Source organism: Lithobates pipiens, unplaced genomic scaffold, assembly GCF_037356315.1.
Source record: "Lithobates pipiens isolate NorthernLeopardFrog02 unplaced genomic scaffold, aLitPip1_a1.2 Scaffold_13, whole genome shotgun sequence".
In the NCBI taxonomy this organism is placed as follows: domain Eukaryota; kingdom Metazoa; phylum Chordata; class Amphibia; order Anura; family Ranidae; genus Lithobates; species Lithobates pipiens.
Genome location: NW_027507718.1, coordinates 365507689 through 365651867, shown reverse-complemented (window position 1 = coordinate 365651867; position 144179 = coordinate 365507689).

Below are 144179 nucleotides of genomic sequence, written 5' to 3'. Positions count from 1 at the left end.
ACCCCACAACTTCTTTTACTCTAAAACTAAAAATCTGACAGAAACTCAGAGGGGAAGAAGGGGTAGAGGGATAGTGACAGAAGGGGAGAGGTTGGAATAGGAGGGAGAGAGCAGGGGGGAGGTAACAGAGGGAGTCAGGGGGTGGCAGAAGGGGGAGAGAGCAGGGGATGGGAGAGAGGGGGAGCTGGAGAGAGAAGGAAGGTGAGAGAGGGGCGAGAGAGGAAGGGGGTGAGAGAAAGAAGGAGGGTGTCGAGATAGAGGGGGAAGGTGAAAGGAAGGATGAGAGAGAGAGAGTGGGTGGCAGGGGGGGTGAGAGGGAAAGGGAGGTTAAGAAATAGAGGGGAGGGTGAGAGGGAGGATGGGAGAGAAAGAGGGGGGTTTGAGAGGGGGAGGGTGAGAGAGAGGGGCGAGAGAGGAAAGGGGTGAGAAAGGGAGGAGGAAGGAGAGAAGGAGGGGGATTGAGAAGGTGAGTGGGAGAGAGAGGGGAGTGAGAGAATGAGGGAGAGTGAGTGAGAAGGAGAAAGGGTGAGAGAGGAGGGTGAGGAAGAGGGGTGGGAGGGAGAGGGAGGGTAAAAGAGAGAGAGGGTAAGAGAGAGGGGGTTAAGAGAGATAGAGAGGGGGGTTGAGAGAGGGAGAGGGTGAGAAAGAGAAATGGAGGGTGAAAGAGAGGGTGGGAGAGAGAGGGGGAGAGAGAGATGGGGAGAGAAAGGGATGGGGAGAGAGAGGGAGAGGTTGAGAGGGAGGGAGGTTGAGAGAGAGGGAGGGAGGTTGAGAGGGAGGGAGGGTGAGAGGGGGGTGGGAGAGAGAAGGGAGGGTGAGAGGGGGTGGGAGAGAGAAGGGAGTGAGAGGGAGGGTGAGAGAGAGGGTGAGAGAGAGAGAGGAGTGAAGAAGAGAAATGGAGGTGAGAGAGGGCAAGAGAGAGAGATAGTGGAGGTTAAAAAGAGGAGGTGAGGGTAAAAAAGAGAGGGAGGGTAAAAGAGAGAGGGGAGAGAGAGGAGAGAGAGAGGGGGTTAAGAGAGATAGAGATGGGCGGTTGAGAGAGGGGAGGTGAGAGAGAGAGGGGGTTAAAGAGAGAAAGGACGGGTGAAAAAGAAAAAGGAGGGGTGAAAGGGAGGGTGAAGGAGAGAGGAGGGGTGGGGGATGGGACGCAGGTACTTACAGTGGCTGGGAACTTACTGTAGAGTGTAGCGCTCAGTCAGTGGGCTGTTGTCTGTAGTGAGTAGTGCTGTGTGGCTCCAGGGGCTGTGCCCCAGCTCAGACATAACAGACTGACTGGACTGACAGTGTGATTGGATCCAGCCCAGGGAAGGTGGGACATGAGTGGAGTTGTCCCTGGACATGCATAGAACAATGGGCAGGATCTCTCCTCCTCACGGGACCCCTCACCTGTGGAGGAACCATGCACAGCAAGAATGTACACTGTCCTCAGTCGTACAAACTATACCCTCTATGTACACATCACCCCCAATCTATGTCAGCTAGCTGCGCTTCACCTTGACCCTTTCCATACGAAAAAGGAGGGAGTGAAGTCTAGGACAGGAGCCTCTTGTGTGGCCCCCTACTGGATCCGGGCACTGCCCGGTTGCCCGAATGGTCAGTCCATGCCTGGATATCTGTACACTGAGTGCTATTTCCTATATATAACACTGATATCTGTACACTATACTATATAGGGAATAGCACTCAGTGTACAGATATCTGTGTTATATACAGTACCTTGAAAAAGTATTAATAACCTTTGAAATTTTACACATTTTGTCATGTTACAACCAAAAATGTAAATGTATTTATTGTGATTTTATGTGATAGACTAATGCCCTGTACACACGGTCGGTCTTTCCGATGGAAAATGTGTGATCGGATCCTGTTGTCGGAAAATTCGATCGTGTGTGGGCCACATCTGACTTTTTCCGTCTGAATTTCCGACACACAAAGTGTGAGAGCAGGATTTAAAATTTTCCGACAACAAAATCATTTAAAGTCTGATTGTGTGTAGACAATTTCGACAGACAAAGTGCCACGCATGCTCAGAATATTACGAGATGGCGAGGTGAAAGCTTTAAGAGACGAAAGCTATTGGCTACTGGCCTCTTTATAGTCCCGTCATATGTGTTCTATGTCACTGCGTTCTGAACGATTGAATTTTCCGACAACTTTTTGTGACCGTGTGTATGCAAGACAAGTTTGGGCCAAAATCCGTCGGAAAAAATCCAACGGATTTTATAGTCGGAATGTCCGACTGTGTGTATGGGGCATAACACAAAGTGGCACATAATTATGAAGTGGAAGGAAAATAATATATGGTTTTCCAATTTTTTTACAAATACATTTTTGAAAATATTTGAAAATATATGAAAAGTGTGGTGTGCATTTGTCTTCGGCCCCCTTTACTCTGATACCCCTAACTAAAATCTAGTGAAACCAATTGCCTTCAAAAGTCACCTAATTAATAAAATTCCACCTGTGTGTAATTTAATCTCAGCAAAAAAAAGCTGTTCTGTGAAGCCCTTTAGGGGTTTGTTAGAGAACCTTAGTGAAAAATCTGCATCATGAAGGCCAATGAACACACCAGACAGGTCAGGTATAAAGTTGTGGAGGAGTTTAAAGCAGGGTTAGGTTATAAAAAAAGTCCCAAGCTTTGAACATCTCACAGAGCACTGGAAAAGAGTGATGAAAAGAGTATGGCACACCTGCAAACCTACCAAAACATGGCCGTCCACCTGAAGTGACAGGCCGGGCAAGGAGAGCATTAATCAGAGAAGCAGCCAAGAGGCCCATGCAGAGATCCACAGCTCAGGTGGGAGAATAGGTCAACAGAACTACAGTGGTGTGAAAAAGTGTTTGCCCCCTTCCTCATTTCCTGTTTTTTTGCATGTTTGTCACACTTAAGTGTTTCGGAACATCAAACCAATTTAAACAATAGTCAAGGACAACACAAGTAAACACAAAATGCAATTTGTAAATGAAGGTGTTTATTATTAAAGGTGAAAAAAAATCCAAACCATCATGGCCCTGTGTGAAAAAGTGATTGCCCCCTAAACCTAATAACTGGTTGGGCCACCCTTAGCAGCAACAACTGCAACCAAGCGTTTGCGATAACGTGCAATGAGGCTTTTACAGCATCCTGGAGGAATTTTGGCCCACTCATCTTTGCAGAATTCTCCTAATTCAGTTACATTAGAGGGTTTTCGAGCATGAACGGCCTTTTTAAGGTCATACCACAACATCTCAATAGGATTCAGGTCAGGACTTTGGCTAGGCCACTCCAAAGTCTTAATTTTGTTTTTCTTCAGCCATTCGGTGGTGGACTTGCTGGTGTGTTTAGGATCATTGTCCTGCTGCAGAACCCAAGTTCGTTTTAGCTTGAGTACACGAACAGATGGTCGGACATTCTCCTTCAGGATCTCTTGGTAGACAGCAGAATTCATAGTTCCTTTTATCACGGCAAGTCTTCCAGGTCCTGAAGCAGCAAAACAGCCCCAGACCATCACACTACCACCACCATATTTTACTGTTGGTATAATGTTCTTTTTATGAAATGCAGTGTTCCTTCTACGCCAGATATACTTGGACACACACCTTCCAAAGAGTTCCACTTTTGTCTCATCGGTCCACAGAATGTTGTCCCAAAAGTCTTGGGGATCATCAAGATGTGTTGTGGAGAAATTGAGACGAGCTTTGATGTTCTTTTTGCTCAGCAGTGGTTTTCTCCTTGGAACTCTGCCATGCAGGCCATTTTTGCCCAGTCTTTTCCTGATGGTGGAGGCATGAACGCTGACCTTAACTGAGGCAAGTGAGGCCTGCAGTTCCTTGGACGTTGTTGTGGGGTCTTTTGTGACCTCTTGGATGAGTCGTCGCTGCGCTCTTGGGGTAATTTTGGGCGGCCGGCCACTCCTGGGAAGGTTCACCACTGTTCCATGTCTTCGCCATTTGTGGATAATGGCTCTCACTGTGGTTCGCTGGATTCCCAAAGCTTTGGAAATGGCTTTATAACCCTTTCCAGACTGATAGATCTCAATTACTTTCTTTCTCAATTGTTCCTGAATTTCTTTGGGTCTCGGCATGATGTGTAGCTTTTAAGGATCTTCTGGTGGACCTTACTGTGTCAAGCAGCTCCTATTTAAGTGATGCCTTGATTGTGAACAGGTGTGGCAATAATCAGGCCTGGGTGTGGCTAGAGAAATTGAACTCAGGTGTGGACAACCACAGTTATAGTATGTTTTAACAAGGGGGGCAATCACTTTTTCACACAGGGCCATGATGGTTTGGATTTTTTTTCACCTTTAATAATAAACACCTTCATTTACAAATTGCATTTTGTGTTTACTTGTGTTGTCCTTGACTATTGTTTAAATTGGTTTGATGTTCCGAAACACTTAAGTGTGACAAACATGCAAAGGAACAGGAAATGAGGAAGGGGGCAAACACTTTTTCACACCACTGTATTTATTAGTCATGCACTACACAAATCTGGCCTTTATGGAAGAGTGGCAGGAAGAAAGCATTGTTGAAAGCCATAAGTCTTGTTTTCAGTTTGTGAGATGCCATGTGGGAGACACGGCAAACATGTGGAAGAAGGTGCTCTGGTCAGATGAGATCAAACTTTTACTTTTCGGCCTAAAAGTTAAACGCTATGTGTGGCGGAAAACTAACACTGAATGTCACCCTGAACACACCATGCCCACCATGAAACATGGTGGTGGCAGCATCATGTTGTGGAAATGCTTTTCTTCAGCAGGGACAGGGAAGCTGGTCAGAGTTGATGGGAAGATGAATGGAGCCAAATAAAGGGCAATCTTAGAAGAAAACCTGTTAGAGTCTAAAATAACTTGAGACTGGGGCGGAGGTTTACCTTCCAGCAGGACAACAACCATAAACATACAGCCAGAGCTACAATGCCCAGTCAAAGTCAAGACCTAAATTCAATTGAGCATCTGTTTGCTGACTACAGATGTTCTCTATCCAATGTGACAGAGCTTGAGCTATTTTGCAAAGAAGAATCAGCAAAAATTTCACTCTCTAGATGTGCAAAGCTGATGGAGACATCCCCAAAAAGACTTGCAGCTGTAATTGCAGTGAAAGGTGGTTTCTACAAAGTATTGACTCAGGGGGGCTGAATACAAATGCACGCCACACTTTTCAGATATTTATTTGTCAATTTCCTTCTACTTCACAATTATGTGCCACTTTGTGTTGATCTATCAGATAAAATCCCAATAAAATACATTTACATTTTTGGTTGTAACATGAAAAAATTTGGAAAATTTCAAGGAATATGAATACTTTTTCAAGGCACTGTATAGGGGATAGCACTCAATAAGTGAGAATAACACGATCTCTGCACAGAGTGTTAGTACCCATGACACTGATATCTGTGCTATTCCCTATATATAACACTGATATCTGTACACGAGTGGTGCTCAGTGTACAGATATCAGTGTGCACTTAGTGTATATAGAAAAAAGCTTTATTAGATATAGGGCAAGGATAGGGAATAGCACCTAGTGGATAGGCACTGGGCAGGAACACTCAGCCTAGATGGTATAGATTAAAGCAGAATGATATACCAAACTACGGGGCTGACCATCACACACTAACCTGCTGCTCTGCTGCACACAGGTTGCTACCAGCTCCGAGATTAGTCTGCTCTGCAGTGCACTCTCCAGCACACCTCCAGCTCAGAACCTTGGGGTCTTACATGGCAGGAATATGGATTATGGCCCTGACAATCAGCTGAATTCCCCAGGGGGAGAGGTAGCCAGCACAACTGCCACTGCAATCACCTCTGTGGCTCCACCATTGCTCTTTCATCCCCGCCAGCACCTGAGTCCTCTCCCAGCTCTGCATCTACCACTGGCAGGGATGGGCAGGAGGGGCGGACTGAGCCTCTCATGGGGCCCTCTATTGACCTCGGGCAGCCCCTGAGTGTCCGAATGGTCTGTCCGCCGCTGAATGTAGCCCTCCACAGATTACTTAGAAAAGTGCCATACAGACTGAAGTGGGCTGTGGCAGTATTTGTGGTGGATTCTTTGAAGAAGAAAAATGTTTTGCTTTATAAAAATAGGGAACACTTTAAGATACATGGTTCAAATCATTATTGCAGATGTAAGCCCTTCATCTTGTCATGCATTGGCTTTTGAAGTGAATGAATTAGGGCAAGAATCGCATCCCAGCCTAACTTTAACTGTTGCACACCCCACACTGCTGGATTAGGATTCCCTATTGCTACATTTCCAGGCACACAGCATTTCCTTCATGCATTCCAACACAGAAAACAGTCCTTAGCTTGTTTTTAATGTTTTATTAGGGGTTGATAACTTAGATTGGTAGGGAATTATGGGATGTCCAACTTGAACAACGTCCAAGACTATGAACAAAGGGGACAACTTCCACCCTATTTACACAAGTCCTCTTCTTCTTTCCTCATGCACAAACTTGGTTCACATGTACAGCTCTTGCTGATCACTCCAGGGGAACTAACAGTCTTTAGAGTTAGTGCGGCAACTGTCCATTACAGGCTGGGAACATCCTGTCCCTTTGTGGATAAAGTAGTACAATATGGAGTGAACGGAATCTCCTTCTGCCTTCCTGTAAACCCTGAGCCCAGTTTTACTGCTGCAGAAGATACCAGCCCACCTGGCTGCTTGCTTCCTCAGTCCTGCTGACTGGCACACACTTCCGCAGTTCTTCCTGACTGGCACAATTCCATGGAGACTTCCCAGGGCAAGGATGAAGACGTAAGCACACTGCTGTCTTCAGAGAGCACTGCTACAGCTGTAAGTCTCGCCTCCTTGTGTTGTCCTTGCATTGTGCTGATATTACTTACTGTCGCTGCTTTCTTTTGCCTGCTGCCTCTTCCAGCATGAATCCCTCCAGTTGCTTACTATGGTGGGATTCTTTCAGGTCAGTTATCCTAAGCTCCAGTCCAAGATAAAACCCCTCCCTGACAGGGGTCCCTCAAGGGCCACTGACAGCCTCTCCTCAGAACTCCATCTCCATCTTCCACCCAACTCCCCTGCTGGCATGGTCCATGTCTATTTATGGGATTTGCTCAGTCCCCTGCCAGCCCACTTCTGGGGATTGTCTGAGGTCTCATATATATTCAGTGCAGCCCCTCCTGACCTCCGTCCACTAAAACATTCTCAAATATTCCATATACCAGGGGGAAGCACCAGAGAGCTGACAGGATGAGTCATCCAGCCCTGACCTCTAGTAACTCTGACTCTATTAATTGACTTAAATTTAAAGTGGTTGTAAAAGCAGAAGGTTTTTATCTTAATGCATTTTATGCATTAAGATAAAAATCCCTCTGTGTGCAGCAGCCCAGCCCCCCCCCCCCTTCCCCCGTGATGTCTACAAGTGAATATCCACCCGGGACTCTCCCTCCTGGTTGGCTGAGGCACAGCAGCAGCGTCATTGGCTCCCACTTCTGTCAATCAAATTTAGTTAGCAAATCAGGAGAGAGAGAGAGGGGGGGTTGGACTGGGCCGCAGCTCTGTGTCTGAATGAATACACGGAGCTGCAGTTTGGCTTGGGTGCCCCCATAGCAAGCTGCTTGCTGTGGCGGCACTCAACAGGAGGGAGGGACCGGGCGCTTCAGCCAGGAACCCAAGAAGAGGAGGATCTGGGCTGCTCTGTGCAAAATCACTGCACAGAACAGGTAAGTATAACATGTTTGTTATTTTAATAGAAAAAAAATGAGACTTTACAATCACTTCAATCCTAGAGCCGGGCTATGCTTTTACCTGGACTACACTACTAGTAGTAGGTACTACATAACACTTACAGCCTGATACTAACTAGTTTTAAAATGTTTCCTTGCCCCTCCTTCTACTTATACTGTCTAACCTGTGTAAAAAAGATGTGTATATTTACCTATTTTTAGTTCGCTCCAATCCAGTCACATGTTCCCCAGGTTAGTCAGCGGGAGCTGCTGGGGAGAGGAGGAAGCACTCAACAACAGCTGGAATTCTGCGAGCCATGACATCACCCATAGGCTCCCATGTCCCAGCTGTTGTCGGTGCTCCCTCCTTTCCCCTGGAGACATCGCTGACACAGGGGAGCCTTAGCTGCGGATCATGTAATCAGGCTGAAGCAGACTATAAATTGGTAACTATACATATCTTTTTACACAGCTTAGGGAGCATAGGTAGCCAGAGGATGAAGGGAACAATTTTACAACCAGTTACTGATGGGATGGAATTCTACTTTAAGCCTTTATTCCAGTAACTAAATTCTCCAGTTTATGTTTTATTTATATATAAAACTATTTGACTCAGCTCCTTGTTAAAGGTCATTCCAGTTAGTCAATCTTTGTTTTGTTCCATCTAGTAATAGATAAACCTTTTCTTTTGAGCGCTGTTTGCAGCACATTCCATAGTCTGCAAAGTGTTTTTAAAATGTTTTGTTTAAATCCATTGGTTTCAGCAAATTCATCCTTCAAATCTAATTAATATCATCACCTCCAATTATTTACATCCAAACTCTGTGAATTTATCATGCATAACCTATTGCATGATTTATGAAACAAACAATGAATCTTATTTGAAAGAGAAACAAAATTAAATTAAAAATTAATGTGAAATTAAGTCAGCACAGATGATGCCCAGTTCTAGATAACTGTGTAATTATTTCCCCACACTGTGTTTTAAAAGATTTAACCTTACTCAAAAAACACTTGCAAAGTCTTAAAGAACTTTTAATAGACTGCTAACACTTTGCAAGTGCCAGTAACTAGGCATATACCAGGATCTCCCCAGTTCTTGTATTTCTCATTGTTATTGAGTCCCCCATTCTACCAGCTACAGTTGCAGCTGCTAGTCCTCCTCACAGGAAATCATTTCTAATTCAGTAATGGCTCTCAGATTTTATTTTTATTGCAAGAGGTTTTTTTTTTTTTCTTATGCCGCGTACACGCGATTAAACAATTTGGTGGAAAAGTCCAGCAAACTCAAGTCCGCGGGACAATCCCCCCGTGTGTAGCCTCCGGCGGACTTTTTTCACCCGAAAGTACGGCGGACTTAGAAAGTGGTTTTGCACTCCAATCTTCCCGCCGGACTTGCATTTCGGCGGACAATCCGGCCGTGCGTATGGCAGTCTGCCGTACTTTTGAAATGAATGGACTTTTCCCGCCCGGAGAAAAGTCTGCTCATTTTGAGCACGTCTCCAGGTAGGCGGGGCCCGCGAAGGATGTGCCGCTGGCCCCGCCACCTGGCATGGACTTAAAGGGGAACCCCAACGCCGAAAAAATCGGCGTGGGGGCCCCCCCAGGTCCACATCAGACCCTTGTCTGAGCACGCTACCCGGCCGGCCAGGAAAGGGGGCGACGAGCGAGCGCCCCTCCTCCTGAGCCATACCAGGCCGCATGCCCTCAACATGGGGGGGGTGCCTTGGAGAAGGGGGGGGGCGCAGCCCCCCCACCCCAAAGCACATTGTCCCCATGTTGATGAGGACAAGGGCCTCTTCCCAACAACCCTGGCCGTTGGTTGTCGGGGTCTGCGGGCGGCTTATCGGAATCCGGGAGCCCCCTTTAATAAGGGGGCCCCCGGATACCGGCCCTCCACCCTATGTGAATGAGTATGGGGTACAATGTACCCCTACCCATTCACCTGTAAAAAAAAGTAAAAAAAACCACAACACATAAGGGTTAAAATAGTTTATTGCACAGCTCCGAGGGTCTTCCGTCTTCGGGGGTCTTCTCGCCGGACTCCTCCGCTATCTTCTTCTAGCTCTTTTTCTAGCGGAGGAGCCCGGCTTTCTTCCTCGCCGCTGCCCTCTTCTTCCAACTTCGGGAGGCTTGTCCCCCTCTTCGGGGGTCTTGTCCCCCTCTTCGGTTCTTCTTGCCGGGCAACCGCGCCTTTTTCTAGCTCTTTTCCAGCTGGTAGCCCGGTCTTCTGTCACCGCTGTCGTCACCGCCTTCTGTTCTTCTCTTCAGATGTTGCCTCGTCGCATCCTCCGCTCACAATAGCACGGACGCGACGTACGGCGACTTATATAGGGACATCACTGGATGATGTCCCCGCCTATTATGATGTCACAGTCCCAGCATCCTCTGGGACTGTGACACCATAATGGGCGGGGACATCATCCGGTGATGTCCCTATATAAGTCGCCAAAGCACCTTGTCCTCATCAACATGGGGACAAGGTGCTTTGGGGTGGGGGGGGGCGCGGCCCCCCCTTCCCCAAGGCACCCCCCCATGTTGAGGGCACGCAGCCTGATACGGCTCAGGAGGGGGGGCGCTCGCTCGTCCCCTCCCTTTCCTGGCCGGCCGGGTAGCGTGCTCGGACAAGAGTCTGATGTGGACCTGGGGGGGACCCCCACACCGATTTTTTCTGAGTTGGGGTTCCCCTTTAAGTCCATACCAGGTGGCGGGGCCAGCGACGTCTCCTTCGCGGGCACCGCCTACCTGGAGACGCGCTCAAAATGAGTGGACTTTCCTCCGCGTGTGTGGGCGAGTCCGTTCATTTCAAAAGTACTGCGGATAGTCCGGCGGACTTAGTACGCCGTATTAGTCCGCTGAAAAAGTGCCGTGTGTGGGCAAGTAGCCCGTTCGGAAAGTCTGCCGGATAGTCGGCTACGTGTGTACGCGGCATTAGACTTCTGTTTTAAGCTAAAAGTGTATGCCACTTCCCTATGAATCTCATTTATTTAACCACTTCAGCCCCCGACCAATTGTCAGCCTAAGGACCAGAGTTCTTTTTACAATTTCGCACTGCACTGCTTTAACTGGTAATTGCGCGGTCATGCAATGTTGTACCCAAACGAAATTTGCGTCCTTTTCTTCCCACAAATAGAGCTTTCTTTTGATGGTATTTGATGGCCTCTGCGATTTTTATTTTTTGCGATATAAATGGAAAAAGACCGAAAATTTCGAGAAAAATATATATTTTCTACTTTTTGTTATAAGAAAAATCGAATAAACTCAATTTTAGTCATACATTTAGGGCAGAATTTATTCAGCCACATGTCTTTAGTAAAAAAAATGTCAATAAGCGTATATTTATTGGTTTGCGCAAAAGTTATAGCGTCTACAAACTAGAGTACATTTTCTGGAATTTACACAGCTTTTAATTTATGACTGCCTATCTCATTTCTTGAGGTGCTAAAATTTCAGGGCAGTACAACCCCCCCCCCCAAATGACCCCATTTTGGAAAGTAGACACCCCAAGGAAATTTCTGAGGGGCATGTTGAATATTGAATATTTTTTTTTGTCCCAAGTGATTGAATAATGACACAAAAAATAAAAAAAATAAAAAAGTTTACAAAAAGTTGTCACTAAATGATATATTGTTCACACATGCCATAGTTATATGTGGAATTGGACCCCAAAATATATTCTACTGCTTCTCTTGAGTACGAGGATACCACATATGTGGGACTTTTTGGGAGTCTAGCCGCGTACGGCACCCCGAAAACCAATCACTGCCTTCAAGATTTCTAAAGCCGCGTACACACGGGCGGACTGTCTGTCCAACTTAGTCCGCCGAAACACATTTCAGCGGACAGTCCGCTCGTGTGTGGGCTTCAGCGGACTTTTTCAGCGTGCAGTCTGGCGGACTAAGTATTTCGGAATTTCCGTAATATTGTCCGTCCAACTTTGGTTTCAGCGGACAGTCCGCTCGTGAGTAGGCTAGTTGGACGGACTAAGTATGGCGCATGCTCAGAAAGGATTTACACGGCGGAAGGTTGTATTGCTGTGTATTGGACGTCCTATTTCTAGTCCCGTCGTACGTGCTGTACACGTCATCGCGCAAGCTTTCAACGGACTGTTTGTTCATCGTGTGTGGTCAAGTCCGTTCATTCGAAAGTAGGACGGACTGTCCGTCGGATTGTCTGACGGACTTAGTTGGCCAGACAGTCCGCCCGTGTGTACGCGGCTTAAGGGTGCAAATTTTTGATTTCACTCCTCACTACCTATCACAGTTTTGAAGGCCATAAAATGCCAAAATAGCACAAAACCCCGCCAAATGACCCCATTTTGGAAAGTAGACACCTCAAGCTATTTACTGAGAGGCATGTTGAGTCCATGAATTATTTTATATTTTGCCACAAGTTGCAGGAATATTACAATATTTTTTTTTTGCACAAAGTTGTCACTAAATGATATATTGCTCACACATGCTATGGGTATAAGTGAAATTACACCCCAATATAAATTCTGCTGCTTCTCCTGAGTACTGGGATACCACATGTGGGGGGACTTTTTGGGAGCCTAGCCACGTACGGGACCCCAAAAACCAAGTACTGCCTTCCGGATTTAAATATAAAACGCTACCAAAAAAAACTGTTAGCGATCGCAAGAATCAGGCCTGACTCTGCGAATGCTGCAGTTATGTGTTTAGTGTTTTGTAAGTGACAGTGATCGATCGATACTGCACTTGGGTGGGCTGGGCGGAGGGGCAAAACGCAGGTGCCAGCAGGTATCTGGGCTGACCCCGCTAACAATGCGTTTTTTTGGAACCCTAAACTGCTGGGGACGCTAGTATAGATCTGATCAGATCAGATATTTATCTGTTCAGATTCTATACCACTACAGGAGGTTTATGCTTTGTGCGTGGGTGTTAGCGGTACTGGCACTAACCTAGCGCTGCCTGGGGCGACGCAGACCTGACCCTAAAACCTAATTGATATCACCCGCCGGGTGATCAGGGGGTTATACCTTTATTGGGTAATAAATGGTGGGTGCCCTGATGCTATAAAAAGCAAACTAACTAACCAGAGTCACCCGTAACACTTATACGTTGATCACTGAGGAAAGGGCTAACTAGGGGCAATCAGGGGGTTAAAATCTTTTTTAGGTAGTATATGGGGGTACCTAGCGCTATAAAAACCTGGCGGTGAACCTAAAAAAAATAACTAGCTACCTAGCGGCACCAGTGACACTAATGCAGCGATTTGTGTACCTATGTGTACCTACAGTGCCTTGCGAAAGTATTCGGCCCCCTTGAACTTTTCAACCTTTTGCCACATTTAAGGCTTCAAACATAAAGATATAACATTTTAATTTTTTGTGAAGAATCACCAACAAGTGGGACACAATTGTGAAGTGGAACAAAATCTATTGGATATTTTAAACCTTTTTAGCAATTAAAAAACTGAAAAGTGGTGCGTGCAAAATTATTCGGCCCCTTTACTTTCAGTGCAGCAAACTCACTCCAGAAGTTCAGCGAGGATCTCTGAATGATCCTATGTTGTCCTAAATGACTGATGGTGATAAATAGAATCCACCTGTGTGTAATCAAGTCTCTGTATAAATGAACCTGCTCTATGATAGTCTCAGGGTTCTGTTGAAAGCGCAGAGAGCATCATGAAGACCAAGGAACTCACCAGGCAGGTCTGTAATACTGTTGTGGAGAAGTTTAAAGCCGGATTTGGATACAAAAAGATTTCCCAAGCTTTAAACATCCCAAGGAGCACTGTGCAAGCGATCATTTTGAAATGGAAGGAGTATCAGACCACTGTAAATCTACCAAGACCTGGCCGTCCCTCTAAACTTTCAGCTCAGACAAGGAGAAGACTGATCAGAGATGCAGCCAAGAGGCCCATGATCACTCTGGATGAACTGCAGAGAACTACAGCTGAGGTGGGAGAGTCTGTCCATAGGAAAACAATCAGTCGTACACTGCACAAATCTGGCCTTTATGGAAGAGTGGCAAGAAAAAAAACATTTCTCAAAGATATCCATAAAAAGTCTCGTCTAAAGTTTGCCACAAGCCACCTGGGAGACACACCAAACATGTGGAAGAAGGTGCTCTGGTCAGATGAAACCAAAATCGAACTTTTTGCCCACAATGCAAAACGATATGTTTGGCGTAAAAGCAACACAGCTCATCACCCTCAACACACCATCCCCACTGTCAAACATGGTGGTGGCAGCATCATGGTTTGGGCCTGCTTTTCTTCAGCAGGGACAGGGAAGATGGTTAAAATTGAGGGGAAGATGGATGCAGCCAAATACAGGACCATTCTGGATGAAAACCTGTTGGAGTCTGCAAAGGACCTGAAACTGGGACGGAGATTTATCTTCCAACAAGACAATGATCCCAAACATACAGCAAAATCTACAAAGGAATGGTTCACAAATAAACGTATCCAGGTGTTAGAATGGCCAAGTCAAAGTCCAGACCTGAATCCAATCGAGAATCTGTGGGAAGAGCTGAAAACTGCTGTTCACAAACACTCTCCATCCAACCTCACTGAGCTTGAGCTGTTTTGCAAGGAAGAATGGGCAAGAATTTCAGTCTCTCGATGTGCAAAACTGATAGAGACATACCCCAAGCGACTTGCAGCTGTAATCGCAGCAAAAGGTGGCTCTACAAAGTATTAACGCAAGGGGGCCGAATCATTTTGCACGCCCCACTTTTCATTTTTTTATTAGTTAAAAAAGTTTCAAAAATCCAATAGATTTCGTTCCACTTCACAATTGTGTCCCACTTGTTGGTGATTCTTCACAAAAAATAAAAATTTTATATCTTTATGTTTGAAGCCTGAAATGTGGCAAAAGGTTGAAAAGTTCAAGGGGGCCGAATACTTTCGCAAGGCACTGTACATGTCAGTGTAGTGTTGGTGCACACTTACTTTCTCTGTTCTCCTCGCAGTCCAGTCAAAAAGACCGCCCCGAGGAGAATGACATAATTTACTCCCTGCCTGTGTTTACAATTCACAGCGGGGGAAGCTTCTCATTCGCTAGGAGCGATCGAGAGGGGATGGCCAGAAACCAACAGCCATCCCCTCATCCCGGATCGCTCCTGCAGCGAAACGGACTGCCGCATCCAGCAGGAGGGGGTCCGATCTGACCCCCCACCCGCTGGAAGGCGAGCACGTGTACGTGTACATGTACGTGCTTGTGCCTGTCAGTGCCATTGCGCTGACATACATTGCCATGTGGCGGTCCTTAAGTGGTTAATAGAAAGCGAATAGTCTAGCCAAAATTAATGCCATGTACACACGGCCATTTTTTCTGTCAGAATAAACTCTGACGATCTTTCTGACGGAGTTCCGACGGACTTCCGACAGAGTTACGCTCTGAAATGGACTTGCCTACACATGATCACACCAAAGTCCGTTCATTTAGAATGCAATGACATACGATGGGACTAGAAAAAGGAAGTTCAATAGCCAGTAGCCAATAGCTGCCTTTGCATAATTTTTGGTCCATCGGAATAGCATACAGATGAATAATTTTCCTGATAGGAATTGATTCCGTCTATTTCTAGGTCCGTCAGATTTTTTGAAAAAAAAGTCAGATGAAGCCCACACATGATCGGAATATCTGATGAAATTATTCCGTCTGACCTTTTCTGCCGGAAAGTCCGGTCGTGTGTACGTGGCATTAGAGTATCTCCAGTGTAGCTGAGAACAACCCTTCTAGGTAAACTTCACAGGATATTAGTAAAATCACATACAGCACATTCATACCATAAATTTATACTTGGTTTACCATGTTATAAACTGAATTCTAAATGGGAGCTCACTCTTCATTATCACCATGTCCCAAATAAATTTCTGCATGGCAGGGTCGTTCTTCATTATCACCATGTCTTAAACTGATTTTTTGAATGGCAGGATGACTCTTCATTATCTCCACCTGATCAGTTTCAGTGTGATGAAGAAGAGATAAGAAGAGATGTGTTTTCAGGGACTTAATGGTGGCCAACGTAGAAGATAGCTGGAAAAATTGTGGTAGAGAGTTCCAGAAGATGGGAGAGGCTCTGGAAAAGTCCTGGAGACTAGCATGGGAGAATCGGACAAGACTTCTAGAGAGCAGGCAATTTTGAGAGGAGCAGAGAGGACAGATTGGGTAATATTTCGATACAAGATTGATGCTGTAGGCTCAGGGAAGGGTTGTGAATGGCTTTGTATTTTGTTGTTAGTATTTTTAATCTTATTTGCTGGGTAATCTGAGACCAACGGAGGGATTACATAGTTACATAGTATGTCTGGTTGAAAAAAATCCATTGAGTTTAACCAATAAAAGGGGGGGGGGGGTGTCACACAATCCCATATACACAATCCTATACCCTCAGTTGATCCAGAGAAAGGCAAAAACCTCAGCATAGCATGATCCAATTTGCTCCAGCAGGGAAAAAAATACTTCCTGATCCCCTGAAAGGCAACTGGATATCTCCTGGGTCAACTTTACCTATAAATGTTAGTATCCAGTTATATTATTTACATATTGGCAAGAAGGGGGTGGCAGACACTGAGTGGTTGGTAAGATAGATGACTCTGGCAGCAGCATTATTGATAAACTGAAGGGGGGTAGCCTGCATAGAAGTAGGCCTTAGCCCTTGTACACACGGTCGGACATTCCGACGGAAAATGTCCGATCGGACTGTATTGTTGGATAATCCGACCATGTGTGGGCTCCATCGGACTGTTTCCGTCGGAATATCCGACCGACAAAGTTTTAGAGCTGGGCTGTAACATTTTCCTACAACATGATCTGATCATCGTTTGTAGAGAATTCCGATTGGACAGGGTGCCACGCATGCTCAGATCAAATTCCTATACCAAAGCTATGGGCTACTAACCTGAACGTAGTCCCGTCATAACGAAATAACGTCTTCACGTTCTGAACGATCGGATTTTCCGACAACTTTGTCTGACCGTGTGTATGCACCACCAGTTTCGGACAAAATCCGATGGATTTGGTTGTCGGAATGTCCGACCGTGTGTACAAGGGCTAAGAGAAGGGAGTTGCAATAGTCAAAAGAAGAGATAACAAGACAGTGAATGTGTAGTGTGGCAGTTTTATTAGTTAAAAATGGTTGCATTTTAAAGATGTTACAGAGGTGAGGTCTATGAGCTTTACAGTGAATGGATTTGGGGCTTAAAGGGTAGGTCAGGGTCTAGGATTACACCTAGTACGTTGGCGTAAGGAGAGAGACAGTTCGACTATTGATCTTTATGCAAAAGCCAGGGAGATGGGCAGGGGGAATATTACAGGCTCGGTTTTAAAAAGATTTAGTTTGAGGAAGTGTTGTGACATCCATGTTGATGTGTCAGTTAGTAAATCAGTAATGGCAGAGGAGACTGAAGAAGTGAGGTGAGTATTAGTGAGATTTGGGTGTCATCACCAAAGAGCTGGTATTGGAAGCAGTGGGAGATTATCAAGTGGCTAAGAGAGGAGGGTGTAGATAAGAATGGAAGGTTTACAAGAACAGAGCCTTGGGGGACCCCTACAGAAAGAGGATGTCAACAGGAGGAGACAGAGTTTTAGGTAACACTAAAAGAGAACTGTGATAGATAGGAGGAGAACCAGGAAAGAGCAAAATCTTACAGACCAAAGGAGTGGAATTTATTGAGGAGGAGTGGGTGGTCAAAGGTCACAGAAAGGTCTAGTAGTAAGAGTATAGAGTAGTGAGCATTGGTTTTAGCCGTTAGTTTTGGTGGCCAAAGTAGTGAATCCAGACACACCACCAAAAGGCTCCCTATACAAGTAAACAGAATTGCCTGGATGAAAGTGGAGCTGTGGGAGCAGAACCTTGGCCAGAAGGATGTAGTGATTACGTTCTCCTGCAGGAGGGAGCGGCCACAGCTGATATTAGGCATGAATGTCATTCAGGGATTGAATGCTGCAGGGCATCTTGCACATTTTGACCTACCTAGAGAAATCAGGCATCTGCTGCCTGATGCATGCTTTTTCAACATTTGTGAAAAAAGGCATCGTTAGGATTCTCTATGAATGCTAGCTCTCATTGTGGAACTCTTGGCCTTACAAGTGGCTCCATTTTTTGTCAGGATTCTCCCAGTGCTCTGGGAAGGTACAGTGATAATTAGAATTCGTAATGTAAAGACTAAGCCTGCTAAGACAGCAGTGGCAGAACTGACCCCAATAAAATATATGATTACCCCCAAGGTGGGGGAAAAAAGGAGCTCCAGGAGTTTTATGCCCATAGCTATGTGGAGAGATTTGTGGTTTTCAGGAACAAAGTGAGCATGTGCAGGAGAGAAAATACTTCCACTCCTACAACTAAGCAACAAGGAACGGACTCCCACTCAGTTGGAAGCAGTAAGGCATCTATTGGATAAGTGATCAGAGGTTCACACAGAGGAACCTTAACCTTGGCTGTAGCAATGGTATAAAATATGGAGAGAGCCCTTCTATTTGGCAGAGATGTCAAAGCATACCCCCTCACAGAACACCTCTAGGAAAAATTTTAAGAGATGCTAGAACAGATAATGTAATAAGTAGTAATGAAAAAGATGAAGAGCCCATGGGCGACTCGAATCATCTTTGTGTGGAGGAAGGACAGCAACCATTATCTTTTTGTGGATTATAGCCATCTGAGTGCTTTCACCAAAAACCTTTATCTGCTTTCATGAATCCTTTGCTGTCTTGGAACAGGCCATATTTTTTTCCACAATATGGCTCTCCAGTGGTTATAGAGAGATCTCTGTCACCAAAGATCATTTTATTACATCATGGAATTATACCAGTTCAAAAGGATGCCCTTAAGGCTGAACAATGTACCTGCCAAATTCCAGAATACAATGAACGCTCTCTTGAAGACATGGACCTGAACACTATCCTGATCTCTTTAGACAATATAGTGATGTTTCCTGTTATATTCAAGGACTACCTTTTAAGTGGGAGTAAACTCCCTTTGTTTTTTTGCACCTACAGGAAAGTCCATAATAAGGCTTACCTGAAGGTACAGTAAATATCTCCTAAACGCGCACCGCTTAGGAGATATATACATGTGTATCAGCCGATGACATTATCAACGCATGAGCACTGCATTCCCAGTAGACGGTACACCATTGAGAGAGCTGTGCACTCCAGTGCATAGGCATCATTGAGAGAGCCATTACTCTGGCGCACATGCACAGAAGTGAGATCATCGCGGCTCAGCCATTTAAACGGTCAGAGCCTGCAAACCTGGAGCACCAGGTAAAGATCTGGAGGGATCTGCTTTTTTAGGCAAGTCTGTTATAATAAAACAGAGAAGTGTAGTACTACTAAATAAAATTGCACCAAGATGAGTACAAAGTTTATTCCTTATCCACATGCAATGATTTTTGGATGAGATCAAAGTGTGACCCAGAGAGAGATCCGCCACCTCCTACAGTAGCACAGACAGCCTCTTACCAGATGGAATTGACCCCTATTACAGGTGGACGAAACACACAAACAAAGGCCCCAGGTATGACTCACAAAGGATCCAACCCCTCAGTCCGCAAGCTTGATTAAACCTCCTCCAAGCAGGAAAGATCAAGTAATCTCCCAAAGAGTATATCTCAAGAGAAGAAGTAGAGCTTTCTCATTGTGTAATAAGGTTAAATACAAGAAGTTTATTAAAGATAACATTTTACATTCACATGGATCCAAGCTCAAAAACAGCATGATAGTAGGATTGCAGAAGTTTCCAGGAAAATGGTCATGCTCCAGTATGTGATGACGTCACCCGCCTAGGCTCCACCCTACATGTTTCAACCTCATAAGACATCGTCAGGGCCCTGTACAGTGAGTGCTTGTGTTCTGAACAGTTTTACTTAAATCTAAATTCATACCTGAGGGACTGCTGTGGAAGTTGGCAATGGCTCTAGTAGTTGACACTACTACAATGATCACTGTGATTTTCCATGTCTCATGCCGAGGGACTGTCTCACTGCACACTGACCACAGGGGGTTGCTCGCTCAGCACTGCCACTCTTTACAGAATGCCATTTATTTTTTTACAGTGAATACAAGGCATCTCTGATTGGAAGAGGTGGAAATTGTGACATCAATGACCCTCCCATTCACCACATCCAATCAGAGAATGCCTTTAATTCATTAAAAAAATACAAGCCTTTGTGTGAATGGCAACAGTGCACAGGACCTAGAAGATTGGGAAAATTACTGTAGTAGCACCAACTACTACAGTGATTATCAGCTTCCACAGAAGTCCTTCAAGTATGAGATATGCATACTTACATAGGCCCAAGCTGGACCAATATATATATATATATATATATATATATATATATATATATATATATATGCAAATAGGATCATACCTGGAGTTCAGCTTGAAGTACTGATTCTCAGCTAGACTCTCTGTTGTTATACAGTCTTATAGAGACTGTGGTATGCTGATTGAGCTAAAAAGGCATTGCTGTGAAGAGTCCAAATGTAGTCTGCTTTGTCTATAGTGTATACATGCTATTTGCTATCCTAAACCAATTCTCTGTTAAAATACAATATAGCACTAACTTTGATTAAAAACTGGGAATGTGCTGCAGTGAACTGTCCATTTAATATATTAGCAGTTCTTGGTCGCATGATCTGAAACGTTATTTTATTTACTACTAGTTTCTCGGTCTGTCTTCAGTCCTATGATCCTTTGCATACAGTTTGCTTTTTTCTTTTGTGCAGTCTTCTATAAGGAGCTCCTTCCTGTATTAAGGTACCAGGTTCACTAGACCAAAGTCCCCAGTGCAGTTAATAACCAATGAGGATGATGGCTGGCAAATTATTTACCCACATACCTTAAAATAGGCATAAAATGGCAATCACCCTATGTAGCCAGTTCTGGAATATGTCACCAGGAATAAAAATCCTTCAGAAACAATTGGAGGCCTTTAACTGCAGAAAAGTCCACCTCTCTCCTCTCTCCATAAATAAGCACTGCAAGCTTTGTAACCTGCTCTAGTGGGCACAGGGTACTCGGTCTTTGGCTATAGTCAACCCCATCCCATCTAACTAAGCCCTTGTACACACGGTCGGACATTCCGACGGAAAATGTCAGTTCGGACCGTGTTGTCGGATAATTCGACCGTGTGTGGGCTCCATCGGACTGTTTCCATCGGAATATCCGACCGACAAAGTTTTAGAGCTGGGCTATAAAATTTTCCGACAACTTTGTCCGATCATTTGTAGAGAATTCCAATCGGACAAAGTGCCACGCATGCTCAGATCAAATTCCTAGACCAAAGCTATTGGCTACTAGCCTGAACGTAGTCCCGTCGTAAATAAAATTACGTCATTGCATTACGAACGATCGGATTTTCCGACAACTTTGTCCGACCGTGTGTATGCAACACTAGTTTCGGACAAAATCCGTCGGACAAAATCCGATGGATTTTGTTGTCGGAATGTCCGACCGTGTGTACAAGGGCTAAGACATTTATTGCAAAAACAATCAATGCTGTGCCATTAACAGTAGTGTTCCAGAGACCATATACCACCTGCTAAGACAAAATCATTTATCATTGATTGTTGAAGGTTACTGCACTTAGTACACATGTTTTTAAGAGGACAATATGTACTATTTTTTGCTAATATTTGTAAAAAATATATATATATATATTAAAGTATTGTTTAAAATCATTCTCCAAACTTCAAACAAAAAGATAACTTTTTGTGTCCTCATAGTATCCTTTCACCCACGCTGTACGGTTGATCATCTGCATCCTAGTTGGCTCTATTTGTGAAATCAAAGATGTTATCATAGGGAGTCGACTGTACACAGTACAAAACAAGACACACAATGGCAGCAGCACAAGGAGTTTAATTAGAGGCCTTTTTATCTTTCCATGATATGAGTAATTGATGCAGAAACCTGTGAATCAAACATTGTCAGCCAAATGCTCCTAAAAATGTTTTCAAAGCAGCTCATTGTCACATTTATTTCAGATCATGTGCTTCTGTCTTCCTCATTTGCAAGTTTCTTTTCATCTCTTTCCAGAAATGTCATATTATTTTAATAATTCATTTAAAAACCTTCTAACATGTTATTCCTGCTGGGTCCTGCTTAGAAGCTTTATCTTTTAGATAGTTAAAAGATGTAATTTAAAACTACCGAGTTTGCCTCTGTATAATCCTTGGCGTAATACTTTTTATAATGCATTTTGTCCTTAAAAACTCACTCAGCCTACAATTTGTGACTCTTATCTTCAAAAATATTTCAGGATATAAAATTCAAGAGTGTGGAACATCTGCTTGGAAAAAGGTCCTAGTGGGATCATATACTGTACTAGTTTAGGGGCAGTCACCACACAACCAGCAAAGCAAGACAGGTGTTTTACAGTCCCATGACTTATTAAGACCAGCAACTTCCATTGGAAAGTGTGTTTAGCTTCCCTTTAAATACAATATACAAAATGTAGAGGAAAAACATTACATTTTTTTAGCATTACTATTGTTAGTAGAGATAGGCAAGGGGGTGCAGTAAATGAAGAAATGTGGGCTGAGAGTAAATTCGCTTATGCAAAAAATGTTTTCATTGGGGGTTATTTACAAAAGGCAAATCCACTTTGCACTGAAAGTGCACTTGGTAGTGCAGGCGCTCTAAATCTAAGGGGTAGATCAGAAATGAGTGGAAGCTCTGCTGATTTTATCATCCAATCATGTGCAAGCTAAAATGCTGTTTTTTATTTTCCTCGCATGTCCCCCTCGGATCTACAGCGACTTTACTTCCAAGTGCACTTGCAGTGCAAAGTGGATTTTCCTTTAGTAAATAACCCCCATTGACATCATCCCACGGAAATCTTGGAAACAATATATGCTAAAAACATGTTAAAAACAATATATGCTAAAAACATTTTCAAAGAGCTTTATTGAAAATGCTGAATAAAATACAGATTAAGACATGAAAAATTACGGACAAAACATAGGTAAGATATAATGTCCATAAACAACAATAACAAAGAGCATATAGCTCGAACAAGCACACAAAGTTGAGGGATTATTCCAGTTCCTCAAGATGGAAGGGAACTGGAAGGGGGGAAGGGAGGGATAGGGGAAGGAAGGAAGAAGTGAGAGGGATGGATACCAGTAGGGGATCGAGATTAGTATGTAGTTAGTGAGCTGTGTTGCCTGTCTCTGTGTCATTCTTATCGCAGTGGGTTCAGGGTACTCTAAGGGAGAGTAGATCAGAAAGATTACCTCTACACGGAGGTTATCACCGGGGGTAAAAGTTATGTTCTAATCAGGTACAGGGTTTAGCCCTGGGGTCGGAGAGCCAGGGCTTCCAATGGTAGTGGAATTTCCTCAAGGACATTTGTGATTTTGCAAAGAGATGCGCCATCAGCAAATGTTCATTTAAAATTTCAATGACATGGCTGACATTGGGAGCAATGGGTTGCTTCCATCGGCAGGCTATAGCTAGTCGGGCTGCTATAAAGATTTGTGTGACAATAGGGTGAAAATGTGGAGGCCAGACCGAAATGTCTAGGCCAAATAAGGCCATCTGTGGGGTAATGACACGAGACAAGCCGGTTACCTCATGTATGAAATTGGTGATGTCTGTCCAGAAAAAATTTATGAAGGGACACCCCCACCAAATATGAAGTGTATGTCCGTCTGTATTGCAGTTTCTCCAACATTTGCTGGAATGAGCGGGGAAGATGTGGGCTAGTTTTACAGGTGTGTAGTACCAATTGTACAGAATTTTAACTACAGTCTCCCAGTGGGATACATTTCTTGAGTACCTTGCTGTTAGGCGAATTGCCCGGTACCAGTCTGATGGGGGAATATGAGTGTTCAGTTTGGCCTCCCAATGAGTAATTGCCGGAGGGATTTCAAGTTGAGACTGTTGGGCCAGGAGAGCATAGAAGCAGGAGATGCCGCGCTAGTTTTATTTTTAAGCCTGACAACCAGTTGTATACATTTTCCCACTTACAGTGTCCTTATGACAGGGCTCAAAGTGGATCAAAATGGGATCATTTGGGGGGTCTTGTGCTATCTGGGCATTTCATGGCCTCCGAAAATGTTATAGGTAGTGAGGAGTGAAATTTACGCCCTTAGAGAGCCTGAAGGTGGTGATTGGTTTTCGAGGTCCTGTATGCAGCTAGGCTCCCAAAAAGTCTTACACATGTGGTATTCACACTGACCAGCATGGACCGTGGAACATGAAGTGATGTCACTGGCATCTGGACCTAGGCAGGGCTGGGATCTTGTCAATCAGGGGTGCAGTGGTGAAAGGCTATGTGCTCAGAGCTGGCTGCCCCTTCTATTGGCCTCAATATTCCAGCCCTGGCTAGGTCTAGACACCAGTGACATCAGTGACATCACTTCTTGTTCCATGGTCCATGCTGGTCAGTGTGGAGCTTCCTGGTTCCTTTGCCCCTGTAGAAACACTGTGATCCATTCCAGCCAGCAGCTAAATCCTTTCCAGCTATTCGGAACAGCAATGGGACCTACAGAGCCATGTGGAGTGCTAGGACTGCACTTTACTTTGACAAGCATGCATCTTCTATCATCTTGTAAGTGTTTTTGATCTTATCCTATTAAAGTGATAATTTTAATCCTACACTCAGGTTGGCGCCTCCCCCTCCCTGTTTTTTCAATAATGTGAGTATGGGTGTCCCTTTTTAACTCAGTGGAGCATTATAGAGGGGAGCATAGCGGTGTTATATATTTTCCCCAAGCATGGAATTTTTGTGGGGTATATAGAGCCCTATGTAAAATAAAACACTGTGATAGCCTTTGGGAAGGCGAGATGTATTGGGTAATGTTTCTAGGGCCTGTATCCAGTCCTCTTCATCCAAATCTTCAACGTCCCTTTGCCATTGAACAAAGTTATTTATTTGTTTTCCAGAATTCTCTGTCATTTGTAAATTAGAATAAAGGTCTCCTATTATTCCTCCTTCATGCAAGTTACAGAATTGCCTTTGATAATATTTTAGAATGTTTATACTGTAACTGAAGTTTTGAGGTTTGGCTTTGTAATGCATGGCGTAATTGGAGGTATTGGTAGAAATTATTATTGGTTAACGATAGCGATCTTTTAATATATTAAAAGGTAGTAGAACATCCCCTTCATATAACTGATACAAAAATATTATACCAGATTTTTTCCAGTCGAATTATTCTGGAAGTCTATTCAATTCATAAAGATAATAATTATCCCATATAGGCATATGTTTCGAATAGTCCATATGCTGAGTAATAGATTTCACTGCTTCCCATAACCTATAAATTAAATAAAAAGTAGGGAATTTTCTTTTATTATAAAAGTGGTGAGCTACTATTAATTGAACTAAAGGGTAAATATTAAATTGGGATATTTGAATCTTCTTCTTCTATGGGGTCCTGCATGTCCACTGCCTCCCATGTTGCCATTGTAATGCAATAAGATATAGTCTTGTGTTGGGTATCGCAATTCCTCCCTTATCTATGGCCAGTTGTAATATTTCAAATCTAATTCTAGGTTTTCCACCCTTCCATATAAAATCCCTAAAAACCGAATTGATAATTCTAAATAACTGCAACGTCAGTCATACAGGGCAGTTATGTAGTACGCATAACATTTGGGGCAGCTACACCATTTTCACCAAATTTACTCTCCCTATCATAGTCAGCGGGAATTTACTCCAGGTTTTACTCAATTGTCTAAATTTGACAATAAGAGGGAGTCAGTTCTTATCTGTATATTCTTTAACATTCCCAAATATTTAAATGATGTGACCAGGACCATCTGATGAGCCTGGCATGGGAGCTCCAAACGTATAGGAACCAAAGGCAACATTACGGACTTGTCCCAATTAACCGCTTGCCAACCGCCTCACGACGATATACATTGGCAGAAGGGCTCGCACAGGCAGAATTTGAGAGGCGACCAGTGGGCTCGCACGCACCCACGGCAAGCAGTGTGAGTCGGGTCGCGGGTCCCACGGACTCGATCGTCGCGGGGATACCCGTGATCGCCTGATGGAGATACCCGTGTTCGCCTCACTGGGAGGAAGAATGGGGAGATGCTAATGTAAACAAGCATTTCCCTGTTCTGCTTAGTGACAGTGTCACTGATCTCTGCTCCCTGTGATCGGAGCAGAGATCAATGATTTGTCACACATAGCCACACCCCCCACAGTTATAAACACGCCCCAGGACACATTTAACCCTCACAGTGCCACCTACTGGTTAACCCCTTCACTGCCAGTGTCATTTACACAGGGATCAGTGCATTTGTATAGCACTGATTGCTGTATAAACGACAATGGTCCCAAAAATGTGTCCAAATTGTCTGATGTATCCGCCATAATGTCGCAGTCATGATAAAAATCACTGATCGCCGCCATTTAATATATATATATATATATATTAATAAAAATGCCATAAAACTATCCCCAAACCAATCAATAATCGCTTATTGTGGATTTTTTTTACCAAAAATATGTAGAAGAATATGTATCGACCTAAACTGAGGAAACTTTTTTTTTTTTACATATTTTTGGGGGATATTTGTTATAGCAAAATGTAAAAAATAATGCTTTTTTTCAAAATTGTTTTGTCTTTTTTTGTTTATAGCAAAAAATAAAAACCAAAAAAAAATAAATAAAAAAAAATAAAAATAAAGGTGATCAAATACCACCAAAAGAAAGCTCTATTTGTGGAATTACATGACTGAGTAATTGTCATTCAAAATGTGAGAGCACCGAAAAAAAAGGAGGAAAAAAGTAGTCAGTTTTGTTTGGTTGCCCCATCGCACGACCGCACAATTGTCAGTTAACCACTTCCCGACCGGTGCATGCCGATGTACGTCAGCAGAATGGCACGGGCAGGCATATTGGTGTACAGGTAAGTCCAGTTTTAAATGCCGCCCTGCCGTGCCAGTCGGGACACCCGTGAGTCTGGTCACGGGTCTCGCGGACTCGATCGTCGCGGGCATACCCGCGATCATCTAACGGGGCAGCTGAACGAGGAGATGCCGTTATAAACAGCGTCTCCCCGTTCTGCCTAGAAACAAGTGATGCTGATTTCTGCTCCATATGATTGAAGCAGAGATCAGTGTTCACTAAAACAAAGCCTAGCCCCCCACAGTTAGTAACACGCCCCTAGGAACACTTAACCCCTACACTGCCACCCACTGGTTAACCCCTTCAATGCCAGTGTCATTTACACAGGAATCACTGCATTTGTATAGCAGTGATTGCTGTATAAATGACAATGGTCCCAAAAATGTGTCAAAAATGTCCGATGTGTCCGCCATATTGTCGCAGTTACAATAAAAATCGCTGATCGCCGCCATTACTAGTAAAAAAAAATGCCATAAAACTATCCCCTATTTTGTAAATGCTATAACTTTTGCGCAAACCAATCAATAAACGCTTATTGTGATTTTTTTTTACCAAAAATATGTAGAAAAATATGTATCGGCCTAAACTGAGGGAAAAAAATGTTTTTTTATATATTTTTGGGGGATATTTATTATAACAAAAAGCTCTATTTTTGTTTATAGTGCAAAAAATAAAAACCGCAGGGGTGATCAAATACCACCAAAAGAAAGCTCTATTTGTGGGAAAAAAAGGACGTCAATTTTGTTTGGGAGCCATGTCGCATGACCGCGCAATTGTCAGCTAAAGCGATGCAGTGCCGAATCGCAAAAAGTGGTCTGGTCTTAAGCCAGCAAAATGGTCCGGTCTGAAAGTGGTTAAAGCGACGCAGTGCCGAATCTTAAAAAGTGCTCTGGTCAGGAAGGGGGTAAATTCTTCCAGGGCTGAAGTGGTTAATATTAAATCCTGAAAAGGATCCGTAAACATCTATTAAAGACATAACTGCAGACAGAGATGAACATTTATCCCCCAATATCACCTGCATAAAGTGCTATCTTATCTTCACCTGTAGATCCTACAATGTCTGTGGATGCACAAATAGCATCTTCCAGTGATCTGCAAAAAGAAGCTGGAATAAAGGACATCCTTGCCTTGTTCTTCTAGTCAATAAAAAAGGGGGCGATACGTATCCATTCACCTGTACTCTTGCACTCGGGGAGTTATATAAAAGTTGTATCCACTTTATAAATCTAGGGCCAAAATCATATCATTTTAAGCAATTCCACAAAAAACCCACTCTATACTGTACAATTCTTTAGCCGCGTCAAGTGACAATATAGCTCTATTTCCTATGTTGTCTGTGGGGAGTTGTAAATTTAAAAACGAACGCCTGATATTATTGGCAGTAGATCTGTTAGGAATAAATCCTGATTGGTTACAGTGAATTCATTTTGTAATGTATTTTGATAATCTAGTCGCCAATACCTTTGCCAACAACTTAATGTCTGATGTTAACAAAGATATTGGGCGATATGAACCAGGATTGCTTGGATCCTTATCAGGTTTCAATAGAACAACAATAATAATTACTGCTTCAGTCATAGAGGGGAGTAATTAACCCACCTCCATGGAATAATTAAAGACATTCAGCCATTCAGGTTACAGCGCATCCCCATATTTTTTAAATATTTCCCCTGGAAGGCCATCTGGTCCTGGTGCTTTATAATTAGGTAAATTAGATGCTACAATTTTTAGCTCCTCCAGTGTTAGTGGGCCCTCCAGTACCACCCTTTCATCATTTGATATACTTGGTAAGTCAATAGTGTCAAAGAATCTATTCAGGGTCTCTTCTGGATAAGATACCTCACTCTTATATAGGGCCTGGTAAAATTCCCTGAATACCTCCAGTATCTCCAGAGTAATATAAGTCCTCTTATTTAAAGATGATTGTATTTCAGTTATATATGATGCAGGCTGCTGGGCCTTTACAATAGTTGTCAATAGGTGTCTTGTCCCCTCTTCCGCCTCAAAATATGGTTGTTGTAAGAAGAATCTTTTCTTTTCTGCCTTCTTCATAGCCACCGCTGCATAATGTTGTTGGCTATGAAACAATTCTTTTTGAGTATCTATTTAGATTAGTTATATATAGATGTTCACCCTGCATCATATTATCACCTCTCAGAACAGCACACATTAGAAATTACAGAATACTGTGAAGGATAAGCCTCAAGACATTGCTACTCATCTTCATAAATTTGCACATACACCTGATATGGATAAAGGGGAACCTTTGACTGCAGCATCCAGTTTAATGCAGGGATTAGCCATAGAAGGATCCTCTGCTGGATCTGTTATACTCCCGGGCAAAGAAGGAAAAGGAGAAATAGGCAAATTAGAACATCTGGATAACACAGTGTGTAACGCTGCCATTAGAGAATGACGTGCATAATATTTCTCTTAAATCCTCAAATACATTGAATACCTCAAATAACTCAGATGCAGAACATGTAACTAAGCTGTCAGATATATTGAAAGCCATTACTACATGTATCAGCTCCATGAATATTCTCTCTCATAATTTAGAAGGAATGAGGAAAGATTTAACTTTAATCAGACAAGATATGCATACCTTTAAATAGAGAATGTCAGTAGCTGATGAGAGTATAAGCACAGTTGAAGATACCATACATACAGTTCTGAACTCCAATAAAAAGTTTATGCAACAATTATCCATACATGACTCTCGATTGGAAGACATGGATAATCGTCTTAGTCGGAACAATATCAGACTACTTAGATACTTAGATACATATATCTAATGGAATACTTAGATACTTAGATACTTATATCTAATGGATTGGATTTTACATGTAGACACATTAAGAAGGATAGTAAAAGGTTGATTTATTTTTTTGTACTGTACATTATTAGGATGACCATACGTGATTGGAAAGGCATACATGTGTGGCGCAAATCTGTAGTAGATCCTGCTGCATTAAAGTCTATATAGTCTATATAGTCCTTGTAGTTCCACAGCTGAATAGCTGTGGCAAACAAGAGGGGGAGGGGGGTGAAAGTGCTTCTCTATCTCTGTAAATTTTCATCCCAATAATAATAATGAAAAAATACCCTTTTTATTGATAACACCTGGCAGTTGCCCATATAAAAAAAAAAAGGGTACACAAGATACATCCAGTAATGTTATTATTAATGATTTTTTTGTTGTTGCTTTATTACCATTTATCTTAATCTTATGGTAGACTTATATTTACTGTTTTTGAATGATCCATTTAACCATTTATGTGTACACGGTTTTTAGGCCACGTATGAAAATTGGATGATTAATTATTGCATGCACTATTGTATTTTAATAAAAAAAAAATTTCTCCCAAAAGTGTTGAATAATGAGTGTTCCACCCCTCTCTCTCTTGGCTTTCCTCCAACATACCACTATCTTGCCGGCCACGATAGCCGCCAGATCAGCCAGGATGACTCTTCCTGCGAACCAGTGCCATGGATGCATCCCCAACTACAAACATTAAGATGTATATAAAGGAAAAATTCTGCGCATGTGTAAAAACGTAAAAAAAATGTATGTCAATCACCACCATTACAGTGTTTTAATTGTCCACAAAAGTGAAATATAATCCCAATAAACAACACGTAGAAAAAAATAATGTGCTAACCATAAATCTCATATTGGGTTATTAAATCCAACTACCAACTGTAGAAAACATAAATCTGTGATAAGTATTGTAGTTGAATCCCAAGTCCCATATAGACTCTTACCAGAGAGCCTGGACCTTTTATTATGAAGGGTTAAACAGGCAGGATGTAACAATGTTTGCAGAGGTCATAAGCTGGAGATGTGTCCTCAGATCATATAGGGCATAAGCAGGTTATTCAAACCAAGCTTCACCCATTCCACAATCAGATGGATCATTCAATGAAAGAGACATCAGTTAGTGTATAATCCCAAAAGGTTGTCTAATATAAAGTATTGCACTTACATTAGTACAGGTACAACCAGCATTGTGTAATATAGGTAGCTGCGATATAAGGAAAAAGCTCCTTTTTTTTCTACAAACAATAAGATGTGCCTGTCATTGAGTATTAACCACTTTGCGCCCGCGCTATAGCCAAAAGACGGCTACAGTGCGGATGCTAACTGCCGGGAGGATGTTCCTGGACGTCCTCCTGTTTACTTCCCCTGTGCTGGCCATGTCCCTCGGACACAGCCAGTCACAGATCGCTGTAAATGGCCAATCACAGCGGCTGTTTACAGCGTGATCAGCGTGTCCAATGAGAGATGATCTCATATGTAAACATATGAGATCATCTCTCATCGCCGGCTCCCCTCCTCACACAGACAGCATGTGAGGAGGGAGAGATGAACTGCTGCAATGGTTAGTGTAAAAAAATAAAAACAAAAAAAAAATAAAGTGCCCATCTGTCCCCACTGCCACCTGTCCCCACTATCCCCACTGCCATCTGCCCACACTGCCACCTGTCAGTGCCAGCTGCCCCCAGTGCCACCTGTTAGTGCCATCTGCCCCCAGTGCCACCTGTCATCAATGCCATCTGTCCCCAGTGCCACATATAAGTTCCATCTGTCCCCAGTGCCACGTATAAGTGTCATCTGTCCCCAGTGCCACGTATAAGTGCCATTAGTCATCAGTGCCACGTATAAGTGCCATCTGTCATCAGTGCCACATAGTGTCATCAGTGCCACATAGTGCCATCTGTCATCAGTGCCATGTGTCATCAGTGCCACATAGTGCCATCTGTCATCAGTGCCATATCAGTGTCACGTGTCATCAGTGCCACATATTAGTGCCATCTGTCATCAGTGCCATATCAGTGTCACGTGTCATCAGTGCCACATATTAGTGCCATCTGTCATCAGTGCCACGTATCAGTGCCATCTGTCATCAGTGCCACATGTCAGTGTCACGTGCCATCTGTTATCAGTGTCAGGTGTCATCGATGCCAGGTATCAGTGCCATCTGTCATCAGTGTCACGTGTCATCAGTGCCACGTATTAGTGCCATGTGTCATCAGTGCCACGTATTAGTGCCACGTGTCATCAGTGCCATGTATTAGTGGCATCTGTCATCAGTGCCATCTATCAGTGCCATCTGTCATCAGTGCCATGTCGGTGTCACGTGTCATTGTCCTGGTGCTCCAGGGCCTTCAAAAGTGTAATAGGTAGTCAACAAGTTAGATGTGTAATTTATGCTCCTAGAACACGTGATGGCGCTCACTGCATGTTGGGCCTCTCTATGTGGCCAGGCTGTGAAAAAGTCCCACACAATTGGTATTGCAATACTCAGGAGGAGTAGGAGAATTTATTTTGGGGCATTATTTGTGGTATACACATGCCAAGTGAGAGAAATAACCTATTAGAATAACAATTTTGTGGGAAAAAAAATTAAAATAAAATAAAAAAATCGTAATTTTGCAAAGAATTGTGGGAAAAAATGACAACATCAAAAAGCTCAACAGTCCTCTTACTAAATACCGTGGAATGTCTACTTTCAAAAAAGGGGTAATTTGGGGGGTATTTGTACTTTCCTGGCTTGTTCGGGTCGCAATAAATGAGATGAGAGACCACCAGTACATCAGGTGTGATCAATTTTGTATGATTTTCACCACAATTTGTAGACTCTCTAACTTTCACAAAGACCAAATAATATCCACTAATTTGGGTTATTTTTACCAAAGATATGTAGCAGTATACATTTTGGCCAAAATTTCTGAAGAAAAATTAATAATTTGCTAAATTTTATCACAGAAACAACGAAAAATGCTTTTTTTTTCAAAATTTTCAACTATGTAACTGCATGTATCTCTTATCTTTAATTCTAAGGAATATGAATCAATCAATTTTTTTATATTACGGTTTCCTATTATTATGCCAATTATGTGTGTGGCATGAATTTGGGCATTATTATATATATTGTTTATTAATATGAGTATGTTTATTATTATTTTTATGTGATTTACCAATCATGTTTATTATGACTATATTGTGTACGTTTTTTACTGTAATGAAATTATTTGCCTAATTATTCTCTAGTGTACCCAATAAACTACATTTTACTATATCAATTGATTCATTATATTCTGGTGGTGTGTTGCAATTCAAAGTCCCAAAATCCCTTCTGTCCATCCCCTCCCCATAAACCATCCCCTCTTCCTTGTCCCCTTCTCCCCATTTGTACAACTAGGGACTGAGACAATGTCACTTACCAGTGGCAGTCGCCTCAATTATAGTCCCAGTTTTCACCTGTTTCTATCTGATGCTATAATCTTCTCATCCCCCCTCCCCGTTTCCTCTCCCTCCCCCCTTTTGCTCCTTCCTATTTCCCTCTTTGATACAACTGATAGGGATGGAGACAATGGTCTATTGTTACCGTTGCCTCATTTAAAGTGCCAGTGTGATATTTTGATTTTAAATATATATATATATATATATATAATTTCGCTTGACTTTTACCTAAACTAGGATATATATATATATATATATATATATATATATATATATATATATATAGTTCTAGGTCTCTTTTTTTGAGCTGTGGTGTGGCATGTCCCAGGAGGTTCATGTCCCTGCTAAAACTAGGTACACATTTTCTCCCCACCCCCACCCACATGTCTACAAAAAAAGAAGAGGAGGGGGGAGGAGGATGTGAAAAACATTCTCTTTTGAGGTGAAGTTCAGCTTTAATATTATTACAGCTGTTTGTGTTTATCTAAATCTCCCCTATAACACTGACAACTGCTTACAACGGTTGGAATTTATTCATATGATTTAAACCTTTGCTGAAACTGTGTGAAAAGTAGCTAGCTGCAGTTATGCTTTAGGCTCGGTTCACACTGGAACTGGCTGTGGATCGCACAGGTGCGCTGTGCGTCCCTGTTCCCCATTTCAGGGACGAATCAGGGACGAATCTATGCCTGAATTCGGCCGTGAAATGGAGGCAAAGACTCACAGTGCACTGTGCTCCACAGCCGCAGCAGGATATGTGAACCGGCTCCATAGGGAGCCAGTCACATATTCCTGCTATGCGAATTGGATGCAGGGAAAGTCGCATCCAATTTGCATAGGTGTGAACCCGGCCTCAAAGTTTTTGTAAACCCTCAGGCTGGGTTCACATCTAAGCCACATATGGCTCACAGCAGCGGCCGGTGCGTCCCTGTTCCCCATTTCAGGGACAAATCAGGGCTGAATTTTTGCCTGAACTCAGCCCTGAAAATGTAGCCAAAGACGCACAGGACCCCTGTGCAATACGCTCCGCAGCCTCTCTGGAGAGATGTGAATTGGCTCCATAGAGAGTCAGTCACAATCTCCTGTCTTGCAAATTGGATACAGGGAGACCCACATCCAATTCACTCTAGTATAAACCCAGCCTCACCTTGTAAAACAGTTTAAAATAGAAATTAAAGGTAAAATATTTGTATACATATAAAAAACATTTAACCAAAAAAAATATATTGTGAGCTCACACTCAACAAATTTAACCCCGCGCTTTGGAAAGAATATCACAATTAACTAGTACTCAAACAAGTAAACTACTGTAAATAGTTGCTGCCCCCATAAATCTAAAATAATTCCATAAATTTAGCACCCTCTACCAATAGGTAGGTGCTGGTAATAAATATTTTACTAGGAACTGTCAGCATAGGCAAAGTTGGGCAGGCCTATGCTGCAAGCTAAGCCTGTCTGTTTTGATCTGGGGACTGGGAGTGATCAGAGTAGCAGTGGGTGTCGCCACCTGTGCCATAGTTCTGAGGTGCCTCCCCTGCCTCCAGGGAGAATGTTCTGGAAGCAGGGCAGGGCCTGGAACTGGAGTGGCAGGCAGCTTGTGTGGGAGACCTGACCAATCCCCAACTGGAATTGGCAGGGGGTGGGCCTCCTGTATAATAAGGTAACATGAGGTAACATGCCACTGGGGGGAGATGTCAGCTGAATGAGGAATGGAATACAAGGCAGCAGCAGGAGGGTACCCCAATCTGGTACCCCCATCCGAGGCCCAGGGAGAGCTGTGAAAGAACTTTTCCTCTACACTGACATTGGCAGTCAGTGGTAAAGAACTCCTGGAGCAGAGGGGCAAGTGAAGCTGTCAAGTTCCTCATGAATGACTCAGGGCAGTAGAAAGTCAGTGAGTGTTACCACAGTGGAGGGCAGGAGGTTCCGGGAAGTCTGTGAGGGAACTTTTCTTCTACACAGTCATTAGCAAAGTCTTCATCATTTACACGGTGAATGATGGGGGGTCCTGGATCAGAAGAGAGACTGTGGGGTTCCGTGTCAAGTTGATGTGGCCTGACGGCACAGGATTCGCAAGTTCGGCTGGTTGGGAACAGTAGTCCACCATCCGTAAAAATGCTTTTAAATTACTAGGCCTCCGGGGAGAGGTGCTGCAGGCCTCAGGCTTAGTAGCATCGAGAAACCAGAGCCTGCTTAGGGACTTATTCAGAGTGGAACCTTATTGCTCAACAGGAGAAGAAGATGTGACATTACTTAACCTCAATATTGAGACATTTGTGCAGAAGGAAACAAGTTTGTGCAGGAGGAAATACGTTTGTGCAGGAGGAGAAGGAGTTCTGGGACCATCACTTTTACACGGTCAAGAGTGATGCTCTCATCCTTTACACGGTAATGGATGGGGACTTCTCAGGAGAAATAGTCTGCGGGAGTTAAGCAGAGGAATAGCAACAGTCTGCATGGAGATGCAGGAGGAGATCATACTCATAATATATGCAGATCACCTCTTCTGGCTCCAACTATGGGCCATTGTGCTTAATCTTCAAGATATGATGCCAATTAAAAGATTCCATGGGCATCCCATATACCCTTTCCCCAACCAAGTTGTACCCACCAATAAAACAACACAAACAAAACCAGCAAAAAGACTGTTCATTGCCTCTGTAAGTGATATGAAGTCTGGCAGCGGGGTGAATTGGTGGATTGTCTGTTACTAGCGGCAACTACACCGCTACATACCCAATATTAACAAATCCAAGTGAGGTAGCATTAAAACAGTAATATTTATCCTCAAAATAATAAGGAATAAAGTTATGAATATAAATATATGAAAACACCCAGTGGCTCCACATAATTTCATTTAATTAAGTCCAAAAACAATTCTTCCTGTGCTTCAGTGACAGCCCAAGACACTCACTCACAAAATTGTATTGCCTCTCATTTTCATGATAGGCTAATTGTGCTTTTGTCTATGCACCTTTTATCAATCAACAGCTGGGTCATCCACTCGTCCCCCTTCCAATGGTCATACTGTTATCTTACAGTTCATGTTTAGGATGTAATTGCTCTGTTTTCCTTGTGTAGCACTGACCCCCGAAGGGGCTTACCGTTACCTCACCTGTCCACTGCGTCTGTCCTAGGGGTCCTGTTAAAAGGGTTGGTCAAAGAATATTGCACTGACACTTAGTCCTTTTTCTGAAGATTTATTTGGAAAAAACACACAATTTGCAATAGAGGGATAGAGTGTTAAGGGGGATCCGGGTACCTTGGAATTTGCGGGTTAGAGGTAACTCCTAGATCCAGAGGACAAACAGCTTCCACAAACTGGATCTAGCAACCACCAGATAGGCCCCTCTCACTGACCTAGCAACCGATGAGATGCTCGGTCAAAGTCTCTGCCACAGACTTGTCAAGTTAGCGGAATTGTTATGCAATCCTCTGCCACAGGAATACACAACTAGCAACTTGTAAAATTAAAGAGCTGTCACACAGTACCAGTTTCTTTCAGCCAATCCGGCCATACTGTGTGGTAGGTGATCCAGGATGCGTCCTCCAACTGAGTCTTAAGGCTCTTACAGAGATACCTGCCTTGTTGCTCGATCCTCTCCTGAAAAAGTCCTCCTCTGAATCCTCCAGTTGCGTGGCTTCTCCCCACAGGCAAGACAGCACAGGACCACTCTTGGATCAATAGGCCCCAGGACTTCTGGGCCTACCCTTCCTTTGCGAAGCCTCGGACCAGCCGACCCGAGACATAGACCAAGGCAGCATGCAACTCAGGCCAGGAGGGCCACGAGGTTGGGATAACAAACCCCAAAAAATGACGCCTATACCTTAAATACCCTTACTGAGAATGCACAGCAGGTAGACCACTTCCACCGGGCTGTTTCTGGGTAAAAGGGGTAGACAATACATTTAGCCTGTTGCTTTTCCAACACTTACTGGTGGTGACAGCGACACCCACGGCCAAGTGGAAACTAGCACAAGCCAGCTAACCTGGTACAGGAACTAGAACTTTAGCATAAATAGTCTGAGCCAAACTGCAGCTTCAAACAAACTTAAATTTACAAAAATGCTAGCATCGGTATTGAAAATACCAGAGCTACACTTGTATACCTCAGCCAGCCTCCAGCCTTAGGCCTTGGATCTGATAATTGTGGGTGTGAATATTCCCTTTTTCCCTTTTCTTTAGAAATGATCACATAATCTTTATATTAAAAACATTCTACATTCCCTTTTTTACTTTTCTTTAGAAATGATCACATAATCTTTGTTATCAACTGCATAAGAAGCTCAGAGAGTTGGGCGAGGAGAAACAGCATTACACTGATCTTTCCAGTGAATGGCTGTGCAGTGGGTGGGGGGGTGCCAAGACAAGTCTGATCATTGGAGGATAGCAGGCTGAGTTCCCAGCACAGCCATTAAATTGACCACACTGTGTTCTCCTGCCTAGCGTGGTTAGTTTTTTATAGAAAAGCAGAGGGACTGGCAGGAACCCTGGTGTAATGCTGGTGACAGACTGTAGCATGTATGTAATTTGTTATTTTGCCCATAGTTCCACATTAAAGTTAAAGTGGAAATAAAAAAAAAGGCATGCTGGGAATGCTAACTGCACATTGGCTGTGCTCTCAGCCAAACTATCAAACCATCCCATGGCTGGTGTCATAACGAATCACATGTGCAGCACCATAGCAGTTGAAGATTAAACAAAGATGGCAGCTTCCTTGGCTGTAAACGATAGGGGAGTTTACTTCCACTTTAAACTATCTTAAAGAGGAAAATGGGGGATACCATTGCTAGTCATGGGTATCTATCAAATGGTCTAGTTTTCTAAAACTGGGGATGACTGGCTTAAAATATGGCAAATCAGAGTCAAAAGTTCTCAGCTATTGTACACACAACTGCACACAGGAATACAGTTGAAGTATTACTATGCTAATTCAAAGCAGTCTGTAGATAAATTACCATGCATGCATAGTTTACATATAATTAAGGTATATTTCCAGTCAGCCAATTATTTTTATGTACAGTGTTTCAAGAATCCATGATGAGAAATGCATTTTATTGCCTGCAAGTTTTCTTTTATATGCTTAGGATTAGCAGGAGGCTTTCAAGGGCTTCAATTTTATTCAGAGTGTCAGGAAATCAGATTATTGCATCCAGCTGCAGCTGCTTTGATTGAACTAAAAGTCTGATCCAATTTGGTTCAAATGGCAAATTGCTCCTCTATTTATCCTTGAAGCAAATGTAGTGATGAAGTCTTGTTTTCAGTAATATTTTAGTATGGTAGTGACAGAAATGTTGTACAGTTTTCTTTCATGTAATGTCTTTCTTGGTACTGAACTTGTTCCCCTCTTTTGCAAAGTGGTTTAGAAGAGTTTCAACTCACTATATATTTCTATGCACCCAAAAACCACAGTACAATAGTTTTAGGCTTCATGTACATGGGACGTTGTTTAACCTCTCCTGAACGATTTAACTTGACAGCTATAATCTGACATTTAAAAATGTCAGTTTTGCTGGGTTTTGCCGTTTTATTTTTTATTTTTTGGTAAAATGAACAATGTCTGTAAACGAAATGCTGCTATACACGAGTTGCCACGTTTTGTAGCATTTACAGGCTACTACAGGCATTTGGCGTTTTCAAATGCCTCTGAACAACGTTCCAAAAAATGCTTCTAAACTCAACTGCCTAAAAACGACTATAAACGACCCTGTACTGATAAGATAACACAGAGGAGAGTTCAGGGGCAGCTGAAAAAAAATGTCCATCTGCTCCTAAATGTCCATTTTCTTAACATGAGGCTTCATATGCATGCTTCTGCATGGTAGTCTCATTCTGAAATCATTTTCATGCATGCCATTTAGTTAATAACTCTGCTCTGCAATCACAGTATGTTGTAGAAATCCATGGGGTATGCTGATGCAGCAATCATTTTCACAGGAGTTGAGGTCATTATTATCACACTGTATCCTAGCAAAGGTGTAGAGTATGCTTATTCCCAGATTCCACACATTCTGTGTTTGGGGAAGAACTCTAGATTCTATAAGGGTTCCATGTGCTCATCGGTCTTGCTTAGGAGCAGTTGAACCCCAAGGATCCATATCTGAACACATTGTCAAACTGAATTTCAGGCAGATGCGAAAGACACACATTAATATAGCTCAGTATTCATAAGCCGTGGCCAAACGTTTTGAGAATGATAAAATAAAAATTTTCACAAGTCCGCTGCCTCAGTTTTTATGATGACAATTTACATATATTCCAGAATTTTATGAAGAGTGATCAGATGAATTGCAATTAATTGCAAAGTCCCTCTTTGCCATGAAAATTAACTTAACCCCCCCCCCCCCCCCCCAAAAAAAAAACATTTCCATTGTATTTGTGAAGATGGCTTCAGGACCCCCAAGAAAGTCCAGTTTTTGCTCAGGAATGGTAGCAGGCAGGTGTGAGTGCATCTGCACGCACAGTGAGGAGAAGACTTTTGGAGGTTGGCCTGGTGTCAAGAAAGGCAGCAAAGAAGCCAGGAAAAACTTCAGGGACAGACTGATATTCTGCAAAAGGTACAGGGATTGGATTGCTGAGGACTGAGGTAAAGTAATTTTCTGTAATGAATCCCATTTCCAATTGTTTGGGGCATCCGGAGAAATAACATTGTCTGGAGAAGAAAAGGTGAATGCTACCATCAGTCCTGTGGTCAACACTGCAAATATTGACTCTGTGCATAAACTTAATGTAATTATCAATAAAAGCCTTTGACAGATATGAAATGCATGTAATTATACTTTAGTATACCATAGTAACATCTGACAAAAAGATCTAAAAACACGGAAGCAGCATACTTTTTGAAAATTATTATTATTATTTGTGTCATTCTCAAAACTTTTGGCCATGGCTGTACATCAATAAATACATTTTCTAACTGCAAGTAATATTCGTATCTGTATTCACCCACTTACAATCCCTTGTAAAGCAGAGCTCAGGCTGAGACAGGAAGAGGCTGCACAAGGAGCCAATTCATTTATGGGCTAACATGGAACATACTGATAGAAGGAGAGGGCAGAGTGACAGAAATTATATAATCAGAGTGACATTTCATTGTCCAGCCACAATCTGTTGGAGGGACACATGTAAGGCTACTTTCACACTGGGGCGGGCTTTCCCGTCATTTTAGCGGCACTATTCAGCCACTAGCAGGGTGGTTTTAACCCCCACTAGCGGCTGAAAAAGGGTTAAAACCGTCGGCAGGTTTGCGGCGCTGCCCCATTGTTTTCAATGGGAAGGGGCGCTTTAGAAGCAGTGAATACACCACTCCTACAGTGCTGCAAAGATGTGGCTTGCAGGACTTCTTTGAGCGTCCTGCAAGCGCACCACTCCAGTGTGAAAGGCCTCTGCCTTTCACACTGGAGACACAGGAGAGGCGATTTACAGTCGCTATACAGGTGCTATTTTTAGCGATCTAGAGCCTGTAATGCGTCTCAGTGTGAAAGTAGCCTAAGTGTTACTTAACTTCAGTAGAGAAAAACAAATTTCTTCTACCTTTCAAAACAGGGCTGTGCTGTGTAGCAAAATCAGGATCTGGGTTCACAGAACTACAGACCTTTTTGACAGGTAAAAAGACAATAAAAATATGAAGTGAGCGCTAGATATCAACACAATGTTAGCCAACCAAATTACTCACATAAAGGACAAATAATGAAAAACCGTGGCTAAAAAAATAATAAAAAACATTGACTTAACATTGACTTAAAAAAGTCCATATAATTGTAGAAAAAGGAGCAGCTTTAGAAAGCACCCAGTTGAAGAGTAAGACACAATCTTCTTGGCAAAACTAGGAATAGAACAAAGGCACCACTTTAAGTGCAGTAAATCTAATAATGTTTTAATAAAAGCTGTGAACACGGTACTCACAAAGGTACACAAGTGACAGACATGTAAGCATAAGTTGCCGGTTATCCGTGAGGTGAATCCGTTCCATGGGCTGGATGATGGTGGTGTCCAGGAAGCAGGCTGCGTCAATGGTTGCTGACACTTCCTGTCCTTGGAGCGCACGCTGACAACCACGAGAATGAGGTCACTTCAGAAAATAGAGCCAGTAGGCAACACGTTTGCAAAGCCATGCTCCTTCTTCAGGCCTAGCATAGGTTATGATAGGTCAACATTTATAAAGACAGCGGGGCGTGCTGATAGGTTATAGTGGCTCACAATTCATTGGATAACAGTGTGGATGCTTGCAGCATGACCTTATAAATGAAACAATGACTGATTAGCATACAAATTTTTACAACTTTACACTAGAAAGTGGATGAATTAATTAAAATAACATAGCAACAAATAATTGATTATTAGAAACAAATTTAAAAACACCTTAACCACTTCAGGACCGCCGTATTGCCAATGTACGTCAACACAATGGCACAGGCAGGCACAATCACGTAGATGTACGTGCCTGCCTTCCAGCGGGTGGGGGGTCCGATCGGACCCCCTCCCGTTGGATACGACGGTCCGGATCGCTCCAGGAGCGCTCCGTGATGAGGGGATGGCCGTTGGTTTTCGGCCACCCCCTCTGGATCGCTCCTGGCCAATGAGAAGCTTCCTCCCACTGTGTATTGTTTACACAGGAAGGAGGAAGTGATGTCATTCTCCTCGGGGCGGTCTTTTTGACCGGACTACGAGGAGAAGACTAATAGTAAGTGTGCACCAACACTACACTGACATGTAGGTACACACAGGCACACAAACCCCCCCCCCGACCCCCCGATCACTGATTACTGATCAATGCATTCAGTGTCAGTTGTGACAGTAAAAACTTAGGTCCAGGGTAGTTAGTGTTAGGTCCAGGGTAGCCCCCTATCACCCCCCAATAAAGATTTAACCCCCTGATTGCCCCTAGAGTTAACCCTTTCACCCCCTTTTGCCAGTGTCACTAAGCGATCATTTTTCTGATCGCTGCATGTGTCGCTAGGTAGCTAGTTATTTTTTTAGGTTCACCGCCAGGTTTTTATATCGCTAGGTACCCCGATATACTACCCAATAATGGTTTTAACCCCCTGATTTCCGCTAGTTAACCCTTTCACCCCCTTTTGCCAGTGTCACTAAGCGATCGTTTTTCTGATCGCTGCATTAGTGTCGCTACAGTCGCTAGATAACTAGTTATTTTTTTAGGTTCACCGCCAGGTTTTTATAGCGCTAGGTACCCCAATATACTACCCAATAATGGTTTTAACCCCCTGATTGCCGCTAGTTAACCCTTTCACCCCCTTTTGCCAGTGTCACTAAGCGATCATTTTTCTGATCGCTGCATCAGTGTCGCTAGTGTCGCTAGGTAGCTAGTTATTTTTTTAGGTTCACCGCCAGGTTTTTATATCGCTAGGTACCCCGATATACTACCCAATAATGGTTTTAACCCCCTGATTTCCGCTAGTTAACCCTTTCACCCCCTTTCACCAGCGATCACAGTATAAGTGTCACTGGTGACGCTGGTTAGCCAGTTAGTTATTTAGGTTCCCCGTCAGGTTTTTATATAGCGCCAGGGACCCCCATATACTACCTAATAAAAATTTGAACCCCCTGATTGCCCCTAGTTAACCCTTTCACCACTGATCACCGTATAAGTGTTACGGGTGACTCTGGTTAGTTTGTTTTTATAGCATCAGGGCACCCACCATTTATTACCCAATAAAGGTTTAACCCCCTGATTGCCGCTAGTTAACCCTTTCACCCCCTTTTGCCAGTGTCACTAAGCGATCATTTTTCTGATCGCTGCATCAGTGTCGCTAGTGTCGCTAGGTAGCTAGTTATTTTTTTAGGTTCACCGCCAGGTTTTTATATCGCTAGGTACCCCGATATACTACCCAATAATGGTTTTAACCCCCTGATTTCCGCTAGTTAACCCTTTCACCCCTTTTGCCAGTGTCACTAAGCGATCGTTTTTCTGATCGCTGCATTAGTGTCGCTACAGTCGCTAGGTAGCTAGTTATTTTTTTAGGTTCACCGCCAGGTTTTTATAGCGCTAGGTACCCCGATATACTACCCAATAATGGTTTTAACCCCCTGATTTCCGCTAGTTAACCCTTTCACCCCCTTTTGCCAGTGTCACTAAGCGATCATTTTTCTGATCGCTGCATCAGTGTCGCTAGTGTCGCTAGGTAGCTAGTTATTTTTTTAGGTTCACCGCCAGGTTTTTATATCGCTAGGTACCCCGATATACTACCCAATAATGGTTTTAACCCCCTGATTTCCGCTAGTTAACCCTTTCACCCCTTTTGCCAGTGTCACTAAGCGATCGTTTTTCTGATCGCTGCATTAGTGTCGCTACAGTCGCTAGGTAGCTAGTTATTTTTTTAGGTTCACCGCCAGGTTTTTATAGCGCTAGGTACCCCGATATACTACCCAATAATGGTTTTAACCCCCTGATTTCCGCTAGTTAACCCTTTCACCCCCTTTTGCCAGTGTCACTAAGCGATAATTTTTCTGATCGCTGCATCAGTGTCGCTAGTGTCGCTAGGTAGCTAGTTATTTTTTTAGGTTCACTGCCAGGTTTTTATAGCGCTAGGTACCCCGATATACTACCCAATAATGGTTTTAACCCCCTGATTGCTGCTAGTTAACCCTTTCACCCCCTTTCACCAGCGATCACAGTATAAGTGTCACTGGTGACGCTGGTTAGCCAGTTAGTTATTTAGGTTCCCCGTCAGGTTTTTATATAGCGCCAGGGACCCCCATATACTACCTAATAAAAATTTGAACCCCCTGATTGCCCCTAGTTAACCCTTTCACCACTGATCACCGTATAAGTGTTACGGGTGACTCTGGTTAGTTAGTTTTTATAGCATCAGGGCACCCACCATTTATTACCCAATAAAGGTTTAACCCCCTGATCACCCGGCGGGTGATATCAATTAGGTTTTAGGGTCAGGGTCTGCGTCGCCCCAGGCAGCGCTAGGTTAGTGCCAGTACCGCTAACACCCACACGCAAAGCATACACCTCCCGTAGTGCTATAGAATCTGAACAGATCAATATCTGATCTGATCAGATCTATACTAGCGTCCCCAGCAGTTTAGGGTTCCAAAAAAACGCATTGTTAGCGGGATCAGCCCAGATACCTGCTAGCACCTGCGTTTTGCCCCTCTGCCCAGCCCACCCAAGTGCAGTATCGATCGATCACTGTCACTTACAAAACACTAAACACATAACTGCAGCGATCGCAGAGTCAGGCCTGATCCCTGCCATCGCTAACAGGTTTTTTGGTAGCATTTTATATTTAAATCCGGAAGGCAGTGCTTGGTTTTCGGGGTCCCGTACGTGGCTAGGCTCCCAAAAAGTCCCCCACATGTGGTATCCCCGTACTCGGGAGAAGCAGCAGAATTTATTTTGGGGTGTAATTTGACTTCTGCCCATAGCATGTGTGAGCAATATATCATTTAGTGACAACTTTGTGCAAAAAAAAAAAAGTTTGTAATATTCCCGCAACTTTTGGCAAAATATAAAATATTCCATGGACTCAACATGCCTCTCAGTAAATAGCTTGGGGTGTCTACTTTCCAAAATGGGGTCATTTGTGGGGGTTTTGTGCTATTTTGGCATTTTATGGCCTTCGAAACTGTGATAGGTAGTGAGGAGTTAAAGTGGGGTACCCCCTAAAAAAAAAAAATTAAAAGTCAGCAGCTACAAATACTGCAGCTGCTGGCTTTTAATAATCGGACACTTACCTGCCCCAGGGTCCAGCGATGCGGGGGAACGAAGCCCCCCCCTCGCTCCCCGCTCCGCCCGCGGCGCCGTCATGCATACTGTGGGCACCCGGCTGTGGCTTCACAGCCGGGCACCCACTGCGCATGCGCGAGCGGCGCATGCGCGAGCGGCGCAGGGCGCCGTGATACGCCATACAGTCACCTGGGACACATGACAGGTCCCAGGTGAATGTGCGGCGCGAGGGGAAGTGATGTCACCAGCCCGGGCAATGAAGAAGGCAGACTACGAGGGACCCCCTAGCAACCGGTATTTAGAGGTGAGTAAAAAAATTTTTTTTGATTTTTTTTACGAATTTTAAGTAGTTTTATTTTTTTGGTGGCAACACCACTTTAAATCAAAAATTTGCACCCTTAGAAATCCTGAAGGTGGTGATTGGTTTTCGGGGTGCCGTGCGCGACTAGACTCCCAAAAAGTCCCACACATGTGGTATCCCCGTACTCAGGAGAAGCAGCAGAATGTATTTTGGGGTGTCATTTCACATATGCCCATAGCATGTGTGAGCAATATATCATTTAGTGACAACTTGGTGCAAAAAAAAAAAGTTTGTAATATTCCCGCAACTTGTGGCAAAATATAAAATATTCCATGGACTCAACATGCCTCTCAGTAAATAGCTTGGGGTGTCTACTTTCCAAAATGGGGTCATTTGGGGGGGTTTTGTGCTATTTTGGCATTTTATGGCCTTCGAAACTGTGATAGGTAGTGAGGAGTTAAATCAAAAATTTGCACCCTTAGAAATCCTGAAGGTGGTGATTGGTTTTCGGGGTGCCGTGCGCGACTAGACTCCCAAAAAGTCCCACACATGTGGTATCCCCATACTCGGGAGAAGTAGCGGAATATATTTTGGGGTGCAATTCCACATATAACCATGGCATGTGTGAGCAATATATCATTTAGTGACAACTTTTTGTAAAAAAAAAAAATTTTTTTTTTTTTGTCATTATTCAATCCCTTAGGACAAAAAAAATAAATATTCAATGGGCTCAACATACCCATCAGCAATTTCCCTGGGGTGTCTACTTTCCAAAATGGGGTCATTTGGGGGGGATTTGTACTGCCCTGCCATTTTAGCACCTCAAGAAATGAGATCGGCAGTCATAAATTAAAAGCTGTGTAAATTCCAGAAAATGTACTCTAGTTTGTAGACGCTATAACTTTTGCCCAAACCAAAAAATATACGCTTATTGACATGTGGCTGAATAAATTTTGCCCTCAATGTATGACTAAAATTTAGTTTATTCGATTTTTCTTATAACAAAAAGAAGAAAATATCTTTTTTTTTTCAACATTTTCGCTCTTTTTCCATTTATATCGCAAAAAAAAAAAAATCGCAGAGGCAATCAAATACCATCAAAAGAAAGCTCTATTTGTGGGAAGAAAAGGACGCAAATTTCGTTTGGGTGCAATATTGCATGACCGCGCAATTACCAGTTAAAGCAGCGCAGTGCGAAATTGCAAAAAGACCTCTGGTCCTTAAGGTGTTTATTGGTCCGGAGCTGAAGTGGTTAAAAACACTTTCAACTCACATTGGAAGGTTTACCAAAAAAAAGGGGGCATATGTAGACACTTGAAAAAAAACCCGGGGAAAAAAGAAAAAAAAAAGGAGAGAAAAAATGTTTTGTGTTGGTGCTGGTAAAATATTGATCACTCAGCCGCCCTGAATGACAAGTGGATGGGGTAACAGTGATAGCTAAAAAAGGGGACGGGATGAAACAAGTGTGCTAATGAAAATAATGAAAAAAGAAGAACAGAAGAACAAATCAGGATGAAATGATAAAAGAAAATGAAAATAAAATAAAAATAAATAGAAATATATATTTAAAAAAATGAAACTAAAAATGAAACTAAAAATGAAACTAAAAATAAAAATAAATGAAAATAAAAATAAAGATGAAAATAAAAAAGAAATATATATATAAATAAAAAAAAAATGTCTAAATAATAATAAAGAAGGATAATAATAAACAGAAAAAGTAAAAAGGGGGGACGAAATGGTGTTGTTGTATATGAAAATATGGTAGGGGATAATATATGTATAATTACTACACATTTAAGTAAAAACTTGTGGCACTATGAATAAGCAGGGGAGGGGAAAGAGATAGAGGGAACTGAGAGTGGAAAATTAATACTGACGAAAAAGAAACTATAATGCAAGAATTGCTATATGCGGATAACTTTACTTACTTATAGAAGAAGGAGACACTAGGGGTCCCAACAAAAAATAATTAATTAAAACTGAAAAAGACAGCCTGGATGAAGAAAATGTAAACTTAAAAGTCAGTGGGATGGCTAGGTATGTCAATGTCTGGCTGGTATGTTGTGCTCTTGTGCAGACATGGACAAACCCAAAGGAGCAATGATGATAGGAATGCTATGACCACAGTGGATGTAGGAAAGGATAAAGAGACAAGTGGTCAAATTAGACTACTCACCTCTATCTCCTTATTCAGGCCACCAGGGGCAAGAGAGTCCAACATGTAAATCCAATACGTCTCCCTCTGACAGAGATGTTTAAAACACTCTGCCAGCGGGAGAGCACCGGAAATGGACCAACGAGGAATGATCATGTTTTTTGAGGAACTGTAGGGGAACACTGTGTGTGTCATCTCCTGCCTCTATGAGACAGCGGTGCTCCTCAAACCTCTTCCTCAAAGTGCGTATAGTTCTACCCATGTAGTGTAAGCCACATGGGCAGATCAGGCAGTAGAATACGAGCTCTGTAGAACAGTTAAAGAAACTGCTAATCTGGTAGGTTTTACCTTTATTTGTAAACTCTTTTTGACCATGGTTGCCGTGTTTGCATGTCAAGAATAGTTTTTTGCGACACTGATACATCCAAACCAAGGGGATGAGACATGGAAATACACTTTGCGGTCCTTGTTGGGATTTATATTTACTGGGTGCTACCAGATTTTTAATGGTTCTTGCCCTCCAATAGGTGAATTTTGGTTTTGGTGTAATGATGGATTTTAACTGTGGGTCTTGGAGTAAAATAGCCCAATGTTTATCCGGGAAACATTCCATTGCTTTGTGTTGAGTGTGAAATTGAGTCACAAACCTGACTGGTGTGCCGTAGATTGGTATGTGTCTCTAGATATTACAAGATGTTCAGACAAATAGAATTGAAAAGCGAAGCCTGCAAAGTTGGCTTTTTGGAATATTAGAAATCCACCTCGGATGGATCCACCGATCCACCAACAGCTGCGATGGTGTAAAAATGAATTGCCAGCTGTAGGCTTGTTATAATTTTTGGCCAAAATTTTACCTTCTTGATGAAATAGTGTTAAATTTATAAAAGCTAATTGTAATGAATCGTGGTCCGAGGTAAATGTTAACCCATAAGCATTGTTGTTACAATGTTCCAGGAAATCAAGGAAGAGGGGCTCTGGACCTCCCCCAATGGCGATAATATCGTCACTATACCTCCCATAGAAAACTATGGTCAAAATTGGCATAGCTGGGGACAACATTTGCCCCATATCTGTGCCCTTTACTTGATGATAAAAATTCTCCATCAAACTCAAAGTAATTATGGGTCAGGCAGAATTCTGTGGCCTCCAAAATGAACTCTGCCTGGGCCAGATTGAGTAAAGGAAGAAAGGAAACTTATAGTTTCTCTGAGGCCTATCTCATGTGGAATGGAGGTGTAAAGTGAATTTACATCAAGGGACGCCCACATGTATGTGGGCTCCCATGTGTAATATTCTAGTTGTTCCATAATGAGGGTCACTGTGCAACTTTTTGTATGTATTGTCATCGGACAGCAGGCGGCGGGCTTCCGGCAAGTAGTCACTGCCATTTTGGACTACAATACCTCTGCTGTTTTAATGACTAAATCATGATTTTTGGTGAGATTATATAAAGCTGTTTTTTCATGAGAGGCTAGATTGGAATGACTGGAATGACTTCCTGATGACGCAGAGGGTGCTGCGAAACGCGTATAGGCTGTGGGAACAAAAGGTGCAATAAGAGGAGCCAGAGACAGGTTGGCTGAGGAGAGGGAGGAAAGATACACATGTGGAACATCATTGGCTTGCCCGATTCTACACCGTTTACATATGGCTGGATAAGCTTAGTGTCGGCTAGAGGACACATTGTGATGTGAGTGCAATATGTTTTTTAAGTTTTGTAATTAAAGTTGAAACGGTTTTACACTATGTTGGTTTCATATACCTTTTTTATGACTATACAATAACCGAGGAATTGCTAATGGGAGAGCGTATTAAGGAGTGGTTATCCATTGAATGAACCAAAGGCGTATTGTGACGTTAAAGTCTGGTGAGTGGCCATTTTATAAGGTGGTGGTGGCACAAATAGTTTTGGTCGGTGGAAAATAAGGCACATGGACACAGAAGGATTTGTGTTTTGATTTAACATTGTATTGCAATTTGGAGATTGGACTGGATCCATATAACAGTGGGGGTCCGGGCATAAGGATAAGGACCATTGCATTTGAGGACGATTGTGGCATTTTTGTTTATAATTTTTTACAAATTTTTATATATTTTTTATATTTCTTTGATTTATTTTTCACTTGGGATTTTGTTGAGCACTTGGTCTTCGGTGGGAGCATCACACCTATATTAACTTACATTGTGAATCACTGGAATGATAGATAAAAATTTATAATTTTTTGGTATATAATCATATCATATGCACTATAGAAGCCTTGTGTTGTACAGAAATACAATAGGGGCACAATCCTCAAACACAGTTTATGAATGACTATTATGGTTGTGTTGATATAATTTTTGCATATCTGAGTAAACAACTTAGTAAAAAGTTTGAAGGTAAGGACCTTTGACGTGAGTCAGATTAAACACAGATTTGGGCCTAAATTTACTGTGTTGTACTGGAGGAGAAGTAGAGAGATGTTGCGTGAAGAGGAGCAAGTCCTCATCTTCATCATCACTCTCTATACTATATAAATCCTTGAGAATATCCAGGTCTGATGAATCGAGAGTTCCTGTTGTCAAAGCAGAATCTACAGGCATGGGATAAGTGAAGCTTCCTGAGACCTTCTGAAATTTAATATTGTAGTAATGTTGGAGTAAGATTACGAATGAAACTGTGCAAATCTTTAAATAATCTGAATTAATTTTGTAAAGATGTTTGAGCAAAATTAAGACCTCATTGCAAAATGGAAGTTTCTGCTGTAGACAAAGTGTGAGAAGATAAATTGAAGATTTTTACTATTTTAGGGATTTGACCCTGTGGTTTGTTTTGCTGCTTTCCCCCTCGCTTTCCTTGTCTTCTAATTTTCTTTTTTCTGAGGTTAGATGGTTAGCAAGGGGGAAAGTGCTAAAAAATCCTGAGGATCAGATTGTTTGTGGACAGAAGGGGCTTGTTCCAGTTGTTGCGTAAAGTCCAAGCTGTTGTTGGGTCTGATCATCTGAGGATTTGGGTCCTGGGGCCCACCAACAATGTGAAAAGGAGACCAAACTAATGGAAGTGTAGAATCAGTTTGACTGACACTGTTAGTTCCACATAGGGTGGAGGTGCAAGGGACAGAGGGAATAGGGGATGAGGGTGCAAGATCTCAAACTGTAGTATTGGAGGTAGAACTAGGAAGTTGACTGGAGGAGGTGTACAAAACCTGACGGGGCTTACTGCTAGTGGTTTTATTGTTTTTATTAATGTTGGTATTATTCTTAATTTTGTTCTTAATAGCATGATTTCTGACCCTATTGGTCAGAACGCGTTTGGGTTTAGGAGTAAGAGGACGTGTCCCAAAATGAAGTGAATGGGGCATGGCTCTATAATTACTGTCAATGGAATCCACTGAGTGGGATGAAAGTAAAGGCCTGGGGGAGGCAAGGTCTGCGGCCCAAAGGACCGACATTGCATTGCATGAGGGGCATGGGGGGTGGAAGAGGGTGAGATATGATGTTTCTATCAGATCCACAATGCCCTTTTTTCCAATTAAAACCCCTACCATAGTTAAAATCATCCAGGTCTCTCCTCATTTTCCCTAGCTTCATTTTTTTTATTTATTTATATATTTTTTTCATCTTTATTTTTATTTTCATTTTTATTTTTATTTTCATTTTTATTTTTATTTTCATTTTTATTTTTATTTTCATTTTTAGTTTCATTTTTATTTTTATTTTTTTAAATATATTTTTATATTAATATTTATTTTTGTTTTCATTTTTAGTTTAATTTCCTTTATTATTTCTTCCTGGTTGTTTTTCTGTTTTCTTTTTTCATTATTTTCATTAGCACACTTGTTTCATCCCATCCCCTTTTTTAGCTTTTATTGTTACCCCATCCACCTGTCATTCAGGGCGGCTGAGTGATCAACATTTTACCACCACCAACACAACACGCAAATTAGCTGTTTTGGAGCAACATCCGACTGTGTGTATGCTCCATCGGACAAACTTTTTCCGTTTTCATCGGACTTTTGTTGGCTGTGCGAACGGACAAACTTTCTGGCAACAAAAGTCCTATGGAGCAAAGTCCGACCGTGTGTATGCAAAAGCATCGGACTTTTGTACAAGGTACAAACACGCATGCTCAGCACCAATGCAAACGATCGAACTACAATACAGAAGTTGACCAAAGGTGGCGCTGGAGTCATTGAACGTCCTCTTTTGAAGTGGCGTCAGTACGTTGTGATGTCACTACGTTCGTGTTTGTTGTCAAAAAGTCCGATCGTGTGTATGCAATACAAACTTGTGGACCACGCCCTTTGTACAAAAGTCCACGGGAAAGTTTGTACAAAGTCCGATCATGTGTATGGGGCTTTAGATTCACTGCACTTAGAGTGGCACCTTTATTCTATTTCTAGTTTTGACCGGTAAAAAAGCTCCTATATTTCATCTGCATATTTACTTGTTTGCCTGTCATTTGCCAACAAATACAATGTATAAAAATCAACAACATTTACATTATTTACCTTTCAGTAAATGTTAATAAGAGAGATCTTACATATATGACATTATTTATTACAGGTATTTATGTAGGACTGACAATTTATTTATCACCTTACATATTGTACATTTACAAGTCCTCAAGGAGCTTGCAATCCAAAGTCCCTAAAGCTAGGTACACAAAGGCCAAAAATTGTCTGATAATTCAGCCCATGTGTACAGCTCCTCATCTGACAGTCCTTGTGTCTCAATAGAGGGAAGAATTGAAAATAAATAAATTGTAGGAACTGTTCTCAAATATGAGTTTGCTGTCCCCAACACCATGTTTATTATTGGGCCTAGTATGCTAGCACTATAGAATGAGAGTTAGGGCTTACTCACAGCATGAACTGCATTTTTCTGTACACGTGTAAACATGGCACATAGAAAACATTTGTTTTCTAACTGCCCCAGTAACATCATATATGTGCTCTGGTAGGCAGAAAAACACAGTTCAAAAAGACGTCATGTGAATAAGTCCTTTAACAGCTTGATCAGTGTCGGAGGTGGTTAGCCATGCTTCGGTCTGCTTCATTAAAACCCATTCACACCACTGCATGTTAAACCTACACGCATTATGTAGAATTTTAATTATACTAAGGCAGCCTATTTGTTTTTACATTTGTATGTGGATTACAAGTGTAAGCACATGTCAGTGAGTCATTCTGGTATTAGCATATTAAATAGTTTCTAGGTTTGGATAGTGTGCAAAAACTTCCACCCAACTTGTTACTGTTACCAGAACAGATAGTGAGGGGAAACTAACATTTTATAGAACAAGGGTAACTTCCATAGGGGCAACATATTCAGTGAGCATTATTCTTATATGAGAATTTCTTCTCATATTGTGGAAATTTCATCTGAATGCATACTATGGTCTTCTATGTACATTTGTACTGTAGACATTGAGAAGTGTTTACAAGCTCAACTTTTAGGTACTTTTACCAAATGAAGAAAAGTTTTGTATTCACTGTCGGTTTGGTGTTAGTGTTGCAGAGTAGAATGTAGGATGTAAACACATGTAAGCAAGAACTAAACTCATCTAAACCTGCTTTAGCCCAGGTTCATACTGAGCTGTGAGAATGAAGCCATGCGAGTTCAGCTGAACTCGCACAATTTCACTCTCGGATGTCAGTCCCAATTTTGACCATGATTTCAGAGACATCTGTGCAGGTTTCTACACAGATGTCAATGTAAACCACAGCCCGAAATCACAAAAAGTAGTATAGAAACTACTTTTTGAAATCGGTGTGGCACCACAAATGCAGTGTTGTGCCAATTAGGACAATGCCATTGCATAATAAATAGCTGCCAATTTGACAGGTCAAATCGCATGTCAAATTGTACCAATGTGAACCAGGGCTTAGAGCAGGAACATCTGAATGCCAGAAAAAGTCATTTGAGAAACATGAACTGTTTCTGCTTCCCAGAAAAAAAAAATTCTGGGCTTAGAAAAGTTGGAGTACCATTGTAAATGAGGCCTTATAAATCTCTGTGGCAGGAAAAATATTCCCAACTTTGACACACATATCAATAAAAACTTGACCCATAGTTTTTTTTTGTTCTTTTATCCAAACCTAAAGAAAATATTATAAATAAACTTCTACATGAAGATACATTAGGTGAATTAAAGTGTATTTAAAGGCAAAACCTTTTTAGGCTCTGGGTAAAGTAAGGAAGTGTTGGACCCTATGCCAATTTATTTTTTTCTCTCTGTGTCCTTGTCCACTTGGGAAATGCATCAATTTATTTGTCATAGTGACCATTGTCAACAGAATAGAAAGTAAGGACACATGCTAAATGTTAGATATTTAAAAGGATCACAAATTATATGAAGTCATATATGCGATCATACATGTGCTGTATAAAGTCAATAAAAGGTAGAAAACTTAAGCTCCAAACTTTCTGCATGCACTTCAATCAAATACTCATTGACCAGAAACCTGTATGATCTGGGGTTATGTGGAGACCTGAGAGCTCTGAAGATAAACTGAACCCATGAACAGGTACTGGGAGGTGTCTGCTAAATAGATCCTGAGCCACACTCCAAGTTAAATTTGGTTCACAGACAGAAGGTGAAGGATCACAGCTAAACATGATAATAAAGCAATACCAAAATATTAAACAACACAATGCAGAAAAGTCAATGCATTGACTTGCTGTATTTCCCACTTTGCTGCTGCCACCTTGTACCCTTCTATGCTAGTCACTGGTCTTCATGTGCACCTAGATGTCCCACGGTTATACTCTGTACATCTAAAGTTGCAGATTCTCACATAAACAGACATTACAAAAACAATTTGTATTTTTGGCTAATAGATTTGTAGCATAATGTCTCCATTAATCTGTGCAAACTGAAGGACATTAAATGACCAGGTTCAATGTGCTTTTTTTCTTTAAAAAGCAAGCTATGGTCTATGTAGTAACTTATTTACTCATGGCTACATCTGATTTTCTTCAGGTTTAGTATTACATTTATAAAAGTCTGACCCTAACACTTTATTCATATGCAAAACTGCTTAGAAGTCATAAGTCATAAATCATAGAATATAGACCCACCAACACACATCTCAAGATTTTGCCTTAGGGAAAAGGGAAAATCACAATAAGAATAGATTATTGCACTTTCTTGCAAAGGTCATTTAGCTCATAAGAACTTGGTTGTGGTTAAAGGAAAAAATAAAGTAAAATCCAGTATTTCAATGCATAGAAGTTATTTGTGTAGCCAAAGGCTGTTCTTTTTAAATGAAAGCTTCAACTCCATCCTAGATTACATTTTTATATACATTATTTGTGGAATAAATGCTTCATCTATTTTCTTAAATTTTTTGAAGGGGATTGTATAATAGAATAGATTATGAATATGTAAAATGTCTCCACAGTCACAAGGATTGAGACACCGAAAACCAAAGCAGAAACACTTTATCAGTTACATTCATACTTACTAATTTTTTCAGAATGACCTTTCAATGACAGAGCCTTTAAAAGAGAAACATGGGATTAAAAAAAAAAAATTCTAACAATTCCAATTAGCTGGATGGCTGCAGCACTGATTCCAGCTGCAGCTGTCCTCTGCTGCCTCTAAAACGCTCAGCTCTCTTTGGCCCGCAGAGAGGCGGTGACTATCAGTCACCGGCTCTCTGAACTGTGCAGGGGTGGACTGCTCAATAGAAGTTGAGAGCCAACTGCCGGTCCAGGCTCCTGAGTGGATCCCAACCATATGGTTGTGATCTTTTCAGAGCCTGGACTAGGTTTGTGACGTCAAAAAAAAATCTTTGGTTTTACTCCTCCATTAACTCAGGTAAGCTGTTGCCAGTTTCCAACACTGGATGATGATCATAAAAAAAAATAAAATAATTTCCATTAAAACTTGAAGTGGTGAAAGTCCAGGGTCAGGACCAGGTTAGTGGCTTGCTTTTTACAAAGAGAGTGTCTGTATAGGATTTTGCCCTTCTTTATTGCTGGACCTATTTTTTTCCAATAAAGGAAGGGATCTCTTACTAATTTGCACTATTCAAGTTTAGGTTACTCCCTGAGATGCTGTGTGTCCATTCAGAACACAGACTCTCCCAAAATGACTGCTGGGGGCAGGAGCAGAATGGCCTACCAGAAGATCCTCCAGTGAGCCAGTCTGCCATCGTCTCCTGCAGTCATTTTGAGAGAGTCTTTGTTCTGAATGGTCATAATGCTTTTACATGTTTTTATATGGCCATAAAAGGCTTTAGAAGCTGCTGATAGGGGTCACCCATATATGACCAACTTTTGACTTTCATTGCACCTGTTATTAAATGCTCAGACACGCCTTTCTTTTAAATTGTAACTGTGCAAAGCAATGTCTGCTAGTCATAAAATGATTCCCAGCTGCCATCTTGCTGCTAGGAACCCTAGGAACTGCAGGAGACTACACAGTTGAGCTGGTTAGCTGTGTCGAGCAAGTGTCCAGGAATGAAAAGAAGAGACACGTGGTGTGGCAGTCAGCAGAGCAGAAAAGTCTAAGCTAACCTTACAAAACATTAACAGACTGTACCCTGGAGCACAGTAAGAATAGCATGCTTTATTTGGGGGTCAGTCACTCACTATTGGACTGCTAATGCTTGGTTTTGTGTTATTTTTATGGCCATTTTCTTTAGTAAGAAAACTGGAAAAGCCTTAAGTAATCTCATAAACTGACTGATGATGAAACATTGAAAACTCATATCCTGGAGCATAGTGAGAATGATATCATGTATTTGAAGGGTGTCAGTTACAACCTTCTGGACTGTTAATATTGTGATTTTCTTCAGCCAGTGAATCAGAAAAACCTAAAATAATCTTAGTAATTGAATTATTGAATAAGAATTGAAAACCATGTTTTATTTGGTGGTTATTCACTCAGCTCTGGGCTGTTAATGCTGGGATTTTGAGATTTGGGTATTATTCTTCTTTAGTGAGCGAAAGAGAAAGGATGAAGTAATCTCAAAAATACACTTTTTAAAAACTGAAAAAAAAATGAAATCTAGTTGGGCCTCACTCACTTGCAAATATAGAGCTTTCTAAAAAAGTCTGTTTTTCTTCTAGACAGCAGGGCCCTGCACTGTTCTAGACAGCAAAGGCCCAAAGTAAATTAAAAAGAACATGGAGCTTAAAGTGATTGTAAAGTCCTGTTTTTGTTTTTTCAATAAAAAAAAAAAAACATGTTATACTTACCTGGATTTGCACAGAGCAGCTCAGATCCTCCTCTTCTCGGATGCCTCTTCTGTGTTCTTGGCCCCTCCCTCCTGTTGAGTACCCTCACAGCAAGCAGCTTGCTATGGGGGCACCCGAGCCGAGTCACAGCTCCCTGTGTCAATTCAGACACGGAGCTGTGGCCCGGCCCCCCAATCTCTCTCTCCTGATTGGCTGACTGACTTTGATTGACAGAAGCGGGAGCCAGTGGCACCGCTGCTGTAATTCAGCCAATCAGGAGGGAGAGTCTTGGATGGCTGAGACACTTGTGGACATCGCTGGACAGAGATGGGGCTCAGGTAAGTATAAGGGGGGCTAGGGGGGCTGCTGCACACAGAAGGCTTTTTATCTTAAAGCGGTAGTATACTCTCCGATGTTAACATGACATTCACAATATTCATAAAGACAATGTAATTAGTAATCGATTGATCGCTATTTATATTGATAAATTATTTATCTTACTGTATATAATCTTGATTTTGTACAGCGTTATTCATCGTTTTAGCCAGTGCCATCTCCACTGTGGTCTTCTGCATCTGAATCTATTTGTATTTCCGCCCACAGTTCATCCTTGTTTCGATAATGCCACACGTGCGCACTAGGAACAAAATATTCAAGCCTCTTCTCTTGTAGACAAAGCATCGGGTCGGGTGATGTCGGGGCTGACGTCTACAAATGGAAATGATGCAGCCCCGATATAACCAATGAATTTATCCGGCAGGGTCTCGGCCTGCCGGAATGAAGGATGATATGGCGAATGCGCTTTACACCTCACCCCTCTGCAATATATCGCTAACTAGGAAAGGAAGCAGAGTAAAAATTACTAATGGCAATTGGTTTTTAATAAAAATATACAAATTAAAATGCAAAGTGAAATTTTTGAGTATACAACCGCTTTAAAGCATAGAATGCATTAAGATAAAAAACTGATTGACTTTACAACTTCTTTAACCTGTTGTCTGACAAAGAATTCCACTACCATTTATAACGTTGTTCAATTTACCAAAATGTAACTACTTTATAAGTGTTTATTATTAATATTGTTCTCCAGTGAACACAGCAGCACTAATCCATTTCTAAAGTCATTTAAGCCAATGGGAACAAGCAAGATGGAACACAGTGATGTCCTCCAGCAGCATTGCGCCCATTCTGATGCCATACCAAAGTCAGCATACATTGGTAAATGTAACTTAAGTCCCAGACCATTTGGCTGGCCAAAGACCAAAGCACTTTTTGCGATTCGGCACGCTTTAACTGACAATTGCGCAGTCGTGCAAAATGGCTCCCAAACTACATTTTTTCCCCATAAACAGAGCTTTCTTTTGGTGGTATTTGATCACCTCTGCGGTTTTTATTTGTTGCGCTATAAACAAAAAAATAGTGACAATTTTGAAGAACTTATTTTTTACTTTTTGCTATGATAAATATGCCCAAAAATTATATATAAAAAAATGTTTTTTCCCTCAGTTTAGGCCATTTATCGTGACTGCAACATTATGGTGGACACATCGGACACTTTCAGCACGATTTTGGGACCATTCACATTTATACAGCGATCAGTGAAGGGGTTAACCACTAGGTGGCGCTGTAGAGTTTAAGTGTGTCCTAGGGAGTGATTTTAACTGTGGGGGGAGGGCTATGTATGACATGGCACTGATCACTACTCCCAATTATAGTGAGCTGTGATCAGTGTCAGTGTCACTAGGCAGAACCGGGAAATGCTTGTTTACATCAGCATTTCTCCATTCTTCCTCTCTGTGAGACGATCGCGGATATCCCCATGGACATCGAGTCTGCGGGACCCGCAATCACACTCATGGAGATCGCGGCAGGCTAGAGCGCCCACAAACCACTTCTTAAAGGGCAATGTACAGGTACATTAATCTGCCTGTAAGTTCCCTTCTGCCTTCTATAGCGCCGTGAGTTGGTTGCCAAGTGGTTAAGCAAGATAAAACACAGAGATTTTCAACACCAGCGGTGCCCTTGTCCTGATACCATATCCTGGTCAACCTTTGACAAAGCAGATGTAACACAGAAATTGATAATATACAGTTATTTTATATTCTTTTTTTCCAAAAGGCTGGTCCCCCAAACTCCAATGCCATCACCAAATCAACAGGTAGCAAGCTGAATGCAACACAAAGAAACATCCTTTGATGTTTGACAGTGTTGAGGTCTACTCTTACGAAAGTACTTGCATTGTTTTACAAATTTGCTACTACACTTATACACATACATTTTAGAGCGGCACCTCAACTAATAGCTCGTATGGTATGTGTTACCCATAAAGTCTTCTATCCAAAGCAGGTCATACACACGTGAGAAAAGTGAAGAGGTGCATCATTAGAAAATACTGTATGTAAAATTGTTTCAGAAGGAGAAGGCTATAAAAAACTGGCCGAAGGAGCAGCTCCTAGTCACCAAAAATGATGTCTGAAAAAATGTTATACTATTCTAACTTTGCGCATTCTGCATTGTCAGTTTTTTTTTTTTATAGTTATCAGTTCACCAAAAAGGTAAGGTGATAACACAGGGAGACATGAGTGTATGACCCATTCTGATTGTAAATTAACCTACTTCATGTTCAGATATCAAAAAAGGGTTAAAATCCTGCGCTTATCCTACTTTCCTGGTGAAGAGAAGTGTGAATATTGAAATGGCGAAATTAAACACATAAATAAATAAATTAAAATATATAGATAAAGAACCTAAAAGGTCCAAACCCCTACCATAAGCGTAGATAATTAAAAAAAACAGGGTCACTAATCTATAAGAATATTCACAGTGCAAAAATACACATGACTAAAATTTAAGGGTGTAAAGTTCACTCCTACATAAACAAGTGTAAAAAAAAAAAAAATTGGATGAAATGACTCAAAGTGAAAAATATACGATTCAGTTCATAAAAGGTGCAAAAAAATGTGTATAAAAAGATGTGCATGAAAAATGTCCAACTGACAAACCCTTTACAAAAAGGAACTGAGTGAACCAAATATGTAAAAAAAATTCTGTGCTCTTCAATGGAATTGGGTGAACCAAATATAAGGGAACTTCACTGCTCTTCAAAACACAAAGACTTTAATATCCCATCACAACATAGATTCACTTCTTACCAGATAGCAGTAGTTTCAAGCATTGAATAATAACCCCACCATGCTCCAACAGACTGGGCTGTAAAAACAATCCACATTCCAGATAACAACGGTATCTGACACTGGACAATAATCCCATCAGGCTCCAACACTTAAGCTTTAAAAGTGGACCTGTTTTTTATTGGACGCAGGAATCACGGTATCTTTGGAAAAGCTGCTATCCAATCTGGCAGCTCAAGGATAAATCCCAGAGAATAAAGGAAGAAGAGGATAACCTCGTAGTGCAATATGTTTCAACAAAAGGGTTTATTAAAACAGCACACTAAAAACTTACATCAAGGCAACCAAACATCAGCAAAAATAAATGCACATATAAACAGAGTGGTGGTTTGCACCAACCAGCTCAAACGGATATACGTCTCACAGCGGGCTCCACCTGACTAGTTTCTCCAAAATAGGCTTTAGCCGGGAAAGGAGTCTCCTTGATGTATTGCTTACTCTGGTATGCAATTAAGTGTCTTGGAATATTTTATTTCACAGTGAAATCTGAACAAAAATCTTGCTTATTTAATTAATTAGTTTATGCTGACATTGGCATATGCGTTGCATTGAAGCTCACAGAACACAGCTGAGAATTCTGACAACACTGTTTGGGATTTCAGTTCAGTACGCAGGAAGTTAAAAAGACACAATAATTCTGAAAGTATCAAGCTATATTTCTGTACTTTCAGAACATAAACATGACATTAGAAAGAAATCTAATGCAGCCACCACCCATAAGGATAAATTCACTGCGATATATTACATTGTTCTCCATTTAGATGAATTTTAGAGAGTAACTCCACTTTAAAAAACAAAACAAAAAACATCCCATCTGGGTGATCAATATGCATTGCAACAATCTTTTTTACAGATTCCTACCTGTTATTGCTGTTCCTCCCTATCTGCTCTTTGATTAAGTGATCAATGTTTAGAGTGAATCTGAATGGGAATGACTTTTTCATTATTAATTAGCTGATGCACTTGCAGTGCTCTAATGAGGAAGGTTGCAGCATCTTAATCCCTTTAGACATGATAGTCCTACTTACATGTAATCTTGATTGCAATAATATACTTAGTTGCAATGCTACAATGTTACAATCCTGTACCTATCATGCATATTTACATGAAATTTCTATATATTCTTAGATGGATCTAACTACTCACACATTTCGGTGTTTGTACCACACTGGGTGACCCCACCCCCCTCTGACACCACAGGGAAAGCCATAGGGAAGTCCCTGTGCGTCCGAGGGGGTGGGGTTACTGGGTGGCCCCGCCCTCCATTATATAAATGCTGTCACCTGAACAGAAGTGTCACACAGCAGGAGACTCCCATTGAGGCGGATCGTCCAGAGGACTAAATGGAGAAGAAGAAGCCGGAAGAAGATGCCAGACAAGAAGACTGGAGGAAGAAGTGGAGGAAGATAGAGGAGTAAGCGGGGGAAGAACAAAATGGAGGAAGAAGAACACCGAAGTAAGACTAGAAGAAGATGGAAGAAGTGGGGAAAGAAGAAGACATTAATAAAGGAATTGTCAAAAACTGTCTATTGTCTTTTTAGCATTTTTGACACTTTTTTTGTGAAATGGTAGGGGTACATTTGTACCCCATTACCAATTCACATGGGGGGCTGGGATCTGGGGTTCCTCTTGTTAAAGAGGGCGTCCAGATTCCGATAAGCCCCCCTGCCTGCAGACCCCCACAACCACCAGGCAAGGGTTGTGGGGATAATTCCTTTCTCCCCATCAACATGGGGACAAGGTGCAAAGGGGGCTACCCCAAAGCACCCTCCAATGTTGAGGACATGTGGCCTAGTACAGTTCATGAGGGGGGAGCTCTCTCGTTCCGCCTCTTTTCCTGCGGTCTGCCAGGTTGCGTGCTCGGATAAGGGTCTGGTATGGATTTTGAGGGGGGCCTCCACACATTTTTTTTTTTTATTTGGTTCGGGATTCCCCTGTGGAAATGTCATTTGGCTGTCAGACATGTGCCACTTTACAGGCATACTATAAACACCCCCAGGTACGAAATTTAAAGGAATATTACACTTTTATTGCTTCACTTTAAGCATTATTAACTACTTCCCACCTGGCCGATGTACATTTACAGCCGGATGGGAGCTCTCTCCTTCTGCAAGATGCTTGTGTCACCCAGACACGGTGCATCTACAATCGGCAGGAGGGCTCTGTGATTGGCCCTCTTGATTACATGACGGCCGTGTCCAATCACAGCCATCATGTTATGTAAACAAACAGCCGGTTGCTAGGCAATCGGCTCTCCTCTCCTCACACGGAATTTGTTGCTGAGGAGAGGTGAGCAGATCGCTATAGCCGGCTGGTGATCAGTATGAGCTGTTTTTTTACAGCTTTTTACTCACTGATCACCAGTTTAGTGTAAACACACAGTGTAAACACACATGTCCCCACACAATGTCCCCACACAATGTCCCCACACAATGTCCCCAAAATACACATGTCCCCAAAACTCACATGTCCCCAAATAATAAAAACACATGTCCTCCACATAGGTCCCACTAAAATCACATGTCCCATTGATTATCTGCACACATATGTCCGTGATCACCTGCCCACATCTGTACATGATCATTTGCGTACATATGTCCATGATCACACAAACCAATTATTATACACTTAATGGAATTTTTTTACCAAAAACATGTAGCAGAATACATTTTGGCTTAAATGTATGATAAAATTCGATTTTATTGGATTTCTTTTAAAATAGAAAGAAGAAAATATAATTTTTTTTCCAAATTTCCGCTCTTTTTCCACTTATATTGCAAAAAATTAAAAAAGCAGAGTCGTGAATAAATACCACCAAAAGAAAGCTCTATTTGTGCAAACAAAATAATAAAAATTTCATTTGGGTACACCATAGCATGACCGCGCAATTGTCATTGAAAGTGCGAGAGCGCTGAAAGCTGAAAATTGGTCTGGGAAGGAAGGGGACGAAAGTGCCCTGTATTGTAGTGGTTAAAATCACTGCTCCCAAAAAAAAACTGCAGTTTTTAAGACTTTTTTTTGCATTGATACATGTCCCTTGGGGCAGGACCTGGGTCCCCAAACACTTTTTAAGACAATACCATGTATATAAACCTATAAAATTAGCACTTTTGATTTTTCATGTTCATGTCCCATAGACTTTAACGGTGTTCACGTGTTCCAATGCATTTTTTGCCTGTTCGCATGTTCTAGTGCGAACCGAACAGGGTGGTGTTCGGCCCATCCCTAGCTATAATGGTATATATGGGAGCTGGAAATAAAAAAAAGCGGAACAAAGGTAAACTTAACCTTTAATGCATTCCCTGCATTAAGGTAAAAAACATCCCACTACCTATTTTGACCCCAGTCCCTAAACACTTACCGTTATCCTCTCATTGATCCAGCACTGTCCCTGGCTGCAGCACCATTGCTCTCTTTTCCTGGACTCACATGATATATAGGCAATAGCAAGAGCATAGTCAAATCTGTGAGAAGGGATTGGGGGCAGACCTAGCCACACTTAGCGTGTCTATGGACACGCACATGCTGGCTTTGGAGCGGACGATTGCAAGTACCCCTTTAGCAGCCGGCTTGATGAGGTGACACTTGAAGTAGCGGAGTGCTGGCAGGGGACTCCAAGTGAGGATATAAAGGACTCCTCTGTGCAATATTGTTGCACAAAACAGGTAAGCATATATATTTTTTTAAGACAGAAAACTTTGCCTTTAATATCACTGCAGCTCTTTAGAAGTCTGCCTCCCTCTACTATACAAGGGATCCGAACTACACACTGAGCCCTAAAGTGTATATGTGCCTTTACATATTGTTTTCTTAAAAGATTTAGGCTAGGTTCACATAGAATGCATTAAGATTAAAAAAAAAAACCCTTCCGCCTTTAGAACCACTTTAACTCTGAGCTGTATCTGCAGTAGTGTTTAGTACCTTAAAGTGGTTGTATACCCACATTTTTAACTTTTACCTACAGGAAAGCCTATAATAAGGCTTACCTGTAGGTAAAAAAAATATCTCCTAAACCTGTACGGTTTAGGAGATATTCCCCTCGGTATGCGCCGCTGACTGCAGCGGCGCATGCGCACAAGGGGTTTCTCGCCGTCAAAATCCGGCAGCAGCCGAGCGGCCGGACTGAAATCTCCCGCGCGCATGTGCGGGAGTGACGATATTGCGGCTCCGGCCACTCACAGCGCCGGAGCCGCGATACCCGGAAGAAACGCCGAGGGAGCATGTCAGCTCCCTCGGCGTGGATCGGGCCAGATGTCGGGGCCTCGTTCTAAGGTAAGTATTTCATAATGAGCTAGTATGCGGTGCATACTAGCTCATTATGCCTTTTGCTTTGCAGGTTTAAAAAAAAAAAAAAAAATGTGCGGTTTACTACCGCTTTAACTGCACCGTTGGAAAGCTGCTGCATATATGACTCTGTCCAGTCAAAATGGTGTTGGGCACATGGCTAAGCCCTTTGTGTTTTATTGGAGAACAGCAAGTACAGCATACATAGAAACAGGAATGCACATCATAATCATGTAGCTCCACTGAGAAGAACCTTACATTATGTGAGGTTTAAAATTAACACTACCACCCAGTATCTGAACTAATAGCCACATTCGAATATTGGATAGCCCTTGATAAAGTCAGTTCCCAGCTATTATGGATAGCTGGAAACTGACGGCCAATGGATGTCTTGGGCTCATACTAGGGCCAATCGAGATTCACAGTTCCTATGTGCATGTGTTATTATATGCCTACAGTCTTCTATACTTTTGTGAGTATATTTAATTGTTAACAATAAAGATGTTATTTTTTCAATATCAAACTATATGAAATTTTCCTTGTAGAGTTCATCTGTCCATCCGGAGACTTTGGAGCAGTGAAGGCTGGTGGTATATTTTTTTGGGGGTGGTGACAAACAATCCACCCAGCCAACAACCCCCCCTCCATCGGTTCAATGGAGGGTCACTTACCCCATCTAGATTGTGGGGAGCACCTCCTCTGAGCAACTGGAGGCAGCTCTCCTCTGTCTCCTCTATCCTCCTCCTTGGCCAATCGGGTGACGAGTCTCAGGATCTGCTTCCTGATTGGCCAGGAGGAGTATCAGGAGGACAATACCAAATGTGAGTTCGCTATTGTCACACAACTGGGTGGACTTGAGGCGCAGTGCCTCAGGCTCTAATCATGTGCTTCTAAAAAAATAAAAAAAATAAAAACTCATTGGAATACATATGTCCGGCACCCTGCATGTAGATTAGGGGCCTGTCTGTACGAAGAATGGCATGCACTTCTGGTGAGTGTATTTCCAGAGTTTGGTGAAGGAAGCACTGCAGAACAAGATCCTTATCTTATTGAAGTTTCACTGGTTGTTTTTGTTTTTTTCAAGAAGTTTCTTATGAACTATATATATATATATATATATATATATATATATATATATATATATATATATACATTATATATATATATATATATATATATATATATATATATATACACAGGAGAAGAGGATTGCTCCACCTAGTATAGGTGATCGGTCCTCCGGTAGTAAGGGGCACAGTTATCTAGCTTCCTCCCCAGCGACTGGTCGGTCTCCTGTAGCAATCAGGACTGAACCCACTGGCATGAACCAGTGTGACCAGAATTGTGTGGTTGTGTATCAGCCTTTGGTTGTAACATGGCAAAATGTGGAAATTGTCAAGGGGTATGAATACTTTTTTTAAGGTACTGTACGTATTAGCATTGATTTATGTTTTGCACTAGAACTTTCTTAACTACATTTTGATATTTTTTTATATATGAGTTCACTAAATGCTAGCACTGTACTTGATAAGGAGGCTATATAATAATCAACCTCATATATTTTTCCAATATTAGAGAATGGTAGTTGCCCTTATGTCTGTATCAACAGCATAACATATGCACTTCTCAGAGGTATATTTGTCAGTGTTTATAATACTGCATGATATACTGTACCTCTGTATAGGTTCAAAGTTTACATAAAAAGCTTTAAACCGCTATATTTAAAACAGCAGTTGCAGATGTTTATTGCATAGCGTTATTAGTTGAATTCTTTCACTTGTTGCTTTGAATTGCTTTTTAAATGACACAATAATATCAGTGCTTTTCTTTTGGGCTCACAGAGAAGGAGGTCAGAGGAGCTTTGGTCCATCATACATATTAAGAAGATTCAGATGTTGGCAGGGTAAATAGCACTTCCCAAAAGTATACACTTCTGAAAAGGAATAGCTTATTTGCTAACTGAATGCTCACAGCAAAAAATGCCGTACTGTGGTTTCTGAGCGCAAATGTCACAATGTAAATATTTATCTGCACATGCATGCAAATGTTGTGCTAGAAGTCTCCAAAGGGTAAACTTTAGGGAGTATGGACAACCTTTATATATCATCACCATTCTATTCTGCAATATTGCTTGCATTCCACCCATTTCATGGTCATCACAATCGATGTTTCAAATCATGCCTGCAGAATTGTTCTTTAAACTGTGTCCTGTGTTCGAAACTATATGCAGAAAGAGACTGTATACATCTTGAGGCAGAAGCAAAATATATATATAAAAAAAACATTATATATATATATATATATATATATATATATATATATATATATAGATAGATAGATAGATAGATAGATAGATAGATAGATAGATAGATAAAAGCAGACTGAAGCTCATTATCATATTTTCCAATGTTGTCAAATATTTTAATTTGAAATGTATTCACCTTGCCTATAAGATTGTTTTTAATTCTATGCTAAGCTTTACTCCGGCCCGAACCATATTAGCTCTCAGTCCACCGAAAACTACCTTGACAGCGTCCCGCTCCCTAAGATATCGGACTCTCATCGTTCGATCATGGAGGCCCCCATCTCGGAAACAGAAGTTAGAGCAGTCATTAAAGACCTTAGGAAGGGGTCTGCCCCAGGCCCGGACGGATTTTCAACACATTATTATAAGACCTTTTCTGACATATTATCTCCTTATCTGGCCCGATTTTTCAACTCCTTGTCCCAAACTTCACCCCTAGATCACACAGCAAATTTGGCATATATCTCGGTTATCCCTAAACCGGGGAAAGACCAGAGTCTAGTTAGTAACTATAGGCCCATCTCCTTAATCAACAACGACTTGAAAATAATGACCAAAATTCTCTCCAACCGACTGGGATCTTTCATTAGCAACTATATCCATAAGGACCAAGTGGGATTTATTCCCGGAAGACAGGGACCGGACCAGATAAGGAGAGCGGTGGATATTATTTCCCTTCTCAACTCAGGGTGGGACGGAGGGCCTCCTCAGGAGGGCTTCCTCCTTTCTATAGACTTGCAGAAAGCGTTTGACACTATCACCTGGCCTTACTTATTTGGCGTTCTTCGAAAATGGGGTTTTGGTCCCCACTTCATTCACCTCCTAGGGGCTCTTTACTCTCACCCTCGGGCACAAGTTAGACTCCAGGGCCACCTCTCAGACCCCTTCCTAATCAGTAAAGGAACCAGACAGGGATGCCCTCTCTCCCTCCTTCTCTTCGCCATTGGTATTGAAACGTTAGCTATATCCATCAGGAATCATCCGGACATTCAGGGAGTACGTTGCAGCAACACGATTCACAAATGCGCTCTGTTCGCGGACGACGTCCTCCTCTTTATTACCTCCCCCACAGTCTCAACCCCTCATGTCCTTCAACTCCTCCAAGAATTTGGACAAGCCTCAGGACTCCAAGTTAATATGGCCAAGTCAACGGCCCTCAATGTTTCCTTAACCCCTGAAGTAGTAAATAGGCTAAAAGAACAATTCCCCTTCGCCTGGAGTTCTCCCTCTATCCCATACCTAGGGGTTCACCTTACATCTAACTTTGGCCAGCTGTTCCACCAGAATTACCCACCCATGATCAAAAAACTTAAAAATGATCTTGAACAATGGTCCCTCCATAAGATATCATGGATAGGGAAAATTAACGCTGTAAAAATGACCCTTCTTCCTAGGTTACTATACCTCTTCCGCTCTCTACCCATTCCGGTACCTAAGTCTCTTATACAGAACCTTCAATCGGCAATTATTAAATTTACCTGGGGCAGATCCAACCACAGAATCCCCAAGAAAACATTATTTAGACCCAGAAGAAAAGGCGGTCTAGGTCTGCCCAATCTCTGGTGGTATTATCAAGCAGCACAACTCTGCCAGATATCTAATGTTTACTCAAGCGGGCCTAAACCCGAATGGATAGAGATGGAAAGACAGGCTATCCCTAAATTTACCATTGATTTCCTTTTATGGCGCCCCCCAAAATCCAGACCCCCAGTCATGTCTCCTACCCTTTCTCACTCCCTTGCTCTTTGTGACAAGATTTACAAGTCCAATACCCTTACCTCCAGGTGGCAACCTCTCGCACATATCTTCAATAACCCCTCATTTCAGCCGGGGCTGAATATCAAAGCGTTCCAATGGTGGACAGACAAAGGTCTTTACAGAATAGGACATTATCTTAATCCGGCAGGACCACTTAAGTTGAAACAATGCATCTCTAAGTTGGAGATGCCTCCTACAGAACGGTTCCGGTTCCATCAATTATCCCACTTTCTGCATAACCTAACTTCCCAATACCCCCTTCCCCTCACAGTTTCGCCTTACGAACTTTGGTGTTCTTCAGCCATAGACATGAGGGGAGGGATTTTGCTGATCTATTCGGCATTTGCTGAACCAATGGATAAAGCGCAGTACATGCTGAGCTGGGAACACGACCTAGGAATCGAGTGGGACCTGGACTCCTGGCACACCCATTTCAATACTGCATTCAAGGGGATCCTCAACACATCTCTGGTGGAGGCGGACGTCAAGGTCCTTACCCGTTGGTACCTTGTACCCACACGCCTTGCTAAGTATTACCCTCAATCCTCCCCCTTATGTTTCAGAGGGTGTGGGCACCTGGGATCGCTCATTCACATTCTGTGGGAGTGTCCCAGGATTAGAAATTTCTGGAATAAGACTTTTGCACTAATCCGCAAGGTCACCGGCCAAGCAGCTCCCCAATCCCCAACATTCGCCCTCTTAAATGAAGGAATCCCCCACATCTCCAAACATACTCAATCTCTGATTCATTTCATCCTATTGGGTGCTAAATTGACTATAACCAGGTCCTGGAAATCCCCTAGGGTTTCCTTCCCGAATCTGAAACAAAAAATTACCTGGATTATGTTTCAAGAAAAAATTTCCTACACTATTCTGGACAAAATGAGTAAATTTAAAAGGGTTTGGGAGCCCTGGGCCAGTCACATTGGGATCCTTCTTTAGTTTTTGGTCCCGGTGTCTTGGCCTAGTGATTGCCCTATCTATAGAGCTGCACCCCCTTCTGACAGCGTCCGGCTCTCCTTGACCCAGGCTCCGTCAGTTTAGCGTTGTTCCCTCCCCCTCTTCCCCTCTCTTTTTTCTTTTTCTCTCTTTCCCCCTCTTGTCCCTCCCCCTCCCCTCCCCCTGGTCGGGCCAGGCTGAGGGGGGGTGGGGGACGCTTTCCTTAACAAGCTCTGGTTTAACAATTATACTTAGGCATGTATCTCTAACAATATCCTTTGTTTACTAGGCTCTCCCAGGGGCCGGACCTCATGTCCAGCTGGGAGCTATGCCTTTGAACAGGACCCCCTTGGGGTCTTTCCCAGGTTCTTCCTATTAGTTTTTATGTTAGTCATATTTTCAGTTTATGCTAAACGGGGTATGATGGGACCTGACACTAGCTTATCCTCGGTCCCAGGTGAGCCATGGGGCTCCGACACAGTGAGATCCCTGTCGGGGTGTCGGGGCACTAGGCCGCCGGGAGAGGGGGTTCATTTATGCTTATTACTTTTTACTTTGTCTTTCCTATTGGGCACACCTAGTACTCCTGGTTCCTTTTCCTTTTTATATCTCTACCATGGTTTTTTTTTTCAGGAGTTTATTGTTCACTTTAGTTGTGCAGGTTAATCTATACTCCTGATCCACCCCGGTACTAGGTCCTCCCTGCTGATACCCCTGTAGATTTCTACCCGATGCCGGAGTAAGGAACTTACTCCTTATTGTTCATGTGTATAACCTGTTATGTTATCTATTCATCTTTTTTATGGCTTTCCCCTGCGTGGGAGCCTCAATTCTGTAATGCCAACTATTTTTCAATAAAAAAAAAAAAAAAAAAAAAAAAAAAAAAAAGATTGTTTTTAAAAACTTTTAGCTTTAATTAATTTAAATGATATAGATATTTTGGGCTTCCTTGTAATCATAAAATTGTGCATAGTCTGTTTCTATAAAAAAAAATGAAAATAAAATGGCATAAGCCGCTAGGAAACCAGTCTCTGCTTGAAAGATTAGAGTATATATATAACACATACTCTGAATTGTGGTGTAGTCAATCTCTGGATGCTTACTTGGTCATGTGGTCTCCTTACTATGCCCCATAGTTCAGGTTTCCATTCTGCTATTGCTCTTTCTATCTTCCATAGGTGCTGCTGTACACCTGTGCTCCTAAAAAGATGCTGCTGACCTCCCTGCATACCTTCCAACTTTCAAACTTGAGAATGAGGGACACTGAGGGAAGGCAGAAGCATGTGCGCAGGAAAAATGGGTGTGGTCCAACTTTACAGTGGGAGAAGTTTAAGGGGCATGGTTTAACAAAGCCCAGGTTTTGGGTATGTGCTGAGGGGGTCACTTTGGGAGGTAAAGGAGTGGTGCTAAAATGTGGGGTAGAGCGGGGGACAGATATATACTGGGGCAGTGCTTTGGGAGGGGAGAGGACTTGTGCTAGAAGGTGAGATGGGGTGTCAGATATGTGCTAGGGGGGCTTTAGGAGGGGAGAGGAAGTGTGCTAGAAGGTGGGGTGGAAGGGGTCAGATATGTACTGGGGGGCACTTTGGGAGGGGAGTGGACCTGTGCTAAAAGTTGGGGCAAAGGAGGGGATTGGATAAGTACTGGGGGCGCATTGGGAGGGGAGTGGACTTCTCCTCCCTTAAGCAACACCCCCAAAACCATCCACTACTCAACTCTGAACCGATATTTCGCAGCTCACCTCTATGCCTCCCATCCACAGCTCATCTCTATGACCCCCATCCACATTTCTGCACCTGTGGTCTACAGCTCTCTTCTGATTCTCTCATCTACAGACCTTCTGTGTCTCCGTCCATAGCTTACATCTACATCCCCATTCACAGCTTACCTCTGCACTCCCTGTTCACAGCTCACCTCTGCACTCCCCTTTTTTATTCATTTTCCTTGCATCAATATAAAATACACATTTCACATTCATATTTTCCCAGATACAGTTATCATACACATTACAACCACAGTAACCCCCCCCCCCCCCCCAAAAAAAAACCTCAAAACAAAATACAATAAAACAGATAAAGTACTTTCCTCTCCCTCCTCCCCACTCCATCATCTCCCTGTCCCTTCTGAAGCCACGTCACTCAAGGCCCCAAGCCTACATCCAGTCTTTCCAGATAGCTTCAAATTTCCCTAAATTATTTCTATGTAAATAGATGAATTTCTCCTTTACTATAGTTTCTCCTATTTGTGTTCTCCATTCTTCCACCATCGGAGGATATATAGAGATCCATTTCTGAGCTATAAATTTCCGAGCCTGAAACAGACATCTCGCTATTGCGCTGTAGGTATTTTATAATATACTGGGTTTCTTCACTATATTTAACAGACATATTCTCAAATCTGGCACTAAATTTATATATAGAAAATACACAAAACCTGTAACTCAAAATAAAAAGTCCACTTTTTATGTATAGCAGCGCATGCACATTTTTTTACAAAACATGCGTTTAAGTAAAAGTTCAGTTCAGTGTCCAGAGAGCAGGGTGCTTTGTTCTATCCACTCGATTTGTGATTGAAATACAGCTTCCACCATATAGATCACCACTTGTGGAACAAAAGACGACCCCCTATGGGGATGCACTCACCGAACACCTGAAACAAACAAGCCTTTAAAATGCCATTGCAGCTTCCTCCTTTTGCCACTAGTTATCTCCTTTATCGGAAATCGTCTTTCACATATAGGAAACAAAAATGCCCAAACATAGCATAATACTGTATGACAATATTTATTATGTAAAAGCAAAATCTGTATATGCGTACCAAGAAGAAAACTGTTTAAGCATTGAAAATACTGTGCCTTATTCCGCTGGGTCAATTGCGCCCAAGGAGAAACGACCGTTTCAATGTGCACCTATAGATATGCACTTCCGCCTTTCCTCGGCTCGCTGGAACGCAGGGATTGAGGCGCACTCGTCACTTCCGGTATGGTTACGCTCTGACGCGTTTCGTCATTTCCGACTTCATCTGAGGGCGTAACATATGATACCGGAAGTGCTCTTTTATTTACATCACAAACCAATCAATTCCTAATGCCACATGATATACGGGGCGCTACACCAATCACAAGCCATTCACCGGACTTATTCGTACTGTGAGCAGTTGCGATCGGCGCAGACCGACCCCCAAATGCAGCAATCTATGGACTCAATCTGCACAATATTAAAACAATATGCACCCTGTTACACACTATTATTATTGATATACGCTACATCAATAAACACCGATCTATGAATTGTTCATACTAAAGGACAATTAGTCATCATATATGGTTGTCTCATGCTCATGCTCAAGTACAATTAGTCTTCATATATGGTTGTCCACATACAAATGCAACCCGATCGGCCAATGTAATTGTTCATCTTACGCACAATAAGAAAATATTCCACAATCATTTTAAAATTCGATACTATATACCTACATAATCTAAACTACTTATATCGTAAATGTAAATATAAATATAAATTGGGGACAAAAAATAAGATTAAAAACAGAACAATTGTTACCCATATGACTACATTCAATAAAATGGACCGATATTTCTCACGGAACCATACATGAACAAACTGCACATACAAATCCTGCAGTAATATTCCTTTATCTTTCTTTAAAAAATTAAAAAAAAAACTTTTTTTTAAAAAAACTCTTTTTCAAAAAGTACAAACTGTACCTCTTCTTGCTAATATCCAATCACAGGAAATATAAAGGATATGATAAATAGTGCAAAAAAAAACCAAAAAATTTTGTTTAAAAATATTATTAAAAATATATATACATATATATATATACAAAGAGATCTTTCTACATATATATCCGTATATGATTTCATTACGCCACCCAGGTGGATATACTTATAACTCATGATTTTCCAACAGTATTAGGGATATTCTAAATTTTAGACCTTTTTGTGAGCAATTATAAAAACTGTCAAAGACTTGTCTACATGGAAAATCTAAATCCAAAAATAATATTTTTTTTTTATATATAAAACTCTTTAGAGGGAACACTAATTAAATTGGCACCAACCGTACATAAACTTATTAATATAGATAGTTTTTATAGGTTTTTGAAATAAATGGCAACTTTAATGCGCAGTCTTAAGTATCACTTATAAAACAATTTATGTCAAGTTCTATATTTAGGCCTTTAGGGCTGAGAACATCTGCGGAATATATCCAATGAGTTTCCCGTTTGGATAGTTCACGTATTAAATTCATGCCCCTCCAATGTGGTTTAACTTGTTCCAGTCCCCAAAATTGAAGACCCGTAGCATCCCTATTGTGATCCAGCTTAAAATGCAGTGAAACATTGTGGTCTTTATATCCAATTTTTATATTATGTATATGCTCTGCTATTCTTACTCGCAATTTCCTTTTGGTTCTGCCGATATACAATAGACCACATGGACACATTAAAGCGTATACCACGTGTGTGCTAAATTTATACCCATTACATTACTTATATTTTTAATTATATCCTGCCAGTAACGTTGGAGCTTTTGACACCTCCATAGCATGTGTATTAGATTAGCCGGTGCGCCTCTACATCGTGGGCATAGAGGGGATTCCCTGTGTTTCCACTTGAACAATTTTTCCAGGGTATAAAATGACCTATGCAGAATGAACATTTGTGTTAATTTTTGAGTCGTGGACAGTGAAACCTGTAGTATCGCAGAGAGAGCCTCCGCCCACTGTGCATCTGACAGAGGGCCAAGATCTCGTTCCTCACTCACAAATGTGCACAAGGAAAAGCCCCGCAATACCTCTGTGACAAAATAAAGCACTACAACCCAAGTCGCACTCTCTAACCAGAACCTCCTCCACATCCCTAAGACCTGTTACAAATTAAAAGGCGAACAAAGGTTTGCAGTACAAGGACCATGGGTATGGAATGCTGTACCAGCAGACATCCGCTCAGAGGAAAACTATCTGGCCTTCAGGAAGAAGCTCAAGACCGATCTCTTCTGAAAACCCAGACGGACACTGGCAGCAAAAATGCCCTGAGGCGATTTAGTTGCATATGTAGCACTATACAAGTTATTCATTCATTCGATCATTGTGTCCTGGCCGGAATCACTACCTTTTCTTTAATATTTCTGCTCAATATCTCATAAATTTTAGATATGAGACCCTTCTTTTTCTCATCCTTTTTGAACAATGGTATTATTTTTGACTTATTGAGCTTAAATTCCGACGTACGTGCCTGAACCTGTATGGCATGTCGCAAGCTGCAAGTATTGGAAGAACTTCTGTCTAGGTATCTCAAATTCCTCAGATAGTTGGACAAATGATTTCATATTGACATTCCAGAACAGTTACTCCACGTATCTGAGTCCTTGAGTTTGCCAAAACTCAAACACCTTTAATTTCTGTACTTCTACATAATTTACATTATTCCAAATTGGAGTGAGAGAGGTGTAACCTGTAATGTTTGTAATATCTTTAATTTCCTGCCATACCCTAGCAAATAGTTTACCTGACAGGAATTTTTTATTCATTTGCATAATTTTTGTCTCCAATGTGGACAGCAATGTATGTCCGTTACCCAACGGAAGGAGTAGTCTCTGTATAGCAGGGATATGCAATTAGCGGACCTCCAGCTGTTGCAGAACTACAAGTCCCATGAGGCATAGCAAGATTCTGACAGCCACAAGCATGACAACCAGAGGCAGAAGCATGATGGGACTTGTAGTTTTGCAACAGCTGGAGGTCCGCTAATTGCATATCCCTGCTGTATAGGGTCCTCTTTCATAATCGCTGACCAACCAAAAAACTGTTGTATTTGCAAAGCCAAAAAGTAATTATTTGGCTGAGGAATGGCAAGTCCCCCCCCCCCATCTTTAGCTAGCATTAGGGTTGTTAATTTTAACCTAGAATGTTTTTTTCTCCAAATGAGTTCCCAAAAGAGAGACTCTATCCTACTGAACCAAAACATTGCTATCCACATTGGAAAATTATGAAAAATATATAATAGTTGTGGAACCCAAATAATTTTTTTAAGATAAGCTCTTCCAACCACAGTTAATGGGAGTTTAAATTAGCTCTGGCATTTGTTTTTAAACTTAAGTAGTAATGGTCTGAGGTTCAAAGCGTCATAGTCCCCACATTTCGTGTTACCTCAATTACTAGATACTTAATTTTATTATTTATTTTAATTTGCTTAGCGCAATCTGGACATATTCTCATTGTGTATGGGCATTAAAACCAATTTCTCCCAATTGATGCAGAACCCTGAGATCTGTCCAAATGTGATTACAAGGGTCATAAGTTTCTCTAATGATTTTGTAGGATTAAAAAAAATGAGAGCGTCATCTGTGTATAACGCTATTTTGTCCTCTCTCCCTGCACATCGAAATCCCTCTATCCCCCCAGACTGTCTGATTGCAGCAGCCAATAGTTTAACTGCTAGCGCAAACAGAAGAGGTGACAGAGGGCAAACCTGTCTAGTCCCCCTGAGACAATGAGAGAGCTGGTGACATGGTGCCATTGATTTTCAACCTCGCTTTTGGCTCTTTGTATAATATTTTTATCCAGGTTAAGAAGCCTGGTCCTATACCAATGACAGTCAATACTATCCATAGATACTCCCTTTCTACCATATCAAATGCCGTCCGAGCGTCCAATGACAAGATAACACCAGCTCACCCATTGTCCACTGGTATCTGTTAATTCAGAAAGAGCCTATGGATGTTTTTTGCTGCTGTTCTCGAGGGGATAAAACCTGTTTGATCTACATGTATTAAACTGTCAAAGTGTCTGGCTAGCCTATTGGCAAATACTCCAGCTAATATTTTAATGTCTGATGTAAGAAGAGAAATCGGGCGGTATGATTCTGGTTTTGATGGATCCTTGCTAGGTTTTAAAATTATAATTATTGTTGTTTCCATCATAGATTTAAGGAGTTCCTGTGTGACATATGCTTCATTTAGTACTACCAGAAGTTCTGGAAGCAAAATTTGCCCATATATTTTGTATATCTCCACAGGGAGTCCATCCATCCCTGGTGTTTTATTATTTTGAATTTGCCTAACAGCTTCCTCCAACTCTACAGGACTTATTGGCGCATCCAAAGATTCACTTTCTATTGGAGTCAATTTGGGTATAGTTAGATTATCTAAAAAATTTGCGTTTTTTTTCCCTTATATTTGATATTTCAGATCTATACAACTGTGAATAAAAAAAGTCTACAAATATCCTTTGGATACTCTCTGTATTATACCTCCCTACACCTTTTTTATCTTCAATGGCAGCTATATTTGGCGTGCCCTCCTGGTTACGCACTATCATTGACAACATATGTCCCACTTGTTCCCCCAATTTCATAATGTATTTGACTCTGCAAAAATCTACTATTCTCTACCTTAATTATAACCAAGTTTCTATATATCTTCTGTGCTTCCTGCCATACTACCCATTTCTCTTCAGTGGGATCTGATATAAATTCTCTTTTTATTGCCAATTCCTCCCTTTGTCTTGTAGCCAATTTAATTTTAGATATTTCTTTAATAATTACTCCTTTAAGATAAGCTTTCATTGCATCCCAAATCATCAACACTGAGGTTGAACCCTTATTATCTTCAAAAAAGGCTCATAAGTACTGGTTCTAATTGAGTCTTCTCTAGAATCAAAGAGAGCCACTGTGGATTTACTTTCCACAGTGGTTGAGTGAATTGTTCCTTCCACTCCTAAGACAAAGTCAGCAGGGAATGATCAGAGAGTCCACTTGCTTCATACTGAACTGATTTTGCCCAGGGGAGAAAGTTTCCATTTCCTAAGGCAATATCGATTCTCGATAATAACCCATATGTACTTGAATAGCATGAATATTCTTTGCTATCCGGGATTCTTAATCTCCATATATCAAGTAGACCCATCTCTGCATTTTCATCCACAACACACCTTTGCATCCCCGTCCACAACTCACCTTTGCATCTCGTCTATGGCTCACCTTTGTGTTCCTTTCCACAGCTCACCTTTGCCTCCCCATCCACTGCTCACCTTTGCGCCCCATCCATGGCTTGCCTTTGCGTCCCCATCCACGGCTCACATTTGCGTCCCCGACTTTGCGGTGCCACACCCATTTGAAAAAAAAAAGTTTCCTGCACTTTTTTGCGATTTCAGGTGCGACTTGCATAGACATCTGTGCATGAAGTAGCACAGATGTCAGCCTGAAATTGCGCTGAACTGCTAATTTGGAATTGTGCTACTTCAAGTGAAGTATCATGATTTTAAAGTAGCATCAATGTGAACCAAGGCAAATTTTGCATTTATATAGACTTGAATGGGCATGCAAAACTCATTAGAAGGGAGAAAAATCTTGTTAACACAAGACCTTATATTTTTATGTGGAAATACAATTCAGAATGCTACAAAACAATTAAAAGACTACAAACATAATAATAAGATAATTTGTTGTTGTTGAAATTAGTTTATTGACAATATGATCAGCAGTTGACGCTTCTAAGGCCTCATGCACACGAGATGCAGTTAAACGCGCGTTCAGATGCAGTTGGACAGTTTTTTCAACTGCACCTGAACTCATTCAATGTTATCCTATGTGTCCATGCACACAGTCTCGTTTTTTTCCGTTTATATGCAGTTGCGTTTAATCTCGTTTTTCCAGAAGCAAAAAAATGCGTTCAGAAACAAAAATTTCTGCGTTTCAGACGCAAAACGCGGCAAAACGCGGCTAAACGCGGCACCCGCGTTTAGCCGCGTTTGCGTTTATATGCGTTTTTAAAGGTGACCTTTTTTTTTACATTAAAAATCTCAAAAATGATTGCAAATGATGAAAAACCATTAGAAAAATATTTTAAACAATTGCAATTGCAAGTGGACAATCCACAACTTGTGGCAAGTGACGTGGCAAGTGGACAATCCACAACTTGTGGCAAGTGACATGGCAGGTGGCAAGTGATGTGGCAAGTGGACAATCCACAACTTGTGGCAAGTGACGTGGCAGGTGAAGTGGCAAGTGACGTGGAAAGTGGACAATCCACAACTTGTGGCAGGTGACGTGGCAAGTGACCTGGCAGGTGACGCGGCAAGTGACTTGGCAGGTGACGTGGCAAGTGGAAAATCAACAACTTGTGGCAGGTGACTGGCATGTGACGTGGCAAGTGGACAATCCATAACTTGTGGCAGGTGACGTGGCAAGTGACGTGGCAAGTGGACAATCCACTTGTGGCAGGGGACGTGGCAAGTGACGTGGCAAGTGGACAATCCACAACTTGTGTCAGGTGACGTGGCAAGTGGACAATCCACAACTTGTGGCAGGTGATGGGGCAAGTGATGTGGCAAGTGGACAATTCACTTGTGGCAGGGGATGTGGCAAGTGACGTGGCAAGTGGACAATCCACAACTTGTGTCAGGTGATGTGGCAAGTGGACAATCCACAACTTGTGGCAGGTGATGTGGCAAGTGATGTGGCAAGTGGACAATCCACTTGTGGCAGGTGACGTGGCAGGGGACGTGGCAAGGGACGTGGCAAGTGGACAATCCACAACTTGTGGCAGGTGATGTGGCTGGTGACGTGGCAAGTGGACAATCCACATCTTGTGGCAGGTGACGTGGCAGGTGACGTGGAAAGTGGTGTGGCAAGTGGACAATCCACAACTTGTGGCAGGTGATGTGGCTGGTGACGTGGTAAGTGGACAATCCACAACTTGTGGCAGATGGCATGGCAGGTGACGTGGAAAGTGGACAATCCACATCTTGTGGCAAGTGACGTGGCAGGTGATGTGGCAAGTGACGTGGCAAGTGGACAATCCACAACTTGTGGCAGGTGACGTGGCAGGTGATGTGGCAAGTGATGTGGCAGGTGATGTGACAAGTGGACAATCCACATCTTGTGGCAAGTGACGTAACAGCTGACGTGGCAAGTGACGTGGCAGGTGACGTGGCAAGTGACATGGCAAGTGGACAATCCACATCTCGTGGCAAGTGACGTGGCAGGTGATGTGGCAAGTCACGTGGCAAGTGGACAATCCACAACTTGTGGCAGGTGATGTGGCTGGTGACGTGGCAAGTGGACAATCCACAGCTGGTGGCAGGTGGCATGGCAGATGATGTGGAAAGTGGACAATCCACATCTCGTGGCAAGTGACGTGGCAGGTGATGTGGCAAGTGACGTGGCAAGTGGACAATCCACAGATGATGTGGAAAGTGGACAATCCACATCTCGTGGCAGGTGACGTGGCAGGTGATGTGGCAAGTGGACAATCCCCAACTTGTGGCAAGTGACGTGGCAAGTGGACAATCCACAACTTGTGGCAGGTGCCGTGGCAAGTGACACGGCAAATGCAAGTGTACAACTGCTCTCTATGCTGCTGCTGCTCACTCTGATCAAAATAGCAGAAATAGTTAAAAAAAATGCTTTGAGAGCTTGGAGAGGGTCTACATGATGTTATCTTTATAAACGCGTTTAAACGCAAACGCGTCTAAACGCGTCTAAACGCGGCATGCAAACGCGGCAAAACGCGCGTTTCTAAACGCGCGTTTCAGCTTTTTTTTAACAGAGGTTTCATCTGCGTCTCGTGTGCATGAGGCCTAATTGGTGTTACAGAAAGCTGATATAAAACTGAAAATTATTTTTATTTTTAATTATTATGGTATATGAGCTTCTGTATGATTAATTAACAACTAATTATTTTTCAAAGAAATGTAGAATTTATATTTGGTCCAAGTTTTTCAGTAGGTTGAAGGCATTCGTTAACTAAACCTACTTAAACTCACAATCTGAGTTGGCATCCTGTTGGGAGTCTGCATGCAGTTTTAATTAAATGTGCCTTACATAGATTTTTCTTGACCTAAACAATGTCTTACAATCACCTATTATGTTATTCATAGTTCTGAAAGTAATAGAAGATAAAAGAATTTCACTTCCAGAATTTCTGATAGATCAAAATTAAACATTCATAAAGGGAATGATTGATAATTGTAATTTTTTCATTATTATTCAGACATTCTGAATAAAAGGTATTTTGCAGAAGCAATGCTGCATACTTCCACAAAAGTGCTCCATTAGACAGTTTTATTGCACTTTTCGATCATGTTAATCTTGAATAATTTGTTTATAATTCAGTAATATATAAAATTAGCTCTGTTTAATTTAGTGTGAAAAAGCTGTGTTGTACTCCCTAAAATAATTTGTAGTGATGACCCAATAAAGAGCTACAGAGCTTAACAGACTTTTCTAGCCCTGCTACAGTATTTGTGAGCCCAAAGCACTCACAGACCAACCAGTGCTGACCAAATGGCTGACATTGATACTGTCAATCTTTGCTTGTGGATGTTACTGGTACAGTGTCCAGGGAAGAAAATTATAGGTTTACAGGATAAGGAAACAGCAACAAAATCCCTCCACTGAAAAATAAATAACCTCAGCTCATCTCACAAACCAAGGCTATGCCTTTAAGCTGAGACCAGCAATTCATCAAGGTATGCTTTCAAACTGCAACCGACAGTTGAAGGTGCTTTCATTTTCTGGCCACCTCCTCATCTTCCAGGCTCTAGCATAGGCCCATTTACAATTCTTGGGACTGGATCCTGAAGTTGAAGGGACCTTCCCAGGCAGTAGGCTGACAGGCAAAAAGGCCCCTTACCACGGATCTCAAAGCTTTGGGTCTGTGGATTCACATATTCTCCAGGCAAAGCATGGGGCGGGCAAAGACCCTTATAGAATAAGAGGGAGGATGCAGACGTGACATGCCATTGGTAGGGGAGGGGCCTCGCGATGGCAGCCGTGTGAGCCGTGTGAGTGCACGGAGTGGAGTGGTGTCTGGAGAGCCAGCGGGGAATTGTGTGGGGTGAGAGACCGCTAGTTCCCTGACTGAGGAGAGGCTCACAGCACCTTGGTCCCCCCCTTCTTGACCCGAGGAGCAGAGGGGCATGGCCGGAGCGGGAGAGTGCAGAAAGCCAGTGACCAGTGATGGAGCTGCAGAGTGGCAGTCTGCAGCATGCACAGTGAACCGCTGGGAGCCGCCGGAGCCTGCTCAGCCATTCAGCCCATCCATCTGGGATGTCCTATTCTCTTTTTGAGGGAGGAGTCACACCTTGCAGAAACAAAGAAAAAAATATAACACCCAAAGGCAACATTCTATACTATTGTGTATCTCCATGAGGGAACAAACTAGAAGATGGAAACAAACTTCTTGACATATAACGTCAAAGCTCTTAACTCTCTGGTTAAGAGACATAATGTACCTTGGTACTACAGTGACTCTCCTATTAGGGGGCTAAGGGGGTGGCAATTGGGTTTGCTAAGAAAATAAAATTTACGGTGATAGACAGAGTGAATGATCCAGAGGGCCGCTTTTTATTTTTGAAGGGGAGAATGGGAGGGGGAGTTTACACTTTGGCAAATCTGTATAGCCCTAATAAAAATCCGGGAAAATATCTAAAGCAGGTGTTGGGCCGGCTAATGGAATTCAAGACAGGGGTGGTTATCTTAGCCAGGGATTTAAATGTATGCATGAACCTCTCAGTGGATAGCACGTCCCCGTCGCAGGTGATGAGCGGAGTTCAATTAAAAATGATAAAATCGAAGTTACACCAATGTCAAATAACAGATGTGTGGCGGGTTCAACAGGCTAAACTCAAAGATTACATCTACTTTTCCCCTGTGCATGGGACTCACTCAAGGTTAGATTAATTTCTGGTAGACCATAAAATGTTAGAACATGTGAGGGAAACAAAGATCGAAATAATTACATTATCAGATCATGCCCCTGTCTCGATGAAGATGAGGATCCCGGGGATCCAAAGATTGCCATTTACCTGGCGGTTAAATGATAAACTGCTTCAAGATGAGGAAACGGTAGAAGCAGTACGCAAAGATATTGAATTTTACTTTTTTAATAATGATACAGGGGAAACTTCGGATGTCTCGGTATGGGAGGCCTTTATCAGGGGATCTTTATCTCCATCGGTGCAAGGAAAAAAAATTTAAGGAAAAAAAATGAAAAACTCTTATTGAAGAAATTCATAGACTAGAACAGGAACATAAAAAACATAGCGGTCACCAACAGAAAAATTTTCATTTATTGGTCAATAAGAGAGAGAATCTTAAAGACATCATGGAATAAGAAGCAAGAAAGGTATCAAATAGAATAACAAGAGATAGACATCAATGGGGGGACAAATCAAGTAGACATCTAGCTAGGACGTTGAAAAAGAAAAGAAAAAATAATTTTATTGAAAAAATTCAAAATAAGTCGGGAGTAATGGTAAATATTATGAAAGAGATAGAGAATGAGTTCAAAAATTATTACCATCAGAAAGAAGGGGCAGCATGAACAAGAAGTAGAGTTGAAAATTAGAGAATTTTTGAAAAATAGTCAGTTACCCTCCCTGACAGAGAGTGATAGATCCATAATGGATGGACCTATCACAGAGGAGGAAATTTACAATGCTTTAAAAAGCTCCCCCCCCCCCCGGGCAAGAGCCCGGGGCCGGATGGCTTTACGATGCTCTACCTCAAAAAGTATAAAGAAATATTAGTCCCGAAACTCTGTAAATACTGGAACAAATTAAGTATGAACTCCGAAATGGGAAGGGATGCACTATCTGCATCGATAACAGTAATATTAAAAGAGGGTAAAGACAGCACGCTCTGTTCTAGCTATAGACCAATTGCCTTACTAAACACAGATACAGAAGTTATATGCAAGAGTTTTGGCAAGTGGCAAGGAGGTTCAAAGAAAAATTGATCGATCTGGTGCACCGAACCAGGTCGGGTTCATACCTGGCAGAAAATGGGGGGGACAATGGGGTACGTGCCTTATTGCTCCTCCAAGCTACTAAAACAAATGGATCTCCCAGTCTATTCCTGTCGATGGATGCCGAAAAAGCGTTCGATAGGGTAGACTGGAATTATATGATGACGACATTGGAAGCCTTGGGGATCGGTCCAAAGATGATCAATTGGATAAAAGTATTATATAATTATCCCCTAGCATCAGTAAAAATAAATGGAATATTGTCTCCCCCTTTGTAATGGAAAACGGGACTAGACAGGGGTGTCCGCTGTGACCTCTTTTATTTGTCTTGTCCCTGGAGCCATTATTGGCCACAATTCATAAAAACCCTGATATTAAAGGGATCAGAGTGGGAGAAGAGGAGCACAAAATTGCAGTGTTTGCTGATGATGTGCTCTTCTTTATCTCAAACCCTAAGATCACGATCCCAAACCTGTTGGATACGCTAAAAATATATGGAGAAATTTCAAACCTTAAAATAAATCTTAGTAAGTCGGAAATCTTAAACATAAATATAAATAAATCGGAAGAAGCAAAGCTGTCAAAAGTATTTAATTTCCAATGGAGAAAGGATATAAAATATTTAGGAGTGATATTGACAAACACTTTGAGTAAAATATACCTGATAAATTATATCCCTCTATTAGATGAGATTAAAAAGGAAACCAAACAAATGTCAACGTGTCCTCTCTCATGAATAGGACGAATAAATGCGGTAAAAATTATGTTGACCCCGAAAATTGTATATAAATTCCAGATGTTGCACCTAGCAATCCCACAATCTTTTTTTAGAACTTTAAAAGGTATAATTTCTAAGTTTGTTTGGCGTGATAAAAAAAACACGTATTGCAGCCACGGTATTGAGCAGGGAGAAAAAGCAGGGGGGTTTAGCCGCCCCAGATTTAAAAAAATATTACACTATAGTGTCATTTTCAGGGCTAATAGAATGGACAAAAGAGGGAAGTGAAAAGAGGTGGATTAATTTAGAAAATAATATGAGTGATACACACTTAGGTCACGTAATATGGAACCCACCACACTATAGGAATTTGGGACGTAACACACATGATATAACTATCACTACACTTAAAATATGGGAAAGGATGCACATTCAAAAAAAATGGGGATATAATTCTCTGTTGATTTATTTAAAGGAAAATGTATTCTTTGAACCAGGAAGAAGGGAAGTGGGGGGAAATTGGATAAAGAAAGAAAATGCACAATTGAAAGACATAGTAAAAAATGGGAAAATAAGCACATTTCAAGAGTTATGTTCAGACACGGAGTTAATGAAACTTGACATATGGAGGTACAGTGAGGATCGAAAGTTTGGGCACCCCAGGTAAAAATGTGTATTAATGTGCATAACGAAGCCAAGGAAAGATGGAAAAATATCCAAATGGCATCAAATTACAGATTAGACATTCTTATAATATGTCAAAAAAAGTTAGATTTTATTTCCATCATTTATACTTTCAAAATTACAGAAAACAAAAAAATGGTGTCTGCAAATGTTTGGGCACCCTGCAGAATTTATAGCATGCACTGCCCCCTTTGCAAAGCTGAGACCTGCCAGTGTTGTGGATTGTTCTCAATCATCGTCTGGGAAGACCAGGTGATGTCAATCTCAAAGGTTTTAAATGGCCAGACTCATCTGACCTTGGCCCAACAATCAGCACCATGGGTTCTTCTAAGCAGTTGTCTAGAAAACTGAAACTGAAAATAGTTGATGCTCACAAAGCTGAAGAAGGCTACAAGAAGATAGCAAAGCGTTTTCAGATGTCAATATCCTCTGTTCGGAATGTAATTAAGAAATGGCAGTCATCAGGAACAGTGGAAGTTAAAGCAAGATCTGGAAGACCAAGAAAAATATCACAGAACAGCTCGCAGGATTGTGAGAAAAGCAATTCAAAACCCACGTTTGACTGCACGATCCCTCCAGAACGATCTGACAGACGCTCGAGTTGTGGTACGCTATTCCACTATAAAGAGATACTTGTACAAATATGGTCTTCATGGAGTCATCAGAAGAAAACCTCTTCGTCCTCATCACAAAAATCAGCGTTTGAACTTTGCAATTGAACATATAGACAAGCCTGAGGCATTTTGGAAACAAGTTCTGTGGACCGATGAGGTTAAAATAGAACTTTTTGGCCGGAATGAGCAAAGGTAAGTTTGGAGAAGAAAGGACACAGAATTTAATGAAAAGAACCTCTGTCCAACTGTTAAGCATGGGGGTGGATCAATCATGCTTTGGGGTTGTATTGCAGCCAGTGGCACAGGGAAAATTTCACGAGTAGAAGGAAAAATGGATTCAACAAAATTTCAGCAAATTTTGGATGGTAACTTGATGCCATCTGTGAAAAAGCTAAACATTAATACACATTTTTACCTGGGGTGCCCAAACTTTTGATCCCCACTGTAACTAAAGCATTTTGTGGAGAAATTGCCAAAACCACTCTGAATGGGAGGAGATTATACGCAGATGTAGCAGTTGCATATGAGGGAAGAATCAAAAAATAACATCTCCCGAATATATAAGATCATGTCGGAGGGAGAAGGACTGAACGTCTCACCATATGTCAAGAGATGGGAAAATGAAATAGGAACACAGTGTAGTAAGCGCAAGTTGGAAACACTTTTGAAACTGACGCACAGCTCTGCGATAGACTCTAAGATGGCTGAAACAAACTATAAATGCCTGGCAAGATGGTACATCGCACCGGACAAAATTCAAAATTTTCAACAGAAGAGGTCCCACGAGTGCTGGAGAGGGTGTAAGTCGCTAGCTACAATGTTTCATCTATGGGGGGATTGTCCTGTTATAATAAAATATTGGAAGGGGGTTCTTCAACTAATAAAGATAATTACTAACAAAGACATACCGGAGGACTCATGGACTCGTTTTTTTCACGGGACAAATAGCCCCATGAAACAATATAGAGCATTGAAAACCCCTATTTTGCTAAATGTAGCAAAATGGCAAATCCCAGAAAAATGGCAGGAAACAGAGAGCCCCAAAATCCAAGATTGGATATTTGGGATAAACACCATACAAAAATGGGACAGTGTAGATGTAAGGGGAGAGGAACAGACAGAAGAGACAGAACGAAAAGACAAATGGAAAGAGTGGCGAAATTGTAAAAGATCATGGAGATACCTAGTAGAGATTACCTGATAAAAGGGGAAAAGAAAAAAAAAAAAGAAAGAAAAAAAAACAGGGTAAAAGAAAGAGAGAAAAAAAGAGAGAAGGGAAAAATAGGAAATAGAAAAATAAGGGAAAATGAGAAAGGGGCAAGGTGGGGGGGAGAGAAAAGGAAGGAGAAAAAAAAAAAGAAGAAAAAGGGAACAGTGTGAATATAAAGGAAATTAGAAATATATATGAATTTAAATTGTTCCTGCTTTTTTTTTTTTTTTGTGTAAAATTATGTTTTTTTTGATGGTAAGATGTAGTTTATTTATAAAGTAAAATAAAGAATAAAAAAAAAAAAAAAAAAAGAGTTACCTCCTTCCTCAGCTCACATCACTAGCAATAATTCTCCTAGTGATTAGCTAGTGTGAAATAAACATTCACAATCCATAACATTGTATCTTCTTGGTCTATCTACTGGAAAACACTCCATAATAACAGGAGTAGGGATGGCCAAACTGTTCTCCCAGTGGTGGGTTTGCGGCAAATTTTGCGTGTTTACGATTCGCCCAATTGGTGGACTATTGCCGCTGTTCGCCCCGGCGGACATATGTGTTTACAGTGTGAAAGAACTTTGACCCATGATGACACATCCATCATGTGGTACAGGACAGCCAATTGAGACATTTCAGCACATGGTTAATTGGACATTATACCTACCTTATAAATAGACCTGATCTGGCGGCCATTTTACATTCTGTCTTATGTCAGTGTAGGAACAGGACGATGTGTGGAGCAGGGAGAGACTGTAGTGACACAAATCGCTAGCTATTCAGGCCACAAAAGTCCTTTTAAAGACTGGTATAGGTGTAGTACAGTATATAGGGTTCAGTGCACTGCTGTGCTAGTGATTGCAGCAGCCTGTCTTTTGTCAGTGTAGGGACAGGACGCTGTGTGCAGCAGGGAGAGACTGTAGTGACACAAATCACTAGCTATTAGGTCCACAAAAGTCCTTTTAAGGACTGGTATAGGTGTAGTACAGTATATAGGGTTCAGTGCACTGCTGTGCTGGTGATTGCAGCTGTCTTTTGTCAGTGTAGGGACAGGATGCTGTGTGCAGCATTGACAGTCAGTTTAATTACTAGCTAGCTATTACTACTAGGTCCACAAAGGTCCTTTTAAGCACTGGTATAGGTGTACAATATATAGGGTTGTGGTGCACTGCTGTGCTGCAGATTACTGCTCGTTTCTGCAGCTGTCTTTTATCAATGTAGGGACTGAGGGACAGTCTGAAAATCACTAGCTACTAGGTCCACAAAGGTCCTTTTAAGGACTGGTATAGGTGTACAATACATATGGTGCTGGTGCATTGCTGTGCTGGTGATTGCAGCTGTATTTTGTCAGTGTAGGGACAGGACGCTGTGTGGAGCAGGGACAGTCAGTTTAATCATTAGCTAGCTATTACTACTAGGTCCACAAAGGTCCTTTTAAGGACTGGTATAGGTGTACAATACATATGGTGCTGGTGCATTGCTGTGCTGGTGATTGCAGCTGTATTTTGTCAGTGTAGGGACAGGACGCTGTGTGGAGCAGGGGCAGTCAGTTTAATCACTAGCTAGCTATTACTACTATGTCCACAAAGGTCCTTTTAAGGACTGGTATAGGTGTACAATATATAGGGTGCTAGTGCATTGCTGTGCTGCAGATTACTGCTCGTTTCTGCAGCTGTCTTTTATCAGTGTAGGGACTGAGGGACAGTCTGCAAATCACTAGCTACTAGGTCCACAAAGGTCCTTTTAAGGACTGGTATAGGTGTACTATTTGGTGTGCAGTATATAGGTGTGTAATAGACGTATAAAATACTTGTACATATAGAAAGCATAGTATAGTGCATTTCCACTGTGCAACATTGTGACTGCTGAGCGTTTCTGCAGCGATACTACAAAGAGTGACAAACGCAATAAAAAAAAGTATTATAACTGGTGTGATAGACCAGTGGCCCCCAAGAATGACAAATTGAAGCGGGGTGTTATATACCTTCTTCCACATACATACTGCACTTCTCTAGAAACTTTTGTTACAGGGTAATTTAAAAAATGACAGGCAGAGGATAAGTCAGGCCCTTCCGCAGGGGTGGTAGGGGTAGGGCAGGAGCAACAGGCTTGAGCCAAAGTGGCAAATTGCAGAAGGTGCGTGCGATTATGCAAAAGACACACCAGACTTGGTTGAGTGGCTCACTCAGCCTGCGGAAGCACCTGCACCCTCTCCTTCACTCTCTGCTGTGTGCACCCCCAAATACACTACCACCAACACCACCACCACCACCATATACCTTCCGCTTGAGTCACAGGAATTATTTTCCGATCCATATCAAGACATTTCCGATGCGCAGCCACTCTTGGCATTGGATCAGGAATAGGAGGTAGCAACAACAGCCACTCAGCAGTCTGACGACAGTACCCAGATCCCTTCTGCTTCACACCACTGGACTGCCTTATCAGGGTCCATAGTAGCCAGTGGACGGGGTCTCTCTTGAGTGACAGAAATCCCAGACGAGCCCCCATGTGTAGCACTGACCTCCAAAGGAGCTGCTGATTTAAATTGGGCCTGCACTCTACTGAAAAACCCCGCTTCTGAATGACTCTGTCACCTTGGCACAGCTGTGGTGCAATAATAATACAATACAGTGTAAACAATATAATCTACCTGTGTCTATCCCTCAGGATCCCCTGGCTTCACCTGGTGGGGAAAGACAGTAAACCACACACTTGTACTCTTAAACGAGAATACTTTTACTGAAAATATAGCAAATACAGAGTTTGCACTGTCGTTCCAATGTAGAACATCAGCCCAGCAAAAATCAACAGTCAAATACAATAAACAGCATGCAGGTATGTTACTATCTAGACCTGGGAGCTCCCCTTATTTAAAGTCTAACGTGAGGCCTCACTTAATGTATTTTCTCCTTTATCTTCTTTCTTCACTAGCTTAAATAGTTTCTCAAATAATTGTAATCCAAAGGGGTAAGTAGAGAAAGTTAACTTAGAACATTCCAAGTGTAACTCCAGAAACTTGTTATCACACTTAGATACCAAAGTGTAACGGGCCTTGGGCCTACTAAGTGTCAGTTGCTCAGTTGCACTTCCGTGGAATAATAGGTTCCTCGGGGCCAATTAGTACGTGTAATAGAGTACGTGTGATAGATTAAACGGTGGGCCGCAACCCACTCACCAATCGAATCAGAGTTCTGAGTGATAGCTTGAGTCCTACAGCTGCAGCTTGCTTCCGCTGACTAGGCCAGATGCTCAGTGTCACTCCACCGACTGGATCTGGCTCTCCGCTGCTCCAACAAGCGTCTCCGATCCCCGTCAGTCTGATCACCAGCTCTTGGCTCCATCCAGTCACTCAGCAAACAGTCCGGTTTACACTCCGCTGTGACTATCTACCAATGCGTCCGAAAACCTTACACACAGTTCCGCACAGGCAGGCAACGTGGATCCAAGAGACCTAAAATGCCCGCTGCAGTCCCTTTTATACCCTACCCAGCATGCACTGCATATGAAAGTGTTCATGGGTATCTAACACAGACTCCTGGGTAAATGAGGTCAGATGACCAAAGTAAACACAGTCACTCCCTGTTATCTTTCAACACCATAGAAAAGAAAAAATAGCTAAGGTCCAGTTCCAGTTATTGGTCACTAGATGGCATCCAATACTATTGAATACATTGTTCATAGATTTTGTACTTGAATTCTTTGGTCCCCAAAGAGGCTTTTTACTTTATCATCTATGTGACTATATAAAACGGACAGAGGAGCCTCCCACCAGTTGTCGTATGGTGGGGAGCTGTCCTGTGCACTCACAGCTGAGATTGCCATGTTAGGTACAGATGTGCCAAGGGGTGAGGTGGGGTTGTCCCCTACTGAATCAGTGGTAAGGGAATCAGGCAGTTGAGAGTTTCTTTTACTAACGTGCTGTGATGACTCAGAGCATGCACCCAATGTGCCATAAGTTAGTCTGCAGGGTGGGCGAATGTCTCTCTTTTCTCTTGGAACTCTTGGGGTTTCCATGTTCAACTGACAAGTATCTCTAACCCCTTTTTCAGTCTCAACCAGTGGAGAGTAACCAGGATTATCCAGCTCCTCATTAGGGTCAACTGCTGGCACAAACTCTGGGGCCTCTGCTCTAAGAGTTTCAGCATGGCCTTCATCTGCATCAGGGAGGACATCCATAACAATTTCCGGAGCCTCCATAGGCCACAGCCAACTCATCCCTAAGGCCGCGTACACACGGGCGGACTGTTCGCCCAACTTTGTCCGCTGAACAGTGTTTCAGCGGACAGTCCGCTCGTGTGTGGGCTTCAGCGGACAGTTTCAGCGGACAGTCTGACGAACAAAGTTTTTCGGAATTTCCGTAAGACTGTCCGCTGAAACTTGGTTTGAGCGAACAGTCCGCTCGTGTGTAGGCTTGTTCGTCAAACTAAGTTCCGCGCATGCTCAGAAAGGATTTACACGCCGAAGGTTGCATTGCAGTGTATAGGACGTCGTTTTTCGAGTCCCGTCGTACGTGCCGTTCACGTCATCGCGCAAGTTTTCAGCGGACTGTTCGTTCGTCGTGTGTGGTCAAGTCCGTTCATGCTAATTTTGAACGGACTGTTTGTCAAACTGTTTGACGAACCTAGTTGGGCGGACAGTCCGCCCGTGTGTACGCGGCCTTAGTCTTCATCTTCTTCCTCCAAGGACTTTGACTGAGATCTGGTAGTCGACCTACTGACTTCACTGGATGTGGATGGAAGTTCCTTCTCCATACGGGTGCCAGGTTTTCACAGGTCCAGTGCTCCCCTCTGGTTTGATTTCATATACGGGGATGCCTGGGAGTTTTCCACACACAACATAAGGCTGCGACTTCCAGCAATCAGCCAGCTTATGCTTCCTTGGAATGCTCAAATTTATCAGCAGTACCCGGTCACCTATTTGAAGATCTTGAATCTTCACTCTCAAGTCAAAGTTCTTTTTATTTCTGCTCTCCCTGGATCTTGAAATAGCTTGAGCCTGCTCGTAGGCAATTTGCAAGTTTTTTCTCAGTCTGTTCACATATCCTTTGTGGGAAGACTCCGAAGTGTGGTCCAGAGAGGTTCCAAAAGCCAGATCTACTAGTAGCCGGGCTTCTCGGCTGAACAACAATCGCTAGGGCGAGTAACTGATGGCATCACATTTGGTGCTGTTATAGGCATGGACTAATGCAGCGATGTGTCTACTCCAGTAGGGCTTCTGTTCTGCGGTCAATGTACCCAGCATATTCAGGAGGGTCCGGTTGAACCTTTCTGGCTGAGGATCCCCTTGTGGGTGATAGGGTGTGGTCCTCGACTTCAGTAAGCCCAATAACCCCAGTAGTTCTTTTATTAGTTTACTTTCAAAGTCTCTTCCCTGGTCTGAGTTTATCGTTTTGGGTAATCCATAATGGACAAAGAACTTCTCATAGTCTCTGCCACTGTAATTGCTTATTGATCTCTAGTGGGAAAAGCCTGGGCATACCGGGCGAAATGGTCTGTCACCACTAAGATGTCCCCTACTCCACTCAAGTCGTTTTCCAGACAGAGAAAGTCTATGCAGACCAGGTCCATTGGGCCCTGACTTTCCAGATGACCCATTGGGGCAGGCCTCTGTGGCAGCGTATTCCGTTGTATACACCCGAGGCAGGAATGACAGTAACTCTCTACCTCTCTCCTCATGTGAGGCCAGTAAAATCTGTCTTTCACTAACTGCAAAGTCCTTTCGGCTCCCAGGTGACCATGGTGGTCATGCAGAGCAATTAGTACCCTCTCTCTGTGTTTCTCCGGCAGGAACAACTGCCACTTTTCTTCTGAATCGTCGGAAGGGCCCTTTTGGTAGACCACTCCCTGTTGCAGCCGCAACCGATCCTATTCCTTCAGCAGAAGCTTGGCTTCCTTACAAGGACTTTTCTGAAGTACAGTGGGTTGTGGGCATTCCGGTGCCTTCTTCACCAGTCTACACAATGGGTCTTCTTCCTGATTCTTCCTAAGATCCTTCTTGGACAGCTTGGGAAGGCCTTCTTGCACCACTTGAGAGATATCACAATAACATCTGGGGACTCCTGCTGCAGACACCCCTACAACTTCGGCTCTGGCCCCTCCTTTCACATAGTGACTTGTCCCCTCACACAGGGCTGTGACTCCTTCTGGAGTGAGTCGAGTCCAGTCTTCTGGAGAACTCAGGGGGTTGTGAGGTCTTCTAGATAGAGCGTCAGCATCACGGTTTCCAACTCCTGGTCTGTATTTCAGACTAAAGGTAAAGGCAGAAAGGGCGGCGAGCCACCTGTGGCCAGTGGCATCCAGCTTGGCAGTAGTGAGCAAGTAGGTGAGGGGGGTTGTTGTCCATCTTCACTACAAACTCAGCCCCGTACAGGTAGTCTCTAAGCTTGTCTACCACTGCTCACTTCAGGGCCAGGAACTCCAGTTTATGAGTCCGATAGTTCTGTTCTGCAGGAATCAAGCTTCGACTCACATAGGCAACAGGTCGCAAAGACCCTTCGTGTTCTTGGTAGAGTACTCCCCCCAGTCCGTCTCGACTGGCGTCCACATGGAGCTCGTAGGGCTTGGTTGGGGCTGCATACGCCAACACTGGAGCTGTGGTGAGGCTCCACTTCAGCTGTCTAAAGGCCTCTTCATACTCTGAGGTCCATTGACTCTGGATGGACTCCCTCTTCTTCCTGGGTCCCTCTTTCTGCTTCCCAAGCCGTTGTGATTCTTCACCAGCCTCTTCCTGATTCTTCAAGAGCTCAGTGAGGGGACGGGCTTTTAGCGAACCCTTCCACGAACCTTCCGTAGTATCAGCAGAATCCCAGGAATGACCTGAGTTCAGTCACGTTGGAGGGCCAGGGCCAAGAAGTGACGGCCTCCAGCTTCTTCAGGTCAGTCGCTACGCTCTCTTTGGACTCGACATGTCCCACGTAAGTCACTGAGGGTTGGTAGAATTGACACTTCTCCATGAAAAGCTTCAAGCCCTCTTCATGAAGTCTCTTCAGGACCTTTTCCAGATGTGCCTCATGCTCTTCCAGCATTCTCCCGAAGACTATTATGTCATCCAGGTAGAATAACACTTCTATCAAGTTCATGTTGCCCACTGTCTTCTCCATAAGCTTTGCTGGGGCCCCAGACAACCCTTTAGGCATCCGGTTGAACTTGAAGAACCCCACTGCGGTGATGAAGGCAGTCTTTTCCCTATCTTCAGGGCACATTGGGATCTGATAATACCCGCTCTTCAGGTCCAACACACTGAACCACTGGGCCCCCAATAGACTCTGTAAGGCATCTTCTAACCGAGGGGTGGTGTACTGATTGGGAATGGTCCTTCTGTTCAGGGTTCTATAATCGATGCACAGGAGCAGTGATCCATTCTTCTTTCTTACCACTACTATGGGGGAGGCGTATGGGCTTCTAGACTCCCGGATGATACCTGTCCTCTTCAGCTCCGCCAACTGCTCTCTCAGGTTTTACAGATCTCCTAGTGGGATTCACCTCACCCTTTCTCTAAAAGGGCTGTTCTCTTCCAGGCGGATTCGGTGAGTGGCACATTTAGCTAGTCCCACGTCGAATTCGCTCTTAGAGAAAGCGTGCTTACATCTTAGCAGTTGGGTCTTTGCCCTTTCCTTCCAGGCAGGGGTCAGTGGTGTATCCTTCAGACAGACCTCCTCCAACGGAGTCTCTGTCTGGCTTTCTTCCTCTTGATCACTTGCTGCGATGGGGGTGACAGAGCTAACCTGTCCCAGCAGCAATATGGGTGGTAGCTTCACTGGGGTAGTTCCCGTGTTACGGATACTGAAGGGAATCTTCCCGTGAGTCCTCTTCAGTGTTCTGGTAGGCAGCACTTCTGGGATGAGTTCCAGCCCCCTTTGGCCCTTGTGATTTGTACCTTCAAGGAGAAGAAAAGGCTCCGGAGTTTTCCATCTCAACTTGACGAGGTCCTTTAGGCACACCACTTCTCCAGGTGAGACATACTTCTCTCCTTTGCCCGCAAACCAAACCTTTCCTACTCCCCCTTCGAGAACTCTTCCTCCTGCTTGAGATTCTTGTATGTCTCGACCAACATCGGGTGTATTTTCGTGGGTGGGGTCCCTGGGTCGGTTATCAACGGAGTCATGAGCCTTCTCACCCTTTCCCGCTGTGCTGGGGACAAACGTGAGTCTGACTGGTAGGTAACCATCATATGGGAAGTTCTGGGTACCTAACCCCCATATTTCCAGCTCTTCTAGCTTCTGTAGCGGTAAGTGATTGAGATGTTGGTTGTAGAAGTCCCAGTATAATAGGGTCACCTGAGCTCTGGTGTCCAGTAATGCCTTCGTTGGGAGGGATCCCACTGGATGTTGTCCCTTTGGCTGGTTTGGTGGCCCGTACCTTCGCTCTTCGCTTTGTGGGCCTTTTAGAGGCAGAGTGTGTTGGAGTCAGTATGGTAGGTTTTTCAATAGCCGGACACCTAGTTAACTCCTTCACTGGGGCCCTCTGAAGTTTCCGCCGGCTGTTTTGACTTGGTTTCTGCCATTGGGCTAGGGCACATCTGCCTGAAATGTCCTATCCCTCCACATTTGAAGCAGGTTCTAGATGGGGGTTTGGTAGGGCGGTCAAAGGTCTCTGAGTTTCTTTCGACAGTACTTTCTCCAGATGAGGGCTTGCCAGTTGAGTCATCAGTATTGCCATCATTTCCAGAATTTCCCTCTGGGTCTGGAGCACCTTCTCCAGCCCGGTCTGACTTGCGGAAAGGTGGTGATTGGGCGAGAGCCAGAATCCTTGTTCAGCCCTTGCTGCCAATATGCTGGGCTCCCAGACATCCGAGGAAGCATCTACTTGCCGGACCTCAACACTGGAAGGACTAGGGGGACAAAGTTTCCTCTGTTTCTGGTCTCTCTCAAGCTCTAATTTCTCTGCTTCAATCACCTTCTCTATAAGGACTTCATCTGGTGTGGAGGGGTTCTCCAAGTACTGTCTCAGGGCTACCTTGACATGGTCACTCTTCAACCCTGTGGTCACTGATATCCGGAACTTCCGAGTTCAGCCCCAAAGTGATCTCCGAGTCCTTCCTCCTGTGTGGCTGCCAACAGGAGATTCTTGAGCTCGATAGCCCGGAATAGAAAGTTTTGGGAGGTCTCGTTATCACCCTGCGTAATGTTCATCAGTTTATAATACAACTCGGGAGTATCTTCCTCCTCATAGTAGCGCTTCAGGACTCTCATCAATTGATTCAGGGCCAATCCAGCTTTCCTTTCCAACATGGCCCTGACACTAGACCCGGGACTGATAGCCTGAATTACTGCCTCCTTGATTTCAGAGTCTGAGTATCCTCTCTCTAGCCCCAACTCCACTTGGTGTGTAAGACTGATGTAGGACAGTTTGTCTTTCTGTCCCTTTTCTCCTATTTGCCCATCTATGCGGAAATCTTTCCGAATGGTTATTTCTTGTAAAGGGCCCAAGGGGCGCATCTTCTGCATGGAGCTAGGGCTCTCAACCATTTGGCCAACAGGGGAACTTCCTTGAAAGGCACGTGCTTCACTGAGGCATTCAGCCATAAGTCTGGAGGCCTCCTGAAATTTCGCATTCATCTCTTCAAAGTGTCGCTTCAGATCAGCCACCTGTTGTCCAGCATCCTGCTGAGCAGCAACTCTGGTTTCTTAACTCGAAGGCTCCAGCTGCTTCTGAGTTGGAGAGCCCCCACACTTTCTTACTAGGGTGTGTCAAAAGAAATTCCATTTTCTCAGACATTTTTATGCTGGCAACATGGACGTTCTCAGGGACATCTTGCCTCCATTCTATCAGTGCATAGGTGCAGTCAGTTTCGTGGTCAGGTCTTACTGAGACCACATAAGCTTTCTTGTCTGGGGACAAGGCCTGTACCACTTCTTTAATGTTCTTCTCTCCCCAGTCACTTCCAGGAAACTCAATAGCCACACTTGCCTCCAAGCATATCCCTTCTGCTTCACACCACTGGACTGCCTTATCGGGGTCCATAGTAGCCAGTGGGCGGGGTCTCTCTTGAATGACAGAAATCCCAGATGAGCCCCCATGTGTAGCACTGACCCCCAAAAGAGCTGCTGATTTAAATTGGGCCTGCACTCTACTAAGAAACCCTGCTTCTGAATGACTCTGTCCCCTTGGCACAGCTGTGGTGCAATAATAATACAATACAGTGTAAACAATATAATGTACCTGTGTCTATCCCTCAGGATCCCTTGGCTTCACCTGGTGGGGAAAGACAGTAAATCACACACTTGTACTCTTAAACAGGAATACTTTTACTGAAAATATAGCAAATAGGTGGTTACAGAGTTTGCACTGTCGTTCCAATGTAGAACATCAGCACAGCAAAAATCAACAGTCAAAGATAATAAACAGCATGCAGGTATGTTACTATCTAGAACTGGGAGCTCCCCTTATTTAAAGTCTAACGTGAGGCCTCACTTAATGTATTTTCTCCTTTATCTTCTTTCTTCACTAGCTTAAATAGTTTCTAAAATAATTGTAATCCAAAGGGGTAAGTAGAGAAAGTTAACTTAGAACATTCCAGGTGTAACTCCAGAAACTTGTATACCAAAGTGTAACGGGCCTTGGGCCTACTAAGTGTCAGTTGCTCAGCTGCACTTCTGTGGAATAACAGGTTCCTCAGGGCCTATTAGTAAGTCTAAGTACGTGTAATAGATTAAACGGTGGGCTGGAACCCGCTCACCAATCGGATCAGAGTTCTGAATGATGGCTTGAGTCCTACAGCTGCAGCTTGCTTCCGCTGACTAGGCCAGATGCTCCGTGTAACTCCACCGACTGGATCTGGCTCGCGGCTGCTCCGCTTCTCCAACAAGCGTCTCCGATCCCCATCGGTCTGATCACCAGCTCTTGGCTCCATCCAGTCACCCAGCAAACAGTCCGGCTTGCACTCCGTGGTAACTATCTACCAATGCGTCCGAAAACCTTACACACAGTTCCGCACAGGCAGGCAAAGTGGATCCAAGAGAACTAAAATGGCCGCTGCAGTCCCTTTTATACCCTACCCAGCATGCACTGCATATCAAAGTGTTCATGGGTGGATCACACAGACTCCTGGGTAAATGAGGTCAGATGACCAAAGTAAACACAGTCACTTCCTGTTATCTTTCAACATCATAGAAAAGAAAATATCTAAGGTCCAGTTCCAGTTATTGGTCACTAGATCACATCCAATACTAGTGAATACATTGTCCATAGATTTACATTGTATTTCACATTTATTGCATTAATACACCATTATATCCCCGCTACACATGTTATTTAAAGAAAGTATGTATTTTTAATTTTGTCCTTGAAGCCGTATTAAAAGGGTTGCTCCCTGATAAACTAAAGTTTCTATTTTGTATTGGTACCTATACCCCTGGCAGTGCCCAGCATCCCCCATGCCCTTTTCTTGACAATTCCTTGACTATTAATCTTGAAGACAAAGAGAATTGAGTTTCACAATAAAGTTTAGAATTCCTGATCTAAACATCTTGTGAATCAAACTCAGGCACATTCATTACGTTGCTATTCATGCTTTGTCAGTCACCTTCTATTACATACCTCTGACGTAGTCTACAAGCATCTGTGTTGACACACATTGAGCAGGCAAGGTCCACTGTGGTAACAAGATGCCGTGCCTAATGAATGATAAGCATCAAACATGTCTAAAGAACAGACCTAAAGAGACAGAAGGAGATCAACAGCACTAAAGTACAAAATAAGGACGAAAAAATTGTAAGTCATGAAAACTATAAAAAAACAGAAACAGAAATTGTTTATCACACACAGTGCTTTAGCAAACGTATCTAAAACAAAAACAAATTCCAAGATCACTTACCAGATAGCCTGCAACAAAACCAAATTTACCCTGTCTAACAGATAAAAATAAGGGGTTTTAGTCATATACGTGCAGCAGTGGTTACATCAAGCCACCCCAGTGTACTGCAGTCCACATATAGCAATGGGTAGATTAAGGGCAAGTCTGTCTGGAGGGGTCTTCAACCATTTGCTTACTGGGCACTTAAACCCCTGTTTGACAACTGCATGGTTATGCTACACTGAGGCACTGATAGGTGGCACTGATGGGCACTGGTAGGTGACACTGATAGGCAGCACTGATAAGTGGCACTGATGATGAGGCACTGATGGGCACTAATGGGTGCCACTGGTGGGAACTCGTAGGTGGCACTGATGGGCAGCAGGGATATAAACTGGTTGGGGGCACTGGTCGGCACTGGCAGATGCCACTGGTGGGCACAAATGAGATGGCAGCAGCCCTCCCTGTTCGGGACTGATGTAATTCTGACAGAACCAGGTGATCAGCTTTTTTTTCCTCCTCACTCTGCCAGCAGAGGAAAAAAATGCAGATTATTGATCTTCTGTTTACATCACATGATCAGCTATCATTGGCTGACAGCTGATCACGTGGTAAGGGGCCGGAATCGGCCATTTACTCAGATCTGTGATCAGCCGAGCCTCATTGACTCCCTGATCACAGAGCGTGTCCAAGCACTATTTCGGAAGGATGCACATGGACACCCTTCCGGCTATAGCGTGGGCAGGAAGGGATTAAAGGTACAGGGACACACGGGACACCCAGCAAGAGCACAATGGCAGCTGAAGGTTTCCAGTGCATCCCCACACCAATTCACCAATGGTACAAACAAATGGCAACCACCCAACCTATAGCTGCAGTGGCCACGTCATGGCACTACAGTGTCCTAAAATTGACTTTCACTTTGTTCACGTGAAATAAAGTTGAGCCCAAAAAAAACCTGAAATGTGTGATGAGCTGAAACACACATCACACAGTCCCCTACTGCTGGCTCACTGCAGCCAGAACAAACAGCTGCCACACACAAAACCACTGCAGTTTAAGCCCAACAAGGATATTACAAAAAACAAACCTTGACCCAAGGCACTGCAAGGGTTAAATGCTCATTAAATTCAGGGGATGAGGCATAAGATGTAATACTTCCCTTGTTCCTTACTCTGGCACTCTCATCTGCTTCAAGTTGTGAGAGGTCCCTCACATTTTAATGTATAATTCAGAGTTATTGGTCCTGCATTGTACTTGATGCAGTGTACATTGTGCAACCACTGGCCAGACAGAAGCGTCTTTGAAGGATCAAACACATAAATAGAGGGAGCGTGCCAGAGTGAGAAATTAGGTAACTAATACACCCTATCTCTCTTCCCCTACAGTTATTGAGCATTTAATCCCTGCAGTGCATGGAGGAGCACTACAAGAGTTTTTATTTTTGTAATTCCTGGAGTTGGACTTTAAGGGTTCATGGAAGACCAAATGTCATACCACCCATTTTTCTCAGCTGCCCATCTACAGACGGTTTTCCTATGAAATTGTGTTTTCAGTGATACTAACTAATGTGATTCAAATTCTTTATAAACCTCATTAAGAGAATTAGAAAACAATTGTGCATATCTCATATATAGTTCTTGCCAAAGTGGAAGCTATAAAAGTAAAATGAAATAATATATTTTCCCAGACACAAACTATTATTGTGCATTTATTGATCTTCAGTGCATCTTAGCACATAAAATTGAAACTGAACCGAGTCTGCACTAAAGGGAGGTAGAGTCTGATTGTTAATGCAATGTAGAACTTTTAATGAGTACCGCTTTAGTGTTATTGTAATGTAGATGGGAGTATTTTATTCAAAACATTAAGAGAATAAATACATTAAAGGTCCAACTACAAAATAGGATATTTTTGGTACTGAATATTCCTTTATACCAAAAAATTAGAAAACCTGTTACTATTACACACAAGTAATTGTACTAGTATTTGATGAATAACTTGTTTTATTTTTGGTAATACTTATAATTTTGTATTATTACAGTTTAATGTTTCAAGATGCTGTTTTATGACCTTTTAATAAAATTTTGAATCACCTCATAGATTCTTACCGACATACTATAGCATATTTTCTGTTTGCACAAATTTTAGCCCTTTATTGATGTGGCAGCACATCGATAAAGTGGTGGACTTTAAAAACATTCTCTGAACTGTCTTGCACTCTACCTTAATAAAGTCAAAAGGATTTTGCTGATCTGCACTTGGTGTGCCTTACAAACATGTGTCAAATGCAGGAAAGGAATGCTTGTAGACATAAGCTCTTAAATGGTCAGTCAATTTTAAAGTGATGTGTTCTTTGTGGTTTCTTATTTCTGAAGGAGGCTTGGGTGGCTGTAAATGTTCCTGCCCTATCTTGGAGTTTTTGGGAGTTTTTGTCCACCTTTGGATGCTCCTTCTCCTTATATTGCATTGTCCATGTTATAAATTAAACTGAACATACAATCCCTGGAATTCATAAATACTGGCACAGGCAGATTTAGTAAAAGTGACTCTAAAGTGGCGAAGAATGTGCCAAATTCATGCACCTGTCCAGAACTTGTACTTGAATTTGGCTCATGCTGCGCCATTTTTAGAATACAGTCGAGACACTTTCACTAAAACTGTCTGAGACATTTTTTCTCTCTGGATGCCAAAAGAGAGTTGCTCTTAATTAGCTCCAGTTTTGAATTTGGCACATTTAATATGGCACAGTGGAGAAAGGGTGCATTTAATGTGACATAATGTAAAAGTGGCACATTTTAAAACTAACAGAATTTGGTGCAAGAGTCACTGTCAGAACTAAAAAGTGTCGCAAATGCTTCTTAAATTTGGCACAATACCGCAACAAGAGGGCTCAAAGCCAGAAAAGTGGTGCAGCTACTCTATTGAATTCCCCCAATGAACTGAAAGAAAGCTTCTAGTAATGTCAGCAACAAACGTGCTGACTTGGAAACTAAAGCAAATAGATTTCATAACTAGAGTGTGAGAGAGCTTGTTTCTGAAAAAGTTAGAACTAGAAGGTTTTCCAAAAAATACTGTTAGGGCTGTAGGGTGGCTCCTTTCCTTCCATGGTCTTCCTGGAGCCACCCTAATATTCATACTCCCAGGACTGCAGCTGTACGCAAAGAGCCAACAGAGTAGTTTATAAACTATAGCTCTTTTCTGTCCAACAGCATTTAGATTAACAGCTGTCAGCTGTAAGCTGCCCTTGCATATGTGATGCAAACAATGGGTTCTCCCTGGTTTGAGCGTTCATGGAAGCACTACAGAGCTCAATACAGTAGCAGTCTTCTCAAAAAATGCAGCTATTAACATGGATAAAGATAGAAACATTTAAAAAGTTTATAAGTAAGGGTTTAATACTATGTTTATTGCTAGGAGCAAAAAAATACAACATGGAATTGCAATTAAAATCTAAATCAACTTTTCTAAAAAAAGTTAAAGGACAATGAAATGTCTGTTTTGCAAATAATATATATAGCTTACAATCTAAGGTCTCTAACTCATATTCATACACATACTAGGGCCCATTTATCTATCAGCATGTCTTTTTAGTGTGGGAGGACTCCCACACAGGCATGGTGGTGAGAACATGCAAACTCCAGGCAGGTGGTGCCATGGTTGGGATTCAAACCAACTACCCTTGTGCTGCCTGGTGGAAGTGTTAACCAAAAACCAAAAATAGAGTCGGCACCTCTGAAATCCATATGAATTTCTTTATTGCTTACACAATATTGAGTATAAAAAGAGCTATCAGCTTTGATCAAGACTACTTGCTGAAACACGTTACTCCTTTTTATGCTCAATATTATGTATGCAATAAAACATTCATATGGATTTCGGAATTTCCAGCTCTATTTTTTTGTTTTTGACCACTAATCACTGGCTGTAGGACATTTGAGCCAGAGCACCCATTCTTGGATTTGATCTCTGATTCCAAAGTGTGTGGCACCCTCTAGTTAGGTAGGTGCTAGGGGTTCATTTTTTTCTATAGAGCAGGAAAATTTAGACAAGCCTAGCTGGTGGTTAGGCCTAATTGTTTTCATTTTGGGCTGGGAGTTGCTCAGGGCAGGGCTGGGTGACTAACAGGTAGCATCACTGTCACCTTCCTCTTCTTTATAGAAGGTGCTAGAAAGAGAGGAGGAGAGGAGACGTGGATCTGCTTGGAGTATTTTTAAGAGCCTTGACCAATTCACAACTTGGATTGGCAGGCCTCCTTTAATACCCTGGGGCAGCGCAGCTTGGGGAAGAGTTGTCGGGTGGAAGAGCTGGAGTGAGAGTGTGGAAGCTATCAGGTCCCACAGGGAGCTCCCCAGTCAGGGGGGTGTCCTTGGGCCTGGGCTTGGGTGCATCCAGGAGGAGAGAAGAGATCCTGGGAGAGAGGCACATGAGAGAGCAAGGAGGGGACAGTGGGAGTGAACACTGCTAAGAGATTCTAGGGAGGACAATTAGTCCCAGACAGGAGGGCTAATGAGTGAAGCACAGTCAGGAGGACTGGGGAGGCACACCTGAGAAAACTGTGAATTTGCAATTTGTGATGGGTGCAGAACCAGAAGAGTGGACTGTGGGAAGGGCAGTGTAGAGAGGTCGTTGCAGCCAGGCTAGCTGGCAGAGCCTGAAGAGAGCTATCTGGAATCATTAGCTGAGTAGAGGACAGTTGGCACCAAGAACTTTCTATTTACTACACTATAGGGGCCCACGGTCCCTGCCTGCAAAAGGCAATTCACTGAGGCCCGGCTGAATTAGTGTCAGGCCCAACCATGTCGTGCTAGCTGGTCTGGGAATCTGTAGCAAGTGAAGTGCTGGAGGAGTAACGGTCTGCAGCAAGTAAAGTGCTGGAGGAGTAAGGGAAAGAAGTCTTAAGCGAGAGATGTGCTGGAGAGAAGACTGGAGTGTATATACAGGAGTGTATATAGAAGTCCCAAGCAAGTTAAGCTGAATCTTTCTGGGCATCCCATAATTACCTATTCCCCTCCAAGTTAAATACCCTCAATAAAAATAAAAATAAAAGTAAAGCTTATGGACTTTACTATGTCTCTGAGTGCCTAAGAGAAGGATGCTGGGCTGGGCAAGGTGACAGGTGAACCACAATATCCAGCAACCCCCACGGGGGCATGGCTACATTTGGGGGCATCATCCGGGATCACCTGTTTATGGTTAACTTCTCAGCCGCTGCCCCTAGCAACCGAAGTTACATAGTTACATAGTAGGCGAGGTTGAAAAAAGACACAAGTCCATCAAGTCCAACCTATGTGTGTGATTTTATGTCAGTATTACATTGTATATCCCTGTATGTTGTGGTCGTTCAGGTGCCTATCTAATATTTTTTTTTTAATTATCGATGCTCCCCGCTGAAACCACTGCCTGTGGAAGAGAATTCCACATCCTAATCGTTCTTACAATAAAGAACCCTCTAAGCCGTTTAAGGTTAAACCGCTTTTCTTCTAATTTTAGTTAATGATGCGTGTCTTATTAAATTCCTTTTTGTGGAAAAGCTTTTTTCCTATTGTGGGGTCTTCAGTATGGTATTTGTACATTGAAGTCATATCACCTTTCAAGCGTCTCTTCTCCAGAGAGAATAAGTTCAGGGCTTGTAACCTTTCCTCATAACTAAGATCCTCCAGTCCGTTTATTAGTTTTGTTGCCCTTCTCTGGACTCTCTCCAGTTCCAGCACATCCTTCCTGAGGACTGGTGCCTAGAACTGGACAGCATACTCCAGTTGCGGTCAGACCAGAGTCCTGTAGATTGGGGGAATTATCATTTTATTTCTGGAGTTAATCCCCTTTTTAATGCATGCCAATATTCTGTTTGCCTTGCTTGCAGCAGCTTGGCATTGCATGCCATTGCTGAGCCTCTCATCTACTAGGACCCACAGGCCATTTTCCATCCTAGATTCCCCCAGAGGATCTCCCCTTAGTGAGTAGATTGAATTCATATTTTTGCCACCCAAATGCATTTTCCTACATTTTTCTAAATTAAACCTCATTTGCCATGTAGTTGCCCATCCCATTAATTTGTTCATATCTTCTTGCAAAGTTCCCACATCCTGCGGAGAAGTTATTGCCCTGCTTAGCTTAGTAACAAATACAGAGATTGAGCTGTTTATCCCATCCTCCAGGTCATTTATGAATAAATTAAATAGGATTGGTCCCAGGACAGAACTCCTTTATTATTGCCCTCTGAACTCGCCCCTGTAGCCAGTTTTTGGTACTCACCCTAAAGTCCATGCCAATGGACCTTACTTTGTTTAGTAAACATTTATGGGGAACTGCATCAAATGCTTGAAGCCCCCCGATTCCCTCGTAAGGACTGAGGAGAAGAATAAATCCAATAACTTGTCATCTTTCCATCCTTAGTAACCAGATTCCTTTCATCATTATTTATGGGACCAATATAATCTTACCTCCCTTTCTTACTATTTATGTACTTAAAGTATTTCTTGGGATTTTTTTTACTCTCCTTCACTATGTGCCTTTTGTGTTCTTAGCTGCCCTGATTGCACCCTTACATTTCCAACTTGTTGCAGTTGGAATGCTTATGATAAACCCTCAGCCTTGTATTGTTTGAAGGCCTTCTCCTTTGCTTTTATGCGCATTTTTACGTTGGAAGTTAAGCCACCCAGGACTTTTATTAGCTCTTTTAAATGTATTTCTCATTGGGATGCACTGGCTAATTCCCTTATTTAATATGTTCTTAAAGCATACCCATTTTTCCTCCGTGTTCTTTGTTCCTAAGATTTTATCGAAATTATTATCTTCTAGCAAGGATCTTAGTTTAGGGAAGCTGGCTCTTTTGAAATTCATTGTCTCTGCATTCCCCTTATGTTTCCTATTTGTGTGATTTATACTAAAACAAATTGACCTATGATTGCTGTTTCCTAAATTGTCCCATATTTTCACATCCGTGATGAGGTCTGTATTGTTGGTAATCAGTAGGTCTATTAACGCTTTGTTTCTAGTTGGTGTATTTACCATCTGACCCATGAAATTGTCCCGCAAGACATTTACAGTAGGAACTGGAGAGCCTTAGATGAATGTGTGGTTCCATCCACCCAGTCTATGTCTGGATAATTAAAATCCCCCATTATAATGACACTTCCCATTCTTGCCGCTAATCCAAATTGTGATAGGAGGTCCTCCTCCTCTGGTTAGGGAGCCCATAGCATACTCACAGTATTACTTTCCCCTTAGTTTCCTCCCTTTATAGGTCTACCCATAAGGATTCACCTCCTCCCTTGCTCCCTTAGCAATGTCATCGCTCACATTCACTTGTACATCATTTTTGATATACAAGTATACCCCTCCCCCTTTTTTTACTCTCTCTATCCTAGCGATATAGGGAATACCCTTGAATGGTTGCTAGCCAATCATGAAAGCTGTCAAACCAAGTCTCTGTAATTCCTACAAAATCAAAATCCCCCTCATACAACAGTAGGTCTAGTTATTTCATCTTGTCTGCCAGACTCCTGGCATTGGTGAACATGCCATGTAGTTTAGATCGGTCACATGCTGTCTCCTTATTGGGTGCTCTGCAGTTGCAAACAGGACTTGTTACTATACTTACTTCTGGCTTAGGTGCTTTAGTCAACCTACCAATAATGCCCCCAATACTACCCTCTGGAATATGTTCCATGCCGACTATCTCTACCTCTGAACCCTTCCCCCTATCGCCTAGTTTAAAAGCCCATGTAACTTTTCAGCCATCTTCACTCTTAGCAGATCTGCACCTGCCCAGTTTAGGTACAGTTCTGCCCCTTCTATAGAACTGGTAACCGACTGAGAAGTTGCCCCAGTTCTCTAGGAACCCAAACCCTTCCTTTCTACACCAGCTCCTCAGCCACTTGTTTACTTCCATAATCTAAATTTGCCTTTCTGGTGTGGCTCAAGGTACTGGTAATATTTCTGAGAATACTACCTTGGAGGTCCTTTTCCTCAATTTAGCCCCTAAGTCCCTAAATTGTTTTGTAGGACACTGCATCTTCCTCTGACTTTGTCATTGGTGCAAACGGTCTTCCCCAGCCCCTCATAGTAATCTGTCCACCAGATCCGTGATGTGCCAAACCCGATTGCCCGGTAGACAACAGGTCTTTGTGACAGATTGCAACAGGTCTTTGTGACAGATTGCCCTCTCTGTCCTTCTAAGAATTGAGTCCCCTACCACCAGAATCTGTCTTTCCTTTGCCTTTGCTTTACTCTCACCCTCACTGGAGGAGTCATTCCCCTGGCAGCTAGGTGAGTTGCTCAGCTCCAGCAGTGCTGGTCCCTGACTGGTTTTACCAATGTCACTCAATGGGCATACTTATTGGGATGTTCCAGCCCAGGACTGGCCTCCCTAGAACTTCCCCTCTACCCTTCCTGACTGTCACCCATCTACTCTGCTTTAGTGCCTGCCCCCCTTTATCTCCATCCGCCTCTGTGCTGGCAGCACCTGCCTGGTACGACCCCAACTCTCCTTTTGTATGGAGGGACTTCTCAGTGTTGACAGTTGTTTCCCTAGATTCAGAACCTGGGCTTCCAGGGAAAAAATGTGCTTACATTTTGCACAGCAGTATTCACCCTCTATCAGATGATCAAGAAACGCATACATGCCGCAAGATAACGCATCTCCACACCCAACAAATCAACAAAATCCTGCGAGCCTTAAAGAACCCCCTATCTATCTGCCACTAACGAGCTGCAAACGTTAAACACGTCTCATATGTTAGTGCACATTAAAACCAAAATTGAATATATGCTGCGCTGGAATAGCTATGCACTGAATAATCTGTATCTTAATCTATAGTTATAGATCCACAAAAATATAATAATGTGCATAAAATAGTAAACATACAACTGGTGTAAAGTGCAAGTGCAAAATATAGCAAAACAAATAATGTGCACAAAATCTGTAAACGCACAACTAAAACGCACAACTAAATATAAAGTGCACAAGTGCCACTAAAACTCTGTGAAGTTATATGGACCCCCTAATGCCGCGTACACACGAGCGGACTGTATGGCGTACTTAGTCCGTCGAAACACATTTCAGCGGACAATCCGCTCGTGTGTGGGCTTCAGCGGACTTTTTCAGCGTGCAGTCCGACGTACTAAGTATTTCGTTTTTTTCTAAATTCTGTCCGTCGTACTTTGGTTTCAGCGGACAGTACGGTCGTCAGTATGCTAGTTCGACGGACTAAGAATGGCACATGCCCAGAAAGGATTTACACGGCGGAAGGATGCTTTGCTGTGTCTTGGACTTCCTATTTCTAGTCCCGTCGTACGTGCTGTACACGTCATCGCGCAAGCTTTCGACTGACTGTTTGTGCATCCGTGTGTGGTCAAGTCCGTTCAGTGGAAAGTACGACGGACTGTCCGTCGGATTGTATGACGAACTAAGTATGCCATACAGTCCGCTCATGTGTACGCGGCATTAGAGTTACAAGGTGCCATGCACAATAACACACCAGAAAATAAAATAGCAATAATAATAAAATAATAACAATAATAATAATAATATTATTAGATGAAAAAAGTGCTAAATGCATACATATGTGATAGCAAACATGTATAAATAAAAAACGTATAAAAAGGTGCAACTGCATAAACTATACAAGTGTCTCTATATTATTAAAAAACAGTTCTTTGTGGCAGCCTGTCTTAGGCTGTGATAAGAAACACAAAATGTTGATTGATGTCAGACTAGATGCAGGTGACGTGATCTCCAGTGATCATATTATTGACATGCTTGTTACATCCAACCGTGGCTCTGAATCATGTATAGGTGAAATCAGGGAACCCCTTATGGTAATAAGCTCACCTCAGAGTGTGTGACCAGTCAAAACATGCATAAAAACCACTATAGGGTTCTCAGCTGTAAGCTGAAACCAAATTTTCCAACTTGCCGGAAATATTTTCCGCCAAAATGCTCCGAGCGGACATACTCCAATCATGTGTAGAGAATTCCGATCGGACAAAGTGCCACGCATGCTCAGATCAAATTCCTACATCAAAGCTATTGGCTACTAGCCTGAACGTAGTCCCATTGTAACGAAATAACGTCATCACGTTCTGAACGATCGGATTTTCCGACAACTCCGTTCGACCGTGTGTATGCAACAGTTTCGGACAAAATCCGTCGGACAAAATCCGACGGATTTGGTTGTCGGAATCTCTGATCGTGTGTACAAGGGCTTACACTGGATCAGTAGTATCCTCAATGCAATGATCTCAGAAGCGCATGAAAAAAAGAAAAAGACTAATAGTGCAATACCGTTTTTCAAAATTTAATAGACAAGTTAAAATACATTTCCTCGCCGGGGTACTCACATGTGTAAGGTGCATCAGTGCACCGTACTTCATAAGGCTACATAAAAAACTGTAAACAGTATAGGTATGGTTTGTATCTCCTCTAGGCAGGTGTACTGTCTCTCGCTCCGTCCTGGCCCCAGGTAAGCTTATTACCACAAGGGGTTCCCGGATTTCACCTATGCGTGATTCAGAGCCACAGTTGGATGTAACAAGGATGTCAATAGTATGATCACTGGAGATCACGTTACCTGCATCTAGTCTCACATCAATCAACATTTTGTGTTTCTTATCAGAGCCTAAGGCCGCGTACACACGGGCGGACTATCCGCCCAACTAGGTTCGTCAAACAGTTTGACAAACAGTCCGTTCAAAATTAGCATGAACGGACTTGACCACACACGACGAACGAACAGTCCGCTGAAAACTTGCGCGATGACGTGAACGGCACGTACGACGGGACTCGAAAAACGACGTCCTATACACTGCAATGCAACCTTTGGCGTGTAAATCCTTTCTGAGCATGCGCGGAACTTAGTTTGACGAACAAGCCTACACACGAGCGGACTGTTCGCTCAAACCAAGTTTCAGCGGACAGTCTTACGGAAATTCCGAAAAACTTTGTTCGTCAGACTGTCCGCTGAAGCCCACACACGAGCGGACTGTCCGCTGAAACACTGTTCGGCGGACAAAGTTGGGCGAACAGTCCGCCCGTGTGTACGCGGCCTAAGACAGGCTGCCACAAAGAACTGTTTTTTAATAATATAGAGACCGATACAAAGATACTGGCCAAGGTATTAGCGATTAGGCTTAATCGAGTCATAGCAAGATTGGTCCATATGGACCAAACAGGGTTTATAGCCAACAGGTCAACGAGTATAAATATTAGAAGAGCCTTTTTGAATTTGCAGGTCCCAATGGATAACGATACTCCGGGTGCAGTGGTGGCATTGGATGTAAGGAAAGCATTTGATAGCGTAGAATGGGGATATATATGGAAAGTTTTGGAGAAATTTGGCCTGGGTCCTTCCTTCATAGGATGGATTAGGATGCTATATGACAAACCTAGTGCGAGACTAAAAATTAATAATGAGTTATCCGGGAAAATAGAGTTGGGGAGAGGGACGAGGCAGGGGTGCCCATTATCACCCCTGCTCTTTGCATTGGCTATAGAGCCCTTGGCATGTGCAATTAGAGCAAACCGGGATATTGTCGGTTTTGTAAGAAAAACTGGAGAGGAAAAAATCTCACTTTATGCAGACGATATCCTATTGTTTTTAGGGGATATGAGATACTCACTACCAAGGGCAATGGGACTGGTGCAAGGGTTTGGAGGCTTCACAGGGCTGGAGATAAATTGGGAAAAATCGGAATGTCTTCCTTTGGACCCAATTGGTCAGCAAACGGCCCTGGGAACCCCCCAAATGCCAATAGTGGATAAGTTGAAATATCTGGGAGTAATCTTGTCAAGGGATCCTAAGCAATATATAAGTCATAACTTAGTCCCATTATTGGCTAAGTTTAAACAAAAAATTGCTATATGGAAACGAATGCCTCTCTCGGTCGCTGGCAGATGCAATCTGATAAAAATGATATGGATGCCCCAACTTTTATACATATTACATAATGCCCCAATATGGATTAACAGAAGCTGGTTTAATAAAATCGAGATGTTGTTTAGGGAGTTAATATGGAGGGGAGGACAGGCCAGATTGAGATTGCGGATGCTTCAGCTACCGGGAGAGGAAGGAGGATTCGCGGTCCCTTATCCGGAGTGCTATTTTTGGGCGTCCCAATTACAACAGCTAGGGGGGATCGATGAGAAGAACGGAGGAACCCCAAATGGGAGATTAGTATTAACAGGCTCCCCACATAGCACCCTGATTGAGACCCTGGAAGCGGACTCATTCCAGTGTAGATGCCCTACAGTAAAAATGATGTTAAAGTTATGGGATACAGTTAAAAAAAAAATGGGATATAGTGAAATAACAAAGTATACGCCTCTATGGAACAATAAGAAGCTACAGGAAATATGGCGGGTTGGAAAAATTGTAGATTGGGAAAAATGTGGCATTGTAAGGCTTAGCCATCTATATGGCGGCAGGGGTATTAAATCTTTCGACCAACTGCAAAGAGAATTTAAGATATCACAAAACTCATTTTATGCCTATATACAAGTGAGGCACGCTTTAAGGACCCAGTTTGGAAACCTGTTACTAACATGGGAGGAACTGCCCTTGCTATACCCAGTAGCACAAGTAGGACCCACTAAAGGATTAATATCTAAATTCTATGCCCAGTTGGGTGAACAGATTAATAGTGAGAGGAAAGGGAGGGTTGAGAAGGAGAAATGGGAGCAAGACCTAGGTAATATAACACGAGTACAGTGGAAAAATATCCTAGCGGCATGCCCAAAGGTCTCGGTCTCTCCTCCTCAGAGGATTTCCCACTTGATGGTAATTAATAGAGCATACTACACTCCCCAGAAATTATTTAAATTTGGTAAGAGAACAGATGACTGTTGCCCCAGGTGTGGGGGGTCAGGGAATTTAATGCACATGCTTTGGAAATGTCCCAAATTATTTAGATACTGGGAAGGAGTGGTAAAGATAATAAGTAGGGCCTTTGGGACGGCAATAGAATTAAATCCCATAGTGTGTATTTTAGGTTATAGAAAGGAGGAAGTAGAGAGGAAGGGAATAACAACGGTAATCCTAAGATGTTTATTTCAAGCTAGAAGGATGATAGCTAGGAGATGGCAATCAAAGCTAGCCCCCACAGTAGAGGATTGGATAAGGGCGGTAAATGAATATCTATGTAAGGAGAGGGCAGTATATGCAAAACGAAATAACCTAAAAGAGTTTAATAGGAACTGGCGAGAGTGGATAGAAGTGATGCATACCCCAGTTTAAACCATGATAGGAAAGGGAAGAGGGGAGGGGGAGGGGGGATGGGTAATGGGAAGGAGTAGGGTAGTGTACATTAAAGGTACGGGAATCATTATAACACATTTATGCTATACTGTAGGATAAAAGCACCAATATATATATAGGAGGGGAGGGGAGGGGGGGGTGGGGTTGATAGAAAGGGTGGGAGGGAGGGGAGGGGTTATATTAGTAGGAAAAATGTAGGAATTGCAAAAATAGTTGTGGAAGGATAAGGGGGGATATGGTATTGTTTAGATATTGTTTTCTTTTGCTTGTTAATTATATGTGATGTATGGATGTATCTTCATGTCCCCCTTCCCTTCCTAGAACTCTAAAACTCAGACTTCGGAATGGAAGAAAGATGTATTTGAATCCTGGCAATGTTATTTTAAAATGTGGTCTGTATAAATGTGAAAATTTAATAAAGATTAATAATTAAAAAAAAAAAAAATAATATAGAGACACTTGTATGGTTTATGCAGTTGCACCTTTTTATACGTTTTTTATTTATACATGTTTGCTATCACATATGTATGCATTTAGCACTTTTTTCATCTAATATTATTATTAGTATTATTGATATTTCATTTCCTGGTGTGTTATTGTGCATGGCACCTTGCAACTCTAAGCCCTTGTACACACGGTCGGACATTCCGACAACAAAATCCGTCAGATTTTGTCCGAAACTTGTGTTGCATACACACGGTCGGACAAAGTTGTCGGAAAATCCGATCATACGTAACGTGACGACGTTATTTCGTTACGACGGGACTACGTTCAGTCTAGTAGCCAATAGCTTTGGTCTAGGAATTTGATCTGAGCATGCGTGGCACTTTGTCCAATCGGATTTCTCTACACACAATCAGACAAAGTCCGATCGGATCATGTTGTCGGAAAGTTTTATAGCCCAGCTCTAAAACTTTGTCCGTCAGAATAACAGTCCGATGGAGCCCACACACAGTCGGATTATCCGACAACGCGGTCCGATCGGACATTTTCTGTCGGAATGTCCGGCCGTGTGTACAAGGGCTTAGGGGTCCATATAACTTAACAGAGTTTTATTGGCACTTGTGTACTTTATATTTAGTTGTGCGTTTACAGATTTTGTGCACATTATTTGTTTTGCTATATTTTGCACTTGCACTTTACACCAGTTGTACGTTTACTATTTTATGCACATTATTATATTCTTGTGGATCTATAACTATAGATTAAGATACAGATTATTCAGTGCATAGCTATTCCAGCGTTTACAGATTTTGTGCACATTATTTGTTTTGCTATATTTTGCATTTGCACTTTACACCAGTTGTACGTTTACTATTTTATGCACATTATTATATTCTTGTGGATCTATAACTATAGATTAAGATTATTCAGTGCATAACCATTCCAGTGCAGCATATATTCAATTTTGGCATCTCCACACCCTCCGGGCATCGTACCTACTAATTTAATAAGGATTGGGGGTTATACTCTGTCCAAATTAACTAACAACTAGCTTCCTGCCACTAATACTCAACAATACATAGGTTCTCAACAAGACAATACACAGGTACTCGCAACACAAGTGCACTTACAGTCCTCATGCAATCACCACTAGGGATGAGCTTGGTGTTCAAGTCGAACATCAGCTGTTCGCACGTTCGACGAATACCGAACGTTATGGGGCGTTCGTGCCAAATTCGTGTGGCGCTCATGGCCCACAATGCACTGCGCCATTGCAGTGCATTTCTGGCTCATGATTGGCCAAGCATGCACTGTGACCCCACATGCTTAGCCAATCACAGCGTCGGCAGCGAAGAGAGCAATAATTGGCCACAGGCAAGATGCCTGTGGCCAATTATAGCTCAGGGGGCTTTAGTACACACCCCACACTATATAAGGCCGCCAGTGCAACGGCCTTGTGTAGTGTGTTCCGGTGTGCAGGGAAAGAGCTCGATAGGCAGGGACAGTGTGTTCTTTTCACAGACATCTGCAGGAGTTAGTAGGTGTTGTGTGTCTCCAGCGCAGTATACACCTGTATCTACCCTTTATTGCTGGTGTTCTCTCATATAGGCATCTACAGGAGTTAGTGGGTGTTGTATGCCTATAGCACAGTATACACCTGCATCTACCCTTTATTGCTGGTGTTCTATCATACAGGCTTCTGCAGGAGTTAATGGGTGTTGTGTGCCTACAGCACAACACAGTATACATCTTTATCCTTTATTGCTGGTGTTCTCTCATATAGGCATCTGCAGTAGTTAGTGGGTGTTGTGTGCCTCCAGCACAATATACACCTGTATCTACCTGTTATTGCTGGTGTTCTATCATACAGGCATCTGCAGGAGTTAGTGGGTGTTGTGTGCCTACAGCACAGCACAGTATACACCTGTATCTACCCTTTATTGCTGGTGTTCTATCATACAGGCATCTGCAGGAGTTAGTGGGTGTTGTGTGCCTACAGCACAGCACAGTATACATGTGTATCTACCCTTTATTGCTGGTGTTTTCTCATACAGGCATCTGCAGTAGTTAGTGGGTGTTGTGTGCCTACAGCACAGCACAGTATACACCTGTATCTACCCTTTAATGCTGGTGTTCTCTCATACAGGCAGCTGCAGTAGTTAGTGGGTGTTGTGTGCCTCCAGCACAATATACACTACCCAATTGATGGTTTTCCCATCTCCTTGCGGGCCATTACTATGTCTGGAAGGCCAACAAAGGGAGACAGACAGTCACGAGCCAATAAAAGAGGGCAAGCAGGCTCTGTGTCTAGAGACAACAGTGCTGGTCGTGGACGCGGTGCATCGTCATCAGCACGTTGCCATGGGATATGTTTGTCCTTATTTTCGGCAGCTGGACGTGTTGAGCCACATCATGCCAAAGACTTGGTAGAGTGGATGACCAAGCCCTCTTCATCCTCCTCATCCTCTCTCACCCAGGCTCAGGGTACTAGCAAAGCTGCTGCCAATGTGTCCTCTTCCCTGGTCTCAATGTCATCATCAGTCACTCCTTCCCTAGACCCACCATATCCTCCTGAGGAGTCCCCTGAACTGTTTAAGCACAGTGTTGGGTACATGCTCCAGGAGGATGCCCAGCGTTTTTAAGGCTCTGATGATGATACCCAGCTAGAGGAAGGCAGTAGCGTGAGCGCAGAGAGAGTGGATTCTCAAGAAGGACAGCAATCTGGCAGTCATGTTCCACCAGCTGCAGCATACTGCCAGGTTTGCTCCAGTGATGAAGAGGGTGGGGATGATGAGGTCACTGACTCCACATGGGTGCCTGATAGGAGAGAGGAGGAGGGGGCACATCTCCAATGAGGCACAATGCCCTCCGGGGGCCAGCTTAGGGGCAGCACACCGACTGAATCACACCGCAGAGCTCCGCCTGTGCAGGGCGCTGACCTCTGCATGTTATTCCAAAAGTTCTTTGGTATGGGCCTTTTTTGAGACGAGTGCATCAGATCACAACGCTGCTATTTGCAACATATGTCTCAAGCGTATCTCGCGTGGCCAAAACATCAGCCGCTTGGGCACCACATGCTTGACCAGACATATGTTGACCTGCCATGCAGCTCGTTGGCAAGCGTACCTTAAAGACCCACACCAAAGAACAAAGCGGACCTCTCCTTGCTCCTCATCAGCAGGAATCTCCAACCCCACTAGACCTTCAGTCCTCTCTGAAACCTGCACTGAGAGGAATGAAGCTGTAAAATTAGGTGCGTCACAGCCAAGTACTTGCAGGCACTCTGCTAGCAGTACACCCATGTCCGATTGTAGCAGGCAAATTTCCCTGCCCCAGCTGCTGGACCGTCGAAATAAGTTCACTCCCAGCCATCCACATGCCCAGCGGTTGAATGCTAGCTTGGCTAAATTTCTAGTACTTCAACTGCTGCCTCTTCAGTTGGTAGACTCGGCCCCCTTCCGTGAGTTTGTACAATGTGCGGTTCCTCAGTGGCAGGTCCCCAAACACCACTTTTTCTCACAGAAGGTGATTCTCTACTGGCATGTGGAAGGTAATGTCCTTGCCTCGCTAGACAGGGCGGTCAGCGGTAAGGTGCATATTACCGCTGACTCATGGTCCAGCAGGCATGGACAGGGACGTTACCTTTCTTTCACTGCCCACTGGGTCACTCTTCTGGCAGCTGGGAAGGATGCAGGACAAGGTGCAGTAGTGTTGGAGGTTGTTCCGCCACCACGCCTCCAAAATGCTACTACTGGTTGTGACATACCTCTCTCCTCCACCCCCTCCTCTTCTTCTTTCTCCATGGTCTCTTCCAGTGCTCTGTCCTCGGAACCAGCGGTGCTCCGTAGGCGTTCAAGGGGCTACGCAAGTTTGTTGAGTATGCACTGGTTTGTTTGGGGGACAGGAGCCACACTGGGGCAGATATTTTGTCAGCTCTGCAGGGGCAGGCCGAGAGGTGGTTGACGCCATGCCAGCTTAAGCCAGGAATGGTGGTTTGCGACAATGGCACCAACCTCCTCTGCGCCCTCCAACAGGGAAAACTGACCCATGTGCCCTGTGTGGCTCACGTCCTTAACCTGGTGGTGCAGCGGTTCTTGGGCAGGTACCTGGGCTTACAGGATGTCCTGAGGCAGGCCAGGAAAGTCTGTGTTCATTTCTGCTAATCATTTAATGCCAGTGCTAGGCTGGCTGAGCTCCAATAGGAGTTGAATCTGCCCAAGAACCGCCTTATATGTGACATGCCCACCAGGTGGAACTCAACGTTGGCCATGCTGCAGCGGCTGCACATGCCTCAGAGGGCCATCAATGAGTATCTGTGCAGCTACGGATCCAGGACAGGGTCAGGGGAGCTCGGTTTTTTCTCATCACGCCAGTGGGGCATGATCAGGGATGCATGCACTGTCCTGCCACCATTTGAGGAGGCCACAAGGATGGTGAGCAGTGACAGTGCATGCATCAGTGACACTGTACCCCTTGTCCACCTGTTGGAGCATATGCTGCATGGAATAATGGACAGAGCACTTGAGGCAGAACAGAGGCAGGAAGAGGAGGACTTCCTTGCCTCTTAAGGCCCCCTTTATCCAGACAGTGTTCCTGCTGTCCGACCCATCACACAGGAAGAGGAGGAGGCAGAGGAGGAGGAGGCTTGTGTCAGAATGGAGGTGGAGTCTGTCACTCAGCATCAGCAGTCTTTTAGGGATGATTTACAGTCCCAAGAAACACGTGGCTTTCTTGGGACTTGTACGTGGCTGGGAGGAGGTGGCTGCGGATCATGTTGTCCTTAGTGACCCAGAGGACTCCGGACCGAATGCCTCAACTAACCTATGTTGCATGGCCTCCCTGATCATGCAAAGCCTGCGGAAGGATCCTCGTATTCTTCGGATCAAGGAGAGGGACCATTACTGGCTGGCCACTCTCCTTGATCCACGGTACAAGGGTAAGGTTGCGGACCTTATCTTGCCAACACACAGGGAGCCGAGGATGAGACATCTCCGGGAGGCCTTGCAGAAAGGTCTGTGCAATGCGTTCCCAGAGACTGGGAGGTTACAAACTCCTGGTCTTGGACAACGTGTTGCTGAGGCTTCGGTCAGTCACAGAAGGAGCGGTGGAGAAGGTGGCCGTCTGACAGATGCGTTCAGACAATTTTTTAGTCCGCAGCCCCAAGGTATGAACGGTTCCAGCAACCATCGCCAGCGTCTGATTTACATGGTGCAGGAATACCTAGGGGCAAGGTCAGACTTGGACACCTTTCCCACCGAAAATTCTCTGGCTTACTGGGTCTTAAGGATGGATCACTGGCCAGAGCTTGCGCAGTATGCAATTGAGCTACTGGCCTGTCCTGCATCCAGCGTTCTTTCGGAACGCACCTTCAGTGCTGCTGGTGGCTTTGTAACTGATCACAGGGTGCGCTTGTCCATCGACTCGGTTGATCGACTGACCTTCATAAAGATGAATCAGTCTTGGATCACCACCAGCTACCATGCACCTGAAGCTGATGTAGCTGAATAATTGTTTTTGAAATGCCATATCCCTTCAAGACTGCCTACGCTGATACTGAGTGACTGTCCTGTTATGTTGACTGACTATCCTCTTTCTCCTCAATGATCCCGCTGATATCTTGGAAGAACATTTTTGGTTCTGGGTGATGTCACAAGCCCAATTTTTCAGCCCCCGTTTAACAGGGGCATATAATTAAAATTTTTGATGCAATGCTTTGCAGCAGGGCTCATTCCTGCACTACAACTAGAGTATGTGGTAGAGGTTGCAGTGTATAGGCCCAATTTTTCAGCCCCTGTTTAACAGGGGCATGTAATACAATTTTTGATGCAATGCTTTGCAGCAGGGCTCATTCCTGCACTCCAACTAGAGTATCTGGGAGAGGTTGCAGTGTTGTGGCACCAGCAAGCAGTGCCCAAGGCCCAATTTTTCTGCCCTTGTTTAACAGGGGCATGTAATTACAATTCTTGATATAATATTTCACAGCAGCCCACCGAGAGTAACTGCGAGGACTTATAGTGTTGTGGCACCAGCATCACCACCACAACCACCAAAGGCCCAATTTTTCTTCCACTGTTCAACAATGGCATGTAATTACAATTCTTGATATAATCGCTCACAGCAGGGCGCTCCAGCACCCACCAAGAGTCACTTTGCAGGCTTACAGTGTTGTGGCAACACCTTAGGCCCCCATTTCTGCAGAGTAGACATGTGCAGAGTAAAATATTTCGTTTCGGAATTTCGTTTTCGTCTGAAAACTTAATTTATTTAGTTACTCCCGAAATTCGTTTTTATTTATTTCATTTTTCGTTCAAAAATTGCATTCGTCCGAAAATCCACATGAATCACGGTCGAATCTGTCTTTGAAGGCTTATGGTGTCTGTCGAATGTATAAAGAAGATTCGACGGAGCTAGTATATAGCATACTTTAGAACCCTATTAAAGTCTATGGGACTCCAACGTTCAAAATCTAAAGTGCTCATTTTAAAGGCTAATTTGCAAGTTACTGTCCTAAAAAGTGTTTGGGGACCCGGGTCCTGCCCCAGGGGACATGGATCAATGCAAAAAAAAGTTTTAAAAACGGCCGTTTTTTCGGGAGCAGTGATTTTAATAATGATTAAAGTGAAACAATAAAAGTGTAATATTCCTTTAAATTTCGTAGGGGGGGGTTGTCTATAGTATGCCTGTGAAGGGGCGCATGTTTCTGGTGCTTAGAATTGTCCCTGCACAAAGTGTCATTTATGCAGGAAAAAAAGTCCTTTAAAATCACTCGCAGCTATAATGAATTGTCGGCTCCCGTAATACAGAGAACACTCATTGAAAGTCATTGATAAAAAAATAAATAAAAAAAAAAGCGTGGGGGTCCCCCAAATTCAATTACCAGGCCCTTCAGGTCTGGTATGGATATTAAGGGGAACCCTGCCTCAAATTTAAGAAAAAATTTGACGTGGGGTTCCCCCTAAATATCCATAACCAGACCCTTCAGGTCTGGTATGGATATTAAGGGGAACCCCGCGTCAAATTTAAAAAAAAATTGACGTGGGGTTCCCCCTAAAAATCCATACCAGACCCTTTATCCGAGCACGCAACCTGGCAGGCCGCAGGAAAAGAGGGGGGGACGAGAGAGCGGCCCCCCCTCCCTCCTGAACCGTACCAGGCCACATGCCCTCAACATTGGGAGGATGCTTTGGGGGTCTGTGACCCCTCAAAGCACCTTGTCCCCATGTTGATGAGGACAAGGGCCTCATCCCCACAACCCTGGCCAGTGGTTGTGGAGGTCTGCGGGCGGGGGGCTTATCAGAATCTGGAAGCCCCCTTTAATGAGGGGACCCCCAGATCCCGGCCCCCCCCCTGTTTGAAATGGTAAGGGGGTACAAAAGTACCCCTACCATTTCACAAAGAAAGTGTAAAAAATGTTTAAATAAAACAAACACACTTTTGAAAAATTCCTTTATTAAAAATAAAAAAATAAAAAAAAGATTCCAGCGGCGGTAATCCACTCTTGCTATCCATCGACGGACGGTCATATCTCCAGCGATGTCTAATATCATCCAGCGCAGCGCAGCATCCTTCTTCTGTCTCCGTGGAGGAGACACTACAGACATTCCGGCGGCTGACGTTTGTTATATACGGAGGGCGGGGCCACCCGTCACCTGACCCCGCCCCCCTCTGACGCAAGGGGAAACCCGGGGTTCCCCGTGACGTAGGGGTGACCCCGCCCCCCTCTGATGTAACGGAAACCTGCCTGTGTTACATCAGAGGGGTGCGGGTCACCCCTACGTCACAGGGAACCCCGGGTTTCCCCTTGCGTCAGAGGGGGGCGGGGTCAGGTGACGGGTGGCCCCGCCCTCCGTATATAACAAACGTCAGCCGCCGGAATGCCTGTAGTGTCTCCTCCACGGAGACAGAAGAAGGATGCTGCGCTGCGCTGGATGATATTAGACATCGCTGGAGATATGACCGTCCGTCGATGGATAGCAAGAGTGGATTACCGCCGCTGGAATCTTTTTTTTATTTTTTTATTTTTAATAAAGGAATTTTTCAAAAGTGTGTTTGTTTTATTTAAACATTTTTTACACTTTCTTTGTGAAATGGTAGGGGTACTTTTGTACCCCCTTACCATTTCAAACAGGGGGGGGGCCGGGATCTGGGGGTCCCCTCATTAAAGGGGGCTTCCAGATTCTGATAAGTCCCCCGCCCGCAGACCTCCACAACCACTGGCCAGGGTTGTGGGGATGAGGCCCTTGTCCTCATCAACATGGGGACAAGGTGCTTTGAGGGGTCACAGACCCCCAAAGCATCCTCCCAATGTTGAGGGCATGTGGCCTGGTACGGTTCAGGAGGGAGGGGGGGCCGCTCTCTCGTCCCCCCCTCTTTTCCTGCGGCCTGCCAGGTTGCGTGCTCGGATAAAGGGTCTGGTATGGATTTTTAGGGGGAACCCCACGTCAATTTTTTTTTAAATTTGACGCGGGGTTCCCCTTAATATCCATACCAGACCTGAAGGGTCTGGTTATGGATATTTAGGGGGAACCCCACGTCAAATTTTTTCTTAAATTTGAGGCAGGGTTCCCCTTAATATCCATACCAGACCTGAAGGGCCTGGTAATTGAATTTGGGGGACCCCCACGCTTTTTTTTTTTTATATTTATTTATTTATTTTTTTATCAATGACTTTCAATGAGTGTTCTCTGTATTACGGGAGCCGACAATTCATAATAGCTGCGAGTGATTTTAAAGGACTTTTTTTCCTGCATAAATGACACTTTGTGCAGGGACAATTCTAAGCACGGGAAACATGCGCCCCTTCACAGGCATACTATAGACAACCCCCCCCTACGAAATTTAAAGGAATATTACACTTTTATTGTTTCACTTTAATCATTATTAAAATCACTGCTCCCGAAAAAACGGCCGTTTTTAAAACTTTTTTTTGCATTGATACATGTCCCCTGGGGCAGGACCCGGGTCCCCAAACACTTTTTAGGACAGTATCTTGCAGAATCTTTTCTCTCTGTCAAATCTTTTTTCTCTGTCGAATATTTTCTCTATATAATCTTGGACTAATAGAGGTAAGGTTAGGCACATTCGAACACAGGTTCTATAGACACAGATTGTTGTCAGAGTCATGTCGAATCTCCTATTCTATATCGAACTGTTGTAACAATGAAAACGAAAATAAAGCATTTATTTATGTCGGATCTTTCGTTTTTCGGATTTTGTGCTTTCGTTATCGTTTGTCAAAACGAAAACGAAAATAGCTGAAATTCGGACGAAAATGCATTCGGACGAAAACGAATGCACATGTCTACTGCAGAGCATATAGGGCAGGCCCCTACTTTCAAACATCCAACTTACAAACGTCTCCTACTTGCAAACGGAAGGAGACAACAGGAAGTGAGATGAAAAAAGATGGACGGCCAAAAAAATTATACAGGGGTGATAACCCTTCCCTATGTTTTCCAAAAAGCTTAAAAATAGATTTTTTGACTGGAGCTACACTTTAAAAATGTACCAGTTCAAAATTACAAACAGTCCTGTTTGCACCGCCTGTATACTCCTGTTCTGAGTATATAGGGCCTGGGGTCCCCACGCCTTTCCTTTTTTGCCCTTAATATCTGTACAAGACCCAAAGGGGCTGGTAATAGGCAGGGGGGCTACCCATGCTATTTTTCTCAATGATTTTCATCCGTATTGCCAGAACCAGATATTACATTAAAACCGCAAGCAGTTTTAAATTACTTTTTTTCCTTTAAATGTCATTTTGTGCAGGGACTGTTCTAAACACGGGAAACATGTGCCACTTCACAGGCATACTATAGACACCCCTCAGGCACAATATTTGAAAGGAATATTTCACTTTTTTTTTTTCACTTTAATCGTCATTAAAATCAGTGCTCCCGAAAAAACTGCCATTTTTAAAAACATTTTAGGCATTGACCCATGTCCCCCGGGGAAGGAACCTGGTCCTCAAACCCTTTTTAGGACAATACCTTGCATATTAGCCATTAAAATTAGCACTTTTTATTTCGAACATTTGAGTCCCATAGACTTCAATGGGGTTCTAAAGTCTGCACGAATTTTCGGTCCGTTCGAAAGTTCTGGTGCAAACCTAACCGGGGGGTGTTTAGCTCATCCCCACTCACCACCCACATGCCCTCACAGGCCACGTGCCCTCACAGCACTCTTACCCTCACAGTCCACATGTACTCACTGCTCTTGTGCACTCACAGTCCATGTGCACTCACAGCACTCATGTACTTACAGCACTTGTGTACTCACAGTCCACGTGTACCCAATACACAGGTACTCACAATACTCAGGTACTCACCATACACACACAATACTCAGGTACTCACAATAGACACACAATACTCAGGTACTCACAATACACAGGCACTCACAATCAAGCCAGGGAACTGTGCTTTGTTCCGCTACCAGTTGAGGAATTAAACTTTGGGGAAGGACTTATGTGCTCCGCCTGCTATTCAGTGCTATAGCAACAAGTGCCATTGTCTATAACAACCAACGGGAGCTGCCTTCAAGTTCAATTTTATTGCTGCCTGCTAATCCAGATGCCCCCAAGTGAGATGGGCACTTGTGCTAAAAACCTGCAAAACCGGAGCTGTGTTACCATGTGCTGTCACCCGTGGCAACCACAGCTGGCAATTACAAATACGCCCAAGCATTGCAAATACATCCAGTGATCTGCTAACGCTGGATGTCTTGACATGGATTATAAACATTCCAAGCAATCTATTAATGCTGGGCAGCTTGAACTTGTACCCTTTCCAATGCACCAGGTACTATATGCACCCACAGAACCTATGGGAGTCAACAATCGAGTGAACTTCATACTCCTCATGGTTCTCAAGCTGAACAGGGTGAGGTACATGGCACCAAGGTGGTAAAGCGATTGCAGATCAAAGGTTTTAATAAGGAAACATGAAATACATTTGAGAGACACATATTAGAAGGAAGGCCTAATGCATAAGAGACTGGGTTAATCCTGCGAAGAATACGGAGAGGCCCAATAAACTGAGGTGCGATGTCCCCAACATGGTAGGAAGGCGCAGCCAGGCATCTGCGGTCAGCATGGAGTTTGTACCTAACATTAGCATGTCACAAAGCCTCCTGGACTTGTGCCTAAGTGGAACGAAGACCATGGAGATGCTCCTCTAATGCAGGAATACTCTGAAGAAGAAAAGAGTCAGGCAACATGGGAGGTTGGAAACCATAGTTCGCCATAAATGGCGACAATCGAGAAGCAGAATTCAAGGCACTATTGTGAGCAAACTCTGCCCACAGTAAGAGGCCTGACCAGTTGTTACGATGGTCAGAAATATAGCAATGTAGGAATTTCTCCAAGGACTGAATGGCTCGTTCTGTGGCCCCATTAGACTGCAGGTGATATGCAGAGGAGAAAGCAAGCTGAATTCTCAACTGTGCACAAAAGGCTTGCCAGAACTGGGACACAAACTGACTACCCCTGTCCCAGACAATCACTTTGGGTAGCCCATGTAAGAAAAAGATCTCCCTAGCAAAAATGGAAGCCAGTTCCTTAGAATTGGGCAACTTCTTAAGTGGAATACATTACACTGTGTTGCCCTGGGAGTTGGGTAACTCCACAATGAAATCCATAGACAGGTGGGTCCAGGGCCTCTCTCCATTGGGTATAGGCTGTAGGAGACCCACTGGAAGGTGTCGTGGAGTCTTACTCTGAGCACACACGGAACAGGTAGCTATGAAGGCAGTTACATCAAACGCTGCAGAAGACATAAACCCACGGGTTAGGAACACTGTAGGACTGCTGAAAGTTTCTCTCATCGAAAAAAACAGCAGTGGAAATGACATAAAGCAGGAATTTAACCTGTTCACAATGGAATTCGAACTTTTCCATTTTGCAATAGAGATTGTTCTCTTAGTTTCTGAAGAAAACACCACACATATGTGTGGTGGCTCTCCAGGGACTTGGAAAATATGAGGATATCGTTGAGATAAACCACCACACACAACTACAATAAATCTTGGTGGACAGCATAAATTCCTGGAAAACTTCTGGGGCGTTACAAAGGCCAAAAGGCATTACGAGGTACTCATAATAGCCTGTTCTGGTATTAAATGCAGTTTTCCACTAGTCGTCCTCCTTAATCCTCACAAGATTGTATGCCCCTCTCAAATCAAGCTTTGTGAAAAGCATTGCTGCCTTGAGGCAGTCAAATAACTCCATAATCAATGGAGTCGGATAGGCATTCTTAATTGGGAAATGACTGAGACCCCTATAATCAATACAAGGTCTCAGTTCACCACTCTTCTTCACAAAGAAGAAACCAGCACCAGCAGGAGATGAGGATTTGAAACCTCAAGAAAGTGTGTCTACAAAATACTCCTCCGTGGCCTTATCCTCCAAGACCGACAAAGGGTAAACCTGGCCACGAGGGGGCATGGCACCAGGTTGAAGGTAAATTGCACAATCATACAACCTGTCAGGAGGCAAACTACCAGCTTGACCTTTGCCAAAGACATAGCTAAAATCACAGTACTCCTCCAGCAGGGAGGAGAGTGAAGAGGTGCACAGGACCTTGGCCACCTTCTGGAAGCATGTCTTATTGTATTGTGGCGACCAGGAGAGAACCTCAGCATGGAGCCAATCAAAAGAGGGGTTGTGCCTCTGTAACCAAGGGTAACCAATAATCCAGCAGAAACATAGGTGAGGAAATAATTTGGAATTGCATTACGGTATCTCCTGGTGAAGAGCTCCTATGGCCATGGACAATGGAACAGTCTCATGAGTCACATGGGCAGGCTGTAGAGGTCTCCCATCAAGAGCCTCAATGGCCAGTGGAGTGTCACACAGCTGCAGCGGAACTGAGTGCTTCAATACAAAGGCAGCATCAATGATGCTGCCTTTGTATCGAAGGCAGCATCATTGATACAGACTCTAATCGACTCTGGGGCCTGCAGCCCTAGAGTCGATTAGAGTCTGTATCTTAATGAACAACTAAGCCCAGGAAAGGGTAACCAAAACAAGGGGCTTATCCTTCTGAATAACTGGGGACAAAACAACGCCACCTAGGGTCTTTCCATGACAGGACCTCAAGATTCAGGCGTTCCCTGGACCGGTAGGACAAGACTTCAGAAAGTGACCTCCCTGGCCACAATAAAGGCACAATCGCTCCCTCCTCCTAAAGGTTCTCTCATTTGCAGAGAGACACATGAAACCCAGGTGCATGGGTTCACCTTCACTGAACAACTCGGTACCAGGAGGCATGGGAGGTGAGGGAGGCAAGGGTGGGACTGCAAAGCTCAGAGACAAATGTACAGGAGGCTTCCGCAAGCGCTCCTTCAAAGAGAGTCTATCTCTGAGTCTGGAGTCAATGATGATGGCAAACGTGATCAACGTTTCCAACTTAGTGGGTATATCTCAGGCTGCTATCTCATCCTTGATGGTATGTGAGAGACCATGATAAAAAGCAGCCACAAGGGCCTCATTGTTCCAAGCAACCTCTGCTGCCAGAGTACGGAATTCAATGGCGTAATCAGCAACAGTTCTTTTATTCTGTTTAATGGACATGAGGCACGTGGCAGCAGAAGCAAAGCGTGTGGGAACGTCAAATACCCTTTTAAAAGAAGCCACAAACTCAGGGTAACTCAAGAAAACAGGTTTTTGCATCTCCCATAGAGGGTTTGCCCAGGCCAAGGCTCTCTCATAAAGAAAAGATATCACAAAACCTACTTTGCTTCTGTCCGTGGGAAACGCCTGGGGCAGCATCTCAAAGTACATCCCAACCTGGTTGGACTGAATTGCCGCCAAATCGCTGGGGAAGCGGAGCGGAACTAGACATACCTCTTATAGAAGTAATACTCAAGGCGGATGCCTACACAGAGACTGGAGCAGAAGCAGGGATGGCCTGCAGCACAGGTTGTTCCCAGAACAGCCACAGTGGGAGATTCCAGGTGAGTCGTGCGACTCAGGAGCATATGTAACTCCATCGCAAACTGATCCATGCAGTGATCCTTCTCATCCAATCTGGAAAAAATATTACCAACAAATGGATTGACTACATCTTCTGAATTCATGGCCTTCGCCTACTGTCAGAAACCATTAATCAGACTGAGACAGAAGTACAGTTAAATCACACTTGTTTAATAATAATAATAAAGGTAAACAGAGTAAACATACTCAAAACATAGCCAGGGTTCAGGAATGGATAGTAAGACAAGCCAAAATGTCAGGGAGCCAGAAGGAATGTCAGCCAAGCAAGTCTTTAACAGGAACACAGGAGAGCTTCTCTAGAGATGTGACCAAGGTGAAGGCAGAGATCATCTGGACTGCACAGCTTGAGTAGGCAGGACCGACGAGCAGGATCATCAACAGGTGAGTAACTGGTGATGATCATCAACAGGTGAGTAACTGTGGAGAGATAGGAGCTTGCAATTGAGCTTGCAGCTCAGAGAAGGAGGGGATGGGCCCAGTCCATGTGCAAAGTCAATTGAAAAACCATGCTGAAATGATGATCAAAAACCCAGTTGTGTGATACTCATCATCGTAAATATATAGTAAAAATGGAGGCTTACCAGAAAGCCTGCAACCCCCCTTACTTAAGGAGGTCATACAGCGATTGACTGGATCTTTGATCCATTGAAGTAAAGCCCAGGTGCTCTCTCAGGTGTCCTTAATTGGTATACCAGAAGACTCTCAACGATCCAGAAAGTAGTGCCAAAAACCATCAATGGCAGGGTAGAGTCTGAGCCTGGTGACTCCATTGCACATACAAGTGACATAGGGGAAGAAGAGTCTGCTGTGGCCTGCGGCCTGGTAGGGGAGCTGGTAACTGTGAGTATTGCCCTGCAGGAACCAGATGTCCCTGAAATGCCGGCTGATCCTATGTCCTCTGTTATCCCAGTCCAGAAGAAGTCAGTTTTGTGGGGGGTGCAGGGGCAGGGCAATTGATTAGGGTTCTCCCAAACTGATAGCGGAATTTGGGTCCCTGGAGAAGTTGGCAGAATGGTCATCTCCAAGTAGCAACTCAGAGGAGGAATGGGAGATAGGAGGTACCCAAGTCCTGGAGGTCCAGTCCGAGGGAGGAAAAGAGCCAGATTCTGCTAGGAGACCTGAAGCTGCTACAGAAACCCTCATCAGCTACAGATAAGTCCTCAGTAACAGACCATCCACCATCCAGACCAGAGCTGCTGAATATCGGCAGTGGGTTCAGAGATCCCCTGATGTCTGTGTCCTGCCCAGGAAAGGAAAACCGAGGGAGCTGCCCAGAGTTTCCCGGTTCCAGTGGGAGGTGCAGCACAGAGTTGCTCTGGAATGGGGTCTGGACTACCCTTATGTCTCTCCCAAAACCATGGACATCATTGAGAACTCACGGGGACAGTGGGAGGATGACTTGGTTTGGGAGTATCTACACGTCCCTAAGTCATTGTGGGTGCCAGAGTGTGAGGAGACCTAGGCCCGCTTTGAGGAGAAATTGTGGCTGGGGAGGTCCAGCTACAAGGACAGAGTGATGGTTGCCAAGATGGGACGGCCTACAAAGAGTCACTCTGTCTCCATCAGGGAGGAAGGGGGCAGCAGGAAGAGATTGCCCGGCCCACACTTTTATGCTTGAAGGGACTGTTGGAGGTAAAGGACAGAAATTTTGTAAAGTGTACAGGTAGTTCATAGGTTAGGATGTTGTTGTCTGTTTGCAGGACCCTTCAAGATGGGACGTCTGTCTATCTATCTCTGGCTGGAGCTCTGGATCCTGTGGACAGAGGATTTCACTTGATTTCACTTGAGGGGGAGATGATCTGGACCTATGTATGTGCATAATTGTATGAACAAAATAATACTTTATATTTTTGATACGTATTTATTTCCCCCATCCAAGTTCTTTTACCCTTCCAGTTTATTTTATGGGATTCCTTTGCTCCTGCGCCTAGGAGACAATTTTTCTAAATTCCCCCAGCCAAGGGGCTGGCTGGATTTTGGTAGGGGTGGTTTCCCCGTTGTGATGGCTGCATCTGTTCCTGATTTTCCTAGTAGAAGTGCTAACCACTTAGCCACTCTGCTGACCCTGTGCTCCACAGCTAGCAGTAAACAAATATAAAGATATAGAATAATGTGTGGTTTTGCGTGGTAACTCTAACATCCCTTGACATATTCTCATGGGGACAAGACCATTTCTCTCAATAAAAGCAGTTCATATGGGCAAAGTGGAACATGATTTAATTTCCCGGACATTTTTGCAAAAAAGTGAGCAATTTCACTACAATTTTGATATTTTGATGAAATGCATTGGCGTCAATTGAGAAGTAGTGTTAAAAAGTTGCAAACATAAAAAGAGAAAAAAAATACAAAAACAAAAAAACATAAAACTAAACAAACAAAACTACCCTAAATACAACCGAAAACACCCTAGCACATTTCACCTAAGCACCTCAACAAGGAAAACATATAGTTTCCAAACCTGATAATTTTTCAGTAAACTGACTTGAACTACAATCCATGAATACTTCTGATTGTTTTTACAGTGTTTCTCATTGCAATACTTTGGTTTACAACAAGTAAAATGCTTAAACAGCGACCTTGTCTTTTACTATTTTGTGAGTGTTCATTTTTTTTATTACTGTTTTTCTTCATTGTTATATGGTTTTGGATTGGAAAGTTTCATTTGAGTGCTCTGTGGATTGGATTACTTTGCAGAAAACTCCACTTTTGTTGACAAATGTATATACAATATATAAATTGCTATACCAGCCATTTTGTAATTTAATGTTACCTTTCCATTTCAATTCAGAGAGGAGGAAATGACTGGAATGCATATCAGTATCCATAGAGCAGAAGGGATGTAAGATTCAGCTTGAAGCTTAGTTAAAAACCTTGCAAGGTATATATTTCATCTAGAAATTATTGTTTTTTTTCCTCAATAAAAGTGAAGTTTTACTTGAGGCTTAACTGTGTGTGCTATAGGCACTGTTACAGCAAATAGACTGCTGTTCGAGATAATATCTTTATGATTTTTTTGTATTATTTTATATATCATTATGCTATTTTAATATTTTTTTTTATTTCACACTTTTTGAACTACACAATATTAACATTGAACTTACAGTATAACAAGACATGATAATTATTATGATTACTGAATTTAAAAATGTTTCTAATTCTGTCAGTTTAATGCACAGCACTAGATTCATCTTGTGTGTTAATTTCAGATTCACAGGGGTACATTTGCTGTAAGCGTTATCACGGAGATAAAGCTTACTAAACCTGAAGCACTTGTAAGCATATTCACCTGACTGTCTGACTACTCAAGTTATGCCAGGTGCTGGAATATTCATCCTGATGCTTTTTACCATTATCATACTCCCTTGTCAAATTGCATCTGGGATTGTAAGTTCAAATGTTCATACAAATTGCAGTATTCACCAGCAAAGCCTTAGAGAAAATATGCCAGCAAGGCTAGAACAGAATCTGAAGTCAATGTATTCCTGGCACATTAAACAAAAATAGTTTTGGGAACCAATGTAGCTAAAATTGAAGTACATTTATGAAGGATGATAAATGTAAACTGTTCCCTGAATCTGATCCCAATTTCCTTTATTGCTCACAGGGCAAGCGTACCTGGATGAACAATTGGGAATAAAATATTAGTTTTATGTTTTGTAGCTGTGTAGGCAGAGCTTGCTAATTGTTATATGGATACATGTATTATCAAGCTGGTGCAGCTTTGAAAATCCCTGGATATACAGTAAATGTGCAATGCAACAAAATTAAAAACTGTAATGATTCTTTATAAACAAGATCAGGCTCCAGAACTCAAAAACAATAGTTGTAAATGTAAGACTCTAGAGAAAAAAATTGATAAAAAAAAGCATGGTGGCAGATCCTGAAACAGAATCAGAGTTTGTGGATATAATTCCAAACCTGGGGTAAGTAGACACTATAACAAAATGTAGAATCCAAAAAAAAAGGTTTCCCCCTGAGTGGGTGGGATTTTAAATGACCATCAACTCCGGACACAAATGGACACAATAATATACAATTTTTATTCATAAATTACACAATGTACATAATATTACCAGGAAGTGCAAATGGGCTAAACGATGTCCTCCTGGTATATTAATAAATAAACAAACATATATACAGAACAAAATATGATTAAAACAATGCTTGTCCTATATCACCCACACCCGACGCGTTTCCAGTTGCTGATAATTCAGAACCTTCATCAGGGTGAACAAACTTGATGATATAGCAATCTAGTGAGGTGTAAGTTCGAGGATCAAAATGCTTGCCATTTAGAAAAATATAAGTATGTCTGAAGAGTACTTCAAATACTATCGAGATGTCAACCAAGTACAGCATGTCCTGCAAATTACTTCCAGATCAGTTAGACGGATTCTATGGCAAGGGGGGTTTTTTGTTTCTATGTGAGACATTAATTGGAACAAACAATGGCTATCTGGATGTTTCAAGTCCACCTTCATATGTGTGTCAAGCTGAATTAGCATGTATATAACTTGCACCCAGGGTTGCCTTGTCCCATTCCCAGGAAATAAGCTCAAAAGGAAAACTGGAAGCTGTAGTCCAACCACAAATTACAAACGGCAAAGCAGTCCTCTATGTGCAGCGTATGGATGGCACTTACGCTGCACATAGAGGACTGCTTTGCCGTTTTGAGCTTATTTCCTGGGAATGGGACAAGGCAACCCTGGGTGCAAGTTATATACATGCTAATTCAGCTTGACACACATATGAAGGTGGACTTGAAACATCCAGATAGCCATTGTTTGTTCCAATTAATGTCTCACATAGAAACAAAAACCCCCTTGCCATAGATTCCGTCTAACTGATCTGGAAGTAATTTGCAGGACATCCTGTACTTGGTTGACATCTCAATAGTATTTGAAGTACTCTTCAGACATACTTATATTTTTCTAAATGGCAGGCATTTTGATCCTCGCACTTACACCTCACTAGATTGCTATATCATCAAGTTTGTTCACCCCTGATGAAGGTTCTGAATTATCAGCAACTGGAAACGCGTTGGGTATTGGTGATATAGGACAAGCATATTTTGTTCTGTGTATATGTTTGTTTATTTATTAATATACCAGGAGGACATTGTTTAGCCCATTTGCACTTCCTGGTAATATTATGTACATTGTGTAATTTATGAATAAAAATTGTATATTATTGTGTCCATTTGTGTCCGAAGTTGATGGTCATTTAAAATCCCACCCACTCAGGGGGAAGCCTTTTTTTTGATAAGTATATAGGGATTGGACCACTTCACCGTTATTTGACCCATTTTCAGTTCTTTTCTCGTTTAAATGTAGAATCCAGGACAGGAAGTCAGGAAAGTCAGAGGTCAAACCAAACATATTAGAGAAGGGACAAACAATCTAGGACAGGGGTCTCCAAACTTTCTAAACAAAGAGTCAGTGTATTGTCCTGCAGACTTTACGGGGGCTGGACTGTGGCCAGCGCGAGTAAATATTTCCTTGGCATCAGTGGTAAACATCGCCACGTTTGGTATCAGGGGGCAGAATAGCACCCCATCACTGATATCATTGGAAGGAATAGTGACCAACTGTTGTTGTCAGTGGGAGAAATGGTGCCCGATTGTTTATGACAGTTGGCAGAATAGTTTATTTTATCAGTGGGAGGAAAGCCAGTATCCAGCCCCCGGGCCACAGTTTGGAGACCACTGATCTAGAATTTTGGAATGCTGCTCTACCCACATTGGCTTACTTCCTTGTAAAGAGACCCTGTCAGAGTCTCTAAACAGTTAAAACCATCAGGTCTCTGCAGTAGAAAACTATAATCACCTCTCCGATGGCCTGTTTCACTTATCAGACACCTGTTTTAGAGTTCCAACCTCTGGAAACCTCCTCAGCATTTGAAACTTCTGGAATTGTTGGGTGTCTTTGTCTCCCACCTTGCATTGTTGTTCCTTTTTCAGACTTTTACATCACTTCTGAGATCCACAGTAAACAGGGAGGGGAAACCAGTGTGCAGTGGGGGACAAAGGGATTTATAATGCAGCCTGAAGCCTGTTGCATCCTTTAAAAAGTTGCGCAGAGCAGCTGTTTTCTGGCACACTGAAGCTTAACAGTAGTGGCTGCTAGAGAGAAATTTTGCACCACTTGGCCATACCCTTCTGCTCTCTCCACTGTTCACTGAATTGTATTTTTTTTTTTTACCTTCGGATTCCAGCGTACTCATCCATCAAGAACCAACCAAAGATTCTTTATAATACTATGCTTCAATCACCATTCAGGTAAGGATTCCTTATTTTTCTAAATTCCATAAAAGGTCAAACGATAAAAAACATACAAACTTACATATTAAAATACAATCCCTCAAACCCTTCCTCCCCACCCTGCCTACCTCCCCCATCCCCAAAAAGCATCTGCCTCCTCCACTCCCATCCTTTTCCTATCCACCAGCAAGACAAGATATAATTTAGCCAAACATAAATTCACACAATCCTCACACGATACTATCCGTTTTTTTCCTTACTTCCCAACACCTTACATCCCACAGCACTTCTCTTAACACAGCCACAAAAAATCCATAATCTTCTCTGCTTCTCCTTATCACCCTCCACCATCTCAAAAAATCAACCAACAAAATCCATACCTTTAACACCAAGTGCCACATCCAAAAAAGGAACTAGTTTAGTCCTCATCTTTCTAACAAAGGCACATTCAACTAAAGCGTGTTCCACAGATTCAAGTTCAGCACATCCTTCCCTAGGACACATCTCAACTCTATACAAATATCTGGCCTTCAAAAAGACTCTGGTCAACAAACACCTCTGAAAGGCCATCCAGGCAATTTCCTTCTGACAGTTAATGACAACATTAATCGCAAAGTTCTTCCAACATGTTTCAGTCATCCTAGGACCAAGACCTCTGATATTTGCAACAATTTCATCTCTGGAAATCCATTTTAATAGTCCAGCCTTCCCAACCACTGCTGCTCCCAATTCTTTTAATCTGTGATCTTTATAAAACTGTTCCAACCGGACGTAAAAGAAAGGAGGAACCAGAGCCATAGGATGTTTCTTAAACAGGGGCCAAAAATTTACATATAACTCAACAGGCAGTCCATCCCTTCCCGGGGTTTTGTTTTTAGGCATTCTCTTAAGGGCATGCTCCACCTCCTCTTCCACCACAGGATCCATTAAACTATCCGCATCCACCATTTTCCCCAGACATCCTTCCACCACATCTCAATACTCAGTCACCACCTCCTCCAAGTCTTTGTAGAAGGATGCCACCTCTTCCACCATTTTCTCACCTACAGCCTACACTCCCCCAACCAACACAGAACTTATTATTTTCTTTGCACTCAGGATCTTCTTGAAGAAAACCTTAGAACATCGCTCACCCTCCTCCATAACTTGTATTTTTGCTTTGAAGATGATACCTTTGCCTTTTTCTTTTAACAACTGAGTCCTAGCCACTCTTACTTCTTCCAGCTCTGCATCAACCTCTATGCCCATTCGCCTACACTGGTGTAAGAACTGAATCCTCCTTATCAGCAGGTTGTCCATCTGCCTCCTTTTCCTTGCCTTCTGCACACTTATTCTTTTAAAGAAACTGGCCACCTGTACCTTCACCCAATGCCACCATCCCAATACATTAGCATACTGCCCTTTTGTTACAACCAGTGTTTCAAAAAGACTTTCAAATTTTTTACACACCTCCTGATCATCCAACATCGTATGGTTTCATTTCCAAAGGCCAGCCCCGAACCTCACTACCACCTTCAAATTCACCTTGCACAGTACAAGAACATGATCAGAAAACAGTACAGGAGCAGTGCAGAACTCTGTAGGGCTCAAGAATTCAGACAGCAGAACAAAAATCTAAGCGTGAGGAAACTGTTCCTCTATCAGCAAAATATGTGTGGGAAGGGTCGTTTCCCTCCATTATCAAAGCCACATCACTCAACCAAAAATCAAGTCATTCAAAACTTAAGAAGTAATATCCAAGCTTCCGCCACCCGCCAACCCTTTTCTATCAATAATTACAGAATTCCTCCATCCAGACTTTATTCCCCTCACATTCAAAGAACCAATGGTTACAGTCATCACAAGAAAAAAGGAAACAAAACTAGCCATAGCGATTTTTTCAGGATTTGCTCTCTCGCTCTCCGACATCTCATTCTCATGCTCATGTTACTGTTTTCTCCTAGGGGCAAGAGAACTGGCAATCTCATCAGATGAAGTCCCAGAAATATTGATCTCAAGAAGACCTTCCTCCCCACTCTCAGTACCCACTCCATCCCCTCTTGCACGTGTAAGATCGGAAGCAGTTCTCAATGTCTGAACATTGTTTGTTTAAAATTAAATATTTTACTGTCATTCTGCTGTTTGGCCAAAGGATGCCGCTGTTTTTTCCTGACACAGCTAACAGGCTGTTTGGACAGAGATTCATGAGAGAGAGTGAGAGAGAAGCCAGCAAGCAGCCATTTGAGAAGGAGCTTGTTCTGAGGACTGGGTGCAGAGAATCCTACAGCATCCAGGTGTGGGAGCAGACTTCAGTGACCAGAACTGCAGCTGAGTGAAGCTACTTGTGTCCAAGATCCTGATCCTGTCCAGAGGAACGAGGAATTGCTTGCAGGAACACAGATGAGAGCTGAGGAACAAAACAACATACATTGTGGGAACTCATACTTGTTGGAGAGGCATTTTGTTCTGTTCAGAATCAACAGCGGATGCAGAGCAGACCTGGGTCGGTAAGATCGTGCATGCACCCCATTACTTTGTTGGCACCTAGAGACTGATACCGGGCCTGTAGGTAGTTAGTAGGGTCTCTGTTTGTGTTAGGCCACAAGTGTTGCTACTGTTTATTACAGGGACTCCATAACCTAAAGTGACATGTCACAATTGGAGAGCTGATGAACTTTCCACAAACTCAAGGAAGACTGGTGTTGTGCTCAGGAGGAATATGTAGACGCATGATAAAACACCAGTTAAGGGAGGGGGAAACACAGTACAGCTTTGTAGGCTTATAAACGGTTGTGTGGCATTGCAGGCTAGCCCATGCCACACACCCATACAGTTATTTTTGTGTTTTTTTAGGGTATTAACAGATAAGGTGTGGCGGTTTAGTTGTACCCGCCAGTAGGCAAATTACTTTGTCTTTCTCCCTTCGAGCTGGGTGTCTGTAAATTTATTGTATGTTCCCAGAATTGGCGGTTGGGTTCATTACCACGTTTAAGTAAAATTCAGTTTTGACAAAAGCTGGTGGTTAGAAATTAGATTTCAACACTGTCCTAACAAAGGGTTAAAGATCTTAGGGCTTGGATGCTGCATTGTAGGTTTATAAGATGCAACTGAATTTGTCCCCTTTATCCTTCTGAAATTGTTTAGAATAAATTGCAGTCCTATCTATTAACCTGCTCCAAAGAAACAACCAGAAACCTAAGAAATATTATATTTAAAACGTTTTTAGGTATAATGTGTAAATAGGAATGCATAAAAAACATATAGTGAGGGTTTCTCAAATTTGAATGCAAAAATGGAAATATACATCAATGTGACCCTAAATAATATTCTTATTCTCTAAAAATAATCCATATATATGCACTTAATGGCCCCGTAATCAATTTTTCATGAAAATGTTTCTTACTGTGTTTTATTCCTTGTAGTCTCCTTTGTGAGCTATCAAACCTTTCCTTTTGTCTATTGTTTGTTTGGAACAAGGAGTGCACATTAGTTGCAGCAGTCATGTTTACTGCTCTATGCACACTACACATCCTATAGCCTCTAGTCCTTTGTCCATCTCGGGAGTGAGAAAGAGAGGGTGGTTATGTTCCTACATACAGTCGGACTGTGGGAACGAATGTAGTCACCCTCTAACAGGAAGTCAGATCACAACAACAACAAAAAAAAAAGGAATTTGAGGGTTTTGAGGGGACCGATAGCAATAGAAGGTACTTTATTAAATAAGAAAACATACTTGAATAGATTTTTTTGTTAAATGGGAGTTTAGTGTTGCTTTAAAGTGGTTGTATATCCTTACATATAACTAAGAAAGCAACTGGCCTCAGGTGATATACAGAGATGAAACAAATCATCCTGCATAAGATGTACCTGCAGTCTTGTCTCCTCTACATCTGTTCAAAGTGCTGAATTTATAAAGCTTGTCTGAGGTTCAGAAAAAAGGGGGCAGAGAACTGAAATATCACTCTGTTGAGCTCATTATAGGAATGGTCTGAGAGCTGATTGGGGGTAAGGGACTCAGCCCCTTCACCAGTGCGGGGACAAGATCACCCAGCACCCAGGGCAAAGATGCCAAACTGTGCCCCCCTCTCCTGTTCATGATGGGCAAGCTTAGGGGATCCTACACCCAGCAGTCACTCGCTTGTTAAAATCACTGCCGCTGTCACTACTCCTGCTAGCCTTGCAACAGAAGGAATGCACCCCCATCCCTACAGTAAACCATTGCACCCAGGACAACTTCCCCTTCTGCCCACCCCTTGTTCCGGCCCTGCCCTTCACACAGCACACAAGAACAGAGCTGAGGCTGTCAGTCAGCTGAAGCTCCCTCCCCTGTCACCTTTTTTTTCTTGTTATCAGGAAAACTTGTCAGAAGTGATTCAAGCTGATAGCAGAGGAATGAAGCAGCAGACAGAAATGACACTTAGTGCTCTTAATTGAGATAAATACACACTAAAGAGGCTTATGCTTTACTTTAAGCTGTGCTCAATCACATGCAATGAAAATAACATTTTTACTTGTATTTTACAACCAGTTTATATAACAACAACCGCCCTGTTCTCTATAAACACAAGCGCTCACACAAGTATGTGCATAAACTGGGAGCTGTGAAATTTCAATAAACTACTGATACTTGTACTTGTATGCCCTGTACACACGGTTGGACTTTCCGACTGAAAATGTGCAATTGGATCGTGTTGTCGGAAAATACGATCGTGTTTGGGCTCCATCTGACTTTTCCGTCTGAATTTCCGACACACAAAGTTTGAGAGCAGGATCTAAAATTTTCTGACAACAAACTGTCTTCCAATCACGTGTAGACAATTCCAACAAACAAAGTGCCATGCATGCTCAGAATAAATTACGAGACGAAAGCTATTGGCTACTGGCCCTTTTATAGTCCCGTCGTACGTGTTCTACGTCACTGCGTTCAGAACGATCAGATTTTTCGACAACCTTGTGCGACCCTGTGTATGCAAGACAAGTTTGGGCCAAAAGCCGTCGGAAAAAATCAGATGGATTTTGGCGCCGGAAAGTCCGACCGTGTGTACGGGGCATCACATATATGAACACTAAGTAAGCTAAATGAAAATTGTTTTACTTCTTTAGTAAATCATCCCATTGACTTGAATTGTAGGAAGGAGCAGAATTAGCAGTAATGCACAACCAATATGTAGCACTGCAAAGCAAAAAGTAAAGTATGTTATACATAAAAATGGCTACCTTAATTTACATACACAATTATAAACTCTACATAGAAATGAGGCTAATGAGGTTATTTACATGAAGATTATACATTCCTTTGTATGAGAAAACTGTAGACTGTTCAAGCCAGCATCAAAAATATAGAGAATATGTTGCCTTTATAATTTATTTGCTATTAATATCCTCTAAATTAGCATGTAACTATAAATCAAAGTACCAGTACCTGACATCAGTCTAATAAACAGGAAATGCTGCATGATCAGATTTTCTTTTTATCCTATTTCAGTGGTGAAAACGAAATGTATGAGTTGAGCAGTAATGTGCTGTTTACCTTCCCGCTATTTCCAAGTCTTCATTACTATCATGTCTTGCTGTTCAATAATTCAGCCTCGCAATATTGTTTCCAATGAAAAAAGTACAGTGTCATCATTTTACTTTCTTTCCTAAAATGTATTTTTTTCATACCAGAAGCTATTCTTTACTCTAATTAAAGCAGTAACTCTAACTGGAAGAAGTTTGTCCTCATAATGAGTTCCCTGGTGACACAAAACATTTTTTAAGTCTGAAATCAGCAACTGTTCTCTTCAGTCACATGGCAAGATGATTGGAAAGAGTCCATAACAAGATAAATGTAAATCACCCTAAAAATGCAACTGCTAAACAATAAGTGCGACTGATTAGATTGCAGGGGCTCTGAAGTGTGATTGATCAATAAATAATAAAACTAGTAACATGTTCACAGCGGAATTCCTAAATGACATTGTTGGAACTGAATCAATGTACTGATCTATGAACGTAGTTCTGTTTATGCGTGACTAAGGGAAGAATACACTTAAGAAAAAGAAATATAATCTACATGCATGTGTAGAAATTAGTCACCGGTCGTATAGTAGGACTGGAGCAATAATTCATAAACACATTTTTATTGTGAACGTGTGTATTTTTGTGCTGATAGAAAACTGTATTGCTATTTGGGGTTTTGACTGCTGCATAATTTTGTATTATACAGCAATCACATACTATGTTTTATTGGCACATTGAGGGTTTTTTATTAGAAGGGTTCCATATTATTTAAAAATGTGTTCTTTGGAGAAAAACTAAGTAGGAAAATCTTAAAGTAAAGCTAGCCATAGATGGATCAAAATTTGTCTGGTTCAGCAGAGACTGGCTGAATTTTAAAGCAATTATAAAGAATTCAAATAACAAACATGTCATAACTTACCTGCTCTGTGCACAGAGTGGCCCCTGAACCTCCTCTTCTTGGGTCCCCTGCCAGCACTCCCTCCTCCCTGTTCAGTGCCCCCATGGGAAGTGGCTTCTAATGAGTGCTCACTCCCAAGCCCCGCTGCTGCATCTATTGACACAGACAGTGGGTCCCTGCCCCCCACTGGCTTTGATTGACAGAACTGGGAGCCAATGGCTGCTGGTGCCACAGCAAAGCCAGCAAGACCTGAAACTGAGGGGAGAAAAGACCTGCAGACATACACGGCGCTGGATCAAATGAGAGCTCAGCTAAGTAAAGGGGGGGGGGTCATGCTGACACCAAAACACATTTACATTCTTCAGTGTACAAGTAGACAATTTACTATTATTATTATACTATTACTATTACTATTACTATTATTACTATTATACTGAAGCTGGTTAGCTGCACGGATCAGAGGTTCCTCTCCCCCCCCCCCCCTCCACTGAACACAGGGGAACGAGACCTGCAAATGGAGCTGCCACCAACCCTCCGCTCATGTGTCCGACGAGAGGGCACATCTGATGTAAGGAGTGAAGAGACCCTGCTGGGCACACCTCCCGATGTAAGGAGCAGAGGGTCTTCACTGGGCACACCCCCTGATTTAAGGAGCAGAGGGACTACTCTGGGAACACCTGAAGTAAGGAGCAGAGGGACTCCCCTGAGGGCACCTGATGTAAGGAGGGACTCCTCTGGGCAGAGCTGATGTAAGGAGGGACTCCGCTGGGGGCACCTGATGTAAGGACAGACTCTGCTGGGAATGTATGATGTAAGGAGGGACTCTGCTGGGGACATCTGATGTAAGGAGGGACTCTGTTGGGACTACACACCACCCCCTCCCCCCTGGGGCTTGATAGGCGGCAATCCTTGCACTACTTCCATGCCCCCACCCCCGGGTGATCCATGGCCTCCTTACCTTATACAGCGAGAGGTATGGGGAGGAAGACGAGGTGATGATGCACTGCTGAATTAATCCGAGGTAGGGCTCTAGGAGAGACTGCTGTTGCCAGGGCTGATGCTTCTCCTTCAGGCCGAACAGGAGATGAGACCTGTCCTGAGACTCCCGGTCAATCGGGTCTCAGGAGCTGCTATCTGATTGGCCAGGAGGAGAAGCAGGAACACATGTCACACAAGAAGGTGGGCTTGGTCCGCAGTGCTATGTGTCCCGAGCCCACCCTTTTTTTAAGCCTATTAGAGCCTCTGACTCTAATTAAGTGCTTTAAAAAAAACACACATTGAAATCCATGCGTCAGGCGTCCTGCATGGAGATTAGGGGTGCACGAATGGGGGGGCGGCGTCCCCTAATGGACGGGCCTCCACTGTAAGTAACAATAGGGTAATGAGAAGAAAGAATAACCCCAAACTTTAGAATGTAGCATGTAAACTGCCTGAGCTATTCCTCTGCCACACACAAGCCAATTCACTCAAACAATGTCATACTCAGTGAAAACAGAAGTAAACTGCAAACACTCATTTTCTTTCCAATAAATTCCTGCAAAAAAAAAAAAAAATATTGCAAATTGCATTCACTGCTCCAATGTATATAGTGTTTAGGTTTAAAGGAACACAATATTTATATGTGTTGGAAGCTCATTCCATATAGAAAAACAGGCAAAAAAAAAATTAAATGAGGGTGTGCTAAGATGTTAGTATTTTGAATAACTAGTCATAAAAATTTGCGCTCAATTTTGAGACCTTCTGGAATTCTAGCTTTTTTTTTTCAATTGTTTTTATTGAAAGTTTTTTCAAAATACAGTGTAGAGTACAAATAATACAAAATATAAAGTATAAAAGTGTACATTCAGCCGGTTAACCACTTATGGACCGCCCGCTGCAGTTTTACGGTGGCTGTTTGAAGGAGGATATCATTGTTATGACAACAGCTAGCTGCCATAACTCCGGTATCCCCTTCTTCAGAGGGCGGTCCACTACAAGATAAAATTGGTCTCTGCAGTGGATTCGCCGCAAGATCACTTTTATTGGTGGCGGGAGAGAGGCTTACCGGAGCCGTCGGAATCGGCAGAGGCGACCGCGTCCTGTCTCCTGTCAGGTGTGGATCCCTAGGAATGGTATCTGGGAGGTGGGATGGTTTGGGCAGTCGGTGGATCCGATCAATAACCAGATCTGACTTGGGTAGTGAGGGCAAGAATACTTTCATAAGATAGCAGGCATAATGCTGTAGTTGTCTGGGCTGCTTGTTCTCTGGGACCCCCCGGATTTTAACATTATTCCTTCGTGACCTATCTTCAAGGTCAGCTACCTTTCATTTGAGCCAAGTTATGTCATCAGATATGGTCATTATGAGCGTCGACCAGTGTATTGTGTGCAGATGCAAAATTGTCCATTTTATTTTCAATATGATCTATCCTCCCGCCCATTTCATCCACTTCCACCTTAAAATTACTTATGCATTGCATTGTCGGCATGCAGTGAGGTGCGGAGGGAAATACTGTAAGCATGTCTTTTAAGCTAGTCTCTGACACTGTTTTATCAGTGGTAGGGAATTCAGTGATCTGATCTACTAGCTCCCTTGTGTCCTCCATAGAGTCTTGCCATGAGCTCACTTGTGGTGTGATTTCTGCCATGCATGGCTTACACTTCACTGGGCTTCTGGAGAGTGGAGTGGAGGCATCTGGATAGTTTCTGACAGGTCTGCCTTGTGAGCTGGGGCTCGGCGTGGATGAAGGAGAGGAGCCGTTTAAAGTAGGAAATCCAGGTGCCATCTTGTCCAGAATCGTGGGCTGCCGGCGGGAAGAAATCCATCAGTTTCTTTGGCTGTGTGGTGCCTTTTCACTTGTGAGTCATTCCCGGAGGTTGGCGGGTTCCTCAGGAAGGTGATCGCCGGTGTTTGGACGGTCAGAACTACCCCATGTATAAGGAATCTTGTCACTGGAGCGGAGCTGTGGATTCAAGCGTCCCTACAGCAGCGCTAAGGTAGCCACGCCCCCGGAATTCTAGCTTTTAAAAGGAATATCCAGTGTACTTCACGTTTACATAACCACCTACATACATCTCTTGGGAGTAACAACTTTCTATATTGCTTGTATGTGAATAGCCATTATGTTACCTCTGTGTGTGTCTTGCTACCAGTGATGGCTGGTGCTCCATCGGTCGAGGGGGAGGCAGACAGAACTGACCACAGACATTCCCCCATCGCTCCTCACACTAACCAACACATAGCTCAGGCCCACCACCGCACACCATACCCACACCCCCACATGGTTTCTGGCTCACTCACTTTCCCTCTGGCCTGCCAGGCCCCCTTTGAGCCCTGCACTTACCCCATGCAGGTCACGGCTGCGGTGCTAGCTTCCCCATCTCCTCCTTGTCCCAGCCATCGTTTCTCCTCCAAGCCAATGGTGTCTTGGGAGTCCCGGCCAATGGGATCATAGGACCCACTTCCTGATTGGCTGGGAGGAAAAACAGGAAAACATTAGTGAATATTAATTTGCTAATGTCACACAACAGGGTGGGCTCAGAGCGCAGTGCTCTGCACCCCAAGCCCACCCTTTTTTGAAGCCAATTAGAGCCTCCAGCTCTAATCACGTGCTTCAAATAAAATAGAAATAAAACATTGGAAGCCATGCGTCCAGCAAACCAGAATGTAGATTAGGGGGCAGGCGCATGGATTAGGGGGACGGTGCCCCTGCACCCCTAATTAGTGGCCACCACTGGTTCATCCCTATATAGAATCAGAATGTAACGTTCAACAATATTGCTAACTCTGGAGAATTCTAAACTATAGGGATAGAGAAAACTGGTATGTTTTTCCTGCTCTTCTTTTCTCTCATTTAATAATGAGGATCTAGGTGCAGTCTTAGCTATATCCAGGGCTCATGGAGTACCCATGGTGAGAAAAATGGTGACACATTGCTTCAGACTCATTCGCGAAATCTACCTCCTCTGAGCCGATTCGGTGAAACCTTAGTAGTTGTCCTACTGAGATCCCCCTAATAGTATGTCTTGGTGGCCTTAATCAGCTCTAGAAACTGTGTTGCCTGATAACAGTTTTCTATATAGATTGGTTACAATTTTATTACCCTGCTGTGTTAATTGTACATCTAGAAAATGTATTGTGTGCTCATCTTTGCAACCTGTAAATTTTAAATCCAATCTATTGTCCTTAAGATACTCTATACATCCCTGTCAGGGGCATCAAACACAAAAATCAGGTCATCTATGTAACAACAAAAAACTTTTTCTGGGACTGAAAAAGATTCCCTTCACCATAAATGTATACTCTCTCCCACCAACCCATGTATAGTTTGGCGAGAGAGGGAGAAAATCTAGCGCCCATAAATGCTCCACATCTTTGCCAAAAGAATTATCAAATTAAATCAAAATCAAATTTGAAAAAAACAGTGTGCAAGTAGCCCAAACTGTCCAAAATAAATTCCTTCTGAATGCATTTAAGTCACTGTATCTATTTAATTAAAATGTGATAGCCTCCAATCTTAAAGCATGGGAAATGCATTAGTACAAGCTAGCCACATCACATGTCACCCAGATGTAGCTTCCCCCCATTCAAAATTTTCCAATATTATGAGTCCCCCTTTAGCTGAACCTTTTATAACAATAGCAGGATCTTTACCTAACTTCATAAGGGACTCATGTTTCTCATGAGACAAATTGTCATTGGAAATGGAACCCCGCACAGACGCACATGAATACATAACTTTGCTATTTGAATTATCTGGATAAAATCAGACCTAACCTGGAGGTTCACCTGGTTAACACTCACAGTATCCTCTTTTATTATGTTGCCAGAATCACCCATAAGATCATCCAGGATCATAATTATACACTGATCAGTGAAATTGGGAACCCATGTGTAACTTTCCTCTTCCCTTTCCCTGCTGACACTATCCCCCACAAGACAATCTTGGGGAAAATTGTGTTTACGTAATGTAATTTCTCTTACAAATTTATTTACATCAAGAATAGTGTCAAAAAGGTTTTAGTGCCTTTTAGGACAAAATTCAATTGGACAATAAAGTGATGTCTCCTGCTGTCAGTTCTTTATTAGAAAGATTTAAAACATTGTGGCTCACCTCCGATTCAGACCCTTTAAGGCATAGCCACCTTTTCCTTCTGAGCTTTTTTCCCCTTGTCTTTTTTGTATGCTTGTATATTTTTTCTTCTCCTTTGTATTGCTCCATTGATTCCTGTTTAAACAGGATTCTCCCTCCGTGCTTGCATGAATGGCTCTGTATCCCTGAACTTTGTGTCTCACAATATGGAGCGTCTAATAATAAGGGAGATGAGGGCTTATTGGGACAAAGACACATTAACAGAGTATTTCACCATGGAAATGATCCCAAGGGGACTGATGTCGAGTACACATGATCAGAATTCTCGTCATAAAAAGCTCTGATGGTTTTCCCAACGGAATTCCAACGAGGCACATCAAATTCCGACCGCTAAGAACACGGTGACGTACAACATGTACGAGGGGACTAGAAAAGGAAGATCAATAGCCAGTAGCCAATAGCTTCCATCTCGTAGTTGAATCTGAGCATGTGTGAGTTTTTGCGTGTCGGAATTGCATACACACGATCGGAATTTCTGATAGAACGTTTTTCCATCGGGGAAAATTGAGAACATGCTATCAATTTTTTTCAGGTGTAAATTCAGACAACTAAATCCCGATGGAGCCTACACATGGTCACATTTTCTGAAGAAAAGCTCTCGTCAGTCTTTTTCTGGCCGAAATTCTGACCGTGGCTTAATACATTGAGTGCTTGTTCCAATGACTTTAGGATTATTATCACAGCAAAGACCCAGGAGTTGGAGAAATTACAAAAGGAAATAGCAGACATACAGGAAGAAATCATCTCCTCGAAAGACAATGCATTATTTGGAGATCTGAATAGACACCTTAATGACAGGTTAGGGAGTTACCCAGTTTCCTAAGGAACACTAAACCGCTATTAGGTATATTGGATGATTTTAAATGGGGGGGAAGCTACATCTGGGTGACATGTGATGTGTCTAGCTTGTACTCATGCATTCCCCATGCTTTAGGATTGAAGGTTATCACATTTTCTTTAAATAAATACAGTGGCCTGGACATGCGTCCAGAAGGAATTTATTTTGGACAGTTTGGGCTACTTGCTTTCCAATTTGGAGAATTCTTTCGTCTGAGATGTGTAGCATTTATGGGCACTATATTTTCTTCCTCTCTTGCCAATCTACACATGGGTTGGTGGGATAGGGCATACATTTATGGTGAAGGGAATCTTTTTAGGTCCCAGAAAAAGTTTTTTTGTCGCTACATAGATGACTTGATTTTTGTGTTTAATGCCCCTGACTTCTCATTAGAGTGATTTATAGAGTATCTTAATGACAAAAGATTGAATTTAATAGGCTGCAAAGACGAGCACACAATACATTTTCTAGATGTATAATTAAAACAGCAAGATGGTAAAGTTGTAACCAATCTATATAGAAAACCAGTATCA